This window comes from Scomber scombrus, chromosome 20, assembly GCF_963691925.1.
Source record: "Scomber scombrus chromosome 20, fScoSco1.1, whole genome shotgun sequence".
NCBI lineage: Eukaryota > Metazoa > Chordata > Actinopteri > Scombriformes > Scombridae > Scomber > Scomber scombrus.
In genome coordinates this window covers 8,609,668-8,753,846 of record NC_084989.1, presented here as the reverse complement: position 1 = coordinate 8,753,846, position 144,179 = coordinate 8,609,668, and the positions used below count along the sequence as shown (strand labels likewise).

The 144,179-nt window shown below is 40.2% G+C and overlaps 1 protein-coding gene across 2 annotated transcripts; it reads left to right on the top strand.

Moving 5' to 3' along the window:
* Positions 1–30,264: 30,264 nt before the first annotated feature.
* On the top strand, positions 30,265–113,171 carry LOC134001912 (matrix metalloproteinase-16-like). Of its 2 annotated transcripts, XM_062441092.1 has the most exons (11): positions 30,265–30,726; positions 51,502–51,650; positions 52,852–52,866; positions 53,236–53,358; positions 60,441–60,745; positions 82,217–82,378; positions 87,273–87,490; positions 97,635–97,773; positions 102,985–103,135; positions 104,164–104,279; positions 108,058–113,171. In XM_062441092.1, exons 1-11 carry the CDS (start codon positions 30,601–30,603, stop codon positions 108,390–108,392), a joined length of 1,839 nt encoding a protein of 612 aa, XP_062297076.1. In that variant the 5' UTR covers positions 30,265–30,600; the 3' UTR covers positions 108,393–113,171. The 2 variants fall into 2 exon arrangements, with proteins under 2 accessions (XP_062297076.1, XP_062297077.1); XM_062441093.1 differs by lacking the exon at positions 52,852–52,866.
* Positions 113,172–144,179: the final 31,008 nt, after the last annotated feature.

Below are 144,179 nucleotides of genomic sequence, written 5' to 3'. Positions count from 1 at the left end.
AGTGATCGACTCAAGCACACACACACACACACACACACACACACACACACACACACACACACACACACACACATGCACTCAGTAGGCAAACGTACAGAAACTGTAGCCCTGTCCTCTAAACACACACATAGTTGACACAAACTTGCATATAATACGCACTTTCCAATCTCATCTCTACTAGCATATTCACAAAATCTCTGCCTCCACACACACACACACACACACTCAGCCAGTAGCTCTCAGTATCGAAGAGTCTGTGTTTGATCCGCTTGATGTGTTTCTGTCTCACAGACTCCTCTGGGGCTTTCGTAGAGGGAGAGAGGGAGGATGGAGGATCAAGGATCAAAGTGAATGAACTCTGAGGTTTAGAGATCAGTTCAGGGATCTGGGCTGATCTCCTGTCAGTTATAAGATGAGCTATTTGTAGTTTTCATTTAGATTATATTAAGTCAAACAATATCACCATTACTTTTAAAAATGGACGCCTTGAATGGTGTACATGAAGGTTGTTGATCGATGTCACTTGATGTTACTGACTGAGTAATGCTTTCATGTTTTGGACACTCCACTAGCTTTCCTTTTGGCAAAATCATTATTTGCTAATGTAGTACAATATTTGCATATTGTGGGTAATGAACACTACAGCCTTTAGGGGCTGAAAGTAGAGCTTTGGCATGTGAGTCCTTTTATTCATATGGGTTCTGTGGGGAATTAGCTAAACAAAGCTCACTGACAGCCACTTTGTAAAACAGTAATTGTGACAACAGGGCTTAGTCACAAACCATTTTTATACCATTCCCCAGTAAAAGTTTATGAGAACACCAGACTTAATCCCTATGTCTGCAATTGTGACTTTAATTACCAAGTGGGCAGTACTATATACTATTGTTACTGTATGTCTACTCCAGATTTCAAGCTTGACCTCAAATATGATTCTGAAACAGAAATTTACAGCAAATCTGATGCACCTCACACCTTTGATGCATATCTGCTGCCATCCATTCATAAACTGCAACTGCAAATATGTTTTCCAAAAAACACATTTGGCTATTGTGTTTTCTCTCAACATAGTGTGAAAATGTGGCTAATTAATGTATTTGGCAAGTTGCATAAATGTTGATACTGAACATATAAATGATGTTCAGATGACAATATAACTATTGTTGTTATTTGTGTTGTTATGGTCCTCCAAAATATCCAATCTTGCAGTGCAATATCCACTAGTACAACAGTATTAAACTTTTTATGGTTGTGTTTATGCCTGGCAGCACTTAGTCAAGGTTATTGGAAAAAACAATTTTGTTGTATATGAACATAATTTCTAGGAGATGGGGTTGCCTGAGGATAATAAGTACACCTGAAAGAGATCATGCAACTTTACATCACTTATGTACTGGAGATGTAATTCCGTTCTTTACATTGTAGGAAATTTGAATCTCATTATAAGACTTTTGTTTCTAAATCCGGATTACTATAAAAAAAAAAAAAGCTTCATTCATTGTAGCTGTAAATGAGCTCCCTCCTTTAACATGAAAAAAGATTCCTTGAGAGGATATTCAGAATACTTTGGTGAGACTTTTTATGCTTGTAAATGCTGTTGAGAAGTTGTGAGGATACAACAAAGCCTAAAAGCTTACCTTTTGTCAGTTGATAATGCCTGAAAATGTCAAGTGTTTGATTAGCAATGAGTTACTTACCACCATCTCAATGTAAATATATATGAACTGAAAACACTATTAGTTCAAATATCTAGAAAATTAGCACCCTAGTGTGCACACTGGTTAGGATTCTTCAGGCTCCAGGAATCAGTAAAGAAAGAGATCAAGCCTTAATATTTCATAACCACAATTTATTTCATCAATTTCTGGCAATATGCTGTCACCCACGTGTTTCTTGCATGTGTGCATTTTTAAAGGAATAGTTTTTTCATTTTGGGAAATACACTTATTTGCTTGCTTACTGAGAGTTTGATAAGAAGACTGACACCACTTTCATTTCTGTACGCTAAATATGAAGCTACATCCAAGAGGAGAGTAGCTTAGCTTATAGAGTATTTCCCAAAATGTCAAACTGTTCCTTTAGATGTGTGCCATTTAATGATGATACACCCCTGCTGGGACCACCAATAGATGCATGACACATTATAGCCTTCATAGATGTAACACCACTTCCCTCTCTCTCTTACACACACACACACACACACACACACAAACAAACACACGTATATCAATCCAAGAAAGACATACACACATACAGTATTGAGACATGTTTGCGTGTGTATACTAATACTAATGTAAGCAAACATGTATACCCCCACATGCCTGCACTTGCACAAGCATGCATGCATACTCCCTTGTCAGTTTGAGAGTTGCAGTGTATCAGGCCATCCTTAAAATGAGCCTCACAGAGCAGGATGGGGGTTATGGGAGGAACTAGAGGGGCCACAGGGGTCCCCATGTTTATTCAAGGTGAAACCGTCAACCAGTTTACATTCCTGCCAACGTCAGGACTGAATGGACAAGCAGAACTGATTTATTTTCACAACCAGGGCTGAGTTGGGCTGTAAGACCTTTATGGATATAGAGTGTGGGTCATCATATAGTAATAACACTATACTCACTCACAGTAGGACGATTCTTGCTGGAATCAAAAAATCTGTTAGTTACTTACAAGTGGAGTTAGTTTTTTACCCCCTAAGGTTGTTGCAACCTAGAAAATAAAGTGGTCTTGAATTAAGGCCAGATTAAATTTTTTAAGCCCATTGACCAAACAAGAAATAGATGCAGTTATAGAAGGGGGGAAAAAAAGTTTTCAGTATACTGCTAAGCTTTCAAACTTTTTTCAACCCACATGGGGTTTCAAACATATGCCACAGAGCACTACCATTGTGCTGCTGATTGAATGGTTGTATTGATAAAGAAAGTGTGCGTGTGTGTGTGTGTGTGTGTGTGTGTGTGTGTGTGTGTGTGTGTGTGTGTGTGTGTGTGTGTGTGTGTGTGTGCGTGTGTGTGTGTGCGTGTGTGTGCGTGTGCATGGTCCAGATATTCCTCATTTTGTGGGTACATGCTTCCCTTATGCGGACCAAAAGCAAATCATTAAGTTTAGGGAGAGGACTTGTTTTAAAGTTAAGGTTATGTTAAGGTTAGTGTAAGGGTTAGGGTTACCATTAGGATAAGTATCCAGGAAATTAGTGTAGGTCAATGTAATGTCCTCTGAAGTGATGGAAACACAACTCTGTGAGTGTGTGTGTTTGTGTGTCCATGTTTACACAGGACAAAGGTTCTGTGATATAAGATATGTATATAGTGTGGGGAGAAAGAGAGAGTTGGCAAACCCACTTGGCTTAAATTGCTTCCAGCTTTAAAAGAAAAGAGGAAATACCATTCCAGGAGAGAGATCCTCTGCATGTGTTCAACATCATTGCCATTGTTCATGTCTGCAAAGTTTAAGCTGAAACACCTGCTCCAAGAGGCCCCCGTCAAGCTGAGGAGCTACTTTTTCTGTGTCCATTACTGAAGTTTGTCTTTCATACAAAAAGATTTTAGGCATGTAATGGCCTCAGTTAACCTGCTGGGGCCATTAGCATTTAGTTCGGCTCGGGAATGCAGAGACGTTCAACAGACGAAAGCACGATGGCAGTTTAAAGAGAAAATCACAAGGACTCGCTTGTATTGAACATGTGCTGCAGTCAGAATCTTAAACATTTCACTACTTTTTTTCAAGGCACTGTTCTGTTTTTACAACTGGGTCCAAAGAGGTGGGCTTGCAACAATCTTACATAATCCACAGTTGCTGAGCCATTTCCTCATGACCACTGCACAAAAAAGCTTTAAAATCCACTGATTCAGGGTATTTAATGGATAGTTTCCATTAATATACAATAAAAGTAATTATCCGGATTAATGAATGTATTTCTTGAAAAGAGAACAGAAAGAAATGAACACCTGTGAACACTGAATTAAAAATAATTTACATTCAGTGAGGCACACTTTAAGGATATGCACAAATACCGTAGCTACCATTTAGATTCCATATACCAGATTCTGTATTTGATTAATAGAATATAATTAATTCCATTAATTATATAATAATTATAAGTTTGAAAACAAACTTAACCTTTGTTTTCAGGTGCCTGCCTTTTTTGCTTACATGTACACATTTACATGAAATTATAAGACCTTTGGGGCACCCCAGTAGTCTACTGGTTAATATGCATACCACATAACTGCACCATCCGCAGTTTGGTTGTGGCCACAGACTTTCATTGCATGTCATACCCCTCTTTCTATGTTTCTATATTGAAAAAGAAGGGGGCAAAAATGTGTCTGGGAATGATCAAACAGTACAGTAAAAGCCACATGTGGGACTTGTGACATCTGAATTTCAAATACATTGGCTACAGCCCTATATATATATATATTTTTTTTTTAGAAAAACATGGATCCTGGAACATATTTTGTTAATTTATTCAGCTAAGCAGACTTTGATTGAAAGAATCCATGGAAGCTCCAGTGTTCAGAGCGTGCTGGCTGATCCATAGTACAAATGCATTTTTGTGGTACAGCATATAGAGAGCAGCTGAAAGGCAAATCCCATTAAATAGCTCCATATATGCCAAGAAGAAAAAGTCAGAAAACATTTCCTGAAAAGAGGCTCGCTGCTGATATAATCAAACACACATGCTGTGTACATCGCCAGAACTATCAGACTGAGCTGAAAACTGTTTGGGACAAATGTTCTGTGCTGATGATCAATGGACAGGTTGTACAGCCTTATGATGACAACTCAGTGAAGGACATAGTTCACCACCCACATCGTCTTATGTATGATTCTTTGGCTCATCATCTCTCTTTCTCTCCATACAGCATTCAGCTCGTACAGTATTTCGTCACTGGCCATTTGGGCCCAGACTGCAGCACCAGATGGATAAAACAAGAACCTTTAAGACTGAGAAGTAGAGAGAACATTTTCTAGCTGGTGAGATAAGAGGCAGGATGTTTTGATATGTCTAACCACTTTTTACCAAATGGCCATGTATACACACGCACACACACTCACTGATCATAAAATATTCATTAATTCACAGATTTACTTCAAGGGGCAAGGCTGATGACTCTTTGCCAGGGTTTGAAGGCTAATTATAATTTACTAAGTTATTTATTGAATCATATGAAAAATAAATCACAGTGAATGTGTGTAAAGACATTAAAAGCAGAATTTAAAGTGTGATAGCATTTTCACTAATATTGGAGGTGTGTCTGAGGGAAATAACAGGTAAATAATGGAAGATGGACTTCAAGCTTTCTTGACGATGTGTAACATTAAAAAAAGGTAGGTATTAAAAGGCACAATTCAGAAGTTCCCTCTCACTGTTAATTATGTATGAACATCTGTTTAAGGTCTTTCTTTTCTCTCAATACTCAGAGATTGCTGTTGTGGATTGACACTGAGAGTAAAATACACAAAAGAGCAGACAATTTGTTTTTCTTTTTTTTAATTAGTAGTAGTAGTAGTAGTAGTGGGTGTATTGGTATTAGTAGTAGTAGTGGTGGTGGTAGTAGTAGTAGTAGTAGTAGTCGTCGTCGTAGTAGTAGTAATAGTATACTTTTTCTTACCTGGCAGTTGTTTCCAGAGAGCAAGCCATGATAATTCATCTCATCTTCATCTCTAACTCATCTCCATGTCTTTCAGTAACTGTCCAGTCCAGAGTCACATTAGAATGATATATGTAGGTGATGAGTTGTGTGGCGACAGTGGCGAGAAAAAACTCCCTTTAACAAGAAGAAACCTCGGGAGGAATCAGGCTCTCTGGAACCAGCCCCTACTCCTGAGGGCTAGGGAAACCTCCTGCTGCTTCAGGCCACGATACGAGCTGCTGGTCTGACCTGACTCCCCATGTTCCCCTCACCACCAGCAGGATGACACCAGGGAGGGAAACAAACTACTTACCTGTTTTAGTCCCCATGGCCGCTCACCTGCAAGAGTGTTCCACATCGTCCCACCATCCACACTTCCACTCTGCACCTGAGAACAGTCAGTACAGAGTCATGGGTGTGTGTGGGCTCACTGTCTGGAGAAACAGTTCAAATCAAATATAAGAGTCCGTTTGACTTCAGGAAGAGACAGTTATGTCCTCTTATCTGTCTTTCATAGAAAAGGGCGTAGGCACTACGCTGACGCTGCTTGAAGACAGAGGCCTCCTGTAACCTGTGACTACTGCATTGTTGTAAAGAAGCCAGTGCTCAGCTGGGTCGTCCAGCTCCACATCTGGGTGTACGCCATCACTTACATAGTGTCCTAACAGGAGAAGGGTCACTGTTAGCCTATCAGGTGTCTTAATGTGCAGAGGTTATGAAGTTTTAACAAAAGTGATCAAACAGGTTAAACAAGGAGAGTAACTGGTAGCATATTTCTACCTCTGATGGACAGTCATGTATCTATAATGTATCTGAGAACCTGAAAGAGGACTACAGAAGGTGACAGTGTGACTTCAGCGTCTAATCATCTTACTTTGATGTTATAAATGGCTGATTTGAGTTGTTTCTTACCTGTCTGGAGGTCACCATCAGCCCTCTACATAATTCTACCGGATAATGCAGTTTCTCCAGCTGCAGGGAAGGAGTGTAGCGGAAACGTTTAAACGGCACCATCAGCACCCTGTAGACAGGAAGCAAACACAAGAAGAAGAAAAGACATGAGAGCGAGGAGATGAAGGATCAAGTGCAGTATGTGTATATGTGGAGTTCAGCGGGTCCTTTAAGGTCAGTGGACCACAGATGGATATGATGTCACTGACCTTGGCAGTGTCACAAAGGTGGACTGCTGACCAGATGTTTTGGCTCCACTGTCGCAGCTGAAGTCCAGTTCTGTCTCCTAAACAACAGATAACAGTGATGTCAGTAAAATACTGCATAATAAAACAACAATGATGATGTCACTGAAGGAGGACAGGTGCATCTTACCATTAGGTAATCCTGGAGCATCTCCTGGACTGAAGCTCCACACACAAGGTTAAGAGAGAGGTTGTTAAAGTCCTCCTCTCTAGAAATACCGGGCTCCACATCTGCACATTTAAGGGACAGTACATAAAATTACCAGCTGCAGATGTCATGATAAGGTGTTCTGTTGTAAGGATTTAGTAGTGCACCTGGAAGTAATAATCTCAAAGATTTCCATTTAAATAAAAAATCTAACATTGAGACTTAATGTGGAAACCTTTCAGAATATTTTTGTATTCATGTTTCATTGAAGATATTTGATGGCACAGCATATATACATAAAAAAAGGACTGTGTGAAGAGACTAAAAGTGTGCTGAACTGTGTGATTGTGTGCATGTTTTTACCCTTTGCAGGTCCTTGTATTTTGTAAAAAGAAGTGATCCTCATCCGGGCACCTGTACAGTGCAGTTGCTGTAACAGTGGGGTTAAACTCCTGAACTGATCCATGATCATCGTGGTGAATTCATGAGCGCCCAGAACACACAAAGCCGAAGAGGAACTATCAGGAGGAGGTGAAACAATAGAAACAATCAAAACAGCTGACTCACTTTCTGACTGTAGTCCTCACATTCAGGGTTCTGAATGGAGATGACGCTCTTGAACAAGAAGAGCGCCTCGAGTTTGCTGTCGACGTCTGTGGAGCTGTGAAGTGTCACAACGTTCATGAATCCTCTGCAGAGGGTGAAGAAAAATGAGAGAGAGATTCTGCTGTAAGTACTGTTATTTCAGTTCAGTGTGTGTGTGTGTGTGTGTGTGTGTGTGTGTGTGGCAGTGGTGTTGGGGGGGGGGGGGGGGGGGGGGGGGGGGGGGTGTACCTGATCAGTTCAGCTTCAGGTACTGAACTCCACATCTCTACCTGTTTGATGATTTGACAAATGAAGCCCTTCAGAGTGATGAGGCTCTGGAGACTGGAGTACATATAACAACTCTGTATAAACAACACATCAGCACACACACATAACATCACTTACTGCATTTGCTTTTCTCTTACTAGTTAGATTTCAGTTTGATTTAAAGGATTGATTTTCTCTTACAGATCCATTTGTTAATTCAGAGATGTGACAGAGCAACAACAAACCTGCCGCTAAATATTTACTCAGCCAAACCAGTCGACCTGCTGATGGAAACTCTGTTTTTTTAGGCAAGACAGGAAGAGACACATAAACACACAGTCAATATTTTCATGTAAAAGTGATGAAAAGATCACAGATGTGTTGCCAAAGCTGATACTGTTACTGATACTGACAAAATGTTTATTATAATCAGGAAGTATCTGATCAAAGAATAAGCACACGTCACAAATCTGACAGTTGCTACCAAAATAAGTGCTGAGGTTCAACACACAGCACTGCTCCTGTTATATTTGTGCTTTTGAATCTGAATTATGAATATGTGATGGTGTTTGTGGAGTTACCTGTTGGGAGTCCTTCTCAATGTTTTTCACGACTTCCTCGTCCTCTTCAGGAACATCAAACCTCACCACCTTAACGTCATCATCAGTGTGGCGGCAACATGGCCCCCTTTGTCAGTGTAGCCCCAAATGTTTCATTTTAGACAAACAAAATAAATAAATAACTGAATAAATAAATGTTTAAAAAACTGTTCTTTTAAAATGCAGTTAAGTGCAAAGTTGAATACAGTTCGTGAAGAATAAATAAAATAAATCTACAGTAGAGATAGATTAATCTTTGTCATTGTGTTGATGAAGTTCATGTTTTAAAAGCATGCTAACTGTTAATCATTAGTAAAGCTAATTGCTAATCAGCCACCATGCTAGGTTAACTTTGGCAGGAAGTTTGTACAAATTACCTCTGTGTCCAGAAAGTAAACTCACCTGGTTTATGCTGTTTAAAGCCAAATGCCAAAGGAATATGTTGCTTTAGACTTAATAGTTTCACTCCTTAATTTAGTGAGTAATATGTTTTTTTGCATTTATTTAACTAGTAATCTGTAACCTATTGCATTTCCAAAGTAACCTTATCAACTCTGCTGATTGACTTGTACTACCATAGGCATTTAGCATTTCATTAACGTTATCCCTCTGTCAGGAATGTAAGCTAACGTTAGTGATTTTTTAAATTTACTTATTTATTTATTTTAGCTAACGTTAGTGATTGTTGGAAGGACAAAAATTTGACCGGAAGCAGCAGCAAAACAGCTGGGACAAACACACAAACAACTTTCATGTTCATAGGCTGTTGGCAGGAATGAGAGCAGGAATAATGTAGGCTGTTACCAGTTAATCCTTCTGTGGCGCTGTTATACAGTGCTAATACAAACGTCCCAACAATCTGTACGTGCTGTATTTTTGACCTTTGGACAGTATTTAAGTGGTCACAGCACCATTTCATTGACCAAAACTAACTTAGCTTTTTAAAGCTAACAGTAAAGGACTAAAATCTGACTAATATACATTTGAACTCAGATACTAACTATAACACAACTTCCATTTCTCAGCCTGTAAACACCATCATGAAACCATTTAACCTTGGAGCACCTTGCTAACATACATTCTCAGTTTTATCCTGCTTCAAGGTTGTTTCTACAAAGAGCCATGTTGTGGCTACACAGCCCTCTTTTGTGATTTTTAAATGGATCTATGGCCTAATATATCCCTAGCGTGTCCTCCTGTTCACCCTCAGGGGCTTCTGAATAGATGGCATTCTTCACTGTGTCACCGAGCCAATCACTCATATGAAAAATAAGGCAGTGATACCCTTGAGAAGCACAATTAACCTACTGAGTCTGCAGTTATAAGCAAGGATACAGTACGTACATGGAGGGACCAACCTCTTGGTTGGCCTGATGAGACTGCTTGGTGAAGTTGTCATTGGTTACTGGAGTCATAATAAAAGAAGTGCTGTAAATTGCTGTAATGTGATGTAGGAAGATGAACAACACATCCACTTTGTGTTTATGATGACAACACAAAGGTTAGAGTTATATTTTATATGGTGCCTGGACATTTGAAATGCTGGTTTCAACTACATCAATGTGAACAGATGCCAGGCAGATAAAGGACAAAGAAAGACTAGGAGAGTGAGATGAGATGGTGACGACAGGTCAATGGAAGCTTCATCAGTGGTATGTCAGATATAAGTCAAAGGCAGGACACAGCTGTTGACAGGACTGAGTGTCCATACGCTGCTATCCACCCTTCCACTTAGATTTACAGCTGACTTGCCCTTGACAAACCAGCCTTCATCCACACAGAGGATTGTTAGGAGCGGAGTTAGAGTTTCTACTGTTAACACCATGTGGCTAGACCGCACAAGAAAGAAATTGTGAAACTTGTACTTTCAGCATAGGAACAGTTCATTGCACATATTGAGCTAAATTGTAAACTGTCTCAGTTGACCTCCCTCTGAGACACAGAGTAGCATTTCCTACCCAGTGAGTGCCATGCTTGTTGAATCAAATACTACTATGCTATTACTTTCTCCTATAAGCACACCATGACCCTGGTGAAAACATACAGTATTGCTAGGCTGTAGGAGGAAGATGGGACTCATTCTGACAATCTCCTGCAGAGTATCTGGGGTTGATAACACCATAACCCCCCAGTGTGTCCAATTTTTCAAGGTTTCACAGGGTTTGTATATAAAAACATTTCCCCTGAGGCAATACTGTCGTGATTTTTATGCCACACGATTTTCCAACTGCATAAAATGTTCATGTCGTCTCATAACTGGCATTGCTACACAGGCAGCAGTGTATTAGGGTTTTATTGATGATGATTAGGTGGTTTTCTTTTCCTCAAGCCACTTTCCTGGCTCCTGCCAGCAGCGAGTGACACAAACAATAGGGAGTTAATGTCTGTTTATTGTGGTGACTCCATAACTCCTCTCTGCGTATTGATATTAGGTTTATTATTATTGCTCTCATAGGTACGCTGTCATCCTAAAAGTTTTCCCAGTATAATGATGCAAAAGCAGCAGTGATAGTAAAGAATGTAGGGTTTTTGCAAGTTCTGAATGTATCTCAAACTGTTTGCCTGAAGGGGAAATAAAAAATAATTGAGGAGAGACCTGGTGTTTTATTATCCTTTTCATATGGCAGGAAATAAATTTTGGAAGCTACATTGCTGACTATTGGCAAGCAGTTTGTTGGTTCATGGGATTGAATATCTAACTCATGTTTGTGTAATTGTTATAAGACACTCAGTCTTACAAAAAGTAAACTAATTGATAATTAATGTGAAAACTTGAAGATGCATTTTTGTCCTTATAACAACAGTAAAAGTGCTTGTGTTGAGGATGAGCCACTTGAATCTTTTGAAACTTTCTGCTTTTTTAAAGTCATCAGTATTTCTCACGTTACCAGCTCAGTCAAGTAGACTATTACTATGCTTATTTTTAGCCGGATAAAGTAGCTGATAAAGGTCAATCCTTTCATCACTTGTTTTCAAGGTGCTTCAGAAAGAACACCTATGAAACTTTTCCAAAAGGTTGACATATAAATACAGTGAAACTTGACTGGAGGAGTGATATGAGTCTGGTGCTGCAGTACATTGCTCAGAATTTTCAGCTGCATCAATTGCATTTTTAACAGTGGGACTGCAACCCCCCCCCCCCCCCCCCCCCCCCCTCCAAACCCCAATATGTTCAGTACATGAAAATGAGTTTTTTTGTACATGTTTGCTTAAATATATGTTGATAGACTGAGCGAGTAATTGACATCTCACCACCATGAATACTGATCAGTAGCTGAGAAAATTCCACCCTTGGTAAAACTTTAAAAACATGGGACATTCAGTTTATTCTCTCAGTTTTCCTACATTTCTTATAAATAACCTTAGGAGTAAGTGCCATGATAAAGTGAAGCTATACCTTTGGACCTTCTATGATATATTCCTCCTTGTATGATAGTTATTAATCATTGAACCAATATCACATGGCAGCTATAGAAAGAAGCCTTACAAAAAACTGGTGACGATTGTTTTACTTGTCAAAAATATTTTCTATTCTCTTTATTATAGCTTTTACTGCCTGAAAGAACCATCTTTAAGTAATATTTACAGCATTAGAGCGCTAGTGTCTTGGCCAACATCTTAAGGTCCAGGTTACATACACCAACTATCCAGTATTATTAGTCATGTAAAGGGTTGTAAGACTTTTTGAAGATTATACCCACAGTGGACTTTCTGCCACTTCGGTTCTGTCTTCTTTTGCTATCTTCTTCCAGATGACTGTTGATTAGAGGCATTAAAACAGGGAATTATTCTGGCCAAGGCTTTTTATAAAATTTTAATGGGAACCTGTCTAAGCCAGGTGCTTTGCCAGAGGGCATTAACCGAATGGCCTCTCACATTTCCTCCATGGTAAAGTGAACATTTGGATGAGCTGGTGTTCATATTCTGACACAGCAGGGTGAGAGCTCCTGTCCAAGTATGCCATTTAATCCTCTCAAGCCATCATTTCACTTGGAGGTGCAGAGGGATTTATAAAAATCATGAAATGTGCTATTAATGACCAGGGGAGCATAAGTAATAGTGTCTAAATAATAGGACCCAGACTTTTTTATTCTGTTCAGTTTCCAGATGATTTGTAGATGACTGGGCCTGCTTCCAAACTGGTAGTCATTTTTGTTTATTAAAGTTCATTTCTTGGCAAGTTCTGTGCAGTCAAGACAGAGTCAACAGTTTGGATTTATCTCTTTAAAAAGAAAATCAGAATGCATCATTGCTTAGAAATGAAATGCTGAATTTTTCTGTAAATGATCTTTTGCTACACTCCATCTCCCAAACAGCAATTGTTCAATCATAGATTAACAACCGTAATGAGGCACAGCAGACCTGCCAACCTACAGTATCAACCATTCCCAGCATTACTTCCAAGGCCAGACATATTTCATACCACATTATTTAGTGTGTTTACAGGTTAGTAAAAAAAAGCCCTGTTTACAACTAGCACACCAGCTGGTCCTGGATGCTACTATAATAGCATCAGTGACATCAGTGGCTCTATCATGCGTTTACACCCTAGCAACCCCAAGTTATGTCAACCAAAAACATAATCATTTTTCAACATTAGCATAATTAGCAGATAGTTACAGCTGATAAAATTGGCTAGTGACCATTTCAGCCCAAAACAAAATCGATGGTTAGAAATGTGTACCGTTGTCTGAAATCAGGGAATAGATGTCTTGAAAACTGCCCTCTGTTATCATGTAAACTGCATATGAAACATGCAAGATTGATTGTAGAAACTATAACAGGAGCAAAAACTAAATTTAGAATTGCTACATCAGGCTCTAAATACACAGCATAGAGAAAAATGTTCATCATTGTTTGCAATCAGAGCAGAGCACTCCAAGCTAGTCATTTTAAATAATAGTAATTTTAGTCATGGATTAAAATGTAGTGTTTTACTACACACAGGACAATGATTGACCATAGTGCTGGAAATAGTATTTCTAAATTACCTTATAATAATAATTATGTGTAGTGTGTATTTCTTTATCAAATCGCTACTTCCAGTTAAGTATTTATTCTTTCTTAGAGTAGCAAATATTGTGGGAGAAATATTCAGGAACTTCTTCATCCACCCCAGAGCTGAGAGAACGCTTATTCCTCCAAGGCCAGATGTTTGGCCTCGGTTTACGCTTGCATGTTGCTGAGTGAGAGGAGAAAGCTGTACAACACTTGTCTTTCCTGAGGACCAGGGGAAATGCAGCTGATGCCTGCACAGACTGTGAGTGAGGATATGTTTTGAAAATGACCTGTAATCCAATCCGAGCTCCCCATTTCCTCCCTGATGGGATTCCCTCTCCGGCCTCTGTTGTTTTCATTTTTGACAACACGCTGAAGCACATTTTATCTCCACAGTGAGCAGCCTCCTCTACAGATCATCCAGTGCACGTTGCGCTGATGTTGCTGAGCCAGGTGCCTTCGTTCAAGGAGAACATGCCTTCTCAGCATGGTTGTCTCCTGTGGCGAGCAAACCACAGACTTTTACAATAACAAGCCTCACCGACTGAGCTGCACAGGTCCAAAGTGTTCATAGCTGGGTATTTTTATTCTGCTATATCACTGTGATCAGAATTTCTTACCAAATCACAAATGACTAGAGACACAAAAGGGCGCTGAACTTGTATTTATTAAGGTTAATTAGAAGGAACAAGCAAGAGGTAAATGCGACTTTTGATCCCCTGCAGAGACAGTGAGTTTTGTATATAATTTCAACTCCACTAAGGAACAAAAACTCACATTGTTCATATTCTAGATACTACTAAAAGATACTTGTTAAATATCATTAGCAAATATCACAGTTGTGAATTCACACTTTACAAATTCACTGTTGCAGATTGAGAAGCTTATGAAACATGCAGGGAAACATTTAGTCATCACATCGCAGCGCACAGCAATGATTCAATTGAATCACACGGTGCACAGTGCTCTTCTATGACGTGTAAACTACAGTGTTATACTTATTTGGATACACTTACAGCCGAAAAACCTAAAATGTGCTTCTACTGTAACATCACATTACTATTGACCATACTGTTACATGGAATAAAGCTGAACAAACAGGTTTTATATAGATCAGTCAACTAGCTATTTAACCAGTGAGACAATAATTGGTCTTCGATTACTAGTCATGCAATCGTGCATTGTTTTTGTGCATGTTTTGTTTTTAATTGTGAATGCACACACGGATGCAAGAGCATAAGTGAGCATTTGTGTGTATTGATCACTGTTTTTACTCATTGTTGCATTATCTTTGTATTCATTATTATCAGCTACTGCATATAATCCGCATTACCCTTTAGGGACGTTAAAACTTTACTGTTCTCTACTCTACTGAAGGTGAATAAAACAAGTTACAAAAAAAAGTCCACAAGGTGCCTTTATGTCATGCTTTATGATACAAAACCACACCAAACTGTTCACTAATTACAGTGTATTAAATATTATTAAGTCTGAAGTAGTTATTTTTTTCGTTCTTGAGGTACATTTCCAAAATGTAACAGATCCATAACGGCAAGGAAACAACTCATGTTGGCAGCTCCAAATGTCAGTGTTAGACTGAGTCAGAACTACATTTTGAGGACATCAATACCTAAAAAATCCTCTAATATGATGTAGTTAAACTAAAGCTGTTTTTGCAGTGACTGCAATAAAAACTTTCAATATCAGGATCCAGTTTCTATTATTAAACTTTATGTTAGAAGAAACTCTGCTGGTCTGCTTACTCTATTGGACACAGATAAGAGCCAAAGGTGTTCATTGACATTTTCCTCTCTTTGCCCTGCAGCAAGTTTTTCCTGCAAAAAGTAGGGTGCACAGCTAAAGCTTCCTTCGCCTGCAACGGCTCCATCTGGGCACCAAATGACGAGTGGGTGGAGGGAGGGAAAGAGAGAAAGGAGAGAGACAGAGAGAGAAAGAGTGAGAGAGAGAGAGAGAGAGAGAGAGAGAGAGAGAGAGAGAGAGAGAGAGAGAGAGAGAGAGAGAGAGAGAGAGAGAGAGAGAGAGAGAGAGAAAGCAAAGTGTGCAAAGTGACCAGAGTCCCTCCCCAATGTCAGCTATGTAACAGTGACAGATTGCGGTGGGAGGGACATGTCCCATTTCTGAGTGTGAGTAATAAAGAAAGCAGATGACAGCGTGATCTCAATCAAAGAGGCTGTCAGAGACAGAGGGATGGACAGAAAGAGTAAGTGACACAGAGCCAAAGATGCCAATGTAACACTTCACACACAAAATCAGGTTATTATAAGTGGGGCAAACCAAACTTGAAAGTGTATTTTTGGAATTTGGTTTATTTGCGAGCAGCTTTGCAAATCGACCTTGCTGTCTTGCCAGTAATAGTCGAAGCCAAACTGAAATTTGAACTATAATCTTTTTGTTTGATTTCAGTTTGACTTTAAAGACCTAAGTAATGGAGGGCTGTTGTACAAATTCAGGAAATGGAACGCTTGTTAAAATATTCTGTTGCTCTGAGGCTGAGAATTCATTGTGGAAACACTGAATATGGAGAATGTTCTCATTTCTTTGTAACCTCCCAGTCACCCACAACACCAGCACCGGTGTGGTCCTGTGGCACCGCCAGCATGATTATGCTGTTCCCACTTGGAACATCTACCCCACAGCTGGCTGCGGCCCTCAATAACTACCCAGACAAATCATAAACGACCCAATCAGATAACTCACTTCCACCTGGCTGTTCAAACGATTGGCTAAGCTGCCTGGACGGCTATTAGCCATTGATTACAGCACTCACTGATTGCTTATCATAGTTTTATATAAAGCTTTAAATGCCCATGTGCTGCAAGCCCATACCGGGTCAAAAGGATAATTAATGCAGATAGCAATGAGCAACATTGATAGAAAGATAGCTGATGGCAGCAGCTGTTTGGCTCAGCAGAAGGCCACCAGTGGAGGACAACAGTCACAAGATTCATTACAAAACAGAAAGGGAGCGATTGAGAATTGTTACTGTCAGATATTACTGTTAGCTCTTGTAATGGGGATTAATGATGATGATAAACTCTGTGAGGCTTGTAAGTCCATCAAGTGAGCACGCAGAGAAGCACACACAGACACAGGCCCTAATAAATTGGTGGATAGGGGCTGCATATAGATGACAGGAGTGTCAGAAAGAAACCTAGGACAATCACAATTAAGAATTGAAAACCTGCTTAGGATCTCACAGGAGGAACTTAAAAACCCAGGGATGCAATTTTACCCTCTACAATGATGGATTATCCACAGTATCTACCTTCTCATTTTTTTCTTGTACAAATAAATAGCGTAACAGAGAAAACTTTGAGCCTCAATCTTCATGCAGAGGTCCATTCTTTTGATTGGTTGAACTTACTGTACGTATCTTCAGATACCCTCTACCTTCAAAATATTCAATACATAGATAATGTAATTCTTGCAAATATCTTCAGCTGTGTGTTTGAGACAAGCCTGACCTTTCAAATGAATATATCTTCCTATCGTGAATACAGGTGAGAGATTTGTTTGCCACATAGAATACTAACAACAGTGCTCCTTTTGGCAGAACTTATTTCCTGTGGCATTTTGTTGTGAGGTGTTCATCAGGGCTTGCTCATCATCCTCCCGAAGGAGACTGCTGACCTGCACTGTGCACTCAAGACAACTCAAATGGAGGACATAAGACTGCTCTCCCACCTGTGGTCAACAGCCCTCAACAAATCCACAACCCTGTCTGCAGGTACGTAATGATATTGTCAGTCTGTGTGTATTGTCAGTCATGGTTGGCTCTGATGACATCACTTCTTCTAGGTGCCCATCACTTGAAATTTACCAGTGCAAAAAACCCAATTATATAAAACAGATGTAAGGGGTTGAATCCTGAGATGATGACTAAATTAAAAAAGACATAATCTCATCACTGGGATTCACCTGGGATTCCTGCAGAAATTAATGTTAAATGTAATGATGATAGATTTTGTTCTTTTCTTTTTTTTTCTTTTTTGGGCTGTAGGGTTCGTAATGTCATTCAGTTTTCTTGGTTGTCCGCCACTTTGAAACAGACTGAAATATCACAACAGTTGTTGGATTGTGCAGACATTCATTGTACACAGAAGTTAAGTATAGTGTCTTGAATGATGGACTGATATTTCCTCAGGTGCCACCAGTCAGTGTTTAATCAAAATCAAAAAATATCTAAAACAAAATCTACTAGCTGTTACATTCATGGTTCCCAGACGATAACTTTGGACATCACCGTCACCATGAAGTTGTCATTTGTCTTTATTAGATACAACAAGCCATTAAAAGACCACATAGATCATTTGCACAATGCTCTCCAGAACAACCTTTTGGAACAGTTTCCAAAACTGTTACCCATCACAGTTAAAAAAGAATGAGGTTTTCTGGTGTGACAACGATGTGGTTAGGTTTATGCACAAAAACTACTTGGTCAGAGTAAGGAAAAGATTATGGTTTGGGTTAAAATGATTGCTTGAAATGTGGTGTGGGTTAAAGTTACTACTTCCTTAAAGTTCGGCAACCTTCAATGTCAGGGCAACAGTATACACCATGACAATCGTAGTTGCAGTTTAAAAAAAAAAGAAGATCCACAGTTGGCAATGTGATGCTCATGGTTGCTCATGGTTTTTGCAACTTAAATTCTATCCATTCATCAAACTAGCCACCTCTGAATTTGGAATTTTGTCTGACCTCTTATGATACCTTATATGGACGTCATCTGAACTGTGGTACTTCTTACCATGGCCACTAGATGGTGTCTGTCACTCAAACGGAACTATAGGTTGTTTTTTGCATCTAAATTTACACCTATAGTGTCATTAATCTTAACAGGCTTGTTAGATGGATTGTCATCAAATTTGGTAGGTTTCTCTACACCATCTACACACGACTGCATCTCCACCCACCCCTCAAACACTATTATAAAATTTGCAGATGATACTACTGTGGTGGGACAGATCTGCAAAGGCAATGAGACCGCCTACAGAGATGAAGTCGACAGACTAGTAGAATGGTGTACAGATAACAACCTGACTCTGAATGTCAAGAAAACCAAGGAAATCATAGTGGACTTCAGGAGTCACAAAGTGGACCCCCCGATCATCAACGGTGAGGAAGTGGAGAGGGTCTCCAGTTCCTGGGGATTCAGATCACAGAGGACTTTAAATGGGATGCCAACACAACTGCCATAGTGAAAAAGCACACCAGCGACTCAAAAAGAACAACTTGTCTGCTGAGCTGCTAAAGGCCTTTTATCATTGCTCTATCGAGAGCATCTTAAAATACTGCACCACGGAATGGTATTCCAACTGAACGGACAATAACAAGAAATCATTCAAATGAGTCACAAAATAGCTGAAAAAATCATCTTCAGGACCCGCTGCCTCCGCCGTGCAAGCAGTATTCTGCAGGATGAAAACCACCCCTCGCACCACCTCTTCTCCCTACTTCCATCGGGCAGGCTCTATCGGGCCTTCAAAGCCCGCACCTGTAGACTGCAAAACAGTTTTTTCCCCAGGGCCATCACAGAGCTGAACAATCATTCCCCCTTTCAGCCAACACAGCTTCATCTTTTAACCAGATGGGCTAAAGTGCAATATGAACTTTATGCATATGGACTGTGCAATATAAAAAAGCATATCTAACTTGGGACAGTGGAATAAATGGTGTAGCAGGATTAGGCAGGCCAGTAAGGGGTTGTGCAATATTCCATTGCTGTTACTGTTGCATGTGTTTCTGATGCACTTAATTATGTGTGAGTGTGTGAGTGTGTGTTTGCGCGAGTGTGGGCATTGTTTTTTTAGAGGCTGCACAAGCAAATCTCGTTGTGCTGTTTTACTGCATAATGACAATAAAGTTGATTCTGATTCTGATTCTGGTACAGATATTCATTTCATGACTTCCTATGACTTCAAACATGCAAATCTTGTGCATATTCACACTTGTGTTGAATATATCAAACTGTCACATTACAGACATTTCATCTTAAAGGTTTTCTGTGACTGTAGTATTGATCAATTCTGCAGTAAACTCTACATTCTCAGGCCAACTTTCGTCATGCTTTATGTAGCAGAGGAGTATTGACTGGGCTTGGATTATTAAAGACAAACATACAGTAAATATCAGAGGATGTGACCTATTACATCGTCCGTGCAGGGATCCAACACTGATGCAACACACATAAACACATTCTACATCATCCTCACCACAGTTGGCAGTTTATTTTATGAGTCAGGGTCAAAAGCAGCAGGTGAACTTCCTCTATGCTGTCACATGTGTGTTTAGGGGGGCTGCCAGGAAATGACACATTGTCTTGGAGGTGACGCTGCCAGGTTGCTCTCCGACACACACATATTCTTCGTCTGTTTGTTATTTCTGAGGCTCCCATATGTTTCTTCTTTATACTTTCCTTTATGACATGACGCTTGCTTCTTTTCACGTCTTCTCTATATGGACTGCATGATCTCAGGTTGCTACTGGTGGTGTAAGCACCTTAAAATGAATGCTAAGGCTTGTTTTCCAGGTTGGGTATTTGACAACATGGGGAAAGAAGGCAAAAAGGCGGACAGAGAGACATATTCCCACTGAACTGTCTGACACACACTGCTGCTTTGGCAGTCTAATGTCAGTTTAATGTCTGAGTTGCAGGTGTGCTCTTTACAGGAAATATTTTCAGGATTGAATTATTTGGTGTTAACAAGCACAGTGAGCCCCCACTCCTTTCCTCTTGCTGCTCCTAGAAGTGTTTCCACTTGCATCATCTGAAAGTTGGCAATGGTTTCAGTCAGGAGTACGTTTCTGTATATCGTAGAGAAACACAATACCAAACCCTTTGTACTCCTTCAGACTCCTGACCCATGTTCCCAATTCACCCAGCTTATTAGCAATATACATTTGCATTAATGATCACAGTTTAAAAGTCTTCTTTTCTCTTCCCACTTCATATAAGCTCTGTATCTGCAGCATCGACTTCGCATAAAGTGTTTCTTAACAGTTGGAGCAATTTTGCCTTCGAAAGCCCAAGGCTTTTTGCTTACAATTAACATTTTTAAAGGCCCCTAATGTCATAACACCTTTGTTTTAATGTGATCATTCATCTGAGAAGCATCTGCAGGATAATGGTTTTCCCATGGCGTATTTTCAGCTCACGATTATTCTTGGCCCAGGGCTAATTTAGCCCATTACATTTTTTACATTTACATCTTAGATGTGTAGCTAACACTTGTATCTGAAGCTGCTTACTGGAGCACTGGAGTAGGTTTCAATTACAGGCTCACTAACATTAACAGCAATAAATACATTGTTACTAAAGTGTGGAATCATGAAGAAACATAAATATTGTCAAACTGCTTATCAGAAGTGTGATTCAACCCATAGAACTACTTCAGCACAGATCTTAACAGTTGCTAATGACAAGAAAAAGGAGCTAAATTTCTGTGACTATATAATAATAATCGACAGACAAAAGCTATTGGAAAAATAAAAGATATTATAGTAAACACTTCTCAATCTTTCTTATTTATCAACCAACAATGCAGATCCTCTCAGCTTTTACGAGCATTTTAACATCTTTCAGCTCATCATTTTGGTTTTACGGCTTGCAACTTTACTGTGTTGATTCACTCTCACTGCTTACATCAGTGTTATTCCTAGACACAGGTAGCTGATAAACAGACTGTACGCTACCTGCCCACCAACACACAGCAGAAAGAAAATGTTTGCTAGCTGGTGAAAGTAGTGCAGTGTTCAACAGCTAAAGAGCTGGATATTTGCCTCAGGAGTCAGTGGAAACCAACACAGCTTAAATGAAAGCGAATATTGGACCCTCAGTGAAGACCTGACTACTTTTCCTGACCAAGTACTGGACCTCTCTGAGGCAATACAGGCTATATTGCAAACACGATTTTTCCAGAGTATCCAGTGCAGAGATGTACCACAGCATTTTAAATTGTTCTATCTCTCCTGGAATACAATATAATCTCTGTAGGAACTGACTGGATCTTTTTTATGTTTTAACAGCATATGGACATTTCTTATAGCAATAAAGTGTGTTTTACTGATATTAATTAAAATGTTCATTTTGTGAAATAATGAGAACATGTTGTGATATAACAAGATAAGTGATATGCTGTTTCTTGTAAAAAATGAATCATTTGTTGTCTGGTAACAATGAGAACATTTTTTTTGTCATAGTGGCAGCAATATGCTTCTGTATAACTGCAATTTATTTTACTGTATATTTTTTTCCTTACACAAAAAAGTGAGATAAGTTTCTGACTTTTGACCTTAACATTTCTCCAGGTATAAAACTGCAATTTATCAGTATGTGTTTAGCAGATGGAGCTGGGAACCTGAACTGATGTGAGCTGTCATCATAAATGGGCATTGTTGTTAAAAGTGACTTCAGTTCCCGTACATATTCTTTCCCTCCCTTGAGCTAAAGTGACAGAAACTTGCTGTCTGCCAAGTTGTGCACTGAGTCACACTACATGAACCTGGCCAGTCCGGGACAATGAGTCAGACATGTGAAAAATCAAACACAGCTCTGACTGGCCTGGAGCCTAGTCTGCAGCCTGGAGGGTCTAGGTGTTCACTCTTTCAGACTACAGACCAATCTATGCTGACAGTTGGGTTACTCCAGTCACACTTAGAGTAAGAATAAAACCCATCTAGCGTAACATTGCATTAATTCATACGCTAACAGTGACAGGTCTAGGTTAACCCACTTCTGCAGTGCAGTCTGCTATAAAATGTTCCTCTGTGAAATGCTTCTTTGCCCAGAGCCAAGAACTAATTTAGGGCTTGTGAGAAGACCAGTGTGAGAAACGCTTCTGGGAGCTATAATCAATCATAATTTCTCAAAATAGGGTGGTAAGTGCATTGCTCATCGTTCTGCTGTGGCATTCCCTTCACTCCTGAACTTGCATCATTCAGCTTTTATTCAGCAGTATGTTGAGGTGGATGACAGGCAGTGAACGGCAGCCACAACGCCGGAGGTGGTTGATCCATCACTGAGAATATTCCTACCATAGCATCAGCTGTATAAAACATTTTGGACGTAATCTTATCAGTCACACACAGCCTGGATGTTTGCTTTAAATCTTACAGGTCACATTCAACTCCTTATTTCTTTATTACGAACACACACACATAGTTATTTGAGGAAGATGCTGCTGATATCATTAGACCCTGACTGGTAAATTATAGATCAGTTGGCAAACAGCACTCTCTCTCACTGTGCTGGAGCATTTTGTGCTTCTTCACCACAACGTTTCTTTTATAAAAAAAGACAAAAACTATGAATAATGTATTGGTGGCAGTAATTTATACTCATCATATTTATTTTCTCTGTACAAAACACATGGGATGTTTCTGCTTCCAATATTATTGAATCATTTGGAGTTGTATACACAGTATTTATAAAAAATGTGTCAGATGGGGAAAGTTATTCAAAGTGCCATTTTTACCTTATGACTAATCATTACATTGAATCCAGTGAAGCACAAACTGAAGGTTATAGCAGAAATACTCAATGAAAAAGATGCACTTCCTCACCACCAACTGCATATATTTTTTATATCGTGGTATAAAGTGCAGGAGATGGGAAGTGGCCATTGCCTTCTTTAGTGTTGCACTTCCCTTCCAAGTTTCACCCACTGAAGTTATTAACAGCTCTGTTATGGCATCAGTCTGCCTTATTCCCATAAGCACAAGTTTGAAAAAGAAACTGTTGGCCACCCTGAGCCAGAGAGAGAGAGAGAGAGAGAGAGAGAGAGAGAGAGAGAGAGAGAGAGTTTGCCAACAACGCCAATTGACCTACTTCCGATTTTGATCAGTTTCAAGTTTTTGGGCAATGGGTGGCTGCTTGATACGCATGTTTAGCTACCCCTTACAGGAAGGGTGGAAACATATTTGGTGCAGAGGCTAGATTTTTGGGTTACCGAGTTGCTGAAACCACTGCCAATCACAAAGGAAAATCTCAAAGCCATACATGTATGTGTGTGTGTGTGTGTGTGTGTGTGTGTGTGTGTGCGTGTGTGTGTGTGTGTGTGTGTGTGTGTGTGTGTGTGTGTGTGTGTGTGTGTGGTGAATTACTTTCCATTGCTCTTACTTTGAAGCTTACAGCTTTTAGTCTTATCTGATCGATGGGGAGGTACTACACAAGTTTTTCACATTGCTATGGCCATCTACAAGGTACAGAGGTACTGTACGTTAGCTGATACCATCAAGATATGTTAATAGCAATTAGGCAGATAGGGGTCGATGAAGATTTACTAGTTCAGAGGTGTGCACTACATTGACTGGCAGTGCTTATTCCGTTAAATGATCCTTTTCTCATTCATACATACATAAATCAATTTAATATAACAATGTATGCTATTATTCATAACTTGAGTAGGGGCTGTTTGTCAGTCTAAAGAACATATACATTTTTTCATATACATTGTAAGTGTGCAGGTTTTACTGAGTTTACCTTCCACATTGTATGAATCCATATTTTTATCAGGATTTCATGTCCAAACATGTGAATCAAAGTTTTTTGTTTATTGCATCCTTATTTCATGTATGAGAATTGTATTCATATTTGACAATTCTGCATGATATACACCCAATGCCAATGTTCAGTGCTATTAAGAGAAGTAGTGAGTATATGGTAGCTATACAGTAGAGTATATGTTTGAAGTTTGTGTCCCATCATGGACAAACAAATGGCACTTTTCAAGGACAAGGACTTTTCAACCACTATCTTATTTTTATCACTGTGGCCATTCTGACAACAAGTCACGCCTGTAGAGATTAGGAGGAAAATCCTCAAATGTAAGGTGAAGATTTTTTTTTTGGTAATAAAACACCTGACACTCAAGAGGAAGGACCAGAATTTAACACACCAAGCTAACTCCTCCCATCCTCCGATAATGCATTTTTCATTTACGGACGTGCATACGCCATGCTTAGTTTTTCATAGACACCCTTTCTGACTCTTTCCTTTGACTCTTTTTTCCCCCTTTCATCAGCGAAGAGACCACCAAGACTCTAAAGCCAACAAATTCATTATCCTCCCTGCATGTCCTCAACCAGTGCACTGCCAAATCAAATCCCCCCCTCCGTCTGAACAGCTTCAATTCATTCATAGATCTATTTCCGTTCTCAGTTAACTGAAGTCACATCAAGTTGTGGTTCTTCAGGAGTGAAGCGGGCATCTACTCAAGTGCACGAAGCATGTGCACACATCTAACATGTTCCTCTCTCCATACAGATAACAGGGACTCAATTGCTTCTGCAAAGTGAATCTAGATTCTTGCTGGTGTGAGCTGGTGTGAAGCCGACTGCACGACTAAGCTTATTATGTAAATATCCAGTCTGTTCTCAGCGATGGCAACGTGTGGGCTGTAATCGGGTTATTTTTATACTGAGCCGACCCATTTCTGCTGAATGTCTGTACGTCTGTGTGTCCAAAGTTTAAACAAGCCAGTGCCCAGCTTCGCTTGAGCCGTATGGCAGGGACTGTGGTGTCATGGCTGGGTTAATGGAGACCAGCAATATGCCTTGTGTCAAAACTTCCTAAAAGGATGTGCAATCACATCAGTGATGGGCTGTGATTAGAGCCAGAGACCCAGATGTTTTGATTTCCTGTGTCATTTGGTTCTGAGAGCTGAGCCAAGACACTGATTCAAAATGGCAAAACCTGGTTTCTACATCAGTGTACATGCAGAGCTATATTCTGTTTGGTTTAATGACTTCACTTAAGTATGCATTCATGAAAACTGCAGTGAGACCATTATAAAAATCAAAAGTTATATTCAGGTAGCCTTGAATAAGAATAAGTTTGAATTTTGAAAGGAAAGGATGTAGGGTGAAAAACTGGGCCAAAATCTTCTATTTAAACGGATGACCAAATTTCAGTAAATCTACCAAAAAAGGAAAGATTAAAGGGCTAATGGTACAAGTGAATTGAAATATTGGAGCTGTTACTGTAAGTTCACGTGAAAAGTGATGTTTGGTCACCAAAGTTTCGGTGATCTTTTAAACTAAGGGAACCAAGAACAACTAAAAATGTCTTTATTTAGCTACACATGACATAAACAAGGTACATAGTGACACAAAACAGACAAAGTAAATGCTGACAACAGCAAACAGTTTGTGGTTTAGTTGAAATTTCATGTGAGGGAAAACAACCCTGTGAGAGTGAAAAACACCCTGAAATGATTTTGGGTTCAGACCCAAGTCAAACGGTCCGAGTGTGAAAAAGGCTCTTGTTTGAAAAGAGCAGTTATTTCTTACTGGAGTGGTGTTTCCTTTTAGTTGGCTTCGTCTGGCCATACGATAACACAGCAATCAATCTGAAACCTTGTTGAGAGGGCGGCTTCTCACTGTGCATCCAAAGTGGGTCTGGAGTTTCCTGTAGAGTGAGAACGTGATCTGACGGTGATCCCACCCGACCTCGGAGTTAAAGATGATGTCTGGTTAAAGACGAGGTTTACCTCCAAACTCCTTTGCCAAATATCTTACCAATGAATGACTCATCCCCAGGGAAATCAAATATTTTTACTTTTACTTTTTGGAAGAACTCCATGTTTAAATTACCAACCAGTGCTCCAGTGTAGATCGCTGGCCTCTCCTCATCTTCCTCTTCTTTATTCCTCTGTGCAGAGAGAAAGGGAGACAGACGGGAGGCTTTGGATTTATGCTGCCAGGAGATCCAGGAGGTCTGACTGGGAGCAGATGCAGCAGTTATGAGACAGAGTCATGTTTGGAAAGGGAGGCTTTGAGGATCCTGGCAAAGCTTTGTGCTGGTGGGAGGACCAGTTGGAAAGGGCCAGAACCTTTCAAAAAGGGTATTCAGGATTATCGAGTGAGAGAGGAAATCATTAAGGAGAGGAGAGGAAGAGACAGTGAGTGTGAGAGAATTAGGGAAGGAAAGAGGAAAAATGATTCAACCAGCCAACAAACTTCTAAATGATCACAAGAGGAACAAAGAAAGGAAGGCAAACTTTCACGCTGGCAAAAGTGGCGAGTAATGAAATTCATGAAACAATGTCTGTGTCGCAACACTGTTTTTGCAGTTTACTCAGTAACACATATTGATCCAAATGCAATGCATCACCTTCATGTCAATGGAGCACACAGATGTTTTCAGAGATAGATCACATGGGCCAACCTATTAAGGGATGCAAGTAAAGAAAAAAAACTCATCCATGTGCCCTCAGTAGATTGCTCGTTGTGTAGTTCTATGCTAATAAAAAAGGGCCTCTGGGCGATGTCACTGTGAGATGCATGTGTACGTGTTGGGTTGAAAATAAACCAGAAGCTTATGGGGAGATTAACATGTGAAGTTTTGCTCCTTAACTGCACAAATAGCAAAATAATTTGGTGAAAAATATTCAATATCTCAAGGGGGGACCCTCGCTTTCAGCCTAGAGTGCATAATTAACCAGTAGCATCCAGTGTTACGGTCCAAGCCCTGGATTTTAATAAGGTGGTGGATAGTTTTGCATGGATTCTTGGGAGGAAATATAAGACAGCTCACTCTGTTACTGTGTGTATATGGCAGTCAGATGATTATTAAATGAATGAATCAGTCTGACAGCTGATAGAAGTGACAGACTGATGGCTTTGGATGGAAAACACATCACTGTTGTCAGGCTCAATTTTTCAGAGAAAAAAACCCATCACTAACCAGTATGTGCAGTCCCTTTTTTATGATCCTGTGTGGCTGATAAATAATAAGATAAGATAAGAAAAATGATAATAGCAAATGTTCACTCCAGGGTGAAATAGCATAGGTAGAAAAACAGGTGCAAGTAAGGGTTAGACAGGAGCACCGTTGGGTTATAAACCTTGCTGTATTAACAAAGACCAAACAGAGCTCTATTGCTTAGTAAAGGTGGATTTTTGGAGCCTTATGTAATTTGCTCCATCTGATAAAGGTCTCATACTTTTGGATCCATGTATTGTACGTGGGAGGGTCAGGTTCCAGCCATCTTCAAGGCTGTTGTAAGTAATATATTTGAAAGGTATTTCATGGCTCCAGGCCTTTAGGTATTACTCCCAACAGTGCCCCTGTGGGGTCTTGTGGAATGTCCTGTTGGAAAACCTCTTTAAGGGCATCAAACATCTCTCTCCAGAATACACTCAGCTGAGGACAGAGCCAGAATATCTGGGTGTGATCCACAGTTCCTCCAACATGAGCTGGGATGTGTTGAGCCCATCTTGATTATTATTTCTGGTGTTCTGAAAAATGTAGTGATTATTTTCCATTTGAATTCCCTCCATGTGTTTGAATTTGTAACTAGATGTGCCTGAGTACACACCTCCTTCAAAGTGTCCTGTAATATGACCTTGTTCATTTCTCTTTCCCATCTCTGCTTTATCTGAAGGTAATTAAGTGGACTCATAGATAAAAAAAAACATATGATACAATTCACTAATCATTTTCTTATCTCCATTGCCGATTTATGTGTTGTCTGGAAAGTTCTTAGCTGTAAATATCTAAAGAAATCTGTCCTGGAGAGATCAAAATCATTTTTCAAATGTTCAAGTATCTTAAGATTGTCACCACTGAATAATTGGTGCAGATAAACCAGTCTATGATCTGAAATTGTTAGGTGTAAAGGAATTATCATATCCAATACTTATTATTGATGGGATTAGTTTAGGTAGCCCAAACGCTGACTGTATTTTATTCTAGATGTTAAGAGTGTTCTTAGTCCAGTCTGCCAATTCTTTTAGGGGCATCTAAAAAAGGTAAAATTTGCAGGGGCCATGGGAACATTTTTTAAATTATATATAAGCCAGTGTGTGTATGAGAGGCTTCATATGTGCAGCCCAGAAATAATATTTTAAGTTTGGAAGTTTATGGGCTCCTTCTGCCTTAAATAGCTGTAAATTTTTATTCTAGGGCAATTTTTCCACCATATAGAACTTGTCACCATAGCACCTTTAAGTTATCCGTGGGGGACTCCCAGGTTGACTTTATTGTCTATATTCTCATCATTTATGAGGTAAATCAACCATCTCTTTGTCTAAACAGGGGCTCAGCTGTGGAAAGGTAAATCAACTATTTATGAGTCTGCAATCCGCCTTCATAGTTCAACCAAATAGTCATGTGGGTCAGCAGATTTCAGAGCACAGCACATCCTTTATCCCATCGACCCGTGATGAACTGTGTCACATGATGTCCCTCTTGGAGTATCAGACAGTGTTTGTCACTTACTGAGTGTAGAAGTGTAACTGTATGGGTGTATAAACTGTGTTACTAATAGTCCCATTGTGGCTTAAAATGAGCACAATGGAGTTTGTTTTAAACAGTCTGGTGCAACAGTGTGTGCTATAGAAAATCATGGATCACACAGGGTCAAACAGATAATTGTGCTGAAAAATTGGATTGCCAATGTATCTCAAAACTTTAAATGGAGTTTTCCATTGAGTGGGATGGCTGAGAATTCCTCTGCGGCGGGTGGTGGTGGTGTGTGTGTGTGTGTGTGTGTGTGTGTGCAAATTGAAACCTCATCAATGGGCTAATGGTGCGGCTCACCTAACTTGACTGTGGCCCCTCACACACACACACACACACACACACACACACACACACACACACACACACACACACACACACACACACACACACACACACACACACACACACACACACACACGCAATTGTTTTTCATCCCTCAGTGTTAGTCTAAGTGGAAAAGCATTGATCTGGCTCATTAGATACGACCCTTCTCTATTATCCAAGGAGATTAGAAAATGACTTTAGATACTGTTTATGCATTATGTGGGAGCTACAAGTCAACACATCTTTTAGCCAGGTGACAACACTTACATATTTTCTACTCTTAATACATGTTACATAAACTTATAACAATATCTTTTACAATGAGTGTGACAAAAAAAGAGACCTTGAAGAAATCTTTGCCTGTAAAAGCAGAATCTTTAAACCTTGAGAACACCTTGAAGTCACTTTATAGTATGACAGCCTTGATGGCATTATCATCATCACCATCATCATCATCACTGCTGTACTGGAAAGACATGCTTAGACACAAAAGGCACTTCTGGGTAGGATTACTCACCTACAGTTTATTACACTGAGGGTTATGGTTGTGTTTGAATTGAGCACTGAGCCTTTTATCGCCCTCTAGTGGATTTGAAGGATCTATAACATAAATACAGTAAATGACCCAACACAAAGAGACAGTTTACAGCATTCTTTTTTGTCCTGCTAAATTAAAAACATATAAACATAAAACATTTTTCCCCCTTTTAAAGTGCTCTCATACAACTTTCTAAAGCATCTCACTGAAACATGTATGCCAGGAAAAATATAAGTATATTTAAATAAAGCTGTATAAACGCAATGCCTCAGCTACATTTTGCCTTTGCCCTGATATGGGTCATTAACTACATTTGCCCTGCATGCCCTTTTTCTTAGGCTATGTGATTGAGGCTTAACGCACTTGTTGTATCATAATTTCACATAACTGCTGATGTTACAATATGACTGAAAAGTGGGATACAGAGGCTTTTTGTGTGTATATTTGAAGTTATAGGCAGAAGTTGGTGCTGAGTTACAGAGGTAAAATATTATAAAACATGTTTGTTAATATGAAGAATTATATTATATGATGATGTATTGCCTGTAATAATCCGTAAGCTTCAGAGAAACAACTCAGCACACACACAAACTGTCAGACGGACTGTTTTGTTTTTATAGGAGGATGTGGATGTGGATGAGGAGCGGGATGGGGGCGAGCCTGGCAGTACGCGCATGCGCATTCGGTGGGAAACACGATTGAAAACGGGCAGCTATGCCGCGCGCTGCAGAAAACGGGCTGGACGTGTCCGCTTGGAACAACGGCCGATGTACTGGAGGACTCACCCGGGGACAGCGGGACCGGGAGGCTGCTGACAGGCGTTAACAGCGACTCTTTCCCCGGGGGGATAACCTCCAGCTGAAACAGCGGCGACGAATCAGCTCCTTCTCCCTTCTCCCCTCTCCTCTGCAAGCACCGAGAGACACCGAGGCTTCAGCAATGTTGCCGCTAAACGTCTAGGATTAATTCCCGGTGTCCGTTTGTTTGTATCGATTGTAAATACAACTGAGCAGAGACAGAAAGCGACCACAAGCGGGGTTCACTATGGTTTTACTGGCGCTCCGCAGTAGGAGATGTCTTACCAGCAGCTGTATGGGGACGTTATGTTTGCAGTTGTTGCTGTGGATTTTATGTGCCGTGAACGGAGAGGAGCAGCCGTTCAGTGTGGAGGTAAGAAGCGGGACTGTTTATTTGTTGACATCACGAGATTTCAATATAGGAGCAAGAGTCACGCTTTCCCTCCTCTCAGTTTGAAATATCTCCCTTTTTTATTGTCTTATTTCACAAGCAGTCTGTCCGAGGCTCATTGCAGCCCGTGTTCATCCTCTGTTTCAACAACAATCAGGCTCTTTGTGAGATGACCAGCTGGGCTGTCGTCCCATCCTATCCCCCTCTCCACTTTTAGTTTCTTTCAAGGAAAAAAAAAGACAAATATTCTGGATTGAAACTGTATTCCATGATTATAATCTTTTTTTTTACCTTTATGTGCTTGTTTATGTTTTACTCAAAGTATGGAGTGAGAAGTCTCACCAAGCAAAGAGAGGAGAGTCAATTTCAGTGCAGAAAAAATGCCCTAAAGACAATATTGGCTATAAGACTGACTTTCACTCTGTACATATTATCTCCTTACATAAACACACCATACCCAATGCAATTCAATTCTGAGTTAACAATAACAAAAATCTTCTCCCAAAGTAGTCAGTGGGGCAGATACTCAGAGTGGCCAGATGTTTGTGTTTTCAGGGGTCTGTGACTTGAAATGTTTTAGACAGCACATGAGAACCTCCACTTTAGATTGTCATGAAATCAAAAGCAGCCCATGCTCAAAAGGGTCATATCTGTTTAAAAAACCCACACAGAGGCCGATGTGGACAGCTAGATGAGATTTAAACCCGATCTGCAACTTTAATAGATGGTTAAAAGCCTTCAGGCTACAAGTGTTACACCAATAAACTTAAACACACAATCAGCTTCTTAAAAAAAAAATGGTATTTATGTATTTTTGTCTTTTTTCTGCCTTTCTGCCAACACAATCTTGCCTCCTTTTGAGTGAAATCTGAGTTTTTATCTGTCTTTTTTTACATCCTTCTTTATTTAGCCAGAGTTGAATGTATGAGCATATCATAAAGTGTTACAACGAGCCCCGCACACACACACACACACACACACACACACACACACACACACACACACACACACACACACACACACACACACACACACACACACACAAACACACAAAACCCCTCCTCGCTGTCTCTCACACTTGGCTGCACACACACAGACACCACACAGGAACATCCTGGCATGTCTACTGACAGTCATTCAAGTCCTACATCCACATATCCACATGATTTGCAAGCTTGGCATGCCGCACCGTTCCCTTTGGAGAGGCAGGCAGCAGATTCAGTCCAGATGCTACAGGTTATTCGTTTAAAAAATGTCCAAGCTCACATGACAGAAAGAGGAAGACGGTTAGAGAGATGTAAAGAGAGGGTTGTTCTTTTTTTCCCTCTCCACTCAGCAGATGTGTCTTAATGCACACTGTGGGCTGCGTAAATTCTCTTAAAATGACTAAAACAGTTTTTTTTCCTTCTCTGGGCCAATCAGATGTCAGATCCCATGCTTTACAATAAGCCTTGTTCTTTGTTATGAGATAGAGTTAACTATATAAATAAAACTTAATGAGTGCTTATGGCTGGTATCATCATCCTCATCATATTATTTTAGTATTTATTTTAAGATTTCTTTCTCCCACATCTTCCGCCTCCAGTTGTATGTTTTTATCCTCTGTCAGCTCTTTCCTCTCTAATTTCTTTCCCACGCTTCTCTTTTGTTACACTGCACATGTGAACGTTGTCATGATCCCGCCTGTTCTGTGCGAGCTTGTAATTTAGTGATCTCAAGAGTTGTTGCTGTTGTTGTTGTTATGTAATTTGTTCTGTGGCGGCCAAGTGCTTTGACTTTTAAAATGTCTGAGATGCGCCCTTATAGGCCTACGGGCGAAACCACGGGAGACATGAGACCTTTTTCATTAACGAGATGTGTTTTCAGTTTATTGTCGTTGTGTTTTCTGTTTCCTGATGTGAGCCGCAGCTTTGAAAAGTATCGACCTTTACGTTGTAATGCGAGCCATTTACGGCGCCTAAGTGAGCCATCATCATTGTTCAAGGTATCTGAGATGTGAGAGAAGGTTTGGAGTCTGTTGGACTGACTGTGACTGATATTTTGGTCCACGATTGGCTCCTAACTAGTTGTGATGTCACAAATCCTGCTCCGAGGTTCACGCCCTAAATTCAGGTTTAACGTGAGCACAGAGAAACTTTTCCTCCGTCAGCTGATGGATGTGAAAACAAACTCAAACATCCAGCTGCGGAAAAAAACACTTAAGAGTAGAGAGGGGGACTTTTATAGGTTTGAACAACGAGTCGTCTTTAAAGAGAAGCGAGACGGAGCCGCTTTCAACAAGAGATGTCAAATAGGACATCTCTGGAGAAAAGACTGCACATTCAGTGAGCAAAGAAAGAGTTATAAAATTTGGTGCAATAGAATACAAAAAAAAAAAACTTTATTTGACCCAAAGGTGCAGTTAAGTAGGGCTAAGCTGCAGCCTAACACGTGTCTTACACTATGTATCTGTCCCAATTCAAAAGCCCCGTCCAGAAGTATGCTGCTCTTGGACGGCAGTGTTCAGCCGCTGGAAGCATGACTGACGTCTCTGTGTGCTGCTGCTGGGGAAAGTTTGTTCAGTGTGGCGATCGCAGGAGCTGCTTACTGGACTTGTTATGGCTGTGTGTCCACAGGTTATGGAGGTTAATAATGAAGAGTAAGATGAGTCTTTTTCTCCAAATAACAGGTGTGGTTTGATGTGGGAGGTCATCCAGAAGCTGCCCTGTAATTGCTGACCAGACTGCGGTCTTTTAGAGAAGTTTACCCTCCTGGATGGCAGCTTTAGAGTCGACTTCCTGGCTTTGACTTCATGGCAGGATTTACTGTATCGCCACTGTTCTTCAACAATGTTTCTCCTTTCTTTCTTTTTTTCTTCTTTGGATTGCAGTTTTACAGAAAGTACAGCCTGCGGCTGAGTGATAAAACGGTAATTAATACTAACTTGTAAAAGCTCACTTCAGCACTATGGATCTGCCAGTCTGTGCTCACTTCTGAAATGTTTCTGAAAGCTCTTCAGCTTTTGTTTACCTGACTGTCTTCCCTGAAAAAGTCCTTTTCACTGCAAATGAGACAATGTCTTTAACAACAGCACAGCCACATGTTAATGTCATCTATCTCCTCCTGAGTTTTATTTCTTGTTTTAATCTATATTGATTGTGAGTGAAAAACCGGTGACATTGTGTCAGCCGTTGATGAATGTTTTCTGTGAAAGGATGGTTACTGTAGGAGGGCTATGCAAGCAGCTGAGCTAACTTGAGTTATTTTTATCATTAGTTTTTTATGTAACAGAGTAATTAAAAGAGAGATAATGGTTTTTTAATCTCTTTTTCTTGTCTGTGTGCGACGGTGTCAGCTAGGATGAAATTTCACTTGGTATTGCGTAAGAGTTTTCTCACAAACACACACAGGCACCCAGAACAGTGTGCAGCTACAGTGTGTGTTCCTCTCATACTGGCCTTGTTTACAACATACGTCACATACATCTCGAGTGACCACTTGTGATCAGACTTGTGATGCGTCTCACTTCCCATGCATATAAACATACACCGCTTCTGTTTGTGAAGACCAAATGTGGTGAGAGGAGAGTAAAAGTCAGCAGAGACTCAGCATTTCTCCATTATGATTGGCTGAGATTGTCACTAAAATGAGAATACATGCTTCACCTTAAAGGTCAGTCCACCTTAAGTGAGCCTGGTCAGGTTAGACTAACCCCGTCGTTGCTAACTTCAGGGCTAAACTGCTTCACTTTAATGTGGAGGTAGCAAGAAAGACACAGGAACTTGGCTTGTAACTTCATACTCACCAGCCACACTGAGCACATGCAGCCCAGACCACCTCTGAATGTAATCAGACCTTAGTGCATCATCTGTGCATCCCCAGTGCATCTTGGGTACATTCACACCTATACTCAGAGCCTTCCACCTGTGATCGAATCACCCAGGATGCATCTTAATACCAGGCGTGAACAGGGCTTCTGTAAAAATGGTGGATACAGAATCACATTTAGCATTGGATTGATGCTGCCCCAGAATGAATAGTTTAAGCTTTGAGTGCAGGTGCATGTGACTGATATGTACATTTTAAGAAATTGCTGATACAGGAATATATTGTCTATATATTACATAATATATGATTTATCTAATACAGGATTCATCTCACATGGGTTTGTTTCCATCTGTGTTGGTTACATAAAGTCCTCATCGTATCCCTCGTGTGTCTGTGCTCTGTAGTCTCTCACCTTGTTTTATTTCTGTTGGCATTTGAGATATTTTGACACATGGGTGATTTATTTTATTTATTTATTTATTCCCCCCACCCCCCTCACCATAGTTACTTTTTCCAGGAACGTGACAACAACAACAACAACAACGTGGAGGCGCCAAAGCTTTATGAGCGTCTCCGTTCCTCGGTCACACTCCGTATTTCACAGCAGAGGCATCAGGTGCATCGCTTTCCCTCTGAGTCACATTAAGTGTTTGAATCATGCCGCTGTGCGCTTGCCGGAGACAAAAGCGAAGTTGCTTAGTCAGAGATAATCTGCTGCACAACAAAGAGGAGCGCAAAGTCGCTCCGGTGTTCTCCCATCTGTTAACACATCTTGTCTCAGATGGATGAATGAATTAATAAAAGCTGGTTTGGCTCCGCTCCGTCGGCTGTCGGTTGTAATTATTAACTCCACCAAGGATTTGATCTTTTTCTCTCTGTCTACTTGTCCGTCAGCGCCGTTGCCTCACAAATCTATGAGCAGATTTCCATGAAATGTGTTAGACAGATTTAAAGCGAAAGGAACAACTGTTAGACTTTGGTTGCCATCCAAAAACCACAGGCTTTAAAAGTTGTGGGGATTAATGATTACTTTCATTATTGATTAGTCCGTCAATTATTTTCTTTAACTGATTAGTCAGAAAATGGGGAAAAAAACGTTGATTAGTGTTTCCTAAAGCCCAAGGAAATGTCTTTTTTCTTCCCAACCAACAGTCCACAATGTAAAGATATTCAGTGTACTATCATGAAGGAATAAAGAAACCAGAATATTCACATGTAAGAAGCAGGAAACTGAGATTCTTAGCATGTTTTTCTTAAAAATATGACTCAAAATGATGAATCGGTTATCAATATATTGAGATTATCAAAATAATGTTCTGTCAATTGACTAATCGAATAATCTGAAGCTCTAATTTCTTGTCTTGGTGAATTGACTTCCTAAAAAAACCACACAAACCAAACCAACTGTTTTTTACAGTGTGGCTTTTATACCGATTAAACACCAAAGTGTGGACGTTAATTCGCTGTAGAGGTGCTGCCAGGTGGAAATAAAACCATTTTTCTCCCCCATGTGTGAAGAGTTTGGTCTCATCGGTATCACGGTGCAGATTTCAGCCGTCACCTAACACTGTAACTACTGTAGCTGTTTTCAGCACTCCACCGAGCACCGTCCCGTCCAACGCAAACTACTTAGTGCTGTTGTCACCACGCGGGGAACGCTAGAGCCTTTCATTCCTGTCACAGATCATGTTACCAGCTGGCAGTGCTCGGCCTCTGAGTGGCATCTGAATAATGGAAAGCAACTGGTGTGGAGTGTGTGTGTGTGTCTGTTTTCTATGTTTTGTGGCTTCTATCACTTCCATGGATTTTTGTTCTCCCCGCTCACTGTTTGCACATCTGTTCGCTTGCAGCCACGCCGAGTAATTGACTCAGCATGCTTTGCGTGTGTGTGTGTAGTTGTCCGTCTTCCCAGTCATATATTTGCATGAAGGCAGCGGCTTCATCGCCCCTCCCCCTGCTCTTTTTGGCTCCGCCGCCCGTCCTGACGGTCACCAGACCAAAGAAAAGAAGTGGGCGATTTCTGTGATCCAGAGAGTCGTCGCCTGGACTAAATTTAGTCTTTAATATAACCGCACAACAATCCCAAAACTGTGTTAAAATAACCTGAAAGATCTTATTTGCTATTTTTGGTGATGAGGGCTCAGTGGCATATTGTTTTAGGCGCTGCATTTCCCAGAAATCACTTGGCAGTCAAGCGGCGTACACTGTACTTTTTGGTGTGTTTTTCCTTGAATTTCCCGTTAATGAAGTTTGATGTTCTTTTTCTTTCCTGTGCCACGGTGGTTATCAGCACCGGTACTTAACTACTCCACACAGTTGGACGAAATAGCCTTAAATCGAAAAATGCATCACCTTTCCAAAAGAGTTTTAGAAATAAATGGAGAAATAAATGTTCAGATCAGCAAAAGTAAAAACCTTTTATCATCTTTCTGCTATTTAAATTACCTTTCTGTTACGCCAGACATTGATTTACATGAAAATATCCTCATTTTTTCCTTTAAACTACCGATGAGACAGACAGGAACGACAACATGTATTTAAGTAATCTAGATGATCATCAGCCTTATCTTTAATAATAAATTGGATGTTAAATTGTTGCTGTTGTTTCCATGCAGCCACGCTTTCCTCCCACATGCACTATTTATGTATGAGTTTACCTTTCTGTGTGTGTGTGTGTGTGTGTGTGTGTGTGTGTGTGTGTGTGTGTGTGTGTGTGTGTGTGTGTGTGTGTGTGTGTGTGTGTGTGTGTGGATCTATGAGCATATTTATATTCGTGTGTGCTCTCGCCCTTGTTTCTCACTGCGCGCTCGTATGTATTGCAAGTACACAAAAACACACACGCACACACACTCGCGCAGCTTTCCTGACGTCAGTTGGCTTTGATAATAGAGCAGATTTCTGAGGCGCTGGGGTGTCTGTGTCAGTCTGTTCAGCCAATCCTACAGAAATACACAACAACCGCACTGACTTAAATGATTCATAATCGCACACACACACACACACACACACACACACACACACACACACACACACACACACACACACACACACACACACACACACACACACACACACACACACACACACACACACACCTGATTTCCCTCAGCAGCCACTTGTTATTGTCCTGTTTTGTTCTCTCTCTTTCTCTCTCTGTGTGTCAACAGACAATCTTTCTCTCTCTTTGTCTCAGAGCTGCATCTTTTGGTCACAGCTTACTGAGCTGTTAAATCTTTAATGTGACTGACAACTGCAACATTAGATGATGCCAATGGGGCATCGCATGTAAGGCTGTCAATTAAGCTGTTGACAGAAATGCGCGTGTGTGTGTGCGCGCAGGGATTTGGATGTGTGTGTGTAGTGCAGTTTTCTGTTTTGACATTGCATAGTTTTGCGAGGCAACTGTTGCAATCGGTTTGCAATAATGTAATAAATAATAGCAGCATGTTTGAATATGTGATAACTGTTCATTCCAAATTGAACACAAGTGTGCACCTGAATATCAATCAGCTTTATGGAGGGGATTTTGTGTTTTTTTTTTTGTAAGATTGGAAACAAACTACACAGGGAGTTTATAAAACGTCAGTTGATGTCACACTTTATAATCCAGTATTTTTCCTACTTTCCGACATCATTAGTCATCAAAATACGTCAGAAAACTCCCAATAGAGCATCCACTCAAACAGCATGGCTCTGATCAGTATGGATGATCAGACTGTGACATTTTTGGGTGACATTTTTGTGACATTTTGTCCTAATGGGGCCACTGAGATGGTGAACATGGTATGCATAAAGCATTTTTTGACTGTGTGTGTGTGTGTAGGCGCCAGAGGCTAAATATATAGCAATGCCCTGTTCAGCCCCTGCAGTAATCACATTGCATCAGGTTGCGAGATTGCAGAGGTTAGTTTGGGTTTAGTTAAAAGTTCCGTTGACTCTTGTGAATTTTATGCAAATGAAAACACAGCGCCGAGTTCAACCACAGCAGTTAAAATAATGTGTGTGTGTACGTGTGTGGGTTTGTGGTTACTGGTGTGGGCAGGAAGGGATGCGGTTGCCTTGACGACCCTGGCACACTCGCCAGTGGTTCCGTGTGCTTCCGATGAATTATTCAGGGTGGTCACTGGTCAGAGGCGGCAGGCTTTTCCCAGGAGGCCGGGATCATGTTTCCACACGGTCACCTGTGCTGAGAGCTCGGGTCACCAGCGGCCACACGGCGCATGAGCCGGACGTGTTGAGGCGATACCTCTCAGACAGCTGTGAGAGGCTTCTTTGAATGCAGTGAAGCAGCTTCTCTCTTCAGTTGTCTGTTTTCAGCGACTGTTTACTCATGAAAATTGGATGTCCTCACTTGTCATACTTGTTTAAAACCGCAATAAATCTTTTCCTCAACAATCTCCATAAATATCAAAGCTGGAGTGATTCTGACGTCTGATTTGTTCTTCAGCTGCTTTTTTAAGTTAGTAATAATTATGAAACCTGTTATTTGTGGTATGATAAAAGGACTCGGGGCAAAACTCTGCGCTGATTTCTATCCTAGCAGGGAGCTAATTGTTTTCACTCAGCATCTCTGGGTGTAAATTGTTCCCAGATTAGATGACTGGAATGAGAACCAGAGGACTGACAGGCACTGGACCCCAGCAGAGGAACTTGTTGAGGATTTTATTGTCCTTTTTTACAGCTTTTGCGAGCAGTTTAAGGCAGCAGCTTCACACATCCAACAAAATAACAAACGTGTCACATGTGAAAGGGTGCAGAGTGGCATATGGCTGACAGGTTGACCAAATGATCTGCTGTAAACTAATGTGAAACATGATCTCAGAGGTTAAACCTCTACCAACAGATGGATCTTCTGAATTATGTAAGGAAGTTTATGTAGGTATATATAAACTGCTATAAATATGTGTGCTCAGGGTGAGTATCAGGCACAGTTTATCTCCTCTGTCCCATTCTGCCTATAAACCTTCTCTGAGTCGCTCAGGCTTGTAAACACACTTCACTTTCTGGCTCGAGCCTTCATTGGCAGTCTGTGGCAAACCTGGACCGATCACGAGCACGATTTAAACCTTCAGTCTAAACAGTCTAAGCCTAATTGCCTCTAATATTGTAGGCCCCGGGGTCAGTGAGGGTTTTATTTATTTATTTCTTTTTTAGAGGCCCAGTCTATGGCAGCGTTTTCCAATATTTTTTTTGAAAGAAAAGTCTGATTCCAAGGTATTAAAGCTGTAGTTACTTTTTAGACACAGCACACTGAGAGTTCATTTCCCCCCTTATGTTCCTTTTTCATACTGTATATAGCTTCTCATTAAATTTTCAGCCACTTTTAAAGTCACTTTAATGTCAAAAATACAGCCTCACCTTCCGACCAAAGCTCAGCCGTCAAGCCCGCATAGCACCATAAACAATTAATGCACATGTGATCCGCGGCGCATCGGCTGTAACCTGAGGGAGCGAGCTCCTATCAACCGACGATCACTCACAAAGCGTCGACATCAACAGCCGCCGCACGCTGCCTGCGCATCGCCATGCCGACTGAGCTTCCTGAGGCACGCCTCATCCATAATTGAGTCGATTCCATCGCCTTAATCCTTAGGTTGGCCTTTTGATAGCACCCATCAGCTAATTAGGCAGCCTTCTGCTCGTCAGGTAGTGGGCCAAGCCGGCTGGTTAAGAGGTAGTCTGAGGACATGAACGCACCGAGTTCACCTCAGTTCAGTGCCTGTGTGAGGCATCTGGATGAGGACAGGGCTTCTGAATCACTCTGCCCTTTCTCTTACACGGTAACTTGCACGTTATTTTCCTGACATATGAAGTGTTTCGGACAATTCTTATGGTTTTAGTCTTGCTTTTAGAGACTATTCTATGCCTGTAAAGTCTTATATTTGGTTATTAAACTCTTTAGTTTCAGAGTTTTCAATTTAAAGTAAATGCAGCCAAGTGACCTTTTAAAAGTAGCTACTGTATGAGGAGCTGGATTTTTCTACCACACACTGTTTTTCTCATAGTGTGACAAAGGTGAAAAGGAAAAGCACTTTATTTGAAAGTGTAGAGAAGGAGGAGGTGAGGCCGGCCTCTTCCTGCATCCAAAGAATGAGAGACTTCTACTTCAAAGTGGACTCAAATCAAGTGTGGAGAGCCCAAAAATAGGCACTGATGCATTTCAGACATTTTAGCCTTCATCAGGGCGAGCCGGTGGACTCCTTATCTCCCCCCCTGCCCCCCTTTCAAGAGCGAGATGATTTCTGGAGAGGTTTAACCTCGTTATAGCTCTCTAGTCTTTCAGGAAGTGCTTATTGCGGGGTTTTTTTAACGACATAATGATCAGATTGCACCATGAAAGAATTATGTTTGTTTTATGACGTGTTCACACTTGGCTGCTTTGATACAGTAGAAGCCTGGTGTGGGTTATAGTCAGAGTTGGGGGTTGAGTGCGTGAACAGATCAAAGAAAAATGCCAAAATGTTTTCTGGTTCATTAAACAAGAAACATTTTTATCTGATGTCATGACAAGTACATGTTTTTCTTCTCACGTTGCTATAAAACATGCCCTCTACAGTAACTCCTTTGTTTCTAGCAGACCCTTTTTTTTGTTATTTATAACAAGTGAAGTCCAGTTGTGCTATACATTTTGGGAAATACACCAATACATTTTCTTGTTGAGAGTTTGATGACAAGAGAGATTAATATTTATATCTGACGGATAGATAAAACAACAGTATCTTACATAATTCAGCATGCAAGTAAATGTTTTTCTCCAAAATGTCAAACTATTTCTTTATGCTTACATCCAGTTATTCTTTATTAGCTCAGTGTTGATGAGAATGAAAACTCAAGTGTGTATTTTCCCGCTTTGATCAGGGAAACTGAACTACAGATGTGAACATGCCTGTAATACCTCCTCATTAACAATTCATGAAGCTTTCCTCCTCCCTGTTATGATCTGATGCTTTGGCCAAAATAATAATTTTTCCTTAGTGATATTTTCAGTTCCCCTGATAGTTTCCCCCGAGCTTTGTTTACAGTAGTGTCACCATGGGCTCCACTTATAATGCAGCACTACATCAAGCATGGTTACCATTCTGTGTCATTATTATTACACCAACATGAAGCCCGAATTGCAGCTCTATTGAACAGCAGTGACTATGCTTACAAGCTCCCTCGTTATCCATTTGCAGAGAGAGGATGCTGAGGATTGTCTGTCTTATTGAATAAGGAGGCTGTCGAGCCGGAGCCTCTCCGCTCTCAAGAATCCTTACATCGGCAGAACACCGGGAACCATAGATCAGGAAGAGAGCGAATCAATGAAGAAGAGAAGGGAGCAGCAGAGAAGGAGAGTAAAGAAAGAAAACAGAAAGAGATAACCACAGAGAGTGAGAGAGTGAGAGACTGTGAAAAGTAGGGTCCTGATTCAGCGAAACGCATCTTTACGATCTCCTCTGCTCTCCGTAGGATTATAAGAAGAGGAAAGGTCACTATCCTGGAAGTAGTGAACCACTTGGAGAAAGTCGTACCAGTCACAAGTGTTACAATGAATAGAGCAAAGTCCTGAAAGTCAGAATAAAGCTGTATTTACCCAAACAATCAGTTGTCCACCGTCTCCAACTTTGTAGGCTTTAATAAAACAGTGTTCTGCTTGTTTTGAGAACATTATCGGCCGTCAGCATCAGCATCTGCTCCGCTACTTTTGAAAACTTTTATGACAACATTGATCCTTTCCTCTCTTATAATTCTAGGCTCATGTATTTTTCCCCCCACTCTTCCTCCCAAAAGACATCACAGAATACTAATAACGCATGGGCCCGAGATAATCTATAAACTTTGGCACGATGATGGAATCAAAGATCAAAGACTCTGATTCAATCTTTGAAAGTTTATGCAGTATTAATATATGTAAGCCTTGAGCCTTGTGCCTCTCTGTGAATCATGTATTGGAGTGTGTGCATTTTCATTCTTGAAGTGGCAGCTTTTGTGTCTGTTTTGACTGAGGAAGTTTGAAGTTTTCTGTGTGACTCACAAAGAAAGGAAAGTTTGTAACAAAAGTTCTATCTTTGGAGGATAATGAAATGAGACGATTGGCCTGAGCAGAGTTGCTGAGGTAGAGAATATTCGACTGGACCACAAAGGTTTGATGTAGGAGTTTTCTTAACTAAAGAAGAATTTACTATCAAACACAACTTATCCAAAGTTGGCGTTTAACAGAAAAAAGGCTTTGAAAAAAAACTCAATACTTAACAAACAGGAAAGGTACATAAATTGAATTGGTTGCATTATGGTTAATGTAGGATAGAGATTTTGGTGCTTGATTCATAATCGGGAATAAAAAAAGTTAGTCTCTTGCAAGTCCCTCAACTTTAAGTGCTCTTTAAAGATGCTTTAGTACTCCTTAAAGCTTATAATCATCTACAATCATCAAGCCCCAGTATGTGTGACACTTATCTGTAATTCTATATCCACATCTCCATGAAAAAAATACGTCTATTTTAGTATCAATTGCCACATTTTGCTTAATTTACAAAATGTACAAAATGTAGCAGTGACTCAGCTGACTGTATTTGCTGTCACTGTGGATGGTTGCATTTAAACTACTGGCTGCTCTTTTCTGCTATATTCATTTTAAGCACCAGTATGACAGCTACACCCTCCATATCCTCTTTCTCATTTTGTTCTGTGACACCTAACACACACACACACACACACACACACACACACACACACACACACACACACACACACACACACACACACACACACACACACACACACACACACACACACACACACACACACACACACTCACACCATCCAATATCCTGTCACTGTGTGAGTGACAGACATACCCAACAACAGTCTAAGCTTTGTGTTTACCTGTCTCTTCTCTTCTGATGGCTCTAATACATCTCTGTATCTGATAATGGCGGCATTATCTGCAAGCACAGACACAACACACCGCCTCTCTGAATGCTTACTGCCAACGCCTCTTCACTGTCATGTTTTCTTTGCAGCTTCTTATTTACATAATACTCGTGGCAAAAACTACTTTATTCATATACACTTTTTATTATGTTCTGTGCAGTGTTGAAAACATGGAAAAAGTGACCATGTGGATGCGAATCACTGGAAATATGTTACGTACACAGCAGGCTACATTGTTGTAAAATGAAACTTAAAGAATTGAAATTAATAGAGAGTTGCTGTATGTTTAGTATGAGAGGTGCATTTCTCAAAGAGGAAATAGTATAAATAAGTCTCCACAGTGTCCTTCATCTTAAAAGAAGAGCAAAACCCATCGGATGCTCGTGTTGAATTGAAATGTTTTTTTGACTGCAGGAGAAAAACAACCTCATACTGTTTGGATTTTTGTTTGGCTAAATATGCAGTGCCACGTCTAAGCGGTGTACTTTTTCATCAATATCTTTTTTTTTTCTTTCTTCTTCCCTTCTTTCTCCCCAAAGAGCACCAGGGAATTCACCGGGGCAGTGGTTAGAACAAAGCCAAATGTGGTTATAATAACAACCTCCTATGTCAAAGAGGAGATGTGAGGGAGGCACATGGGAGAGGACAGAGATGATTACAGGAGAAGAAAAAGGAAAGTAGACATTAAGAGGAAAAAGAAAGGGAGTAGAGATTGATATGACAGAGAGAACATGTGGGAAAAAGAAACTTGAAGCACTGCAGAGAGCGACAAGAAACAAGTCAAATATAGTCAATTTTATTTCTGTGGCGCCAACTCATAACAGAAGTTATCTTAGGGCACTTTTCATATACAACAGGTCTAGATCACACTCTTTACAATATTATTTACAGAGATCCGACATCCCCCCATGAGCAAGCATTTGGCGACAACGGAAAGGAAAAACTCCTTTTTAACGGGAAGAAACCTCAAGCAGAACTGGACTCAGGGTGGGCGACCATCTGCCTCAACCGGTTGGGTTGAGAGAGAAAGAAGGAGGATGAGGAGAGATAAGGGGGATGGGATGTGAGCAAGAGGAAAGAGAGCATAGCACATTGCAAGTTCCACAAAGAGATGTTTCGTAATAATTCTGGTAATACTATTAATAATGATAGTAATTGTGGCAGTGGGTGTTGAGCAGGATCACAAGGGCAGCAGGTGGCCTGCAATCAAAGATCCAGATTTTATAGCCTCGGGGGCACAAATACCTGTAGGAAGCAACAGGAGAAGAGAAAGCACAAAACTACAGGAGAGAGAAGATACCAAGTTAGTAACATACATTAATGAGACATGAATGCATACGGAGGGAGAGGGAGAGAGAGGAGCTCATTGCAATATGGCAGCCTACAGTCTAAGTCTATAGTACCATAACTAGGGGCTGGTCCAAGGCGAGCTTGGGCTGGCTATAACCATAAGCTTTATCAAAAAGGAAAGTTATACATTTCAACGTAGAGAAGGTGGAGAAGGCCTCCTGGACTCAAACTGGAAGATGGTTCCACAGGAGACGAGCCTGATAGTTGAAGACTCTGCCTCCCATTCTACTGTTAGAGACTCTAGGAATCACAAATAAGCCTGCATACCGGGAACACAGTGTTCTAGTAGGTTAATAGGGTACAATGACCTCTTTAAAATATAATTGTGCCTGACCATTAAGGGCCTTGTAGGTGAGGAGATTGATTTTAAATTCTTGTCTGGGTTTAACAGGGAGCTAAAATTGGAGACATATGATCCCTTTCTCCAGTTTTTGTCGGTAGGTGTGCAGCTGCATTCTGGACCAGTTGGTGAGTCTTTAGAGCAGTGGTCTCCAACCCTGCTCCTGGAGAGCTACTGCCCTGCATGTTTTAGGTATCTCCTCACTCTAACTCGTTATCAAGCAGCTGAGGCTCGTCAAAGGGCTTGATAACGAGTTGATTATTAGAATCAGGTGTGTTAGAGTGAGGAGATACCTAAAACATGCAGGGCAGTAGCTCTCCAGGAGCAGGGTTGGAGACCACTGCTTTAGAGACTTGTTAGGGCAGTGTAATAATGAGGAATTGTAATAATCCAATCTGGAAGTAACAAGACAGGATGTGCCTGGTTTTTGCAATGATATGTGGGTGAAAGAAGGTAGTCCTTGGAATTTGTTTATGTGGGAGTTTACAGGAGAAGAAAAGGTATGTCCTTTCTTTGATCAGGAAGGACATATACTGATCAAAGATAACTGATATTCCTTACAGTGGTGCTGGAGGCCAGAGTAATTCCATATAGAGTAACTATTATATATCATTAGATAATGTGTTTTGGGCCAAGCCAAAAATCTGTCTATGTTAGCCAGCTTCATCTGACTTTTTTGATAAATATAAATGAGTATCATCTGCATAACAATGAAGATCTATGGAGTGTTCCCCATCATCTAAAGAAAGCATAAGATTGGTCCAGGCACAGAACTTTGCAGAACTCCATGTCTGACTTTTGCATGCATGGGACATTAATCATTAGTGTACGAACTGACATCGATCTGATGAATAGGACTTAAACTAGCTTAGTGCAGTTCCTTTAATGCCAATTAAATGTTCCAGTCTCTGTAATAGGATGTGATGGTCAACAATGTCAAATGCAGCACTAAGATCTAACAAGACAAGTTCAGAGAGAAGTCCTTTGTCTAATGCAATTAGGTCATTTGTAGCTTTCACCAGTGGTGTCTCTGTGCTATGATGCGCTCTATATCCTGCCTGAAAATCCTCAAATAAATTATTGTTGTGTAGGAAGTCACACAACTGATTGGCAACTGCTTTCTCAAGGATCTTACAGAAAAAGGGATCTACAAGCCATTCAGAGAGAGACCGTACACTATAATGTCTCGAGAAATATGAGTATTAATATGACTGGGGGAGTGGATTGATTCAGGATAGCATATTATTCATGACACAGGCAGGTTTCAGTAAACCTAAATAAATTGATGTGGTAATCTGAGATTAGATCATTTTTTTAATGCGGCTTTAGACGAAAGAGATCTAATGTTTAGGAGTCCACATTTAATTCTCCCTGTTTTGTTGTACTATTGCAGTGGTGATATTAAATTGTAATAATTCCTTTTCTGTTGACTGCTGATTTAATTGATTTAAGCGTTCGGGGAACAGACACAGTTTTTTATATAGATTGGATGGGTAACTGCTCTAATGGTATCACAGAGAAACATGTTGGACTGCAGCTCTGCCTCCTGGTCTAAACTCTGGGTTGTCATGGTTTTAGTCTACTAATAAATCCAGTCATATTTCTAGATATGACAGTAGCTCCATCCAAAGTTTGATGTATTTGAAACTTTCAGACCAGGTGTTCTTCAGAAAGTCTGCCAATTATCTCGACAGCCAGCGGTTGAATGATGACTTGCAGCTATACATGTCATCACTGGTCAGACTACAGAGTCTGACATTGTCTTTGTATATGTACACATCAACATTTATTATAGTGATCTCAATTGGCGTAATCAAGTCATTACCACCACCATGTATAATAACTGTACCATATTTACATGAATCCTTAGCCAGCATTTTTACGTTTGATTGTATGTCACTTGCTCTGGCCCCAGGAATACATCTAACTGTGGCCTCCAGTGTCGCTAACTTCCAGGTGTCAGAGTTGGTTCCTCAGTAGGTGTGTCACTGAGTGGGGAGAACCTATTAGAAACGTGAACTGGTTGTTGGTGAATCTGCTAAGGGCTATCCTTCCTTCAGACAGTTAACCAGTCAACCTGCCTGAGAACAGTAGGAGCTATGCTGGGTCAGCTTGCTGAGGGCTACTGAGGGCTGGTTAACTATAACAGCTAACGATTGGGTTTCCCAATTAAATTGAAGGAAGCTTTATCATGGTATCGTTATAATTGTTTGGCATGCCAGTAATTCAACGTAAAGATATGATGTGAATGTTGTTCCAGTTAAAATCTATTGTACAACTTATAAGCCTGAAACTAGGATTTGTAGTAGGAGCAGTCTGCCAATTTTACACATAAAGATTAGTTTACTATTCTTGTGAAGAACTACTGAAAATATTTTAGTAATGTCCTTTGTGGCTCTGGAGGATCTTTGTCTGGGCAAAAAACTTCTGATGTCACAGTTTTGTCATAAGGGTTATCTCATCTTGGACTTGAGATTGCAAAATTATGATGCAAAACCTGTGTTACAACATTTATTTGTTGAGTTTCTGAAAACACCCCTCCAGAGATTACAACATGCACTTTCAGCTTTGCATGCTGGGATTTATGACAGCATTTTATCATTGGAAAAAATATAAAAGCTCAAACACAACTCAAATTAGACTTGGTGGGATATGATCAAATAATAACACAATGACATTTTTTGTTTTTCACACTCATAGTTTTAACTTACTTTCAGTTTTGTAGTTTGTGAATTTCATACTTTCCCGTCATACAAGATAACAGCACCAAAAATGGTGCATATGTGTGTGTTTGGAGAGAGATTTGTTCAACATTTGATTGTCTTGTTTGTGTGTAAGCATGTGTGGCAGTAGTATTGTCTTTACTTGCAGGATTGACCTACTATGGCCCATCGTGTTTTTTAAAAGCTGATCTATGTCAGTGTGATAGGGCTTAAGTAAGTGTGTGTCTTTCTAAGTGTTCTTGTGAGTGTTTGTGAGCCTGTTTGGAAGTATTCCATGCCTGTGTAGCTACATCTTTGTCTAAGTTTGTGCATGCATGATGTCCGTGTTACCAATTACGAGCTGTAGTTTCAGTACCTGAGCAGCTGAATGAAAATCTCACCCTTCACCTCTCTCCCTAGGGGTCTCTTCAGAGTGTTAACACCACATCATAACGTTATCAACCACTCACCGAGCTTATATAGAAGTGGGAAGGCAGTGGGAAATCTGTGAAATAAATAGCACCCAGCAGAGAAAGATACAGAGAGAGAGCGAAGGAGGGAAAGGGTTGAAGGAAGATTGACATGTGAGGAGGAACCGCGGGGTGTGCGGGGAAAATTGCAGAGAAATGTGAATCATGACATGGTGACAAGAGTTGGGCGCGATAAGTCATTGCTGCAGAGTGTGAGTCTGTGCATGTTCCTACCTAAAGTCCTCAGGGGACAGGAGGTGGGTAGGCAGAGCATCAGGGATTTGTTAGTGTGCCAATCACAGTACAGATAAACTACAGAGAGAAAGTCTGGTTTAGATACAGGCGCTGCCTCTGAGACACTTACTTATCTGTGAATTTTGGATTCTTCGTATTATTCACTCAGGTGATAAAGGCAATAAATCAAGATATTATCAATATAATGATATAATGTCTTCTAAGATTGTTGTTATTGTAAAATCAAGATTTAACGATAACACTTCTTTATTCCCTGAAATTTAATACTGAGTGTGGAGAAAATGAAAGAAAAAAACAACAATTTTTTAGACTTTATTTGAATTAAAAATAGTTTCAAGAGAAATGTCTTTGAAATAACTGCATAAGTTAACCTATGTAAACACTGTATTCATTCATTATTAATTATTAACATTTATGTGGCCTATATACTGAACTGTATGCCTACCTAAAGACCAATTTTACATTTTTGCATGGTCAGCTGACCTTCTGTTGACTAATTAACTGGATGTTTTTTATCAATCAAACACTGTCTCCATTTCCCCCATAACTGCCACCATTATGAAGAAGTCCTTTTCAGAAAACTCACCCTTAAACAAACCAAAAAAAGTTGGCTATATCTTAAGAGTTTTAAAGGTACAGTTCAGCATCTGACTTCTTTGCAGAGAGTTAGATAAGAAGATAGATAACCATCAAATGTCCGTTAAATAAAAGGTTACAGCCAGGATAGGGTTAGCTTAGCTTAGCATAAAGATGGGAAATGGAAACAGCTAGCTTAGCTCCCTTAAAAGTGCTAAGTGTTACTTTTATGTTGCAGTTTTTGTACAAATTAGACAAATGAGATATAAGGTGTTAATAAGTGAGCTATAGCTATAGCTTCATATTTGTGGTAAAGACCTTCTACCTCAAACTCTTCCTTTTACTGACCTGATACACAATAATTCCTGCATTATGTATATATATTTCTCAATTGAATTTCAGTATATCACACTGTTATGATATAAAATGATATCACCAGAATTTGTCCATATTACTAACGCCTCTTCAAATGTAATATTTGTCAGCCCGAAGCTGTTTATTTACAGCTAGGATGCTGCTTTACACTCACCTTTAACCACTCGGCACTGTTTACATACTCAGTGTCCCCGTACATTTGTCCCTTGAGTATATTTGAACAGTGGTAGCAGTCTTCTACTACCACCAAAAACCACAGAGATTGCTATCTTTTACATGTATAACACACATCTTTTCATTGCAGGTTGTAGCACTTTTTAAGTATGTACAAACAGTCCAATGAGTTTGCAAAGAGCTCCTTGTAACTTGTTTGAAACCTGACATAAGGTTCATTCACTGTAATAAAAGCTTAAAGCCGTAGACTCACATTTGTTCCATTGTTGAGTAATGGTTTGCCTTTTATTGCATTCTCCTCACTCGCTCCCATGCCCCCACCCCCACCACCCCCCCGTTTAGTGAATTTCATTCTCTGTGTGTATGTTATCCTGAGCAGCAGGCCTCCGTAATGACTGAAGCAGCTCGACAACATTGTGTACTAGAATAGCGCTCAGGTTTCACAGCGTAGCTCTGCTGAATGAAGAATGAAAAGGTTTGAGGCAAATCCGCAGCCTGACAGCTCTGAGTTCATTGGGTCTTTGAGATTCTAGGCCAGTGTTTTTGTGCTGTTTCAGTTTCTCCACACTTCAAACAACACAATTTATGTCTCTCTTTTTTTGTTTTTTATTGGTTAGTTGGCTTTGTGTTGCTTAATGCAGCAGTCGGCCACTCTGTTTACCATTTTTATGATGAAGACTGAGAGAATTCAGAGAGGCTGGGACTATCCAAATCCCTAAAGCCTCTTCTGTGGGAAAGCCCAGCCGATCCCCCCTCTCCTGACTGGTCCAAAGATCTGAGCTGTGATTCCCTCTGGCAGGATTTTATAGGGACACTGAAAGCTCTATTACACCAAAGCCTTTCCCTGACAAGCCAAATGATGTGATAACAGATGATATTCTGCACTGTAAACTGGTATAGAGGTTTCTCTCTTTCTGCTTATGCCCCTTTTCTTACCAAAATGTCTTGGGGAAAAAAGTTTCTATAGAGCTGCTTTATACTGATCTTTTTCTTATTCTAAGTGTGTCTCTAGCTGCCATTTAAAGTTATCTCTTCATGACATTTTAATGGTGTTCTAGGTCATGCAGAACTGGGGATTGTTTTTACATTTATTTATTCAGGCAGTGTCAGCAGTATATCATTTGTTTAAAGTGTTCTCATATGCACAAATACAATACTTTAAATGCACAGCTGGCCTTACTGGACCAGATGTGCTTAAAGTGCAGTAAAAAATAGTTTGACATTGGTAAATAGACTTCTTTGCATTCTTTCCGAGAGTTAGATGAGAAGATTGATACCACTCGACTCACACAGCCAGGATACAGTTTGCTTAGCTTAACATAACAGCTAGCCTGGATATATTCAAAGTTAAAATACAAGTCAGCACCTTGTAAGCTCACTAATTAAAATGTTATATCTTGTTTGTTTAAGCCATATAAAAGTGTAAAAAGAAAAATGTGTGGTTTTATGAGGGCTTATGTGCTGATTAGCTTTAGTGCTAAATGAAATTTTGACAGAGCTAGGCAAGCTGTTTCTCCCTGTTGACAGTTTTATGCTGAGCTAAGATAACCATTCAGGTTCTGGCTTCATATTTACAGTAAAGTTATGAAACTGATGTCAATCTTCTCATCTAAAGTTTGGCGAGAAAGTGAATAAGCATTTTTCCCAAAATATCTGACTGTTCCTTTAACTACTTGTCTGTAATTACCTCTCATGTGTTTACATTTTTTGTATAGACATTAGTATTTGAATTTGAAATTTTAAACCATATTGAGTAACCTTTCCTTCCTCTCTTCATTTCCATGTTTTTGCATAGGCATGGCTCCAGAGGTATGGCTACCTCCCTCCTGCAGACCCCAGAATGTCAGTGCTGCGTTCTACCCGAGTCATGCAGTCCGCTATCGCTGCCATGCAGCGCCGCTACGGCCTCAATGTCACAGGGACGCTGGACAGCAGCACTATAGAGTGAGTCACACACATGCAATGGGATGCTGAGTTCTTCAAAATACAAGGGAACATTGGTGGGAAGCAATTTAAACAGAATGGAACTGTATTATTTAGGAGGTAATTCATTAATTAAATGCCATGTGCTTGTTACTTTGGAAAATTAATTTTCTAGTGTTTTAAACTTGGTTTATTGATAAAATGTTTGTCAGTTTGTTTAAATGGAGACATGCTACTCAGATATTTTTAAGGATTGATTTCATATAGATTGGTGTTTATTTATGCTTGATTTTCATGATTCGTCAAACACTATGTGATGAGACAAAACATGCAGAAAACAAGGAGGAATCTGCCTGAAGGGCAAATGCTGTTACAATAGTCATTTATTGTTCCTGATTGTTAACATTCACAAAGTGGTCTAGACATTTTCAAAAAAACGGACAAATGTTGGACGAGCCTCTCATTCATCTCCTGTTTTACATTCTGAAGGCAATCACGGTTATTTTTCCAGACATAAATTTAGACTGACATGGATTAAGTGGGGCGTTTTAATTTGACCAGAGGGATCTTTTACAGAGAGCACACCTCCATTGTCAGATCAAAGGCTGCAAAATGCCATAGCATTGATACTCAGTGGAAAAGAGGGAAGAAAAGGAACAGGAGTTTGTCTGCTTCACGTTCGATCAGTTAAACCTGAGCACAGCAGCGACAAACAGACAAGAATGAAATGAGGGTTTAAAAAAGGAACTCACTTTTTGTTTGACTGTAGAATGACAAAAAGACTTTGAATGTGCACACTCAGCGATGTACTGGAGTGTAAACCCAACTGAACATACGTCTTTTAAAGTTGCTTATTCAAACTGTGAGCCACATTTAGAATCAAGTGATTTATGTTATGTGAGGTAATATACAGTAAATATAGTCACTGAAATATTGCTGAAACAAAAGTTATATTTTTATGAACAGAATATAGTGCAGGTTTTACACAGTTTTATCTTTCGTGTCTTTTTCCAGGTGCCTTTTTGTTCACTGACATTTGTCCCCTCCAACATTGAAATGCTATCCACGACACAAATAGCAGTGAACTGTAACGTGGCGATGTGGTGGCCAGCAGACTAACAGCTGTCCAACCACTGGACTGAAACAGAATGTAATGTGATAAGCTAACATTCTGCCTGTTTTTTTTCTATTTCCCCCCCTGGCTTTCTCTTTGTTGAAGTAGCAATAACACAATAAGGTGAGGCGTCTTCTGTGTGTAATACAGCATGTGTACATCATTTCATGAATGTATACATGTGAACATTGTGGGGATTATGAGGGATGTGCATGGGTTTTGTTTAAATATGAAATAGCTTCATGTGTTGTGCAATCATTCATTATCGGTGTCTGCATATCATCGACATCTCACTCGTACATTTAAAAAAAGTACAGACAGCTTACCTGAATCATTTTGTTCTTATCTGTCACTCATTTTCTCATTGTTCACAAATCTGAACACACAGGACAAGTTTCTATTCATCACATCATCTGTGTGGATAATGATGAAATCTGTTGCCTATGATACCTGCAGCAGAATGATGGATGTGCTCCCCCCTCTCTCCTGTAGGTGGATGAAGAAGCCCAGATGTGGGGTTCCTGACCAGGTAGGGGGTGCATCCAAATTCAGCGTCAGGAAACGGCGGTACGCTCTCACAGGACAGAAGTGGCAACACAAACATATCACATACAGGTGGGTGACTTTGGATTTTTATTTATTTTTTCTTTAATCAATATTTATAATTACTTACGGTGGAGCCATTACAGCATTTTATAATATTCCAAGCAGAGAAAATCCCAGCCACACAAACAGACGGTCGAATTGTGAAGATACCCAGTCAACAAAATTAACTAAGTGTAGGCCAACAGACACAAAGAAATAACTGATATCAGCACACACACACACACACACACACACACACACACACACACACACACACACACACACACACACACACACACACACACACACACACACACACACACACACACACACACACACACACACACACACACACACACACAGAGGCATGTGGACTTAACCAGCGTCATTGACCTTTTCATTAAGATACACGTTCCTCACACAGAGGCAGAAAAAGTAAACATCATCACTATCATTTTACCATGTTCTCACTCTTTTCCCTCTTCTTCAGCTCATCTCTTCTGAATGTAACAACTGATTTGAAACTGTAACATTTTTGTAGACATTTGACTATAAAAGTCCCTGTCTGTAGGCTTTTGTGCTGAAACATTTCCTCTCTCCCACTTGTGGAGCAAAGGACCAACTAATAAACACATTTACACTATTTAAACTTATGTAATAACCAGGAAGGTGAAAAACCTAAGAGTCGACCAGAGTTCAACATTGCTGTAAGCTACAACCATAACACACCAGTAGTGTAGGCAGTAGGCCAATACAAAAGTGGGTGGGCCATATTTTCCTAGAAAAACGGACTTATTAGAAGAAGACAAAAGAACAAACATAGACAAACTAAAAAAATGAGTGACCTGTTTACTTGGCAGCGTTCTGCATCACAAAGGCAATAGCAGCAAAACACTGCCTATCCAACATGCTCACAACACTGTTTTTTTGCACATAGTGGCAACTAAACATAAACCCAGGCAGCAGAGAAGGTGTTAACCTTGTTAGAAATTGCACATGTAACATATCTATTGTGCATTCATTATACCCTGCAGCCATTGTTGTTTGAGCACCGGTTAGCTCACAACAAAACATATCTACACATCTAACAGAAGCCTTACACTCTTCTTTGTCAAGAAAACTGTCAACACCGCTGTGATGAGAAGCATTGAGATTTTCTATTCTTGGCATGCAGAGAAATACACACAAATTTGGCTGTGAAAGTGGTTCATAAATCAGCAGGTGAACCCAGAGCAGCAAACAAATTTCAGTTTAGGGTGCAGGGGTGCTGACTATTAAACACCTCCCCTCCACCAACACCAAATAAATGTTTGAGTTTATTAAGGCACAGCAGTGTAACTTCATTGATTATTTAAATCTCCAGACACGCTGACAGGAACGGTCAGGTTGCACTGTTAATTATGTTCCATGTTCTTTTACACATTAAAAAGGTCAGCTGTTATATACATATACACACACACACACACACGCACACGGTCCAGGCTCATGCAGTGAAAAGTTTTTAAGAAAAGCAGCTGTCTTCCTGATAAATCCCGAGCTCCATCAAAGCTGTCTAAAAAATTTATTTGGGCAGCTAAAAGTTTAATTCTGTTTCCTCTGGAGAGTTTGCTCTGTCCTGTCAAGTTGATAACTGCAGTTTTTAGGAGTCGGGCTGCCAGAGACAATTCTAACCGGGTCCGTGAGCTGCGCGTCTCACGAGCCAGCAGCCTGGCTGACCTCACTGTGGGCTGATGAGTCTGGTGGACTCAGTCGACGGAGGCGGCGGTGTCTTCTTCTTCCTCAACTTTTTCCCAAATAACACATTAAAAACTTTGTTGAGCCATTGCTGTAGCGTTAACATTAGAGCACATGAAAAGCCAGCTAGTTGGCTGAAGGCAGCTCAACCAAACAAATAATGACATTCCTGAGACTTCTTATAGCTTATTTCAACAGTTCTTGTTTTAATCAGACAACAACAATAAATCAAGTTTATATTTATTTATTTCCTTATCTACATGTAGGTATATATTTTTTATATTATTGTATTATTGTTAAGAAATGTATTTTGATCAAACATGCCCCATTATTGAATACATGCCTGTTACACCCAGCACATATCATGTTCTTTAAACTTCAAATCATAGAAGATCCAACAGAACATGTAGCACAAATGGGAAGAGTGCCATACACGCACCAGAGATCTCATCACCAATTTCATAACTCAAAAGCGCATTTTCATCTGGCTACATGAGTAATAATGTATAGGACAACATGCTGCAGTTACATAATATCTCTCTGTAGATTTAGTCAGGTCAGTAGCCCAGATTCTGTATTATTTTACACATATGATACTGTCACTTGCCCCCAGCTCTGTGTTTCATGGGATAATCCTTAAGAAGTGAGCTTGTTTTTTTTTTTTTTGCTCTGCCTTGAGGATAAATGTATGAAGAGTATTACATGATAAATATAATCTAGTGGATCAGTGACCTACAACTGAATTAGGGCTGTATATCACTGATGGCGGAGAAGTTCAGCTTCACGCTGATGCATTTTTCTTTTTGAAATATTTCACTGGGATTGGGTTCGGAATTTGTTTCACAAGCGCTGGGTTCATCTGATGGCACGGATCTGAGAGCAAGAAATGAGCAGGCTTGATGAAGAGTGGAGAAGTAGATAGGTGGAAATGAGGAGGGAGGGAAGTGAGGAGCGGTGGAGGAGAGGCAGCTGCAGAGAAAAAGAGATGAGCTGAGAGGAGAGGAGGAAACCCCAGTGGAAAGCAGAGGCTGCTCTCTGACAGATTAGGGTTATGTAATAGGATAGGAGCATTTTGAGTGTGTGCGTGTGTGCTCATATGTGCATATACCTGTGTGTTTGTGTGGTGCACGAGGATGTGTGTCTGGCCTCCAGTCAGGAGTCAGATGTGCCTGCAGCTGCTACTTTTGTCTCATATTGGTGCAATGGAAGTAGTTAGAGAGAATATAACACATTTTATATCTTCTGGAGGCATTTAAAACCTTAAAGGTAGTATTTCCACTTTTGTAGCATTTCAACATCAAGACATTGTTACCATATTGAACTGTGAAATATTAGCATTAAAATGTTAATGAAACAGCACAAAACATGAACCATTTAACCTCCACTGCTTTACTATTCTACACACTTTTGACTTGAAGTGTCTCTATCTTGTCAGATTGTATATTGGCTGCAATCAAAGTTTAAATAATTTCAGTTATCATTTCATTTCTTTGCTCATTAAATCAGATGTACTTATATTGAATGCAGGAATGGGAACAGGAACAAGTAGAAATCTTTACTGCTTATGGGAAACTTAATCTTAATTTAAAGAAACATTGATGCAGAATTTCTTATAAAATCATCTAAGATTATGATAAAATTGTACTTTTCATGTGGCTGAGATCCTTGAACGTGGTGACATTACTTAAGATAATTGACTTTATGGCTTATTTACAAGTACAAAATACTAGCTAATGTAAAAATAAGCAGCATTAGCTAGCTAACTTGCTAGCCCACTTAACCTCACTTAATTGTAGGCTGGAAAGATTTTTTCCCTGCCATAAATCATAAGCTTGGGATACACATTTCCACTAAAATATGTTTACTTTCTTTCCTTATTTGAAAGAAATTGCCATGGTTGCAGAATGTTATATTCCAACCAGGGAAGAAGGTTTGAAACTGACTATGGATCATAAGACTTTTTTTCAGTGTCCTTTAGGTTGGAGATGGAGGTTGAAGTAAAAGCTATATGTATTGTGTGCCACATTTCCATAACTGACTCAGTATTTTCCCTCCTGGTGGCTCAGATAAGGTGCAGTGGTAAAACTGCTGTGTTGTTGGGTTTAAATCCAGCTTGAGGCCTTGGACTGATGTCATGTCACTCTTTCTCCTGTTAAAACTTCCTTCTTTCTCCTTCAAACTGTGAGCTTAATGGGCCAAAAAAAAAAAAAAATCTAAAAAAATAATTAAAGAACTCTAACTCTGGCATTTGGAAAGCATAACGAATGCACGGCCGCCCTAGGTGTGTGCTAGTTTCCACACAGCCACATACAGTACTTGCTGTCGGGAGGCACTAATTAGCACTGGCACCCCTACTGTTCTGCCTGCATGCAGGTACTATTATAGCACAAGAGTTGCATCCGGAATCATTATTACCTCACAACATGGACTTAAATATTTGATGTGGCCTTAGAGTAGGTTGGGACTCTTTCATTTGTCGTCTTGCACTGCCTGTGTTTCTCTCTATATCCATCTCACCCTTAAAATAGGACACACATACAGTGACTTTGGTAATAGAATCAAATGAGACCTTCTTTTTGCTCCTCGAGCAGCCAGAGTTGTTGTTAAGGCTGTTCGTGTCAACCCTAGACAGAGGAGGACAAGGACATGTTCTTGCTTAACCCCGGAGGTGCTTCAATTCTTTCTCCGTATTTTAATCTCGGGGAAAATTATTTGCACCTTTGCAGACTCTCTGCCGGTTAGCTGATATTGATTTGACAGCAGGATTGTTTCCTTGTGTTTATCACACTTGTACTTTGTGCATCCCTATCAGCACTTCAAAAGACAAAAGGGCCATTTGGTATTGCCTCCATAAGTTGCCTCTATCAGGCAGAGATGGTTTGTTCGCTCCACAGCCAGCCGTCGCATTCACACTAACGGCACTTCAACTGATGCTCAGTATTGTTTCTGTAATTTAAGGATACTGGCAAATCCTGAGATACATTTATTACAGGCACTTGTTGTAGGACAGCTGAGGACACATGCAGATTTCAGGCTGTTATTCATCACATATTCATCACTTACGACAAATGTAATCACAGACAGCAAGTCATTAAAACGTGATTGTTGTTGCCCTTAAAACATTCATTTCTGATAAAGCCATAATGTGAAGTGTTGGTGTACTCACACATGCACAGATAGCGGGATAGAAAGTATACACACTAACATACATTTATTTATTTCAATTTAATGACCTTGATCATTTTCTTGACCTTAATATTGCCACACTTCACATTAGCAGCTAAGAGGCTATTCATGTGACATTGGCTAAGCAAGCAATGTCCTCCATTCCTCACTGTGCACGTCCTGAGTGGAGACTACAGAAGCAAGCAGCGTCGTTTATATGGAATTAAAGGTAAATAACTCTGTCCCTGCCCATAATGGCAGTCTGTGTTTTTACAGAAGGTTAGCGCCCACTCTCCAATCCCATCCCCTCCCCCTGCCCCCCTTGCATTATTATGATATTATATTATCATTATATCAGCGGTATAAAATGATCTTCAAATGACAATAATATTGTTTATCACGATTATTTCTGAGACAATATATTGTCCAACAAAAGCAGTTATCTAGACAGGCCTAGTTGCAGTTCGTTGTGTTGCAGTTGTGTAGAACTGGCCAAAACATCAATTAATGCTGGTTTAATTTTCAGCTAGTAAAAAGTCTTGAACATGATCTATTCTTTAGATATATGGCTGATTACCATAAATCAAGCGAGAACAAATGATCGTCACTCTGACCTGTTCAAACAAAGGCGTTTTGCTTACTCTACTGCACATTTCTGCTGGTTTGTTCCTGTAGATTTATCTTTTAAAATGATGTATATTCCCTTTTTTAAATCATAATACCCGTAGGTGTCTGCAGGACTTTGTTTAGTCAAAGCAGAAAGACACTAGCTGAAGATGAAAGTTTTGCCGTAACTTGTAAGAGTGTACAGTAATTAAAGCAAACACATCTCTGCTAAAGTGGAAGTCAACTGTCAACCCGTCAACGCTGAAAGAGGAGAAAGAGGAAGCAGTTTGCGGTTTGGTTCAAGCAATTAAATGAATGTTGCAGGCTATTCAGTAGCACTTTATTTATATTTCATAACCAGCCTTTATGCTTCCCTTTTCACTGAGTTTGATTCAATAATTGAAGAATCTGAGCTTACATGCAGTATAAATATGCAGTATATAAATGTGCCTCGCAGCAGTTTACCCACCATGCGGAAGGAGATGAGCAACAGTCAAAGACAAGAGACGTTCTGATAATATTTACTCCCATTATGGAAGATGACAGGCTGACAGCCAAACGGAGACGCGCAGAAGAATTAAATGGAAAAGTGAAGGAAGGCGGGGAAGGTGACAAAGAGGACACAAAGGGAACAGAGTAGGTGGGAGGAGAGAAAAAAAGCTTCTTGAATCAACGTGAAACACCTGACAAAGAGTAAATTGGCACAATTTATTTACACACTGCACATGTACACGTATGTACTGAACATCAGCCAACCAACTTTCCACCCGGCTCACACACTGCACTACGGCCAAAGAGGATTGTGTGTTTACAAGCTTCCAAGTTAGCCGATGTAAAGCACACCTACCAAATGTTAATAGAGCGTGACCCTTAGATATTTTTGGAGCGAATAAAGTAGAGAGAGAGAGGATTTTTTTCCTGATTGCCCAAACTAGACCGGGGCCCTCTCAGCAGGCAGTGGGCTGTTGATAATCCTTAATTAGAAAATAAATTCCAGAGGCAGGAAATTGTCCCGTCCTCGCCACACCTGCAGCAAGTCAAAACCGGCAGGGGAGGACTCAGCTGTTCTCTCTCACAGATCGCTCCATTTAGCTCTCAGTTGGCGAACAGGATGAGCGTGAAATGGCAGCATGCAGGGGAAAACACTGATACTGATGGATTTTTTTTCCCCTTTTTGGCAAGTGTGATCATGTCGATTGACACGCGGTAGTTTACCTTCTACAGCTCGTCTTCATACACTTGTTTAGCTTACAGTAAAACTAAGCTGACTGTATTGTTTTTTTTTATCTCTCTATATCTCATGCTTCAGAGGAGTTAGAGGGTATTTACATTGCCTGATTAGATTCTATTCTTTCATTGTTCCTCTGAGTGGACATCTAGCAGAATAAGCTTCTCTAAAGTGGGCTTGTTTTACCAAACGCTCGGAGCACCCATGAGGCTTATCAGGCCAATTTACAATAGATTTGCTCGCCCTCGCAGTTGAAGAAGAAATCCCAATCTGAGGCTTACTGGGGTGCGGTGATAAGAGAAAAGGATCTAGTTGTGTGAGACTTGTATAGAGACTTTCCCAGCTTAACTTTTCCTTCTTGTATCTGGTGCCTCTGCAGCATAAAGAACGTGACACCCAAAGTGGGCGCGGAGGAGACCCACGACGCCATCCGGCGAGCCTTCGACGTCTGGCAAAACGTGACGCCACTCCGCTTCGAGGCCGTGCCATACAGCGAGATGGAGCGGACCAAGAAAGATGTGGACATCACCATCATCTTCGCTTCCGGTTTCCACGGCGACAGCTCGCCCTTCGACGGCGAGGGCGGCTTCCTGGCCCACGCCTATTTTCCAGGCCCGGGAATAGGAGGCGACACGCACTTTGACTCAGATGAGCCGTGGACGCTGGGGAACCCCAACCATGACGGTAAGCATCCAAATCAGTGTTCTTAGAGGATTTTATCATGGCTGTATGTATGATGGTGGCAGACATGTAAATGAGAAAAGTTTACCCCATGTGGAATACATTATGGATATATACAGCATTGTCACTCCCCACAAAGAAGTACTGACCTCAGACCTGTGGTGGTGGTGGAGGTGGTTCTTATGAAATGATGTAAACAGCAGCAGCTCTGGTCAGCATAACATTCAGGTTAGTGGTGTGAGCAGGTACGCAGCAAAAGAGAGATGGCTTCAGTACATTACCATGATGAAGAGTGTGTGTTGAATATACAGTATGCTTCAGAAAGAGTGCCATGAGAGTGAGAACCAAACATTTGCTATGTGAGCGTAGCAGCACACTTAATGTGACTGCCTGGACAAATTACAGCCGTTGCTTCATTGGTTAAATATTATTGGCTTGTTTCAAAAGTAGCATCATTACCTGCCACTCTGCATTTTATTGCCTCTCCATTAATTAACCTCTAAATCCTCATCTATCATTGAAACCAAATAGCAGTGATACAGTTTATGACGGTCCAGAACTGAAGTGTCATTTTTGAAAAGAACAATCTAACTTAATGGTCCACTTACAACCCTTGTCACGGCTCTCAGCCATATCTCACAGTCTTCATCTGCAAATGAAACTGGGTCATATGCCATCATGTTTAATATTGCTAATATTGGAATAGTAATTTGGAAGTCTGGGAATATTATTTGTACAATTCCCTCACTACATAGGAAAATAGCATCATATGTTTCATTTGTATGCTCATTTTATGCATTAAATTGGGTTTTTCAGGCCAACTGCATGTGACACTAGACTGCTTACCTCTTTAGATGAATGGTTTGGTTATGGATACATGCATACCAAGTAGTTTTACAAGGGCAGAAGCGGAGGAGGAAGATATTTTTACCTACTATCACATCTAAACCACATATTTTGATGTTTTGCTACCATGAAAACATGACGAACTATACTTGCTGGATTATGGTTTTGCTAGTCAGCGTATTATGGATTTCTGGCCTTTTTTTGGTGTGACGTAAGTCTGACCTTTTGGGGCTTGCTCAGGCTTCTCTCTCCCCGCAAACATTCAAGCGTGGTGACAGACAGACATCTCCCCCGGTGAACCGTAGTAATCATATCACCTCTCGCTCTGTGTCGAGCCCGTGCCCCCGTGCACTTGCCCTTGGAGCTTTACAGCTTGTCATGCTGGACGTAAGCCTTTAGCGGGGTCCGTATGTCATTCTGTTGTGCGGGTTGCATGTTGAGCAGCTGTGTTGGTGTTGAGGGTTGCGGTGAGGTCCAACAGATCTCTACTTGTGTGTATGTGTGTGCGTGTGTGTGTTTGTGCGTTTGTGATTCAGTGGCAGCCAGCGGCCAGTCGACTAAGCTTCTAGGTCGACCTCTGAACCCTGTTCAACTTTTTACTGTGCTGATGAAAGGGCCTTGCAAGTGAGTAGATGGAGAAAGAGATGGAGAAAGAAAGAAAACACTGTGTACATTTAAATGAGAGAAAAGACAATCAAAACAAGCCGCAAACATTAAATAAATGCTTGGTTCTTGACTGGGCGCTTGTCTCAGCAGGACAACATTTGTATATCAGAATCTAAAGGATGGTTGTGTTCAGCGTTCCCCTTTGAATTCCTAATTAAATAGAAGGGACAAGCTTACCCCGCGGACCACAAAGACAGCTCAAGCAGGAGTCACGATGACTACTGAGTCATGAGTCAAAACAGTGACCGAGATGAGTGAGCGAGGGGCTCCTGATGAAACGGAGGACACAAATGAGACAAAAAAGACGAGGCAGAAAGCAGAGCTACTAGCAGGAAAGCAGCAGAGATATCAGAGAGAAAGAGAGGATGAGAGAGAATGGCAGAGTATCTCTAGACAAATATTGGAGGTTCAAGAGCTCACAAGAGAGACAGATGGAGAGGGAAAGACTGAGAAGGCAGCATAGCGAGAAGTAAAGAAAACATTTGAAGAGGAAAGGGGAGAGAGGAGAGCAGAGGAGATGAGTGGGAGCTGTTGAGCACTATGCGTCGGAAATAGAAGTGAGGAACTTGCTGTCGAAGACTGAATTTTAAGTAGGAGCGGAGGGGCTTTAGTAGGCTTAGATAATGCGTTGTGAACGGTTATATTTAAGGCGTTTGAGGATGCGTAGTTTGATCGAATTGACTAGAATCACTCCCGCAAGTTGAATAACACAATGAAAGCGATAACGATAACCTCAAGCCAAGTATTGATGCTACTGTTTTTATTTCGGCACACTCACCCACATGATCCACTCGTAAAAACCATAAGATATTATTTAGACACGCATGTGCAGGTGAAGATCCACTCCTGGGGGGGGGGCACAAATACACACACACACACACACACACACACACACACACACACACACACACACACACACACACACAGTGTTGTCGTCCCCCACTGTCACGCCTTGGGGGAAGGAGAAGCAGCTGTCATTGAAGGCTATGATTCACTCTCTTCAAAACACACACACACACACACACACACATACAGGCACACACACTCTTTCTACCCCTCAATGCAATATTAATACAGTCCTGCTGCGGCCCACACTTCTGTGAAAACATCCCATAATGCATGCAGTTCTATTTCGCACTGTCCAGCTGGCTTTCTTGCCAAATATGAGCATGCACTGGCTGAATGCTGACTGCTTGCTGTGGTGGTGGGGGGGGGGCATCTTATTCCTGCATGATGACTAGTGATACACCAAGATGCATCTCTGAAAGCTCATACAGCGTGAAGCAGCCCATATTTTGTGCTGAGATATTGAACATCTTCAAATTTCACAATTCTTATGCCAAGAAAAAAAAAAGGTACAAATATCAGGCACTTTGTATTCCTGTCAGATTGCTTTTTTTCCCCTTCTTCTTCTTGGCACTGTAGCAAAAACCTCTTAGCATTGTGTAGATTTTTGGCAAGCTGAAACTAAAACCCTGTAAGATAATACACAGTAGGTATTACTATTGTCACAACTCATAATTAAACATTGCCATGTGTTTGCTGTTTGCAGTTGCAACCAGTGTGGCATTGATCAGCTGGTTTTGTGATGACACAGTGTCCTGTGATATGATATTGATATTTTTGGATCACTGATTTCCTTTTAACGCACACATTAAACTCTGTAATGTTTTATTTGCCAGCTTTAGCATTGAAATGATGCTGTGGTTTGATCACTAACAGGACACTTGGTTCTTGCACTTTAAATCTTGTCTCATAATGATCAATAAACCATGATTATTTCCTGCAGTTTGGACTCATCTCAAAGCTCAGCACTGTCAAGATGGTCATCTGTGGAAATTCGTCACAATTCCTCAAAATTCACCAAACAGGAATTTGACTTGAAAAAACTAGCCAGCATTTCTACTAACCCCAACAATTCCACTAAAAGTTGACAGGTTTTGCCATAAATTGTTTAAAAGCAGCTCTAAAAGGAGTAACAGACTGATGCTTTTTCATTATGATGGCACTCTTTTCCAATCTAATGTTTCTATTTGGAGTTGATGGAGTGCAGTTAAAGAGCCAGGCGCCTCACTGAGCACTGACAGGTAGGAGGACACAGTTTGGATGATGAAAAACATGCCTTGAAATGCCTTAACATGCCCATTAGCCATATGTGATTCCACTTGGCTGACAGTTAGACATCCCATCTCCCACATGAGCAAAGATGAAGGCTCGTTATGTCTATTTTCTGTCAGCATTTGAATGAAAACATGCATGTACATCACATGTTCATTTTAGGCTAGATATCTTTTCAAAATCTCTCCCAATTCAACTTGTTTTTAGGATTTGTGATGCATCCATCCATCACCTCGTCTGTCTCCCATGCAGTCAGCTCCTTGCTTTGCAGAGAACAGCTGGGGATGATGTAATTTTAGCCCGGATACAGCATATGATGTCTGGCTTTTCTTTTCTCCCTCGTTTTTTATTCAGTTTTAAAACTTACTAAACACACACACACACACACACACACACACACACACACACACACACACACACACACACACACGGGAGATGAGCCCCTGTCCAGTAAGCTGCCCGTGCCTGTCATACCTAATCCCCTACACTGTTGTCGAGATGGATCAGTCGTCACGGCGACCGTTGGCAGCATGGCACCGTCGATGTTATTGTTGTTGTTTTGGATGATGACGTCACTGACGCACACTGGAGGATTAATCCCTGTCTGTGTGGAGATAAATACTCACATACACACATACACGTGTTAAAAGACACACACATCTTTCTCTCTCTCTCTCTTTCTCTCTCTCTCTCTCTCTCTGTCTCTCTGTCACACACACACACACACAGTTTTGTCTGCACCTTCACTCATGGTGCATTTCAGGCATGTGAGAATAGAGGATTACTCAAAAGTTACATTCAGTGGGATGGTTGTTTTTAGCACACACAGCAGAATGAGGATCTTATTAGGATTAGCTAATGGCATTTGATGAGAGACTTGGGTATACAGGATACGGCAGTCACTGTCTGTACATGTTTGATTTGAGGCTTTTATCACAGACGAGGAAGTGATGGGATGTCTGCACATTTAAAAACACACTGTGGGGGTAAAAAGCATCAAGAAAGGTCAAGAATAAGTATTTCATCACCTTCATCTAGCCAGTAATATACAGTAGATATTGTCATCTTGGCCAAGTATTCAAAATCAGTATCCAAATAAGGTCTCGACTTTGGGGCTTGTCTGCCCCACTGGACAAGTTAAAAGTAGTTTTTCTTCATGTTATGTGCCCCTCATGACTGAGCTATTTAGTTAAATGAATATATTCAGAATACTGATTTTAAACCAATGTTTTTCCCACAGTACATCCAACTCAGAGTGGGATAGCGTAGAGTGCGTAGGCTGTAAGAGAGAGAAAGAGAGAGACAGAGAGAGAGAAAATGTGTGTGTGTGACAGTAAGGCTGATGACTGGAGCAGACATTATGAAGTTAACAGCTGTGAACGTAGCAGTGCAGAGTGTGTGTACAGTTTAAGCTATTTGTCCTCCTCAACACCCAAACCAAGCTTCTGTGTCCTTCTTGCCACCTGATGAATGTGAGGTGGGTTAGCTTTGAAGTTAGCAACAATAAATTAGAGAAACCATCATGCTACCTAACAGCCCATTCACTTTGAAAACCTGGCACTCAATAAGTACTGTAGATTTACATTTTATAGAAATTGCTTTGACCAATACATAATAATGACATTTGCAATTTTTTCAGGCCTAACTCATAAGAAACCTTATTGTAATATTATATCTCATGTTTAACCTTGATCAATGTAAATACCTTTTACATTAGCCTTGCTTTTTTATTATAATAAAATAGCAAGGCTGGCTAACCTACTTTTGAAGTAGAGGCTGGTATAACCTCCTCTACCGCCCAGTGTGCCTGACTCATCAGCTGACAGTGCTGTGAGCAGCCGGGCAGGAGGAATGCTACATGATGCACTATGATTTTATAACTGAACTAATAACAGAATACACACTTTTTATTTCTTGACTTTTGTGCCTGGACAAGTGAAAGGCAAATTTACTTGTCTGAATGACAAGTGCTTCGAAAAGTTGAGGTCAATATGAGCACCTGTCTATTGGTGATCTGACTTTTGATATTTTGATTTGATGTCACGTCCAGTTTGATCATACGTCTACGTTAACCAGCCTATTTGATGCAACTGTCAACATAGTATGAGTATTTGAATGCACATACAGCTGAAATGAGTCAAGTGACACAACATATATCTGCAACTGTTTAAAAAAAAACCTTCACTTTTCATTTGTACAACTAAGTGCAACACCAGAATAGCACCTTCAAGGCAAGTCTGTCTTTAAGTGTGCATTTCATCATCTGTCTGAGTAATTGCGTCAAGAATTAGTATCCACACCTGTAAAATGCAGCAGTCCTCGCAGGCAGCAGCCTTGAAATTCAAGAAGGATCAGCACAGGCTTTTTTATCCCCTCCGTTTCACACTAAACACTCTCCTCTGTGCTGTGTGTGGTAGCAAATGCTACGGTTGACAGTGGACACCAATGATGACACCGCAAAGACACACACGTGCCAAACCCCACACCAAGTGCCAAAACCTTTTTCTACACAGCGTATCGTGCCTGAAAAGAGTTCAGAGCTCCAGCAAGTAAAGTGTGTTTGACAGAGGTTTGGAGAAATCCTTTTTTTATGAAGACTAACAGACGGATTTACACATTTCCAGCCTCCCTCTTTCTATTCTCTTGTGCTGCTGCTGCTTTATAAAACAATGTGGTTTGCAGTCAAAGGAAAGGATTTGGTTTAAGCAATATTTAAATGTACTAACATTTCCAACAGTGGATTAGAGCTCCAGTTTTGGCTTGAAGAAGCTGTTCGTGGGTTGTGTTGCGTCGTAATCGAAACCTGTTCATATCAGAGTGGTCTTGTTAACAAAGTGGAGGAACAAATACACATCCAACTGGCAGAAAGTGGATATACTGTGTGAAACATGGCAGCTGGCAGATGTGGGTTTCCACTTGACATGTATGTAGATGCTGTACACAAGAAATATCAGCATCCTTCTTGATTTTTACAAAATTCAGCAACAATCCAGGATGATTTTCCAATAGTTTGTTTTCTGTATCCATCCAGGAGGTAGAAAACAACACTGTTATGTAATCTCAAACCTGTAGGCACCTTGGACTGACTTCCCTGGCATTCTCTTCTAGCGTTGCCTGTCTCTCTTGGGCTGTCTAAGATGGACAAAGTGGCATTATGAAAAGAAATAACATGTTTGTGGAGAAAACACATCGATTGAGTGCTCTGTCCTTGGATTCTAGTAGTCGGCCTCATTTTTATCTTTAACTGTGAAAATTCCCGTTATTGTGTTAGGGATTGCACAGTGATAGCCGCTAGCATTATTTTAGCCCGGATAATGCACAGTGAGAGACAACAGCAGAGCCATGGAAGGAGTGCGTGGGGGTTGGTAATCAGCCAATATTCCCATTGAGAGTGGGACATCCCTGGGGGCAAAACAGAGAGAAGTGATCCTGAAGCTCCTACAGCTGCCCTACATTTCTAGCCTTCTTGGTTTTAGAGACGATAGATGAGGGATAGATAGATGCATAGTGGAATAAGCTCAAGATTGCAATGAAGGAGGGCCGAAGTTGGATTGGATATTCATGCAAGGATAGTAAAAAGATGAAACATGATTGGATGAAACCTCATGGAAAATGTTTCAACAAAGGAAGAAAAAAAGAAAAAGGGATGCAGAAGCAGAGCGCTGAAGGGGTAGATAGGAAAGGATTGCGAAAGGATTTAGCGTGAACGCAGGATAAGAAGAAGAGAAGCTGGAGTTGGAGATTGAGATGATTAGATTGTCTTTTCATTAGATCTCAACGTGTCACGACCACTTTGAATGGGAGTGCGCTTGCAGACAGGGTTTTTGTTTGACAGTTTTCCATTTCTGGAAAAGGCGAACAAAGAGACGCTCATCCAAGCTTCATCACAAGGTCATCTCTGTTTTTTTTTTCTTTGTAGATAAGACAGATTCCAATTTGACTTTCAGCCATACTGATGCTGATTTGATTTTCAAAAAAAAGAGCTTGGCACCAGAAAAAAAGTTTCATCACCACAGCTGCATACCATGACTGAAGCACAAACACCCAGCTTCACCCGAGGGTGACTTATAAGGCCTGGTATGCCTTCAAGGACCTCCAGTAGTAGAAGTGAAAAGTATGTAACATAACACAGCATGCGAGCTAGACCTACACACAGGAAATGAGAGATTCCTGGGCTTTATTATTTTCTTCCCCCTTTGCCCCCAAAATGAACCAAAGAGGTTAGAAAAACACATCATCACAAGGAGAAAAAATAGGACAAGAATGTACGTATGCAGGTATCGGGATTGGATAACAGGGGCCGGGTTGGCGGGGCATTCAATAACAAAGTGATGATTGGCTGAGGGAGGAGTTGTCAGGAGGGGCTCTACATTGATCAGCTGATTGATTGATGGTTGTTGCTCTGCGGAGGAGAAAGCTGGGCAGCCTGGCGTCGATCGACAGAGCGGTTTATCATCGGCGTCCAGTCCTGTAACTTGATTGTATATTGGAAGTGGCCATCATTTTGGGTGTTTGTACCAGAAGACAATGAAAGATCAATCTTGGGCTTCTAAGCAGCGAGCAGCCATTGTCATGTGGTGCCCAGCTGCCTCGGTCTGGGGGGAATTGTAAAAGACAAGACAATCTAGGAAAATTAGAGAAGAAGAGAGAAAATTTGAGATGTTAAAGCAGGGGAGAGTAAAAGAGAGGAGAAAGGAAGCGAGATTGAGGAGTCGAAGAGCATATGGTGGCAGGTTTATTTTTAGGTTGCTTCTCCTACTGGGTGATGAAGAGGAAGCAGCGGATTCGGTCTTTTCCACCCTGTTTCTCTTTTTCTGTTGTGCTCTCCCTTGTCATTCTTTCTCCCACTTTCTTCATTTCTTCATTCAGTGGCTTCTTGTTAGCATTTTGATGTGGTGCCAAAGCACTGTTCAAGCACTGATAAAATAATAATGATTACAAAAGCAACTGGCAAAAGATAGAGAATAAAAAAACAACCCAAAACTGATTCAGATCTGCTGGAATATTTTAATGTGTGAAAAAGTAATAAGGAAGAATAGGAGAAACAAATTATATTGCTTGATTCACTAGGTGATATTTCCTGCTGCTTGTCCATTTTTTTGTGGCTGGCAGTAAGATATTTTAACAGCCAGCAGTAGCCCAGATTGAAGAGTCATTTATCTTTGTTGTCCAGACATTGGAATTACATTGTATATTTTTCCAAATGTTTCCAAAAAGAATGTCTCTGCATGTTGTTTGGACAAAGTTTTAGGAAGTTTAGTTTGTCTGGAGAGCAAGTTTTGTTTGTCTGCTTTCAGAGTATGGTCGCGCTAAAGTCTGTGCATTGTCGTGGTCTTTTTTTAGGTTTCTTATCATGTATTTTGGTCAGTTAAGTCTGCAGCTGTGTGTTATTCCAGTTTGTGTTTGGATATGTCATTCCATTTCAGAAAGTGATGTATATTTGTTTTTCTTAGTAATAATTTGGTCTGCATTTCTAAGTGACCGTCACCTTCCTGTCCTGTGGCTGGTGCCAAGAGAGGACTTCTGTGCCTACTTTCTTTTTTTAGCAGGAAAGGCCTTGATAGTGCTGAGAGGTAATGCCACTATTTTTGACTTGGCTCCACACCTTTTTGGATATTAGGGGCTAAAGGATGCAGAGTTTTTCTTTGGACCTTTAAGTATACAGAGAAATTCCGATATCTCACCCTCGACTAAACATTCTGCGATTGACTGGACTTGGCACTTACAGTCCATTTGCAGAGAGCATTGCAGCGTCATCCAGTATAAGTGCATTTTGTCTCAACATTATCTCCTCTGCTCTCTAGTGCATTGTTAAGTACATTATTTTGTAACTGTCCATCTGTCCTGGAACCAGACAACGCTGTCAAATTATGAGGAAAACAGACATTGCTTCTGCATAAGTGATATTAGTGTGAAGCCCATTAATTGTTCTGTGGAATTTGGATTTTAATTGAATTTTAAATGGTACGAAAGGATGTTTTATCTACTGTTTGAGTTTACTAAGAAATATTGTGTAACATTCTCTGTAAAGTTGGCTATATGTTGGATTCCCTGCTGTATGAACTGATACGGAATTTCCCTTTAAGCTTGATCTTTTTAGTAATTGTTTTCTCCTCGTTTTTGTTTGATTTTTTTGTCCTGTTGCAAGAACACTATTACACCAATAATCGAGAAACCCTTCTGTAGTGATAAAGAAGCATGTCATCTGCATAGAAAATACATTTGCCTTATTGGTCATATATTAGACTGGTATTTTTTTAATGTCACAAACCCATTGGTTCAAATACTGAAATGAGTACAACATATATCTCGTCTTGTGGTTTTTCTCTTCATACCGTTGCTTAATTAAAGGGTAATCCAGAAAAGTGAAATCACACTTACATCTTTCAAGGTTGTTCAGCTTTTCAGAAAACCTTCTTTCATCATTCTTCGAGTTCTTTAAATATCTTCAATCTTATCTTTGTCCTTCTGTCTCTTTCTTTGTCCCTCTATCCCACCCTCCCCCACCGCTGGCTCTCTCTATCTCCTAGAGAAAATAAATGGGGGAGGTTCTGATGTTTTTTTCTTACTACAGCAACAGATCTCTATCTTTTACTGGAAGAATGTGTATGTGAGAAACCTGAGGACGTTCAGCATGGCTACATTTGGGCAAGCAGTAGGAACAGTATTGATGGTTGAGTTACTGGAGAGGACTTTGTGGAAGGACACAGGCTGTACAATAGCACAGAAGCTACACACATACACAAACACTTCAAGGGTGCTCGAAGAACTCCCCAGCTTGTTGGCAATTTATTTCAAGGATGCAGTATGACAGTTGACATTAGATGATGTAACACTATGATATGATACAGTGCAATATAATAAATCATAGTCCATTATCCAGTTCAAAATGATGAACTAGACCATTCTGGGAAAGTGGTCTCAGACTTACTGTAGACCTACAGACCTACTGTACTATTGCAGTTCTATAAAATGCAATACCTATATTATACAGTACAATGCATATGTGTGATATATGATGTACTGTAATACATATAGCTTAGTGTGCATTTTTGCCCTGGGCTTTGTCTCTCAGGTTACATATAATGTGATTTATTGAGGTTGTTGTGGCTGCACATGGCCTGACAGAACAACAAAAATCAACCAAATACAACAGTCTCTATCAATGTTCAAGTAGGGATAGAGTTGTAATTCTATATGTTAGATGTAGTAGATAAATGTAAGTAAAAGTAGGTAATAGTATTGAAAAACTTTAAGTGTTTAAAAAAAAATCTCTGGTTAAATTTTTTTTGGTTCATTGTGTCCATCCATCATTCTGAAACCAAACCTACCCCTTTTGAAGAAATCAGTATTAATAGTGAATAGTACTGAAAAACCTAGCAGCTTGTATCTGTGTTGGAAATTCTGATGGTTATACAGCCAATAAATAAAGTAAGAAGTAAAAACTACTTCATGGTACAAATTGGGAGCTGTTTTCAGGACTTGGCAGCATTGGCTGACAGGAGTTAAAGACTCATGGAAGAAGAAAAAAAACCCCAGTGTGTAAGCTCTTAACAAAAGCCAAAAAAGCTAGCATCAGGAAGAAGTGAGGTTCAGGAGGCGATGCTTTTCATGGCAAGAAGCCACAGAGTTTATAAGAAATGTGGTCTTGATTTTTAGGTAATATTAGAATAACACAGATAAAGACTACTAAGTGTCTCAGTCATGCTGTTGGTAATTTCCATCACAATAAATGTAATGATACTCGCTTTTGAATGTGCCACAGTAGATAAGCGCCTGTAATACATTGTTTATTTAGTGAGAAGAAGTCTTCGGCGGTTATGTAACCATATTAGTTAAATTTCCAATTATGAATATATCACTTTCGAGAAGCATAAGGGATTTGCAGTTTAGTATTGCTTTCACACTTCCACAAAGAAAATCAAGCGGATAGAAAGAAAGCAGAGACATCACCATGCGTTCCTGCCCACCAGGCTGCCACTAGAAATAGACGGCCGCCTACTGACAGCAGCATTAACTTCCACGTGGGCGGCAGTACTCTCTTCCGCCCCCACACACAAGCACACACATGCATACACGCACACACACAGGAGAACACAAATGCGCGCACACACAAATCATGCACCTGGGGAGGCTTGCCCTCCCACTAGTCAGTCAGATGCTCTCATAACCTCGTACCCATAATCCTTAGCAAACAAAAAGTGTAAACAACCCTGCCAGGGTACACCTCCTTCTGACACACACATTTTAACACTCGTTAAGGAATATCACTTATGTCTCTTGTGATGTGTAACATATGCCCATTTTTTTGTATTCAAAGCTGGTGATAGCCATGTTATCAACATTTTACATTTCTAAGGGACCTTTTTTTCTTTTTCTTCTTAAATATTTAAGGATGCTTTAGCAAACCAAGCAGCTCATACCTCAGTGAAATCTCAGTGTTTGTTACTATTTGGATCATTAAAGGAAGAAGTGTTTGCTACACACCCAGGCAGCCACTCGTAACCTACTTTACATTAAGACCTTGGGCTAGAAACTCTGAAGCACATGCATCGAGGCAGTATTAGTCAGCCCAGTATCTGATTTGTAGTTCTGCATCCTGGGAGAAAATCTTGATCCAGATGTCGATTACTACATAGAATATAGAAATGCAAAGACTGGAAGAAGTTAAAGTGACAGTTAAAATGTTTTTTAAAAAGGTGCTGAAAGAAGTTGAAGTGTCAGTTTAAGTGTCAGCACTGAGTCAGATTGAAGTATCATTTGAAGTAAAAGGGGATGTGTCAGTTGAAGTTGTATGAACTAAAAGATAATATCAGTTTAAGTGTCAGCTGAAGTGTAAGCACTGAAAGCAGCAGAGTACACTACAAACATTAGAAGTTATGGGAGGGTAGTTGTTGTTCAGAAGAGGCAACCTGGTGCCTGAAAGGATTTGAAGTGTTAGCCAAAGTATCATCACTGAAACGAGAAATGTCAGGTGAGGATAGGTCAATTAAGGCAAAAAGTTAGTTTTGGTGGTGTAACCAGCAGTCGAACTGTTGACTTGTAAGTGGTTAAAATAGTTGAAATTTCAGTTGAAATTGAAGTGCTGAAAACAGTTGAACCAGACTAACTGCAACTTCTACTTCTTTCATTATTCGTATTTCTTCTACTCTAGAAAGCATTGACGGGAGAAATGCGAGTTGGCAACTGTGAACAAGCAGTAAACATTTTCCTTTACTCTACGAGAAGAAATAAAAAAATAATTACTGTTACTAACAAGCTGAGTTGAAGATTTATTGAAATAAAAAGGGGGTTAGTGAGTCATCCCTATACTGAATTTACCAGAGAATATTAATAACTAAAGGAAAGTCCAAAGTGGTACTCCACAAGTTTAGTTTATCAGAGTTGCTGTATATTTTTTTAATGTTTTGGGTTGTGTTGCTTCATTAGAAATTCTGTCTAGCCTACTCATACAAGCTGAGTACACAAAGTTTTTTGTGGTTAAGAAACATAACTGTTTGTTGTTTGTGCTGTCCATAGGCACAGCTGCAAAAGAGTATATGCAGACTTGCAAATGCACACATGTGCGCACACCGCTGCTTGCAAATGCATTATTAATGATTAATGATCACAATGAAAATGTACATAGATCCCTGTCTTGCTCACAGGTGCTGCACGGAGATAAACATGACAAAAATAAAGGATGTCCTTTCCTTGGTAGTATTTTCTCCCTCCTTTCTGCTGGTTTATTTACCTCAAGTCCACAGGAACGGCCAATATTTGGATCCTTGGCAGCGTTCCACACAAAGAATTTCAGTCTGTAGCAGTTTCGGTAAATAAATAATTACTCCAGTGTACATATGTTGCTCCCATCAGCCGGGGTTTTGTTCTCTGACAAGCTTGTGAGAATTAAGTGTAATGGATTCAACAGCACAAATGTTGCTCAACCAATGTCAACAGCCTGGAGCAAGGGGCACAGAGAGATGGAGAAAGAGACAAAGAGAGAGGAGATGGAGGAAGAGAGGAGGGAGAGGAGCAAGTGGAACAATAGAGTATTTGTCTATAAGATAGTTTAACTCAATGGATGTTGGATGGTACTGAGGCTTTGGAGGGTTGGATTGTTGAGGGCTTTGATTAACACTGGAGTTTACTACACCTACAGTGGGTTCATTGCATTTCCATTGCTGCTCATCATGATATTTTTTCAGAATATCACACATTAATAAAGAGTCAGAAAAGTATATGTAATGAGAACATGAAATCCATCCCAGCTTAATATCATGGAAGACAATGGAAACCATCCTGACCAGATAATATACACATACAACTTAATTGTATGTTTCTTGTCCGCTCATAATAAAAATATAGGTATATATAGGACTGCTTTACACCTGTGATCCCAATTTTATTCATATAAATAAACCTTTTTTCCAACATCCGATAACATTATAGATCAGATTCAGATTTAAATCCAACTAGGTAACTTTTAAAAGAAGAAATAACAATGAAAAGGTTATTCCTTCATTTCTAAAATTAGCATACTTTACATAGACTGCTGTTTAGTTCTCTAGTCATATTACTGGATATTGGTGCTGGCACTAACATTTTCCCTCCAATTTGGTTATGAAAAGAGTAGAAGTTTTAACTCTGAAAATATTTTTGTTCATACTTGTATTACTGTAAGGTAGTTTGGTGAAATGCACCCAATGGCACATGGTGTGCATTTCAGTTTTGTCCTGTGAGGGTATGCTGGAAATAGAGAGAGTGTGAAAGCAAAGCAAGTAGAATGCAGCTATTGTAGTTTGGCTGCTTTCTTCACAATGGTCACTCTGTCAGGTTAGGCACACAGCTCCGATTTGACAGCCAGCAGAGCTCCATCTGCCCGGGGGCCCTCTGAGCCAGGCACTGAACCACTGGGCTGAGATCCTCTGGCAGCTTGTCAGTGTACAGCACGGCACTCCTGGACAACCAGTGCTCTCATTGACTCACACTCTGTTTCACCGTCTCTGCTCCCTGTCTGGACTCTCTGCTTTTCCTTCTCACTTCACATATCTCCAACTTGCGTCAGGGTCAAGGTTGTTCTGATTTCTGATGGCATACTGGCTCAGAGAAACAACATCCACCATCAGTATTGTTAACTTCACCCGGGCTAGTGGATAACAGCTGATTTCCTTCCTTTTCCTCTTCCTGCTCTCCAGCCAATGTCAGGGACAGTGAAATACCAGTGTCACTAGCTTCATTTTCTCTCTGGATCACACAAATTAATGAACTAGTGAGACAAAAAACTCAACAGACAATCAATGATTCCCATTCAGGGGTACCTGCACCCCGCAAGGTACTCCTGCATTTGGAAATATTTTGAAGTAGTAAGATAAATTAGGACTTAAAAAGATATTCATCCATGTATTTAGTTGCTGTTTCACCTAATTGTTGTGATTATGAATGCATGAAAACTAATTAGCAGATACATTTGAACAGTTTTAGATAAATGGTTAAAATGGCTAGCTAAAAATAGTCGTTGAACAGTAGAAATAGTTTGTATACATGCAGTAGTTGAAAGTATTGGATAAACATTTAAAGGTGCAGTGTGTACGATTTAGTGACATCTAGTGGTGAAGTTGTAGATTGCAACCAACTCTATAAATTCAATCCCCCACTCTTCACCCTCCTCTTCCAAGTGGGTTTCAAAACCTTGAGAACGATGGCTGTGAAACTTGTGAAAAACATGAAAAGCCTTCTCTAGAGCCAATGTTTGGTTTGTCTGTTCTGGGCTACTGTAGAAACTACATTGGCAGGCTTTGCGATGTAGATATAAATGGTTCATTCTAAGGTAACAAAAACACCATCATTCTTCTTTCCAGGTGATTATACACTAATAAAGGAAACATATGAATATTATATTTAATTTCTGCTAAGTCTGTTTTGCTAGGGTGCCACTAAATTCACACACCTTTAAATCTAAAGTAATGGACAAATGGTTCCAGCCTCCACCATTTCAGGTGGTAGTATTTCAAAGGCAAACTTGTCCAAACTGACTTGATCAATGATAGTTCAATTGTACGAAATATATCTTATAACATTATCCACTTTTATGTAATTAATAGTGTTAAAAAACATTAAGTTTAAAATCATTCCAAATGAACACATTTAAAAGAACACTGGGTACTTGAGGTTATCTCACAGGGCTGTGGCAGTACGTCAGACAACAGGTTGGGAACCACTGCTTTAAATGTTCCCAGTGCACTGAGCCACCAAACATCCCTGCCTTCACAGTTGACACCTCTTTGCATTCACGTTCCCATGCAGCACAAGATTTTCCAAGACCAACGCTGAAAGTGCGGTGTCAGCCACTCGGGTAATTGTGGGAGCTGAACAATAGGAAACATTTGAGGTCCTTGGGGACAAAGAGAGTGCTTATGCTTGCTTTGACTCGGATGGCAAAACAACAGCAACGGAATAACCGGAGTCACAGTGGCAGCTGTGTTTTCTGAAAAGAAGTGTCTTCCGAGTCATAGCGCGGAGGAGTTAGGAATTGTTCATCTCTGCTGGGCGACAAGAGGAGCAGTTAGCGTTTGCAATAGCTTTGTTTGTGGGGTTTCGCTAGTTCAAGATGTTGATATGGTGTTAAAGTCGCAGAGGATGTTGTGTTTTCGAAAGACTTCCTGACTGCGGAGAGAAAAATTGGTCCCTTGATAGCGCTGGTAATTTGCCTGTACTGGACAAAAATAGACAAGAAAGCGATAATCCGAAAGCTGAGGGAAAACTTATGTAAGGGTTTGAAGAATAGTGAAGTCAACAAGTGCTGGTCACTCTTGTAGCTCATGTCAAATGTCATGTATTGAGCGAACCACGGGCGCTTAGTTAAACAGTGAGGAAGCAGAGAGGGTTACAGCCCCCTGGAGGCCTGCGCTGACAACCTGAGCTATTACCACAATTGAACAGCAGTGTCCAGGGCCCCATATCTGATTTGTGGGCCAGTGTGTGTTTATCTGTGTGTGTGTGTGTGTTTAATATCTGAAAACCTGTATTCCCACGTCATGTGTGCCCCCCGCCAGCAGACGGGCTGTAGCAGCGCAGGCATGTGCAGGCAGCCGGTAAATTATGGAGAAAGAGCAGGTTGAGGTTTCTGGTTTCTAATCACAACCCCTGTTTACTTTACAGCAACCCCTGTGGGGAAAGACAGAGAGAGCTACGTCTGATCATAAATCTCCAGTGACTCTACCTCCTCCACCTCTTCCACTCAATCTTCCTTCTTCATTTCTCTTCTTTTTTTTTCTTTCCTGCTCAGCTACACTATCTAATCAGCTGCAACCTTGACCTATCCTAAGGAGAGTGCCGTCTTCCTGGCACTCTGCTGCCGCTGCGGGCTTCCACTGTGATCATTGGCCGCTTAACATAGAAAAAAAACCTTTAAATTATTTATCAGAAGTGAATTTTTGTGCTTTGTTACTTCAAATCTAGTTTTAGTGATTTAAATAGTTGCTTGAGATGAGTTACTTTAATGCTAAATTCTTGCCCAAACCAGTGGATAGCACAGATGATAGTATAGGACACACTTTCTTATCTTTTTTCTCCCACAAGTAAGAAACTGCTATCCTCAGTGGGTTATGACACATGCCCCCAAAGAGCTTTATAATAAATTTCATCTCCTAAATGTTTTGACATTGTTTTCTTCAACTGTATCTTGCAGCTAAAGCCCCCACGCTCAATTTTCTGCTGTATTTTCGTGTTTGGGCCTGAAACAAGGGGTGATATAAATGCTGAGGTCAAAGGTTAGACTTGTATAATTCATCATATCCATCTTTTGTGATTGCAGGAACATTGGAACAACTCACAAGATAACAAATGGTCCGGAGCCTTATCATTTTCCTCGCCTCAGTTTTTCCCCTTCTCTTTATCATCCAGTTTTTTTCCCTATTTTTTCCTCACGGGGCCGTCACTCCAAATGCCCTTTCTCCTCAGTTTACCTCATCCTTTTCATATTTCTATTTATCTCTTCTTTCAAACCTTTGTCTCCCACTCATCTTTCCCATCCTCCCATAACTTTTTTTTTTCTCTCGCCTTCATCTTGCTTCTTTTCTCTTCTCGTGAACTATCCCCTCTCATTACCTCTTTGTCCTTTTCGTCTTCTGCTGTCTGCCTTTAACTCTCCTCGTCTCCTCTCCGTGCTCCACCGTCTCTTGTGTAGACTATGTATACATTTCAGCTGATAATGAACCAGGCAGTACTAACTGCTTCAGCTTTGTTTGTGGGCCCCAGGGCCAACAGGAAGTTCCTGACTGCCACAGCGTGACTTACATAAGCAACTGAAAGAAAGTGACAACACTGACCTCAGATGGCCCCAGGAGGCAGAAAGGCTGACTCAAGATTGAGGGATGGAAGAAGACAGAGATGGAAAAAGACAGGCAGTCCTTAACTTTACTCACGCTGCTGATGTGACCAGAGCTTGTGTAGTATCAGGACCTGTGCTGGTTCAGCTCAGATGTACCTGTACTCTACTTGTCTGTAAAATCTACTTAAATAGCATTGGGCATTCAATTTAATAAATAAATGCAATAAATGTGCTGTGTCTGTAGAGTAGTGGTAGGTGGTATTCAATACTTGAGCAAAATGATGTACACTAAAGTGATTGAAGGACATTTTTTCCCTAAGATCTCCTTGAAATCCACTTAGACATACTACTTATAATAATCACAAATATCCGGAAGAATAGCAGCAAGTAATAAGTGTATCTCACTTTTAAGCTGTGCTGCAGTTCTTCCCCAGTTCAGTTTGTATGAGGAACCTTTAAATCCAGCCTGCTCTGTGATCTGGTGTCATGGTTATTAGCCCTGAGCTCAACGGAAGACGTTAATTAACTCGGCAACTTAGATAGCGAGGCTTTATAAATGAAGACTCAGGTATGCCGGTGCCATCGCGATGCTAGCGACGACCGTCCGACCTTTTCATATAACTCACAGCTGTGAGTGTGAAAGCTGTCTGAATGGAATGGCTCTGTGGACATAGCGTCCAGAGGTTTAAGGGTGGCGGCATCAGCCTGAGCATACAGGATATCTGTACGGTAGATTGGGATATGTGTTTCCTGCTTTGAAAACAGAAACATGTCTATAAGAGCTGAGAAAGCAGGAAATAAAAGGATGGTATCTAAAGGTCTTATAGATATCTGTGTAGCAGAAACATTAACCACATCAGGGAAAATGATAAAGGAATAGGTGGACGTTTTGGGCAGTGTGCTTATTCACTTTATTGTCAAGAGTTAGATGAGATAATGAATACCACTCTCACATCTGTGCATTAAATAAAGAGCAAGAGCTAACAAGATAGCGAGATAGTGAGATGTGCCGCTGAGGAATTTTGTTACCTTTGGACTTAGCTTCAACGATTGATTGATTAGTTGCCAACTATTCAATTAATCGCCAATAATTTTACTAATTGAATAATTGTTTTGAATCTATTTTTAAGAAGAAAATTCACAGATTCTCTGATTCCACCAGCTCAAATTTTAGTCTAACATTTAGTCCTTTATGATAATTAACTTTTTTGGGTTGTGGACTGTTTATTTATTTTACATTTAAGGACATCTCCTTGGACTATGGCAAACACTTATCAACATTTATTAGCCATGTTTGCACAGGGCCAGATTGTCTCTCCCTGTTGGAAGTATTCGTGCTAATCTAGGCTAACCGCATCACAAACTTCATATTTACCGTACAGACAAACGAGCAGTGTTAATGTTGTCATCAAATAAGCGTATTTTCCAAAATGTCAAACTATTCCTTTTAAATGAATTTGTTCACAGTCCTTTGCACCAGCAATACATCTCCCATGAGAACCAAGCTATCAGTTGTCACAGCTCTGGTAACTTGTTTACAGTAATTGCACTTGCCACTGTGTCACAATGAATTTGACAGCGATATTTTGATGTTAAAAACGGCACCATTGAACACATTTATGCCATCGTGTGAAATGGCCCGAAGACAGGTCTTCAGCTGCAGAGCAGTATGACCCCGTTTCCCCCCCACAAGTGATTTTTTAAGCCACTGAGCCGTTTCTCTCTTCCCTTTATCTCCTTTCTCCTCTTCTGTCTCTCTTTATGTGCTATAAACTCTATCTCCAGACAGTTGTTCAGCTTGCATACATTTTGCCTCAATTTCTGTACCTCCACCAACTTTTACAAGCTGTCTATTTTCATTGGAAGAATTTGGCCAAAATGTCGAGGTTTTTCAGCTAACCCCTGGATATGAATGCAGTCTGTCTTTTTACACCCGTGGAGTGGAGGTCTTAACATCCACCCTATAAAAAGTCACTGACATTTATACAGTCAAATATCCTTCACGGGGCTCCAATTAAGCGATTTCTCTGTGGTAGTCTGGTCTGTGCATTCCTGAGCATCGTACTCTACCTGCTAAGAGGTGATCAGAATCACCGTCTTTATCTGCTGATGCGTTATTCATGTGACAGATTTGCAGGAGATAAGTGCCTCACTTGCCTCACTAGTAGGAATAGCAATGAATAAATGATGCTCTTTTTTTTATTCCTGTTGAGTGTCTCAGTGTGAAAGGAAGAATAGTAAACTGAAGGGATGGCAGTGGGCAGAGTGCTGAGGACCAACCTTTAAAATATGAATTTTAGATCCTGAATTCCAAACAAAACCCCGAACAAAAGACAAATGCAGTTTTTCTCATATTTATTGTCTCTAAATTGGCTGATTTTAATGCCAAAATGGAGCTATCCATGGGTGAAAAATGCCCCTCTTTGAAGTACATTAACGATGTATTGAAGCTTAATTGGAATAATATGAATAGTTTCCCCATAAACCAGTCAGTGTACTATTATAAATAATACAAGACATTACTTTCTAAACCTAATTATATGCCCATTGACAATGGTGATGAGTTTCTTCATGGGTCCGATTCGACATGTTGGCTAAACATCAGAGTAGGTTAGGGGGAGTCGTTTTCTCTTTTTGTTGTTGTTGTTTTGTTTGCGAATTACATAAATCGTGAGGGACTTGAATGGGACATGGCTGGGAGGAGGGGGGAGGCTTTAAATCCCAAATATCTAAACCTAATACAGTTGGGATTGGGTTGGGGCTTGGCTGTCAGCCACAGAGGGTTTCTGAGTCAAAAGGTCAACACAGCGTAGTCATCGGCTTACCACGGCTCGAGACTAATTACAGAGCGCAGGCTTTTCTGCACTCAGCAAGCGGGAAGTGTGTGTGTGTGTGTGTGTGTGTGTGTATGTGTGTGTGTGTGTGTGTGTGTGTGTGTGTGTGTGTGTGTGTGTGTGTGTGTGTGTGTGTGTGTGTGTGTGTGTGTGTGTGTGTATATATATATATATATGCATGTGTGTTTGTGTGGATGTATTTCTGTGTAATATGTTTCATCAGTGGCTGTGGTTTGCTACATAATCCACTCATTAGGTGCATAAATAGTGGATTATCCATGGTCATACACCCACATTCACATATGTTTGGATGCGTATTCTTGTGAGGACCGCACATATACGACTTTATTGTTCAATCATTATCTAACCCTTACTTAATCCTTATTTTAAGAATATTAGAGTCTATCATTTTAAGCGCATTATTGTGTTCTCTGAGCAAGAAGATGGAGACATTATGAATGTTTGTGTTAAAGCTCGTTATTTATTCAAATCAGCCATTATAGAACTTCCAAAACGCAGCTTTATTTTAAAGGAACTCATTGCCAGCTAGAACAGGTGCAACCTGACAAGCTTCGAGGAAGACAAAAGAAGATAACCAGAGGCTGACGGAGGATGTAAATAAATTTTAAAAATGCTGCAGACTAATTTACTGTTGAGCACAGCACTGACAGAGTCCCTCCTGTCTCTTTCTGTCTCTAGGTAACGATTTGTTCCTGGTCGCCGTCCACGAGCTTGGCCACGCGCTTGGACTCGAACACTCCAACGACCCCACGGCCATCATGGCTCCTTTCTACCAGTACATGGACACTGACAACTTTAAACTGCCAATGGACGACCTGCTGGGCATCCAGAAGATTTACGGTAAGGCTTCCTGGCTTCCTTTTAAATCTACAGAGAAGCGTAAATCCAGTAATCATTTTCTTCAGGTTAATCCATTTACAAATGTCTAGCTGCTGTTGCTGCTGGAAATAACAAGATTTAAATGCCTTAGTGACTTGCTGCAGTACTGGCCCAGTCACACCAGAAAGTTGACAGTAGCGGCGACACATGTGAAATATGTAGTTTTGGTTTAGTATTGGTCAGCTGCGTGAATTTGCATGACAAAGTTTACCAAAGCTGAACTTAAAATTAATGGATTCTGCGACGAAATGTTGCTGTTTTAAGACCTGGTGTGACTGAGCTGTAAATCAAGTATCGTAACTGGCTTTCAAATACTTGGAATAGTGTATTTTCCATTTACAGCACAAGATCAATTAGAAAACCAGATTAAAAAAAGATCTAAGGTCTAGAGTCTATAATTCCTGATTTACGATCACAAAAGGTGAGAGAGTCATCATCAGAGCACCCACACACCTATTTAATACCATTGACAAATATTTGTGCGTTGACAGATGCTGATTACAGTGCTTTGTCTACTCCTAAAGCTGATAGAGCTGTAGAACAGGTGTGTCAGAAGTGTGAAATTATATTTGTTGGGAAGGGATTTATGTAAGTACTTCTTCATTTTTACACTCTCAGATTAATTAAGAGTTCTAATTATGCGGCGTACCTCTTAGAACAGCCTTTATTAGTAGAGCAGGGTGGCTTTTAATCTACATGTGTGCTTTTTTTATGTATTGTTTCATTGTGGTTGGATAAGTGGAGAGAAACCCTGTTTGACATCTAAGTTAAGAAACAACTTGGTGGGAAGAGACAGCATTGTCCCTCACAGCTGTTGAGGCTGTAAACCAGTCACACTCCACTGAGATGACTGCTCTGTCACATGACTGGCCACACACACGCACGCACACACACACACACACACACACACACAAAGAAACCTGCCATCTGCTTACATGGTCAGGGCACGTCCCTTCGGGAGTGACAGACCTGGGCAAGCGATCAAATCTCACCTTATCCTCTCGTGTTTTACTCCTCTCTGCTGCCGCTCCTTCCTCCTCCTCTCTGTTGTACTAAGAGTTGAAGGGCACGACAAGTGATGGCAGCTTCACTCTCCCAGCCTCTTTTTTTTTTCTTTTTTTCTTTTCTTTTCTTCCTCCCAGGAATTGGCCTCATTTTCTCCTCCTCGTGGCAACAGTGACGCTAGATGTGGAAGCTAAATAAGGACAACAGCGGGAGCCGCGCAGTTTCAATCAATTAGGAGACGGCAGAGTTATGCTTGAATAGGAGGTGTGAATGAGTTTGCACAGAGGTAGACACGTATAGTAGTGAGATGTGAAGAGAATGATGGGCGAGGTGTAAAAGAAAGCTAAGGTGAAGAGTAATTTAGAGATTTACATGGACAGGCGGAGAAGGGGTGTAAATGTGAAGGAGATGCTGAATGTAGATCTCTTTTGTATTGTGAAAACTTTGATTAGCCAGGCAGGATCACTCAGAGAATTGTGGGAAGACTGACAGAGGCAGGATGAGCTTGATGTTGAAGATGAGATCATTTTTCTGTTACACTTTTAGACATCTGGCTGCACAGTTTCTGCCTTAATGCTAAGGTCATAATTTGTTACAGCAGGAAAGAAGTGCCTGCTGGCTCAGATCATTAATATTCCCTTTAACAAACACATAATAAGTTCTCATGAATAATTAACAGTCTAAAATTCAACAGATATTCACTGCCTTATAAAAACAAATGGAAAGTTTTGGCAGCCTTGGAGTTAGTATAAATAATAAAGACAGACCATATCCAAACATATAGAAGTGTAATTACTGTCATGTAGTGTAATATCTTTTATAGTTCCTCTTGGACAAATTGCTTTTTTCTCAACAAGCTTTGAACATAATGACTTCCTACCCTTTTAAAGATAAGAGCGTACTTCCTGTGAACAGTCACATTACTGCACATGATAATGTCGCCGACTAAAGAGGAAAATCAACGTGACGTTATTCACATGCTGTATTTGTCATATTTGTGCCAAAGTTCATTTCCGGCCTCCATTAAGAGTGGTGTTATTAAATAAGAAATAATTACATCATGCTGACACAGTTTAGTTAATGCTTTCTAGTGAAGGAAAAATAATAATATAAAGTGGGTTTGAAAAATGTGTGGTGACATTTTAAGTGTTGAGTCTACCTAACCTCATCTCCTAGAAATTAAATGAGGGGAAACATAATGATAACTAAATTAATTTTTTTGCTAGGAACATAATGAGAAATGCTTTTTAATACATGTGTCTGCCAAGTCTCAAAATGTTCCCTCAGGACATACCTGCAAAATGTCCATTTACCATCTCTTTCATCTAGTTTCCCTACATTATCCACTCCTACAGTTCAATATCCATTTGTAAGGATACAGAAAAATTGTGGCCTTGGTTTAAAATTGATAAAGTTAACATTAGCTTTAAGCAAGGATACATGACACATTGTTAAAATCACTCATTTGAACTGAAATGACTAAACCATCTTTTACTGAAGTGCTTTCGTAGCCTAAAGACATTTTTAAACCTACAGTTTGTTTGCTCAGGTCTGAATCAGCAGATAAGCAGTTAAACTTTTAACACAGAGAAAAATCCAAGCAAACCAAAATGCAGCACTACAATCCTCATGAGAACATTCACTCTGCTCTTTGACAGGGCGTAAACAGCCAAAAGTAAACATAGTAAGAAGGTCCTGAAGAAGGTGCTATCTGCCAAATATCAAAGATATCAATCTCCTTCATTGTTAGTCCAGGTCGGACCTTGAGTTATTGCAAAGCACAGAAGGCTATAGGAACTTACAGTGGGGTCGGATCGAGGTGGGATCACCGCAAAAGAACTGATACAGGACCACACTTCCTCAAAGTGTCTCAGGACAGTTTTTTGGTCCACTCCCAAGTACGTTTGCTGTGCTCAGACCTGCCAAGCGGAGGAAATGAACCAGAGTCCGATTTAAAAAGAAAAGCAGGTCTGAGAACTCTTTAAATTTAACCACATGCAAGACTCCGGATGCGATCTCAGGTCCACCATCGACCTCAACCTGTTCCCTCCAGGTCTTGTCAAAAAACGTTTCTCTTTTGGAAAGATATAGCTATTGAACATAACCCCAGACAGCAATTACTTTTCCTGCTAAACTTAATTTGCAAAACAGATGAGTTGTATGTAAATATAATTTCCAGTAGACACGGTCAGCCTGTCTAGAAAAGCTTCTCAGACCTGTCTGTTCTTAACCTCAACCGTTGGCTTCCAAGTAAACCTCAGTGATCAGATGCCAAACATACTGTACAGCTAGCTCGTTCAGCATTGGTGCATGTTCAGCTTTCCTTGTCACGGGTTCACCATGATGTTGTTTTGTGTGTGAGTGTGTGTGTGCACGCATTTGCATGTTTGTCTACATGTCCACGCTTACGTAACTTGCAGAGTGCTTTGGCTCCGCTAATCTGGGATGTATTTCAGGGGATTTAATTCAGTCAGTGAATGGAGTCTCTGTCATGTAGACCAGCTCATCAGTTTTGTGGACTGGGAGATGTCTAGCAGAGTGGCCCCTTCTCAATCCTGGGATCGGGAGGCCGGTCAACTTGTTCGATGGTTTATCTTTTCTTCATTTCTTTGTTTGGTTACTCACTATGGATTGACTCCCCCCCCCCCTTAGCGAAAAGATCGGTTGCTCATTCAGTTTTTTAATCCTCTTCTCATCCGCCGACTTTCAAATCATCTGTCGGGTCATTTAATCATTCATGCATACCTCCTGAATGTTTACAGTAGCTTTCAAAGTCATTATTTATATATGCCACCATTACTCATTGATGCTTTTTCGCAACTGGTGAGGGGGTTTAGGTGGGAGGGAGCGGAGAGGTTACTTGTCACATTTACCTCTTTCATAACGCAGTCATCTATTCCCGCGTCGGCTGCCCCCCAATCAACGCACGGCGGGGGAACTCATATTCTCATTTTCACAGCTACACAGCATGTTATCAGCGAGCCGTCATGTGCTCAATTATTCATACACACAGCCCATTCACTACCTCTCTCTCTCGTCGTTTGTCCGCCGCATGTCTGTCGCTCTCTTTCTCTCATGTAATTCATGAATGTTAAATGACGCCAAGGCACGTCTCCGCCTCCATTTCGGAGAAAAAGTTTATTTTTGTCTGTGTATGCATTTTTAAGCTTTATTCCACTAATCTGATTTTATTACTCTGTATTTTATCTTTTGTTTCGTTCATCTTACCATTACATACTGTATTTTAGTGCGATTTACTGTTGTTTTTCTATCTCCCTCTTTGTCTCTCATTTCTTTTTTGCTTCATCTTTTTGTTCAACACCTTGTGGCAAAATATTTTCCTCCGCTTTCCACCCTTTTCCTTTGCCATATTAGTTCCAGTTACAGGTTAAAAAGTTAGACTAGGCTTGAACGTTTGCCTCTCTTTAAAGCTCAGGTGGCTGGTTGGCTTGATTCGGCACAGTAATAATGAAAGTGTTTCAAACTGAATCTGCATTCCTTTTTTACATCCCGGATTATAGTTTCACAGTGTGCTCACACATTCACAAACTACCTCGCTTTCACAATGCATTCCATCTAATACATTTAGGAAAACATTCAATTTAGATATTGAAATCATTTTCACATTTGTTACTGTCATACATTTCATTATATATGATACGTTTTCCTCATTTAAGAGATTTGAGGCAGGAAGATTGTTCAGATACATCATTTACAGTATATTATTTGTTGGGTTTGTGGGGGGAAATTTAGCATTAAAACGTTGCTTTAGAAGTCATGATAGAAAACGTGTTGCATATATATAGTATGCATGACAACAACAGAAATATTTTTCTCTGACATTCTCCAGGGCCTCCTGATAAGATTCCCCAACCCACCAAGCCTTTGCCGACAGCGCCCCCTCCCCGTTCCCATCCCCCTTCAGACCCCCGCAAGCCAGACAGGCAGACGCGACCTCCGAGGCTTCCTCCGGGGGACAGACCATCTCATCCCAACTCCAAACCCAACATCTGTGATGGAGGCTTCAACACGTTGGCCATACTAAGGAGAGAGATGTTTGTCTTTAAGGTAAGCAAAGGGGTTCTGGGATATCAAAACAAACCTCAGGCATCTTTTGAGCTGTCCTTCTGAACCTCAGAGGATTTTCTCTTCCATGACGTGGTTCTCGCAGCAGTTAGAGAGGACAGGAATCTAACTTAGGAGCTCAAAACAACTTGTCCAAACTTGTTGGGAAGATAGTTGGTGGTGCATTTCCAAACAAACACCCTAGAATGATCCGCTCAGCTTTGTAATTTAGGTTTGAATCCTGCTTTCAAGTAACTGAATCCGTGGTTAAGGATGAGATATATTCCCTAAAGAAAGTCCCTTCCTGCATGAGACTTCTGGCTAAAACCTATAACCTAATCGGCCGATAAATGCAACAAAAGAACAACTCATCCCTGAATTCACACCGCTGCAACTGGCCTGTGTGTTTGAAAGCACCCCTGTGGAGACAGAGCTGCTACTGACAGTATTGAATGGGGTATAGATTGCTTGAGAGCTTCAAGGATTACCTAAATATACAGAGAGTGGGAGCTCTCCTGCTAATCTGCTGGATGTTTAGTGTGTGCATACTGTGAAAATGGCTCACTTGGATCAATTATAAATGATATAGTCATGTTTTTTTTCCGTTTTTTAACCAGTGAATAGAAAAGTTGTGTAAATTAAGTTGCAATATGATTCAGTAGTTACATCTTATAGAAATATAATGGACTTTGTTATTTTATCTGAAAACTAGTGCCTGTGTATTTTATTGCATAATTAACGAAGCTTTTCAGTCTAAAAGGAGCTCTTTCCAGGTTACTTTGGGCCAATTGAGCAGGAATTTAGACAAAGTGGATATTTCACTGAGAGGGAACACTTTGCTCAGTGCACTACAGTTCCTCTTTCAACAAACTCAGCCCGTTTTTTATTCCAGTAAAAGAAAAGAAAAACACACATGTCCATTAATGCATCTTTATCCTCGGTCTAAGCTTGTGAGCACAAGACCTTGGCAACACGCAGTAAGGAACAGAGTAAAACCTTGGGGCAACACAAAGCTGTCCTGTGTTCTTCACAGAAAGGAGAAAGAGCGCCGCTGATGCTTTATGTGAGTGTGACTGTATTTTTCTGCAGATATAAATAGATAGTATTCATTGGTTAAATAAGAGACTTGTGGAGCCAGGGGGAAAACCCTTTCTGTCCTCTGGCCCCCCCCCTTCACCCTCACCGAGTGTGTTCTTTAATCTGAAACAAAATAAACCTTGATTTCACACCGGCGGAGCTACCTGTGGAGGTATTTCACCACAATTCGACTCAAAGCCCACACTGTCTATTTTTGTGGTGGAAATAATATCCACTCGTTACAATAGCCTAAATGCAGCCTCTGTCTCTTTCACATGGTGAGTGCAGTAGCTCCCGTCACCCTTCATTACTCCCAGGGCAACAGCCTTGTCTGATGGAGTGATGAGTATCATGAGATTTGTGCAGAGCTCAGAGGTACTGCTGAGACAAAAAGGACGTTCAGCAATAGACCTTTTCATGAGGTTTGGGAGTGAAGGCAACAAGGACAGTTCTGAAAGGCATCCATTGTAACTGCTAGTTCTGATATTAAATTTAGACGTGTTAACAAACTTTGATTTATTTAACTAGTGTGAGCATGTCAGTCCTTCTTTTATTCATCATAACTAATCAAACATGACCTCTAAACTGTGTTTTTTAACTAGAATCTAAAAATTTCACTGAGTTCCTGTTACAAAGAGCAGCACATTCAACAACCACCAGCGAACCATCTCACTTAGAACTGCCTTGTTTTGTAATGTCAGCAATTCCCCCAAATTTGATCACATCACTGATGTAGAGATCTTTAGGAAATGTGCAACAGATGAGATTTCTCTCAGTTTTTGGTGCTGTGCCATTGCAGGAAAAATGTTCTCCTGTTGTATCTTATCCAATCTGACAGCCGAGGAGAGTGAGTCCCACTGTGTGTTCTCAAGCCTTCCATGATCGCTACGTCCCAGTCGACGGTATGATTGGCTTTGACAGTTATTGTTAGTGTATTGGGTTTTATCTATATAGTTGCTATCATATTTCACTGCAATTGAAGAAAACAAAGTAAAAGTTTGACAACTTTAGTTTACGTTTTTTAGGAAAACCTCCAGAGTCCTTATACTTGTGTGCCAAATGAGTCTCCAAGCATATTCTGGAGGCTGATCCACAGGGACCACCCATGTAAAATGTTGTTCAGCTTAAACTTTCATGGCTCCCCTTCTTTGTTTAAACTCACACAGAGACAACTTTCCAATTAAATGAAATGTACGTAATTAACCTCTAAGCAAAAGGGGTAATTGGCTACAGCGGTCTGTATACTCAGTAGTGCTGTATACCGTACTGTTTGGATGTTTGTTTGTATTTACTTTGAGAGATCTCAGAAATTTGAATAGAATCGAACAAGTTTCTCACGATTCAGTGAATGTTTTTTTCTCTTTTGGCTCTCACAAGAAGCACTAGATCTCATTTTTCCAAACATATAGAGGGATGGAAGAGAGCGAGATGATTTGTAGCAGAACACATGCGAGCACAGTTGTAAATCTGCCATGCTCGGATCATTAGGACCACCAGTAATATCGGGGCTCATGATAAATTTGACTCACCCCGTAGCATAATCCACATCCCAAGTCATTGAATCAAACCAGCCCAGTAAAGTGAAATCAATAAGGGATCACAGGTTTGCCTTGGATTCACTCGGTAAGCGCGCTTCATTGGAGGAGCAGGTGGTCCTAATATTTCTTGATTCTCATCGCGATTGGTGCCAATTTCTACCGATTGTAGAGGAGTTCTCCAAGAAGACTGCGGTATCATGTTTACGCTTTCTTTTACTTCATCATCATTCCTGGTAGATGAAAGCTGTCCAACAGTTGATCTGGAATCATAGTTAGTTATGTTTATATTCCTCCGGAGACTGATATATACTTTTTCGAGCATGCCAAGGAGAGTATGGATTGGTTCAAATGATGACTGACAGAATAAGAATGATTTATAGTGTGCGTTTACTTCCCATTTCAGTTTTAAAATTGTGTTCTCTTGTTTCTGTTGTTTATAAGGCAGATTCTTTTCTTTGGTTAATGGTTCGATTGATTGTTCGCTCGGTTACTTTGCGCCGTGGGTCCATTTGGCGCGTACAGCCTGGCTATACTCACCGTCCCAACTTGATTGTTTTGGACAAGCTGAGTCCGATCGATTCCAAGTCATTATAGCAGAGATCTCAGCAGTCTCTCAGCCCCCGAAGTCCACAGGTGGTCCAACCATGTAAAGCAGGAAGCTTTAGAGAGTAGAGTAGATGTGAGTTTATTTTAGGGAATACATTGGAAGTGCTGAGATCAGATTTTTCTATGCTTCATCTACCCTGTCGGCACATATCATTATTACTCATTTTGTGCTTTTGTTAATGATGCCTCACACAATATGAACTTATTGAGGCTTGTTCAGTTCAGGTCACTGAGAAATGATATGATGCTTGATCCAAAAATTTGTATCCACATAGTTGTCAACATTTAAGCCTAATTCAGAGCTTTGGCTTTCACTCGAATGGAACTAAGTGGCTCCAAAAATTTAAAAAAAACAAGTTACCGTTGAGGAGATGAGCCAGCAGAAAAATATCACTCATTCATCTCTATGTAAAAATACTTTCTTTCAAAACTTTGCATGTGATACATTTCTACTTGCCTGTTTTGTCTTTGAAACTTAGTCCACAGGTTTGTTGATTGCATCACAACCATTTAAATACATTTGCAACTTTAAAAAACAAAAAAAATGGAAACAAAAAAAATCTAAACTTTGTTTTCCACTTGTGAGATTGTTGCTCCACGTTTGAGTTCACATATTATTGCATCTTATCAAACAGCTGCAGAGAAAGTGGTCCTGTATGCAATTTTTGATCAGTGTCAGGTGATACTGCAACAAGACATGCAACAAATGACTGCTTTATCTTCATTTATTATGCCACAGTTTTGAAAAAAAGAGGAAAAAGGTCGACATTTCTGTTGTTACGCCTTCCAAACTTAAGTTTATTAATTATCCTAAAATGTCAACCCCCAATTATTCCATTAACTTCCCTCATAATTAGCTGTTATCCTGCCATAAAGCAAACTACTTTGATTATATACACCACGCTCCATGGAATAACAATTGGATGAATAACATCAGTCAGTTGCAGAAAACATATTGTAACAATAACAACGCTGAGAACGACCTGCTTTATACGAGGCACGTTAATCTACAAAGGCAGGTAAGGAGTCATGCTTGTTAAGGTGGCAGTTTTACGGTCGATCGTTTTTCCCTCCATAGGGGGTGCAGGGGGTCGTTTAGGGTTCACAAATGACTGTGTACGGCCATGTGGATCCAGTGTCACCAATAAACACACCACTAAAATTACAAAGCTACCACTTTTATGATTGCCGTCACTTCAGGTTCAACTTTATATGAACTCACACACCATATGGTATCCCTTCCACATACAGTGCAATTACACAAGCACACACAAGAGAAAATAAATGGTGGCATTCTGGGGAAGTAATGCAGCAGGGTATATTTCTCATTAATAAATGTAGTGGACTGTAACCTCAGTAGTAATAATGTCAGACAGTGACCAGACTGCGAGTCCATTAATTTCCCATCAGATATATCTGGAGGCTAAAAGCATAGAAAGTATAAATGTAAACAGGTTTCTAAAGGTATGTTTTGAAATCTGGCTTTGGGTTTATGGCTGGCCCCCATCTTGTCCTTTCATTGAACCAGAGAGTCCAAACAGGGCTTCGAGGTTTTACACCAAACATCCCGTAAAACATACCTTTCTTGAAGTGTTCATATCCTCAAAATCAGCTTACAAGAAGAGAAATTAGTTACAGAGACTTGTTGTTGTTTTCCTCTTGACTCCCACATAGATTAAAACAATTTAAAACCAGATTCATTTTCATGTGAGGGCGTAAAGCAAATGAAAAAGTTATTTGAAAGCAGTGATTTAGGAATGTTTTTTAGGAACAGTTTGTGAAAGCGTGTAGGTAATTTTATTGAGATAACCTAATCATGATGCATGGTTTGCCTGTTCAAATGTTTGTAGCCACAGACCTTTGCACAGATGCAGTCAGAGCCTCTTTCTCTATAAAAAACACACATATATGTGCGTAGAGTTTTCCTGTCTGGACTCTTTCCATGTAAAGGGAAATTGCCTGTCTACTCTCTTCAAGTCAAACCTCCATCCTCAGTCCTTGGCTCAGCTCTGATCCTGAGACAGTCGATAATAAAGGAAACTGCCACCCTCTTGCGTCCCTCCTCCTTCCTCCTCCTGTCCACCGGGCCTCCGTTCACTCACAAGGGTCTTGCCAGTCACTGAGAGACATTTCCTTCCTTGATGTGGACACATTTAGAGCAGGGGATTCTGGGACGCCGGAGGGGTCCCTTGCTGTTCAGGATCGGCCACTTGGCCGCTGAGGTTGGAGACATGCCTTGATTCTGACATCCATTAATGAGAACACAGTGGCCAAGTGGGCAGTAAAGCTGTCCTTTCCACTCCGTGTCTTTCTCCTTTCCATTACTGACAGGAAAGAGATGGAGAGTCTGACAACAGCAGGGTATCTGAGTGCACAATTATAAAAAAAGAAACTTTTTGATGGAACCTGGAGTTGTTTTTAACCAGTTTTAGACTTTAAAAAAGTCAAATATGGCTGACAAAATTATATGATAAAGATTTACTGTATCAGGTTCATTCATTCAGATATTCAGGTTTGAAAGATGTTACAAGATTCATGAATACCTCACACAGAGATGGAAAGAGACCAAAGGGATAAATGTTGTTCTCTAAATATGAAGCTAAAGTCAGGAGATGTTAGCTTAGCATAGCATTGCTGCTTAGCTTTCCCCCACAGTGAAAGAAATCTGCTTACCAGCTCTTCTAAATTTTACTTATTAGCACATTATGTTTTGTTTGTTTAATTTTTACACTGGCTAGCTCTTTTCCCGTGCTTCCTGTCTTTTTAAGCTAAGCTAATTGCCAACAGACTCTAGCTTCATACACTGTTCACACATGAGTGTGGTATTAATCCCATTATGAAACTTTCAGCAAGAAACTAAGAATCTTTCAGAGGCCATTGCTATAAACACCCTGCTGCCCTCTGATTTTGGAGATGGAGCCTTCGTCCAGCCTGTACTGTGCTTCATTTTGACATTTATTGACTTATTTCAAGTTGCCACACAGATGAACTGTTAGCAGAACGAACAGTAACTGGAAAACACAGCTGCGGGTTGAAAAAAACGAACCAAAGTTTATTACCGTAGTAACTGTGTTTCAAGGTCATACTTCAGTGTTTACAACACTTGCAGTCATGTTAATGTGATTTGGAGAAAGCAGCTTTGTTTTAGTATGTGTGGTAGCTTTCAGCACGTGGAAATCTTGTCACTGAAAAGGATCTGATTTTGGCAAGAAATCCCGGTAAACACTGAGATCTCAGGCTTCGAGCCGAATCCTCATCCATCTGAATTATTCACACCTGCATTCTGCTCTAAGTCATGCCAAGCAAGCCAATGCGTCACATTAACGGAGTGAGAGGTCAGCAGTGCTGTCATCCTAACACCACTGTCTGTCATATTCTCACCTCTGCGCTCGCACACAAACACACACGTGGCAGCAGCAGAAGCTCACCCATGCCTGACCTGGAAGTGGGTGATGACGCGGCTTCAATTTCCCCTCAGTGTTACAGTTGGACCTGTGCCACCTAAACAAAATACGCCCATATTCATCAAACTGCTAAAATGAGATGATAACCCTAATCATACTCACAGAATAATGAATACAAACTATTCATCAAATGTCGTTTAACTTTAAAATACTTAGATTTCAGAAAGCTCCAGAGGTCTAATCAAGTGTACAGTATGACATCAGTCATGATGAATACTTACTACAGCTGCTGTTGCCATGTTTTTTTCTCCAAACTTTTCTCTTTCTTTCTTTCTTCAAACATTTTCCATGATGTACGTCATCTACCAGTAGCAGAATTCCCATTCTGCTCTGTTTCTTTTTGTTTGTTTGTTTTAATTTTAGCCACTTTCCTATCATTTCATGTATTTAAATATCATACATATATAGTTTTTGCTGTTGATTTAACATGTTACTGGAGATATTTAACTTTCGCACAAATAAGACAAAACATTTGTTGTAAGTAGGATTTAGTATTATCTTTTACTCTTAACAGAGAACTTCATTTTACTTCTCAGTCTGCTCTTCAGAGTGTGACTGAGTGTTACTCTCAGAAGGTGATAAATACAGGTCCAGATTTAGTGAGATTCCCTTGTTGATTACTTAATTAAATCAAATAAAAAGTGATGAGATAACACCAAAATCATCCATCTTTAGGTGAGTATGTGACTGTAAAAGTCTATGATAGAGTACATATAACTAAAATCTGTGTGTGTGAATGATTAACAGTAAAGCTCCCCTGAAGTCAATTAAAGTTGGTCAGATTGCTACATAATCTACAGTTCATCTTATATGATGTTCATCTAGTATTTATCTGTTCTGAAATTGTAAGTTTGTGTGATGATTATGTGATGCCTAGTACAGTGTTAACTTACAGAACTCTTAGCACATTTGTTCCCTGGACGTTGACAAAAGCACATCAGTACAGGGAAAGTTTGAGCCGGTTAAGCAGTTCAGAATTCATATTCCTATCGAGAGTGTATGATAATTGAGCCTTATTGCTCTGAACGCATCACGTGCCATGAGGCAGTATGCGTGAAACAACCCTCCACCGCCCTTTCCCTCAAAGCAGAGAACATGAACAATTTGAGGTATAATATTTCGGACCTCTGCAAACACTTAAACTTGTGATAATTCTCCACATTCCTGTAATTGCAAAGTGCCGGCTGAAAATGTCTGCTTGCCGTAGCTTTATTTTCAGAGTGGGAGAAGGACGTCAGGGCGGGAGACAGAACATTTTCTCTTTTATGAAGTCAAAAGGATTCAAATGGGTCAGATTTCACAGTTTGATCTGTTTTCAATTACTGGGCCGGGCCGTGTACAGAAGAAAATGCTGAACAATTGAAATCTATGGAGGCGGTAGGTGTAGTGCAAAGAGAGAGGCAGAGGAAGAGAGGAGGAATTGGAATGAGAGGCCAGGGGAAATGAAAAGAAAGAGGAGCAAGAGTCCAGGGAGAGTGGAGAGTCTCAGAGAAACAATTGGATTAGACAGAGAGAGAAAAAGAGAGCAGTGGGGAGAGTGTTTGATAAATGGGCTGTTTATTTAGCTTTCACTGTGAATGAAGCAGGGTGTGATGATGTGTTGTCTCCTCTCTCTCTCTCTCTCTCTCTCTCTCTCTCTCTCTCTCTCTCTCTCTCTCTCTCTCTCTTTCTCCCTCTCTCTCTGTCTCGGCGTCCCTCGCTGCTCCAGATCAGGTCTCTTTTGGCCTGGACGCTCAGTGCGTTCAGGAAGGCGCAATTGTCCGTTCATTGCCAAAGGGTGGGACATCTCACTGAGTCCTAATGGCTTTCACAGCTGGGACTCCCCCCAGCTCCCTCTGTCATCAAGTTTCATCCAACATCAAAAAGACACACCTTCCACTTGGCCGCGCTCACGTTTCCCCCCCAAAGGAAATCAGAGACTCTTGGCTTCTCACAAAGCTCCAGGCTATCAGTTTGCCCCCATTACTTGATTGTTTTCCCAGTATGTTCTTGAAAGCCTGCGTGCGTAGCGACGGTCGCGCCGGCTTTCCAGGCAACCCGAGAAAGTATATGTGGATCCTTGAAGGCATCACGGCTGTCAAAGCAGCAGCCGGAGTTGATCATAGCGAGCAGGCTTTGTTGTAAGAAGTTGGCCTGAATTCACTTGTATCAGATATTATCATTTACTGCCAACTGTGCAGTGGCGGTGCATGGCCAGGAAGCCAGTCAGCTTTGTATGGGGATCATATCACCATATGATGGAGATTAAATTTCCATATAATCACATGGAGATATCATAGTTACTTGCTTTCACAAACCAGAATGAACGAGTACCGTTACTGTTCTCATTCACACTTATATCCTATTAATCATGAATAACCTTTACAAAGCTAGACTACAAAACAGCATGAGGTGTGATTTATTTTCTCTCTCCAAATTCTCTTTATTAGAATATACTGTTGGGGAAGCCAGGGTTCCTTTGGCCTCAGAGAGAAACTGCCTTTTCACCTGTGTTTGAATTTCATTTGCAAAAGAAATATTTGATGGAAATAAAAGCCTGTGTGATTTTCCACATAGAGATGCAACACACAGATTGTACATGGGACACACACACCATACACTATATAGTCATGTTTGGGACAGTTTTGATGCCTCCCAAAAAAGTTTAAGATAACTTTATTTAACTGTACTAGAGGTGGGTAAGTTAAACAAATGTGCATTTGCCAACACAACCAGCTACTTTTGTGTCACTTCTCCAAGTACGTTTTTTTTAGTCCTGCGTATTCTTTACCCTCTTCTGGTGCCCTTAGGAGCATGTTAGGCCTGAGGCCACCCGCTGCAACTATAGATGATGAGAAACGCAATCATAGTTGGAGTTTTTCTCTCCATCTGCCACAAAGGGCAACAATGACACCATTCCATACTTGAAAACACAGTTACTAGGTAAAGTTTTTTATATATATATATTTCAAACGAGGGAATGACTCAAAGATGAGGAATAATTAGTTGGTTTAGCAAATGTAAATCTGGTTAAAGGGCTACTCCAGTGATTTAATATTGCACTTTCTTGAAGTAGGGGTGGACTCACAAGAGAGATTTAAAAAGCTGAATTAGCAGAAGCCGATATATCCTGACTTAGTCCCTACTATGGGTCAAACTTTAAAAAAACACTTTTGATGAAAATACTTTTGATGTAAACTCTCTGTACAAATCAATGATGAAATGATTGAGGTTGTTTTTTCCCTCCAGAGCCACAGACGTTACACAAGTGTTTTCAGAGGCTGGATAGTATTCTTTGTGATGAATGAAGTGAACTTCATGTGTAAAATTGGTATAGAGCCCTCAAATAAAGAGCAGCACATGGAAAGCATGTGTCTGTCTTCCACACATTGGAAGAGACAGTCCTACATGAGACTTACAGCCATACTGTATATAAAACCTGAACTCATGTTTGACCTCCACCATGTTTTTGCTGTTTTTCAGGACCACTGGTTTTGGCGAGTGAGAGACAACTCTGTCATGCCAGGGTACCCCATGCTCATCAGCGTTTTCTGGAGGGGTCTGCCACCCAAGATAGATGCCGTGTACGAGAACAGCGATGGCAAGTTCGTCTTCTTCAAAGGTGAGGTCACACGCTCCGCCGCCGTCACCGCTCTTCTACGTAAAGCTGTTTGACTCTTCCTCATCCAGTGTAAATATTGTGTCTGTACAATCCTGCTTTACATTACCTTCCCATGAGATCTACCTCATGTATTATTCGACCAAAGGAGTTCTTACTTACAGCTATGTTCTGTTGAAACATCTGTCATGTTGTCTTTTTCTATAAACTGTACCTTTTTAGTATTCTGCATGTGCTCTCTATGCGCCCGCACCCAGAAACAAACACAGGTTTTTTTTATCCGTACTCATTGCAGCGTGTTATCATGCTCACTCAAACAACTCCCTTGATCTTATCTGTGTGTGCGAGTTCAATGTAAATCTGTGGAAGATTAAAGCAATGTTTTGCTCACTTGGTTGGAAAATCCGCCATAATCCACCAGCTTTGACTTTTAATAAAGCTGGTGTTAAGTTTAGTGGTGCTGATGGTAATATTTTTGAGTTTAAATCTTAAACTTGTCAGCGGTGCAACTGTTTGATGAGTTCTGATTTTGATTTTTCTGCGTCTCTGAAGAGATTTGTCTACATATTTAAATTGAAACTAAGACAGAGATTTCAAGTTAATTATATCTAAAGCCTCGTCTTAAAAGAAACAGAAAATAAACACAGCAGAACTGGAAACTCATATTTGCATGCACTCCAGAGAAGACTGAGACTGGATGGGATGTGTTGATGAAAGGAGATGTAGGAAAGTCATGAAAGTCTGCAGGGATAAAAAAAAACTACAAATCTTCACTCAATACCATTTCTATTTTCAGCAATAAACAATTCCTGGAAATGCAGACTACAGGTCCCATGTGCGCCACGAGCTCTGAAAGTTGTGCTCTTTTCTCAGCCTGGATAACAGCAGGATTGCACACAGATTTAGAAAATTCATGTTAACAGAATTGCTGTTTCTCATTTGAATACGCACAGCTGATTTCCCAGAAGTCCTTATTCTGTCCGTCCCCATTTGGAATAAAAATGTAGGGAGAAAGTCAGTCAGAAAACAAAATTCGGCGCTCCAGGTCGTCATCTCGCCAGCCCTTCTGATTCTGAATATCCTCTAACAGCTCGTTGTGTGATGAATTCTCCTAAAAAAAAATGCACGGGTGGAGCATTTAGAGTCTAGCTTGTGCTGAAGTCATGGCTGAAACACTGATTAGTTTAATGCTGCTAAGGCATCACAGAGCAGGCACTACTGGTATACATTAAAAGTAAATTCAGCGTGTGTTGTTCTGCCAATATTTTGTCAGTATTTCCCAGTTTCCATTCTTCTGAGACTTTGGATGTGTAAGTCAAGAATGTGCAGTCACTGTTTGAAAGAGCAACAGTAGAATCGAGCCTTTTGTCAGCTTTTCTAATCAGACTAAATGTGTTCACAAAAACACCATTCAGAGCGCGCAGGCAGGTGTTCGAATTTCACTGTTCAGAGCTCTATTTGGCAAGATGTGTATGTGAAAATATAACTACTTGATTAGCCGAAATCACAGTGTGAAGTTAGAAGTTGCATGAATTACATTAATCAAATTAAATGTTGGCAGGAGCAGAGATACACACAGGCCCCTTACACCTGGTCTATACGTCAATATGCACTTTCCTCCTGGGAGGCAGGATCCAATCAGAGCTGATTGGTGCTTTTCGTGTCAGAGGACAGACAGAGCTGCTTGCTTCATTTACCTCATGCAGATCTGTCTGAGAGTGTGTTATTTTAGATTAGACCTAGTCTGATACATCAGTCGGGCCAGTATGCCAAGCAGTGTTAGCCTGTTACAGATATATCAGTACTGGTGTGTTCACTGGGCGATAACCCAAATCAAGATATTTCAGTTAAAAAAAGTTATGTTTGAGGTCATTTAGATTAAGTTGTACCATTACATACTCCATATGACAAATGTATTTTTCAACTGTTACATGCCCCGCTCATATCTCGTTCACATATTATTGTTCACTAAACCCCGCCCTCCTTAGTTACAGTTACTATGCCTGTCAAGCTTTCTGTTTTGGCATTAAAAACAATGGCAGTGATGGCAGACTTCTAGGTTATATTTACAATAATGAGTTTGAGATTTGATACAGAAGGAAACAAAAGCAGGCTTCTCATCTCTATCTTACAACTGATGACTTTCTCAGCTTAAATGACGACTTTCGCAAGCAGATTTGATCAGTTGTAGCTATCTAGCGCTAGAATGTAGGCTAATGCGTCTCCAGCTGACTTGTTTTAAAATGAGAAACCTCTGAAAGGGTGGATGTCGCAAATGATATCTACTTAAACAATCCAATCCAGCTGATGATAAAGAACAGCACTGTTTGTACATTGGGTTGAGCCAGTTAACTCTAGCATTATAGTATTATAGTATTATACATGAAAATGTTCTAGACTAGCCTTTTTGGGTTTGGTTGCTCATTATTGAAAAACAGAGTTGGACAACCAACACATTATTAATTTGATGCCTTACTGTTGATATTCTCAGTCATTATGTTTCACTTTTACAAAAGCGAAATATTTGGGCATGAGGGATAATTGATGAGTATCCCTCTCTAATACAAGTTTATTAGAATTGTTGGAGTGTGAACTTCCTCAAACCAATCAAACCAAATAAAGCAGGACAGAGCTGCTAATGTTACACTACCAAATAATGTGGTCAGTTGATGATATGCCCCTTGCTTTAGGAAATAACACTATGTTACTACTGTAGATAGAAGTTGTTAGCTAGACATGCTAATGTTAGCCGCCTACTTTAGAGCTGATAAACACAGTTTTATCCATTCTTAACACATTTGCTCTCATGTTTTTGTTTTGGTATGGTTAGAAAAGTCACCATCCTCCAAACTCTTGATTTATCTGTTCAAGCTCCATTAGTACATGTTTAGCATTTGGAGAAATTAAATGATTTACAAGATATTGATGATTTTTTTTTGGAGGTCAGAGTATGCTAAGGAACCTTATGTTGAGGTGACTTTATACCAGAATGTGTTTTATAAATTGTTTCACGCATTCTTTGCATTTTATGTTTTTCAATCAAACTGTTTAAGGTTAAAGCAGAGGAAAGCTGTAGGGTTAGCAGGCCAGTCTGTTACCCAAGCTAAAAGCTAACGTGACCAGGGCAGCTATTCCATTGCTCTTTCTGGTCAACATGCACTGACTGGGTAACAAAATGGATCTGATCTGACTGAAACTGAGTGTTCATCAGAGGATGACTAACTTTTGTGCTTTTCTCCTGATGGAAAATTGGCTAAACAGCAATATGCCAGACTCAGCTTTTCAGCTCAATGGGCTTCTCTCATGTGCAGATTGGAATCAGCTGTCGGGGAAAACCCAAAGAGGTAGACTCATAGAATGCATAGAATTATCTTGAATTATAAATGATTGGTTCCTTAAATTTGTGATGTAGGAAATCCTGCCTGACTGAATCCGTGTCTTTGAGGCTGTCCTTGGTACATTGCAGTTTCTAAGTGGAAATGCTCAGCCATGGCGTGGACTGCTGATTTCTCTCCTGGTATTTCTTATAGTGTATGAAAAGCACCACATGGACATGTTGACAAGGTGAAAAACTAGATTTTCATTCAAAGAGGTCTTTAACAAAACATTTAGGTCACAGAATCAAAACTGCAATCGTCAAGTGATTTTGCCTCAGGAACTCTGGTGTGTGTGCGTATGACATGTGTGTATAATCATTTCATTGCGTACATACACATGTGTCTTTGATTTGGCAGTATATGTGTTTGTGTGTGGCCTGTGTAAGGAGGAGGAGTCTCTATTTGGAACAAATCTTCATCCTATACAACACTCTTCATACACTGCTGAGGGCACGCAGGGGATTAGTCGTTACACTGCAGCAGATGCTGGAGACGCCACTACATCAAAGCAGCCCTCACAGCTCTGAAGATGAAGCCAGACTTTCATCTGAGGGCTACGCAAGTCAACTCTGATTTTAAAAAATATATAAAAAGAGGGGAAAAAATAAAGGAAAATCCCTTTTTATGTAAGATGTGGAAAGAGCGGTACTTTGAGGATGCTTTTTTAAATGTGTGAATTGAGTCCGGCTAATTGTTTTTAGGGATGTGTGCCCATGTTAATCTCAGGGTGTGGTGTGTTTATGTGTGTCGGGGCAAGAGGAAGTGTGACATAGAATGAGCAGAGCACTATAACAGAAAGAGGTGAAATAAAAGGAATTTCCTTTCTAAAAAAGAGGCCACTACAGGTCTCTCTCTCAGTGTTGCATTCAGCCAACACCCTGTCCTACTGTTCCTTCCTGCTTTCCATCTATAAATCTCCATCCCTCCACCACAGCAATGTAGAATTAATACTAAGGCCAATTTTCTTTCTATACTCCTAGTTTCCTTAATCAGTATAACAATTACAAATTCTAAGCCCCATTACAATGATCAAACAAATGATATATCCTGAAAAGGGTTGATGGAATTGGAAGGAAATGGATGGGGAAAAAACAAACAAAAAAACGTGTGTATGGTATGAGTCAGCATTGACAGGACAAAATATTTGATACATCATTTCCTTCTCTACCTTCGTCATTCCATCTCTTTCCTCTCTCTTTTTCTCATTCTTGCAACACTCTACTCCCACCCCCACTTCCTCCTGGTCCGCCCTGCCCCTCCACTAGTGGTGGAAGAAAAGCACTTCCTGGGGTCGCACCGTGTCACAATTGTGCTGTTTAACCTAATTACTCCACAGGAAACAGGGTTGACTGTAGAAAGAAAGGTTCGGAGGAACAGGCAGAGAAAAGTTCAAAATCTATATGATAAAAAAATAGAACATATTACATGGCACTGAAAGTTCCCACAGTACCTCAAAGCAACAGAAATGAGAACTTGTTACCTTGTCCTATTTTAAATTAGGGGAAAATTAACATCAAATACATTAATATAAGGCAACAGCTTATTGCCTGCTGTTTGTTACAAGCTTGTATCTTGGCTTGTTTCATAAGCATTTTGTTTTGTAATGTGTGTTTGCCTTCTGTGCACTGTTAATGTCTTCATATTGTTATTTTCAGATTTTCCTGATTCAAACTTGTATGTTTTTATCGTACAGCACCAACTTTTGTTTGGGAAGTTGCTTTAACTGTCTCTCCTCATGAATCTGCCCTTCTCATTCATTACTCCTGGAGGGGTAAATCCCTGCTGTTACTTGATTTCCCTTGTTTAAGTTTTTCTCCTCCTCTTTCTTGGCATGCAGGGAAGCAGTTCTGGGTGTTTAAGGACACTGTGTTGCAGTCAGGATACCCCAAGGACATCACCCAATTCGGACACGGCATGCCGGCCCAGAGCATTGAGACCGCTGTGTGGTGGGAGGATGTGGCCAAGACCTACTTCTTTAAAGGCGACAGGTAAGTCCGGATGGAGGAGGAACACTGTTTGCACAAACGAAAAGAACCTTTTTTTTAAACCGTTAACCTATGGCAGATAACATTATTCCAAAAACATACAATGTTGATTTTTTTGTAGCCTAATTACTCTTCAGCTCAGTTCTCACAAACATATTAAAGTGTCCTTGTATATCATTTCTGTCCCCAAAGTAACAAGCTATTGCCATACCGTAAGTTAAGCTGTAAGCTTTGATCACAGACTGAGCAGAACTGAGTTGTCAGCTGTGATTTTGATGATGGATGATGTGCAGGGTCAATACCAGTATAAAAAGGATGACAAATCAAAGGAGAAAGACTGTGAAAAGTGTCTCAGTAAGATGTTGTGCCAGCCTCCAGAAGAGCTGCTCATTGACATATATTTTCTACAAGTATTTTAAACATTAATGCTAGATCTCTACAAACTTATTTCATTAAGGTTGTGGAAAGCACTTTCTTGCACACGTTGACTGTGACAGCCATAGCATATGATACACAATTTAGTATTGCACTTTGCATAAAGTTGGGGGAACAGACAGATCTTCTTTTAGTACCTATTATGGGATCAAGCTTCAAAAATGCTAGATCCTACCATTCCCATAATGTACTCTCATTAGACCTTAAAATGCATTTTATGAGCAAAATGTGTGGGTTGACCATTTAAATGTCTTATTTCTATACATCTCAAGTCACCAGTGTCAAAGGGGTTTCAGGGTAAATGTTTGACAAAGTGGTAGTTTTTAAATATAAGCATGATACTGGCCTCCCATAAAAGACTAAACACTGGAATGAAAGACACAATCAGTGTCTTCCATTCATGTTAAAACACATGTATTCAGTTACGTTGGAGTACGCTCATGTATTGGAAGCCCTTAATCTGACATGTGGTATTAAGATACTAGATATGAGCATAGAATAGCATGTGTTGTCAATTTTAACCAATTTACCCCTGCATTCAAAGACATGCAGTTCCTGCTTTGTCTTCCTGTGGTTCATCATTTGTTCCTGTTTAGGTACTGGCGCTACAATGAGGAAATGAGAACTATGGACCCCGGCTACCCCAAGCCTGTCACAGTGTGGAGAGGTGTGCCTGACTCGCCACAGGGAGCCTTCGTCGACAAAGCCAATGGTACGATTTGTCCTGCCCAATACTCTGATTTGGCAATAACAGCACGGTTCATGTGCCAGGCAGCATTGATTTCAGCTGGTCACTGGCACACATTGTGCACGAGGTAAACCAGGGTAGCATTGATTGAAATTTGCCCCACTTATTATACTTTGTCTTTGTGGGTGGCACGCTTCCATACTTCCATACATGCAATATCAGGGGAAATAGACTGATAGAAAGTATTTGTATATTGCAAATGAATTATGAAAAGAGGTCAACTTGCCCAGAAATTCCTTTGTTTTTGGTTTTTGAATTGTTTCACAAGCCCAGTGTTCCATAATCAGTCCATCGAGCTCACTGTGCCATAAGACCCAGTTGGAGCAGGATTGTGGAAAGCAGAAAGGACAAGACCACCGCTGGGTGCTCATTCCGGTTTAAGCCAGTCGGCCCTCGCCAAGGGTGGGGAGGCGGGATTTATTTCTTTGAAAGAGCTCATCCATTGGCCTGTCAGGTAGTGTGAAGTGGAGAAAACCTTTCCCCATTGGATGTATGATGCCAGGTGGGCTTGGGCCTGGTCTTGGCAGCACCCAGGTTGGAAAAAGCAGGACAGGTGGTGTTGAACGCTCAGACCATCTGTGAGTAGGATCGGCTGCCAGATTCGTAGCCGGGCGTTTTTGCCGGTGAGGCCAGGTGGAGAGGGCATCAACCGGAGCATGAAGGGTGGATTGATATCCAAGGGAATGATGGGTGCTTGTATGCATCGCATGTATTTCCGCTACTTTGTGTCATCCTGCATTTATTTGGCAGGCTCACTGTTTGCATAGACAGTGTGTCAAGTGGCACGCTCATATCATTGACCCAGATAACCAGGCATAATTGAGTATGCTGCGGCTGTCGATGATACTGTGTGTGAGGCAACATGTTTCAGAATAGGGGCCCCAGGGCGATATCCATAGGTCCCTGAGCAATGGATCAAGTGGAGCAAATACATCCCAATTATTCATAGAGGGGGAGAAAATATTTTTTTTGCTAGCCCACTTTTGTGTATTTTAAAATAAACTTATCATCATACAGTCTGCACAATCAGGTTGATTTTATTCAAGCTAACCCTAACCCTCAGCTGTGAAGATGGGACATTAGCAAAGGAGTAAATTCACATTCAGCTCTTTTAAGCATAACTTTGCTATCAACAGGGCTGCCACTGTGAGACTCACACTCACTTTTCACACACTGTCATGACACACATGCATTGTCTTACGCAGTGAAAAACAAATTCATAAATGGTAACAGCGCACAGACAGAGCAGCACTGTGCAGCAGCGAGTTATTCAGACCATCAGTGGGCAAAGCCAGAAATATACAGAAATCTATTATATTGTAATGTATTCCCATGTATGCTGCTCAGTGTAATTTCAGCCAGCGTCTCTCTCTCCCTCCTCTCACACCATGAATACGCAGGCAGGAGTGAGAGTGGGTTGCTATGGTTACAGGGACACTCTGCGTCTCTGTTGCTCTGAAACTTTCTGCAATTCCCAATAATAGGTCTTTAGGTTAGTATGCGGCATACTTTACCTTTCATTCTTCTGATTATCATTTCCTGTCCTGATCCATCCTATTATACACTGTTGTTATTATAGCAGCCTCAATCTAACTAATGTAGACTCGTGAAGGTGGCTGTTTGACTTAATCCAAGAGATTTATTGGTGTAGAAATGCAGGAAATTTGTTTTAAATTATGACGCCCAGAGCCCCCCACTAATTATGTATCTTTCCAAGTGTGCTCCCTCATTTTAAAACATAGCCAGGCGCCCATGACGATGTCTACCTGGCTCTAACCCACAATCACTCAGCTTGTCTCACCTCTCACAGTTTGTCACAGCGCTGTATGTTTGTGTTCTATCTGTTGCTTCATCTGGATCTTTCTGTTTTTCGCATCATTTGTTTTAAATGTAGGAGAAAATTGCAGCAGAAGCTGCTGCCAGGTTGGAAAGAGGGGGAAAATCCAAAGACTGGTCATATTTCTTCAGCTAATCACACAGTGCTGAGCTAAAAATGAGAGTAGCTTGATTGCCTCCGCACCAACATCTTGCTCAGATTGTTTAGCAAAGAACTTGTTTAGAGAGTTACAGACTGTTATGATGACAAGCAAAACAGCCAATAAGGGTAATTCTCTAAATGTTGAACTTTTAGGACAGGATTTCTCTGATTGAAAGCTTTCCTGAGTTTTCTAATGCTCTACTAAATTAGTTGTCATGGTGTTAGTTGTATAGGCACACAGCCCAAAAACCTAATCTTAAACACCAATAAACATTGGAAATAACAAATTATTACACAGATAGAAATTTTAATTGGGTTTGCAGCTATCAGATGACCTCTTGAGTTTTCTAAACACAAAGAACTTGCTGTAGTTTTTTCCAGACATGGAAAAACCTATATTGAATATAAATTACAGATAAACTTTATGGTAATTAGAGTTGCTTCCTATGAGCACTCAATTAATCTCTGTAAATGGGGCCAGCGAGGAAGAGGAGAGCCTGGGACATGAACCAGGCTCACGTTTACACAGCAGATATTTTCCCAAAAAACAGTAACTTGCAGGACGCAGAGAGGAAAGAAACACTTTCTGTGTGTCTTTGCTTCTCTCACCATTTTTATTGCTGTCTTCACAATCAAACACAGAGGGACAAATGTTCCCATGTGCCCCTCTTGGGGCAGGAATCAAAAATGAACACTGACTCACTGTGTAAGAAGACAAATTAATTTGTGTGACACCAAGACCATTGCCTACACATCCTCGTTAAAAAAAACAAAAAACTGTACCACATGATATTTGTTGTGCTGTTATGTGATATGATATTAGCTGTGGGGTTTGGCTCCTGGTTGGGTGTGTTGTCTCTTTTATGACCAGATATAATTAGTCCTCAGGGACAGTCAGAGACATCTCAGCTTCTGAACAATAGAGCTTCAACTGAAACAACGGCAGAGCCTCGGAGACTATTTCTGAAATTGTTTCAATATTTGAACTATTTGAGGCGCACTTGTTTAACCATACCGGCAGATTGATTCCAGTTCAATCGCTATTATTTTTTTCTCATGATAGACGAGAAAGCTGTCTCAAGGCAAAGTTTGTTCAGTATTTTAATTAGACACAAAATACTTTGCCCTAATTGAAAGTGAGCTGAACCCAGCCCTGCTTGGCAGACATGTTAACAACCTTAAACACGGACACACTGCTTGCCAAATAAAGTCAATCAAGTGTTTTTTGGTGTGTTTTGAGGTGTTCATCAGATATTATTGGATGGCTTTTGGACAGTTTGTCACGCACATTAAATGCATGAAAAACAAACATGCATAAAAATTAGTTAAAATTGGTCTAGCTCTAGCTCATAGTATATATATTTATCCCAGTAGAAACTTGGTGAAGTTGTGTCCCTTCCATCATTTGGATTAATGTGTCATCATTTTCTTCAGTTTATGTTAAAGAGTGATTTTAGAGGAAGTGACAGCTTTCTTTAAGCTAATTATATTTACTACTTTATTCTTCTATTTTAAGACTGACTAACACTGTGAAAATCTTGTTTCTGCTGGATTCATTTGGGTTAAATTCTCACCCTGCTGTAGTGATGTTCAAATCTACTCCAGGGTGTGGTCTCTACACTGTGACATCACCATGGGTGTGGTTACGACAGAGCACACATCATGAAACTTTCAACCAGAAACAGCTGTTGATCAGCTACTCTGTAAAAAAAAACTACAGCTCATATTTAGATGCACTCACTGCTTTCTGTTTCTCTACCTCAGGTTTCACCTACTTCTACAAGGGGAAGGAGTACTGGAAGTTCAACAACCAGTTCCTCCGCGTGGAACCGGGCTACCCGCGATCCATCCTCAAGGACTTCATGGGCTGCGACCTGAAGCCCATTGACCCCGCCCGTCCGCCGGCCGACGACGGCAACTCGGACGTGGTGATCGAGCTAGACAACGAGGCGAACACGGTGAAGGCCATCGCCATCGTCATCCCGTGCGTGCTCGCGCTGTGCCTGCTGGTGCTGATCTACACCGTGGTGCAGTTCAAGAGGAAGGGTACGCCGCGCCACATACTGTACTGCAAACGCTCCATGCAGGAATGGGTCTGAAACACAGGAGAGAGGGTGTGGAGAGGGTGGGAGAAGAGACTGGTGAAAACAGGATGACAGCCCCCCCACATATAAGGAGGAGGAGGGGGTGATGCAGTGGACATCTTTAGTAAAAAATTTAAAAAAAAAACACGTGGCCGCGCCTCCTCCTTTTTGGGCAGTCTGATATTCATTCAGACCCGCAGAAACAGCTCGACAGTCCGTCGGCAGACCCTAATACACAAGGCACGACACTGGGACTTTAAGTTGACTCTGTTAACCCCCCAGCCTTTTTCACTAACAAGGGGGGGAGCAGAGGGACAGATTTTGGGGGCATATTTGCCTAAAATGACCTTCAGTCCCAGTCAAAAGAAAAAATCAGGAGGGTCAGCATCTCTTTGTATCTCAGAAACTTTACTTCCTCTCCCCTTTCCTCTCGTTTGTCTTTTCCCGACTTGCTCTTAATCGGGGGAGGACTTACTTTCAGGGGGACATGCACTCTTCCCATAGGGCACTGCATTTTCATCTGTCATATCAGGTGTTGATACAACAACAATTTTATATTTTCTGATCTTGGTGCCCCCTCCCCCGCTTCCCCACATCCCCACCCCCCTACCCTTTCTCGCTTCACATTGCGCTCAAAAGAAGAAAAAAAAAAAACAGTCTCAGATAAACACAAGTTAATCACATTAACAATCTTCTCTCCCTCTTCTGTGTTCTATTTATTTCTTTTTCTTTGATTTTTTTTTTCTTCAAATTTTAATTATTTTGATAAAGGAGGTCCTCACAGTTCCCTTTAACACGCTCATGAGGAAGAGACCAAACTAAACCAAATAAAATCAATTTCTCTCCAAAGAGGATCACTTTTTTTTTTCTTTTCTTTTTCTTGTAGCTGTTATTTTTTCATTTTGTCTTCAGTTCATCTTTCCTTCCCTTCTCTGGATCCTTTCAGCGATTAAGAGTCGGGGAGCTCTGACTGTTGTGGCAGTCTGTTTGAGACACAGGGGCCAAATTATTCTGCAATATTTTAACTCGCCTTAATTATAGATCATACTACTTGTGCTTGGTTTCGCTGTACTTGGTGTTGTTGTTTTTTTTAATATTATTTGTATACCGCTTTTGTTGTTTGTAAAAGATGCTTATTGAAAGCTTCTTGTGATTGGTATTTCTGGATTTTATTACATTACCTAGAATTCTCAGCACTGGCTTGCTGAGCTATTCTTGGACAGAATATACAGTAGGGTCAGCCTGTATTGAGAGTAATGTATTGTACGTTGGAAGGTTCTGGAGTAAAGCCACTAATTTTGTATGTTATGATATTTGTTACTGTCTAACTTACTTTTATCATTTCCCTACGACACAAATCAGGCTGATTAAGAGCTTGAGAGTCTTATTATTGGATTGTTATTTTCTTGGCCCATATTCCCCTTGATGGTCACGTATTATTCTCCTTTTCAACAATTAATATAGGCCTCTGACGTCCCCAAAACATGAAGTTTTTTGCTGAAAACACCACTGAGATGATGCATTCTAGCATGCCTCTATACCCCTCTGTTTCTGTCCTGCTCTCTGTGGGCTGTTTCTGTGTCTGTAGCTTTAAATGCAAATGAGCTGCTGCTTTCTGGCTGTGATACAATGTGAGATTATATGACAACAATAGGAGAGACCAAGGGCTGTTGATACTATTCATATTCATGCTGCAGTAGTAGCAGAGCTGCAGTAGCACTAGTACTATCATTAAAGTAACACTGAGTAACTACTATTGTTGTTATTTAGCTGGCTCCAAATGAGCCTTAATGTTTACACAGTTTCTCTCGACTGTCCTTCGACATTAGTCTAACATCGCTAGCCGTATTAGCTGCGCAACAAGCTAATGCCAAGTTCAACAGACTGATCTAATAAATAATCAGTAAAACAGCATAAAAGATTCATAGAGCATAAAAAATTGCAAGTTTTCTAAGTTTGAAGTTGGCTTACGGACAGCTGGTATCGATCCATCACACACAGGATATAAAGATGCTGTGTTGGTTCTTGCAGCAAACAACATATTTGTTGAACAATTTGATTCAGTAAGTTTCAGTGAGCAGAACTATAACAGCCTGCTGGAGGGAAATCTGTATTCAACGGATCCCTTTATGACATCATAAAGGGAGCCAAATGTAAACAGCGTGTTTGCACACACATTTAATGAAAGATTGAGCAGGAGAGAAAGAGAGAGGATGGTCTTTTCTAATAGTTTGGGGGGTCTGTAGACACTAGAGGGACACATTAATGTTGAAAAGTGAGAAAAAATGTGTGACCTTTAATCTCAAGAAGAGTTAAAGGTTGCATCTGAAACGGTCTCTCTCTGTGGTTTTTGTGAATGGACAGACCATTAAAAAATAATTCTGTTGACTGCCTTGTTTGAGAGAGCTCACAGTGCCCAGAATGCTCTTGTCTCCTGACTGAGGACCCACAAAGTGAGACACCAAGTCAAGATCAGTGCCTGTGTCAACATGCATGCAAGCATTTACTGTACACCCAACCAGTTCTGCTCAACGTGGCTTTGGACCCCTCAACAGCTGAGGAGGAAGTTTTTCTCTTAAAAATACTGTTTGCATTTGTTTTTGTATTATTTAAATTGTATCCCAGCCCCCCCTGCCCCCCTCTCCCTCTCCTCCTCCCTCCCAACCTCCAGGTACAATTAAATCTTAAAGAAAAATACCCTAAAAAGATTTAAGTGGTACATTTGGGAAATTAACAGGAGATCTCATGAGTGATTTGCTAATCCAATTGGCCTCAAATGCACCAACAAACCAACCGTTAGCGAACATTAAGCGCCCTCGCTTTTGTGGCGAGCAGTCTTTGAATGTGTGTCTGTTTTCATGATCGCATACTGTTTCTTTTTTCTTTCTTTCCTGTTTTTTTTTTCTGGTCAAAACAAATTGGACATCTCACAATGACTTCTTTGTGTAAGACTTTGGGACAACAGAGGAACGTGTCCTGACAGAATGAATAAATTGATCAATATATGATTAAGAGCTGCCTTCAAACTCTCTGCTCATCTTTTGTACTGTATGTCAAGTGTGTATGTGCGACACAGATCCACGCTTTTTTGTGCATGCGGTCAGGCCCCCCCCCATATCCAATTTTGCTGAGCGCGTGGCTGCGAAGTAGTTTGTTGTCTCTAACTTTTAGATGATGTGCACCCTGCTGCTGTGTCATGTTGGAAAATGAAGCTGCAACTTGAAATCGGGCATGTCACTAGCCGTTAACGTTATTACAAATTATTCTGAGCTGAACTGACAGGATGCTAGCACGGGTTTTAAAAAAAAATTACCATGTGCAGCTTTAATTAAAGGTTAGATTTGTATTCAGAAACGTAAAAAATGGCTGGAAACAGTGTACCCTGCCAACTTCAGTCGGAAAAAACAGTGCAGACAGAGAGCTGACATAAATAAGGATATCGGCTCAAACAGCATTGAACTCTCTAACTCAGCCTGCAGCAGTAAATAAAAAATGATTAAAAATTAAAAAAATGATGCAGAGAAAACTGTACATGTGTTGATCTGGGACCAAGAGCCCTGCAGTCTGCTGTTATTGTGTGCTGCCATATTTTTGGGTGGCATGATAAAAATCAGCGCTTCAGATGTACAATCCCTGTGGTGCCGCGCTGGTATTTATTGCAGATCGAATGAGAAACAGGAGCCGTCTGCGGCCCGCTGGTGTTTATTCTAGCTTTGCTGGGACACATTCGACATAGTTACTGACAACAAAGAGGGCGAGGGCGTGCCAGTTTACTGACTGTGGTCACTGTGTGTGTGTTTGTGTGTGTGTGTGTGTGATGAAATTACACTCTTAGGGATAACACTTCATTGGCTCTCATTGCAGGACTGTTCAGTGGTGAAATTGCCTCTCTGCTTTTAGACAAAGGCATTATATGCTCAGCTGTGTTTAGATTGGTGCTTTTTCTTGAGGCTCTTACTCATTGTCTGTTCTCCCTCCATCCCTGTAAGTACAGACTTTGAGTGCCTATCTGTGTTCTCCCTTATGTTTCCTACAGATGTACTGTATGTACCAGTCCTCTAGCAGTGATACAAGCAGTGAGTTGAGTGCAGTGTGGGTGTTAAAGAAGTTATAAGTCGGTGCACAAACCCCATGTTGCTTTGCCTGCCGGGTGTGTGTGTGTGTGTGAATGTGTGTGTGTGTGTCGTTCTCTGTCTGGCTTATAATAAGTGAATATCTTTCTGCATCTTGATCATGTGCATGCTTGCTGGAATGTGTGTGTGTGTGTGTGTGTGTGTGTGTGTGTGTGTGTGTGTGTGTGTGTGTGTGTGTGTGTGTGTGTGTGTGTGTGTGTGTGTGTGTGTGTGTGTGTGTGTGTGTGTGTGTGTGTGTGTGTGTGTCAACCTCACTACTGGAGCCTGGACTAACCCTGTGGGCCCAGCAGTCTCTGAGACTGCCATGCTAAAACATTTGGTGCTAAACTGACCTACTCTGACCAGGGCTGTTATTTTACGGTGCTATTTTTTGCCAGCCCTCCTCCTCCACCTCCTGCTGTCATTGGCTCAAAACTTGAGTGATTACAAGGGGAGCCGAAGTAATACATTTTCATTTAACCCAAGTCCTTACGGTGCACTGCTTATAATGGCCCCTCTTAGGTTACGGACCATTTATCCTGGTGGTGGTTATTAGTGCAGCACAGTGATGTAGCTGAGAGGGGCTTGTTGAAGGTCAGCGGGGGTCAAGCTGTCGCCTTGGCCCGGATGAAAAAGGTGAAAACGTATAGCTCAGACACACTAGAGAGATGAATGCTTGTTTACTAGCACTGTCTGTTGCAGATGGGAGGCCAGTGGATCATCCATATTCAGAGATAACATTGTAACATCAGCTTGTGAACATCTTTTCTTGCCACTTTTTATTTTGTATTTGTTGGATCATTTATTAAAGTAGGTGTGATGACATTTAATGTGTGTACTGTATGTGTGTGACATCTCAGCACCCCCTTTCTCAGCTCCCTCATTGTCAAAATTGACCGTCTGCTAACACCCGCAAACCGAAACCGCAATTGTCCAATCATAGCTTAGCAACCGTAACTACGCTTTAAGTCTCAGGCAGAATGAGGTTGGTTTCTTTTATTTTGGACTTTCCAAAACCACAAGAACAAAAGTGTAAGGAACAAATTAAACTGTTTATCTGCTTTCACACAAGCCAGAATCGTTAGCATGTCCAACTAACTAGCTTACCACCTACGTTAGTAAATTAGCGTTACTGCCAAGCAACATATCATTAACTAGGGTACATAATTTTTTGTGATTACAGGTTACATTTCTTTCCCAAGACCCATATGAGGCTAGTACTTCCACTGAGTAGTGTTTCTCTACTGTGTGGAAGCCTGTATGCTATCAGAGTTTAGGCTAACGTTAGCGGTTCTGTCTGGAGTTCACAAACCAGCAGTCCCAACCAAGCTTCTTATCTGAGATAGTGTCTGCCAAACACAGTGGTTAATCCTCAACCTTAAAACCTCCTGTAACATTAAAAGTAAAGCATACTGTTTGAACAAACAGACAATAAAGTATTGTCTTTTCCAACTGTCTAAGCTAAGCAGCCAATCAAGTTTGTGTTAGAGTGAAATGAGTCTGATTTGAAAGTTTTCCTTATCACACTTTAACACGGATTATCAACTGCTGAGGAAGCTGACTTTTTGTCTAGGACATATTTAAGACCCTTTTTTATGAGTTTCTTGTCGTAAAACAAGTCAGCTGGAAATATTAAAAGTCAGACAGAGACAACTTTTAAGACCATCTCATGAAGCTAACGGTAGAAATGATGATTTTGTCTGAAATAGTTTCCAATGATTTCATACAGATTATAAACTGCATATATGCTGTGCAACAATCAAACAACTAAAGAGGGTAGGGTTTAGCAAACTGTCAATTGACTTGTCCCGTCATGTCATTATGTTTGGGGAGCCACTTTGACAAGATCCATTTAAAAAACATGTCTATTCTTTTTTCTTATTTTTTAATACCATTTTTCCAGTGAATGTCTCTCAGCATCGTTCTTCTGTTGTAGTCTGTCTTTGGAAGATCTGTTATTTCGATCAATAAATACATTTAAAAAGATGTTCCCATTCGTCCTTGTCTTGTTCACGCTCATGTTCATGCATACACCGTCCTGACCCACCGCCATTCCCTGCAGAAATCCTCCCAAGCTCGTACGCTTGTGACATGACAGGCTGACAGGGAAAAAGTCACAGGTGATCAAGCAAGTCTGGGCTTTTTTTTTGGATAGACTTCTTTAAACTTATCTCTGCAGGTATTTGAATATGAAACAGCCAAAACCTGGGATCTACAATTAAGTTTTTGTTAAGTTTTCTCCCCAGTGTTTTATATTCGCGGTTTGATCATATGTCAGCTTTAAGTTTAATGTCATTCCTCCCACATCCATTCAAAGATCCTCTATCACACCTTCAAAGAGATGAACAGGGCAGCGGCATGATTTTTTTCTTCTTTTTTTGGTTGAGAAATAGAATAGTTACTGTCACTATTTGGAGTGTGACAGATGAAAGCCATCTTCCAATCTTCCTCGGGTCCATTCAGAGGCACAGAGCCTTTCTCCTCATACCATAGAATAGACCATCTTCATATTTCTTCAGCCATAAGCCACTTCTGTAAGGACAGGAGAATTCACTCGGAGGATGAAACACTAAAGTTTCGAACATAGCACCATGTAGAATGATACTGAATGAACAAATCAATGACACCTCTCTGCTGCAATACACAAGACGCTACATCTACAAAGTAATACCCATTTCTGTGCCTGCTGGCTTTGAACGAGCTGCTCGGACCAGACGTACTCGTAATCTGTTTCCAATTTCTATCTTTTCCATCGCTGGTTCCAAATGGTTTTTCAGCAGCGGTGCACCTTCTCGCTGAAATCTGCTTAGAATAACACCTACATGCATATGAAAACATACCCAGGGCACATTGTACATTCCAGACACTCAAATGAGACACATAATGCTTTTGTTGAAAGTATTTCTGCACTGTTGTAACAATATTAGACTTTTTTTTTTCTAATTGCTGACATTTTGTTTAGCCTTCCCACCATGTTTTGACTGAAAGCTTTCTAGTTTCTGATTCCCCCAGCTGTCTCCGGCAGGGCCCTTATGCGTGCTGTGTTCACACCATTAGCTTCAGTGGTGTGGGGCTGATGAATTGAGACAGGAAGGCACAGATGTTTATTACAGAACGGACCTAAATGAATTAAAGAGTAAAGTTCTTTGCTGTACTTTCATTTGCTTCCTGCAGCAACCATGTGGTGTCCCTCCTAGGATCAATTTGTTTTAATGATATGGGGAGCATACAGTAATATGGTACAAGCAACAGTCAGGCTGATGAGAATATAGCTGCAGGCGTTATCATACTATGGAGATTTAGGTAATATAGACTTTGGGTAAGAAACATTAAGGCCATCTGCTCATCCATTAAATACTGACTCTGATTTCACCTTTAAAAGCTCCACTAGTTTGAGGACAAGACCCCTAAACTTTTGCAAACGTATACCAACTACCAACACCACAAAATATCACGTGTCGCACATTCTGTGTCTTTAAGATCCCCTCTAGTTTCCAGACATAAAAACACTTTACTTTAAATAATGATTTATGTGTAATATGTTTTTCCCCCCTCAAAAATAGGTTTGATTACCTTGTAAGAAATTCTTAAAATCACATATACTCTTTCTTCCTTATTAAAAATACTGAACAATTGGCTCCAAATTAGTTGTGATGTCACAAATCCTGCTTGTAGGTATTTTAACTCAGATATAAGGTGAGCATAAAGAAAGTTCCCCCATTCAACAGATGAATGTGAAAACAGCTTATGAGTTTCAAACTCTGCTCATGCACAGTGAAGCTCAAACATCACAGTGATTTTTAGGCAAAGTGAATTTTTGAGTGAAACCGTGACTTTAAGCTTCTTCTTACTTCTGCATTTTCAGATCTGGCATTCATAATGATTTTCCCAGTTGATACACACTGATATTGATCCCACTTTACTTTACTTTACTTGAAGTTTGGCAAGTGCTTTGTGTATGAATAATCCTTGTGTATGAATAATCCTTTTTTAGAGCCTCTGTTCACCGCATTTACAAAAGAAGATTTTTTTTTCATCTAATGGTTTCTGGCCATGCAGATAGTTTGGTTTATTTTGTCCAGGTTTTGCGATATTGAAAAACTAAATTAAACTAAATCAGCATCTAAACTACGACATTGCGTGCTTTCAGCTTGATGAATGCCACCCTTTTCATGAGCGCATTAGTGAGGTTTGATTGCTTGCATAATCAAATAGCTATACAAGGCTTCCCGGTCTGCTTCCGCAAGTTTCATTCACAAAAATGTTACCCGAGAGTCAAAAGAACAACTTTGCATGGCTGGACTGCCATGCAAAGTTGTTCTTTTGACATAAATCAGCAGAAAAAAAAGAACACCTTCAGCAATGTCAGTAGTCATATTAGGAGACCTGGAACAATCAGAATATATTATCAGTACAGCTGCCAACAACAAGTGCTTTATCATGGACTAAATTTACCTCACAACTCCTTGAATGTATAAGAATCCATACGAAACTACACCAATAGATGGTGTGGGTTTTTCACTCACATGAGCTGAAAAAATCCATCTAAATGAGAAGTGGTGTGGTTTAAATTTCAAAGACAATGTTGTTTGTGAACAGCTCCTTTAAATCGGGATGTAGACAAAGCAGGAAAGTGTGCTACTACACTGCTTCTATTTATGAAGAAAAAACAGTTCAGTAGTTCAGTAGTTAATGGTGAGAATAGAGCTTGGCTGACTCATGTTGTCACCCTTGCACATTTATTGTACGAGTCCCTGTGGGCGTATTTTTTTCTCTTCTCCTGCACGGGTCACAAGTTCATATTTTGTAGGGGTCGTCCTGAGAAAAGCTGCCCCAGGAGGTTCCTTTTTTTCAGCCGTATTTCAAACGGCGGTCTCAGGTGGCCTCTGCAACCATGCAACCTCAATTCACAGAGAAGGGCATCACACATATGACCGTGTTTCACTCTGAAACTGAGCTCAAGGTTAAGGTCAACAAAAGATGGTTTACTTATTGTTGCTCTGGTCTGAAAATCTCCAAAATGTCAACTTTGCAAGGGGCTCAAAAAAACAGCCATGACCTTATGTTGACCTTATCTGAACCACAATACATCTTGTGTTTTGAAAGGGTTTCACAAACCCAAAAGGTCTGAGAATTTTCCCTTCCCCCTAGAGAAACATGTAATACTTCAAGGAGGGTAAAGGCTGAGATGTATCACATTATTTCTTCTGTACATGTGTTGCACACTCAGGTATGTAAGACTCCAGCTAAACCTCTTACCTGAACAGTCAGGTTTTAAGACTGTTTTATTTATATAGCACCAAATTACAACATAAGTTATTACAGAGCACGTTTCACATAGAGCAGGTCCAGACTATTTTACAGAGACCAAACATTCCCACATGAGCAAGCACTTGGCAACAGTGGAAAGGAAAAACTCCCTTTTAACGGGAAGAAACCTTGACCAGAACTGGGTCTCAGGGTGGGCGTAACATCTGCCTCCATCAGTTGGGTTGGAGAGAGAAAAAGGGAGATAGAGACACAGCAACAACAGTTACAATAACAATATTAATAGTAAGCTTTGCCATTCCTGTTGATTATTATGAGTGGTAACTCTGCCACTATTATAATATAAACTGCATTAATGTGCAGTATAAAACACACAATTTTTCTTCTTGTTCATAGAGTTGGATGTTTGAGCTTCACAGTGCAGAATGATGTATGTGTTTGAGTTTGATACTAGAAGGCTGTTTTCACATTCACCTGCTGAGAGTGGAAACACTCCCTTAATCTCATTGAAAATCCGATTTTAGGGGGGGGGGATGAGCATGACTATTTTGGAGACAATCCTGATTTAATATTCAACATACACAAGTGTGATGTGGAAACTTGAGGCCTCCAGTGCATATATGAGACATCTTCTTTAAACTTCAATTTAAATTCTGAGATGAAACATATTTACATATTCTTAGTTTCTAGGATTTTTAATAAAGACGAAGGAGTACGATTTCAATGTGGTAATAATACTTTTTTTCCCCTGGAAAAAACATGTCAGACGTACATAATTGTTCCAAGCAAAGTAATGGTGTATGTCTTAATACATGTGTGGAGGGGATCTTTAAGCTTTCCAAGTGCAGCAACTAAAGGGGGCAAATTCCTGCACGGAAATGAGTCTGGAGTTCAAAAAGAAACAAAAACAAAAGTAGCAGAAAACTATTAAGGTCAATACCAATTAGTTTGGACTAAATTTGTTAATTACTTGCATTTGATTTTGTGTTTTTCCCATAATGTTATTCTCGGCATGGTGGAAAAGTCTGTGAAACAAAGCTGACAGAGGCAAAAACTATCCTTGGAAAGCCAGACTAATGAAATATTGTTATGAGACAGGTATGCAGGATAACATTTCAAGTCAACACATTGTCAGCGCTGGACACTGCGGAGAAGGTCAGGACTGTGTAAGCCGTGGCGGTGCTTTCAGCGGCTGCTGCAGATAGCATATCTGCTCGCCAGACTGCAGTCCCAGATGACTCGTCGTCCATGGCTTTACCCTCCACTGTCCTCTGTATCTCTGTGGGACTCTCATTAGTGAAGCAAACACATTACCCACACTGACTTCCATATAGACGGTGGGGTGGGGGGTGGTGGAGTGGTGGGGGTGGAGAGCAGGAAGTAATGATCCACAGTGTCCAGGTAAAATTAGCTCCATTAATCACACCATTGATTGGTGAGCTGCAGAATGCAAAGCCCCCTTCTTGTCCCTTTCACAAGACGCGGCTATGAACTCCTGGTGACCGGCACAGATATGGTTAACCATAAATTATATGTTTTGATTGTGGAGGAAAAGCCTTTGTTGAGGCGCCTTTGTTTATCTGGAGGCTCTTTTCTCGTGCTGTTTGTGATTTTCAGTCTTTGGAGGAAAAGTCGATACCTGTCTCCTTGTAAATTAAGAAGAATTGAGCTTGAAAACTTCCTCCGTCTCGCGGTCATTGAAAGAAGTAAGGCTCGATAGCGATTTGCCTGAGGACTTTCAAATCTCACTCTCTGCTTCACCACCTCTGTCTCATGACAAAGGTGGCTCATGACAATTTCTTAGCAGGCCAGATTCCAGAGGGGGAGTTAGAGCTTTCTCTTTGATTGATATCCACCTTTCAGAAGATGTATGAGATATCAAAATGGAGACGCTACAAAGTCCATTACTATGCATCAGCCATTAGAGCCAAATACCTGCTGTTTAGCTCCAAACCAACAAAAGGTTGCAGCTTTCCACTTCACATCTAATTCGTTTGCACACATGTACTCTTTCATATTACATTGGGGATTTAAATGAACCTGTTTTTTGTTGATCTCACATATTAACTTGGATGACTTTGTTACAGTTACTCTGATGTGTTTCTTCCAACAGCTTGTAAAAAAAAGATTCCTGTTAGTCTGAAATCTGTTTTCAACATGTTGTAAAACAAGCTGGAAAAAAATATTGTCAGCAAGGACTCATTTGTTCCGAATAAGAATACCCTCATTCAGGTTATTTGGAAGTAGCCTACGCTTTCTTCTTAAGATCCACATTTATTTTCACACTGTGAAGTTTCAGGTTGGAGTTTTTGCCACTTTTCATTGCTGATGCATAACAGACAGTCGAGCACCTGGAGGCAACGGTGGAAGCAGAACTCAGATCCTTCACTTAAGTAAAAGTATGGATTGTTAATACTGATGCAACAATGTGTGAGATGCATTTTACAGATTGAGTTGGTAAAGGTGGAGCTAGGTTATCTACTTCAGACACAGTTAGAGTTCCTAATCTAGGGGTCGGCCCCCTCCAAATAAATCTCAGGGGTCATGAGATGATTATTGTAGTGGTAAACAAAACACGAAACTTCCACACAAGTTATTTTATTAACTTTTCTCTCATACAATTATTATAGAACTCTGTCTTTGGTGAAACGTGACACGGGGCCTCAAGTGGAAACTACTTTTGTAGACCTATGAGTCAAGCAGGTATCAGATAAAAATAGTGGTCTGAAAAGTACATTTCCCTCAGAAATGTAGTCAAGTATAAAGGATAAAGGAGCAAAACATTAACTGAAAAACTTAAGTACCTTGAAAGGGTACTGAATTAAAAAAGGACTTGAGTAAATATACTTTCTTTGCACCCCTGCCTGGAGGTCCACTCTCTGTTCAAAGCTAGTATCTGACATCAGATGTGAATGTTCTCTATAACTCTTGGTCATTGACCTTTGACCCTTTCCCGATCAATGGGAAAGGGTCTCCATCATCTTTAACAATAACCAACATTTTATTATTTTGTCAATATGACATAGGCCACTAATCTCTCGCTTTAAAAGAAGTATGACGTCGTAATTATTACATATCTAATTACCTGCCTCTAATAGGATCATATGGCGTTTTATTTATTTTTTATTTATTTTTTTATAACCTACCAATATGTATTAAAATAATATTTTATTTACAATGCACTAATTACACTAACAGTTTATTTTTCGTGTTTCTGGCAAAAATGAACCATCCAAAGCCAGTTTTTTGCCCAAACACCCCCCCTCTGTTTACATGAAATGGTTCAGTCCTGTATTCAAACCAGGTGCGGCACCTGCTAGCAGTATATTGTGAGTGAAGAGGAGGTTAGCCTGAGGATGATATTTCAACGGCTTCATAAAATGCAGTCAGGCTTCCAAAAACGACAAAAAAATAATTAGAGACAAGAGAGAGAACTAAGAGGGCGACAATATGTCACACAGTGTTTCATAAAAAGGTGGGAGTAGTGTACAAGTGGTGGCGATAAACCTGTTAACTAAGCGTAGTCCATAATGAAACATGCTAATGTTACTTTTGCTCCCATAACAACTTTGACTTTTGTCCCTGCTCCTGGTGCTAGGAACAGCAGCTCTGTCCAACCATCACAATGAACCAGCCCTGCTCCCACTGAAGAAACAGGTGAGCTGCCTTGTGTTGAATAACATCACAACAACGTCACCTAATAATAATAATAATAATAATTGATAAGAATTTGAAGTATACTTAGTTGGTATGTATACTTGTTATATCATTCTATAGATTATAATGTTCATTTATTTTAATTGAAGAGGTCAATTTATACTGAAGTTATATTATTTAAAGTTATTCATTAATGTTAAGAGAATTTTCCATTCAAGAATTTTAACATTAAGATTATATTCAGACTGTTAAAGTTGGACTTTAGCACATTACTTATACAGGGTGTCAGTCTTGCATCAAATGGTGAATTCCACTTTATGGAGTGTTACATTGTCACAGCTCAATGTCAGTAAATATTGTACAGTTATTATTGGACTGCAAGAGAGTTGCAGGCTTGCACAGGTATAGTATTTTAAAGCTTTGATAGGGTTGGTTGAGTTGTGAAGGTGTGGTTACAGCGATTTGTTCAGGGTTGGTGAGGCATGTGCCAGGTAGTGCAGCTGGCGGCACCCCTGTGTGTGGCTGCAAGCTGTTGATCACATGAACTCATAGCACAGGGGCTATGGCTGCTAAGAGTCTGCGTTTTGACCTTTTTACAGAGGTGGATACATGAGCGTGAGAACATCAGAGGAGCAAAAAAATATGTTTATTTTTTCCTGGACTGATATCACAGCTTCCTGTGACAATGATAAAGTTTTATCAGCAGGGGACAATCTCTCCATGTTGAACACTCTCACTCATTTTTGAGGAACTCAGCAACAAATCTACTAAATCAACACACCCCAGACATTTTCCCTTCTTTTTCTCTTTTGGTGATTATTTTCAGTGAGTGGAAACCCAGGCTCAGGAAGTGTTGCGCATTTCAAACAGTCCAGAGAGGCCGCCTGAATGGCTACCCACTGGCGGCCCGGATTATTTGCTTTCCCTTGCTTTGTCTCAAGCCTCCATGTGAATATAATATGAGAGGCCTGCCTGGACTTTATTTTGGTGCTGCAGCCATGATGGCCCCCCTGCTTGTTTCCAGAGACAGTTTTTTCCCCTTCGCTCAGCAGATATTTTTGTTCAAATCTCAAGCAATTAGGATAAGATCTACAGTATGGGACTCTGTTAGCATCAATCAAACACATCTACATCTATAATATCAAACATAAATACGTTACTAACTTAAGTGGACTTTATTACGTCTCTGAGGAATATGACAGGAAAGGAAGTGGGGTTAAAATAAGATGACAGCAGCCTGTATGAGACAAATGACTGTGGGAACGACAGGGGGCTCTATGAAGCAGTCAACCTGATGTAAAGGGCTTTTTACAGAGGAAATGTGGGTTGCGGCCTTGTCAAGCAAAGTGCATGTTATGTATGCTGTACGGTACGATCACAAAGGAACTGACTTAAGGGTAATGAAGGGTATAGCCGCATGTTGTTCTACTTACATGATGTATGGTCAGTGGCCTGAATAGGCTGCAATATGTCTCTTTGTGGTGATGGCGTGTGTGCCTAAGTATATCTGTGCATGTATGTGTTTTCAGTATGACTCATGGCTGTCCTCGTGTGTGCGTGTGCGCGTTAGTGAGCTTCCTCGTGTACTTGGCTTTGGCTTCACACACCGGAGCACTCTGAGCACTCATTTGCAGGGTCACGCAAGTTACTTACGGCCTTTGGGCTGTGTATATGCCTGGTGGTCTAAATCAGGTCAGCATCACAAGTGTTATCAACAGTAACATGAACACACACTTTGAAGGTTGCAACAGCGGGAAATATACAGTGCAGGGTTGTACCTGAAGATATGATTTTCCTGTATTCAGAGCAGACCGTTGTACCAATCAAAAGTTTGGACACACTCTCTCACTGCGAGTGAATGGGAAGGTGTGTCCAAACTTCTGCTGGTACTTTATACATAATTCATTGTGTGAGTTCCATCACATTTTATACACAAAGGCATTTCAAAGCGTGTTTCATGATAATAAAATAATGCAGCATCCCTGACAAGGAATACAAGCAGATGTTAACTAGCTTTGCTTTCAGATTTATAAGTGAAGAGTAGGCAGACTGCTGTGGGCCATAACTGATGCCATAGCAACAAAAACCTGTGCTGTAAGCTCTGAACTAGCCTCTCGCTTAGCCTCCCACATAAAGAGTAACTGCTCTCCACAAACTAGCAGGAAGAACAACCACATTCATCAGAGATTAGTGTCACACAAGTCACTGTGATAGGTAGCCTGGACACTGACAGTGAACATGCACTGTGAAGTCTGTTCTGACATCCTCATAAAACGTGGCGAAATTTCCCTTTTATCATTTTGTGTTTCTGCTAACATACATGTCAGTTTTTGTTTGGTTGTGTTTAATGTGCCTGTTTGCTCAGAGATGCTTAAGCTACTGTATATGTGTAATATTTACATTAGTGTGAATTGTGAAATGTTGATACAGAGGCTGCACTCATAATATTTTGCTTGTTGTTTGATGCATGTTTTTTTGACGCTTTCATGATAATTTAGTAGTGAAATATGAGTTATCATGTTTGAGAATTATTGTACTGGGCTCAATTTGTTTTGCTACATATAATATTTTTCTCCCAGTTGGTATTTTGTAATCCCAGTTGCTTTAATTCATGACTTTGCACGACAGAATGTGATGAAAAGAATTAGGACCCAATAAGGGCTGCAAATGATTTTTTTTTAAATCGTTTTGTCTATAAAATGCCAGGAAATGGTGAACAGTGCATGTTATAATTTTGTCTTAATATTGTATAATCACCTCAACGTTAGGAAATATTCCAATTAAAAGCTGTGTACTGGATGTTACACTACATAACATTTAATAAGGAGTTAGGGTATTTAAGGTGAGAATTTGTGATTTTAGTTCATGTAAGTTAATTATTATCTGCTGTCTGATGTTTTTTCAACATCCTGTAAAGATGTAAAACATTTAATTACTCTCATTTATAACAGGAGAAAACAACAGGCTTGATTTTTCTGATTATAAATTTTGGTGTTGGTGTAGGTCGTCTCGGATGTGGTTTCCGAAGTAGTGTTATTGTAGTTTTATTGTAGTCTTTTGTTTAGTATACATGGTTTTGGATATAGTAGCATTCAGACTATGGCGGTAGTTAACAAGCAGCATGGCTCTGGTGGCTCTTTCTGACGCTCGTTAAAGCTTGTTAATGAATCCCGTCAGAATGGACTCAACACTATCGATGGCATCATGTGATTTTAAAAATTCAGAAAGTAAAAATTACCCTCCTGCTTTATCACATTTTCAACTTGTGCGCCACTTGGCCCAACTTTGTGAATCGATTTAAGACTTCATAATGGAATTTTCATTATTTATGACTCAGTGGCAGCCGTGATAAAACGGTGGCAGCACGCCACAGACGGCCCTTTGTAGGGGAAACAAAACAGTCATTCAGTGAGCTCCTAATATAAGACGGCTGCAACTTTTAGCACCTGTACAGTGAGGACACATAAAAACATGTATTTACAGTACAGACTGGAGATGTGGAAATGTGCCGCTCTGCAGACGGTGTGTATTTATAGGCAGCGGCTGTGTTAGTGGTGAGTAGCCGTGGCTCTCTGAGAGAGTTACTTAGCAAACCCCTGTGGGCTCAGACTATCTATCCCTTTTGCAGGGAAGTCATTATAGAAGTGGATTATACACGACAGCAGAATCTCATTTCCAAACCTCTCAGGAACGCAGGCTGAAACGTTTGGATTAAAATACTCGGGAAAGCTTATTCCAAAATATGAAACATAAATTTGCACTCAATCTAAAATGCTCTGTAGAGTTTAATTTTTCAACTCAGAGACTTGTATTTATCAATAAATTAGATGTGTTTCTCAGTGGACACACTCAAATAGATGAATTCACCCTGGACTGGACTAAAGTTCAGGACCTTGCTACTTGTTTGATTTAACAACTGAAAGCATCTCCAATTCAGATCTGATTTAATCTCTCCTCTAATCCCACAGCGTGCACACACGCACACACTTTGACCTTCATCATTTATGAGATGATTATCAAACTGTCTGATTTACCAGTTTCTTGTTTGTTTGGGAATTAAAGCTCCAGTGATGTAAAGAAAGTGGATTACAAAGAGTGTATTCAAAAACACTGATAAAAGAGTTCAGATGATATTTATGTAGGTAAGTGTTAAAGATATTTGAAAAAAGCTACATAAAGCCAGTTTTGTAACAAACTGTCTTTAGCTTGACGACGATTGCTAAGTAGACAAGTGAAAGGAAGAGAAAAAAAGGTGAAATCTGTCTTATTGAACATCACCATAACAAAGTTTTTGTCACTGACGAGTACATGAACAGCTACTATTTATATAACTACAGCTGAACTCATGCTTAAGCTTTTCTGTTCCTCTTATAGGTGACAGACTTTGTAGAGCTTGACCATGTAGCCAGCAGCTTTGATGGGTTATTTCAGGGTCATTTAGTCTGCATAATGGGCATCATTGATAAGTGTAATAATGAATCATCTATATTTGCTTTATCCTTCCTGTTATACTATTTCAATATTGTTCACAGCATTATAATACCGAAATTGCTTTTATCTGAATCGGGTCATTCCTTCACTTGAGTGCTCCCTTAAGCTACGCGCTCTCAGTGGTCACAAAAAGTCTCTGTCGCTCTCTTATTTGCCTTCATGAAAATTACTTCTATAAAAGAGGCTAATTAAAAATTGCACTAATTCTAACACTGGGTACGGATCTTATCTTTGACGATCTGTGCATTGCGTCAAAAGCAATTAAGGAAACTGGATGGGCTAAGTTGGCTTTTGTTCCCCAGTCAGTTTAATTAGTGTGATGAATAGTGTAAGAAGCAGGATCTAAATGCCATTCTGCACGGAACTCATAGGACGAAGGCTGTTTTGTGGAGTCTGAGAGAAACGCTTTGTCTTTGTCTTTGTCTTTTATTTCAAACACTGCAAACGGACATTTGGTAATACTTTGCTAAGGCCGCTGTGGTCCGAACCTTACTGTGAAGGAAGGCTTTCTTAAATAAATATGTAATATAAACTGTATTGCTCCCTTCTGATTCTGATATTACAACTATAAATGCCCTCCAGCCTTTAAAAAGAAATGCTCCTATAATGATATTGCATCCATTGAAACGTATATTCTATAGTATGTACAGGTTCATGTGTTGAATGTGTATACGCTTACCCATATCTTTAAAAAAGCATGTTCACTCCCATGATCTCATCTCTCCAAGGCTTTAATAATTCAGGCTCACTGATGCCCATTGTTGTGGTCACTGTGGCCTGAAGTGGTCCACAACAACTATTATTCATGCTGTTGTATCATGGCTTTTATAACTGCAATTCTGGCACAATGGGCATGAGCACTGAATGCACTGTGTGTGTGTGTGTGTGTGTGTGTGTGTGTGTGTGTGTGTGTGTGTGTGTGTGTGTGTGTGTGTGTGTGTGTGTGTGTGTGTGTGTGTGTGTGTGTGTGTGTGTGTGTGTGTGTGTTTCAGTAAGCGAAAGAGGAAGACATCTCATTTAGCCGTTTCTCCAGAAGTATTGATTCACCCTGACCATCGGAGTGGTTTCTATATTATGTAAGCCATTCGGTAATGGGCTCAGTCCTGAGGAATCCTCATCCTGGTTTCATGGAATCATGTATCAGTGAGGCCCCTCAGTAATATCTGCAATCGTGTGCAATGTTATTACACTGCCACCACTGCTGCAGTGTTATAATGAGGCAGTATGTTGGACACCTGGTCCTGCATGTTTGACTTAAGAGAAAGATGGTGTTTCCTTTTTGGTGAAAATGGCAGTATTGGTGGTATTTTATTGTGAAAATACTACCAGAGGTGTTTAAGAGGCCAAAAGTAGCCACGGATGCTCTGTGTTTGAAACCTGTTGTCTCAAATCACAAAGTAATGGTGTTATCTGAAAATACTCCACACTCTTTGATGTCTGTCACCAGAGATGCACTGATCTGATACATTTGTTTGATATTAGCACAGATACTGGCATTATTCAGCAGATCTGGCCATGATGTGACCAATTCACATTAGATTCTGTAGAGTTGTTTTTGGCCACAGCAAAAGCAGGTTTCATGTCACCTTACATAAAAATTGATTCTAGTGAGTAAAGATTATTCAAGACTTCCAAAATGTTTCATAACTTCATATTTAAAGTTTTATGGTCCTCATCGAGCATGCATGAAAAATGCTTGTCTAAGGTTTCAGCTGGCTGGTCATCAAAACTGCAGTTGTTCGCTCAATTTTCTTCCCAATTACAGCTTTATTTCATTATACCAGGTTAGTGCTTATTTGTGCATTTCATATTTTCTTCTTCATTGTTGCTGTTTGCCAGATAAAGATGAAAAAAAAGCTATTTACAGGACAAAGCAGAAGCACATTGTTTATTATGTTGTGTATGCAGCAAATGTGCAGCCAATGATTATGCAGATACACCAGGTGGTACATTCTTATTCTGTTTTTTTTTTTTAAAGCGGTGCGCTGATTAATTTGTTTTAGTCACACTTTTATCATCAAAGTTTAAAAAAAGAGCACATTGTATCGTTACAAATTTATCTTTTGAGCTAATAAAAAATCCTATAACACCAAAATGACACTTTCACATCTGCCATTATGTGCTTTGATGGAGATACAGCCCATTAACTCAATACATAATAGAAATTAGATTTACTTGCACCTTTTATGCATAATTTACTACAGAATAACTAAACTAAAGTCTTCAATGCTTGAAAACAGCACGGCGTATGTATGAAATTGCGATGTATCCGTTTATTGCGGGGAATCAGCCATTACCCCGACTCACTTTCCACAGTTTAAATGATCAGCCTTGAGTGCCAAACAGCTGATATATAAGATAGCCAGTAACACCTACAGTATTTCAGTCAAATGTCTCTAAAGCACTCCTGTTGAATGATGCAGCGTGCTCCAACAATGAAAGCTTTAGCCCACATTTCTGTTGTGATAACGGACTTGAAGTCCTTAAGCTGCTTAAACCAACTGCTTAAAAAGACATATGGCGAGTGGAAAGTTGTTCTGTGCATTTTATTGCGGCAGGCATTCTTCCAGTCTCATTAGTTAGTGAGACAGATATACAGAACAGAGACCGAGAGGCTGAAATGAAACGGAGGCAGATGGAGTAATCGTTTAATAGCAGGATAGCCGCCGGTGCTCGTTCACAGCTCCACTGATGTCCCCTGGGTCCTGTTCGGAAAGCGTGGAAAAGCAGGACAAACACACACACACACACACACACACACACACACACACACACACACACACACACACACACACACACACACACACACACACACACACACACACACACACACACACACACACACACACACACACACACACACACACACTGTCCTCAACAGTCCAAGCTGCACTGTCATGTAGGACATTCACACTGACAAATGTACCAGAAATCGCATCAAAGGCTGGACCTGCCTCTTCCATGATAAATGATGCATGGTAATAATACAGCTGGCTACTGAGACAAATAAAATGCATGTCCTCTTTATGTGTGTGTGTGTTAGTGTGTGTGTTCACCTCTAATCATCACAAACAAAAACACATGCAGAAATGGCTGCAGAGCTTAGGAAAACAGATTATGCGCACTTCCTCCTTTTTCATGAAAACATGAACACACAAACACATGCGCACACACACACACACACACACACACACACACACACACACACACACACACACACACACACACACACACATATACACATATACGATGATAGATAGATGGCATTCTCAGTACAACCCACCCCATTAGAGTTGCATGCTATCCTCCTTCTCCTCGGTCCACCAAACCTCACCCAGGGGGTCAACAACAATCTAAATTTCAATTAAAGTGGAAAATGCCGCTGATAGAGACCGAATGAATGTTGATGCCTCTTCGTCTGAGGGTTCAGGTTTCAGCGGCTGCTTGGGAAAAAAGCATTTGGGGCAATTATTTCATTATCTCAAATCCGCTCACAGCGGGCCGGGGTCGCAGCCCTGGCCGAGATTAGCCGGAACCACAATTATTATTACAATTAGAAACCAGACAGCACCAGAAGAAGTGTTTGGCCCTGGGAAAAACTGAATGTCAATTTAAGACTGTTATTAGAAAGCTGAAGGTGAAGAGAAGATTGAGAATGCAGAGAGGGACGGGGCAGGTTTGGGATATGTTTTTTTTTTTTTAATTGTCTGTTTTCCATGTTGTTCACAGGCTACGGCATGCAATTTATGCTTCACTGCAAAGCCTGAAGTCAAAGGGAGGATTTAACGAGTAAAGGGATAAAAAGAGTGAAAAGTGAAGTATTTTCCTACAACTGCTAAACACAAACTTCATTAGTGTAGTTAGACTGCATACAAACTGAGCTGTGGTAATGCATGGAGGATTGATCTGAGCACAGATTAAATGAGAACAAAAAGGTATGACGCATTAATTTAGTTTGTTAACCTGTGAAGCTTTATTGGGTTGAACTGGTGAACTTTGGCCAGCTGAACTAGCTTTGGTTTGTTAAAAAATAAAAAATCATGCCTTCAAGCTTGTATTCATTGGCTCTTTGGAGGAGAATAAGAAGAGACCGCTTTGATGCCAAGAGCAAGAGAGGTGCACCCTGTACCTAAGAAGTAAATCAAATTTACATTTGTATTACAAATCAAGTCCAGCTGCATTTTGCTTCATACCTACTACATCATGCCTCTCCAATTACTGTTAACAAAATAAGCAGTGCAGATCGGTCAGTGTGAGATCAAAGAGAAGAACGAACATGGCGTGAAAGGATGGAGGAGTAGAAGGGCTGAGAGGAGATACTAAGAGGGGAATTTCCAGGCATACAGTATGTGTCTGTTCAACCAGCTTGTTGTAGATGCAAGAGTGATAATAGCAGTAAATGTCATGGTTCAACAGTGACTGATTGTGGTTATTGTGTTAAATAACAGTAGATATTTCCCATTGATGTTCACGAAGCCCTGCACCCCATTGTTACCGTTACTACACCTCAAGTTTAAGGTGACCATATTTACAAACCCCCAAACCAGGTGTTTTCATCAGGACAATTATTTCAGCACAAAGTTCACCTACCAAGTACAACAACACGGAGTGTCTCAACAGACAAAATTGTGTTTTGTCCCACAAAATCCAGCAAGGTATTTGGATGAAATTAAATAAAATGAACTCTTGCACTGTGTACAGAACGCAGAATTTTCGTGATAGGGCAGTTAAGGTAGGAAGGAGTAAAATTCTTTAGAAAAGACTGAGTCTCTCTTTGGCATGATAGTTAACCATTAACATACTGACAGCTTCTGTTAGAGTTGCAAGCACCATAGGCTAGCACCAGCCTGACAATGACACAATGATTGACACACATACTGTCAGATCAGTTTTGAATTCATATGTGTGGTGCATTGTTTAAATGTTTTTATATTGAGTTAATGAGAAAGCACAAGATGACCACGTAAGCTCTGTAAACAAGTATACTATGAATATTATTTTATTGTGGTGATATTTTGGGACAACTTGGTAGTGAATGTTGACAACTGAGACATTTTAGTGTTTTACATATTTGTCGAGACTCAGGACAAACCTCAATCTCAGACAAACCATGATGTCTGTTATGTAGTCTAGTTTTACTGTATGTTTCACACAGCACATATAAACATGGCATATTTAACTCTAAAATTCTCAATAATCTTTTAAACAATGTTTGACAGACATAGAAAAAAATTCATGCTTCTCAATTCTAAGCAGGAATTGTAGATATTACCTCTTGAAATAACAACTGGCATGGGGCTATTTTATAAGCTAATGCTAGTTAGCTAAGTAAGCTTAACATTAGCTACACAAGTTGGTTGATAATGTGTCTGTGGCTGACTTTTTAACTTTTCTTGTAAATGGGGTTTGTATACTAAAAGAAGGAAAGATTATTGTGCTCAAAGACTGATGCTAAAGCTGTATCTCCCAAGCTAAACAATCTTTTTACACTGTTTGGCTGCTTGGCTCAGCTATATGTTCATAATTTCATTATTTGTATCTGACAAACATAACTATCTTTTGTAACTTCGTCTGGGGCTGCTGATGTGTAAACTTTTTCCAAAACCAATAAAACTAGGATACAAATGCTAACTCTTAGCTTCCAATTATTTGAGATATTCTACATATAATAGTGGATGTATGGTCGTGTATAGGGCTTTTATTACATAACCTGTAACCCCATAAACTAATGTCTCTTTATATAACGGTTGGTTAATGACGTGCTACATAGGTTTGGAAGTCACCATCACTTACTACTGTGGGTAGTAAGCTAGTTTGCCAAGCACGCTATATTTACAGCTTAGTGAAGATAAACACACTTAATTTGATCCATTTCTCACACTTTTGATCTTGGATTTTGGTTGTGGAAGAATTAGTAAAACTGGCAATAATATGTGGGAATATATCACAACATGTAAACTATATTGAGATATTGTAACAAAGGATACAAGTTGTTGACACAGTGCTGCTATGGGTCCATGATAATAAAACAAACCTTTTTCTTTTCATCTTTTATAAGGGAAAAAAAAGTAAGAAAATTGTGTGTTTGGCAAATGATAAATCTAACATCTGTTTGTTCTTGCCTTGCTATTACCCAGACTGCAACAGCAGGAGCAGATTGCATTGAAATTACATTGTCTTAGGTTTACAATACTGAAACCTGTCAAGAAAACATTTCAACAGGTGAAAAACAATGCATGAGAGCAAACTGTTTTATCTCAGTGTGTACGCTGTAAATCCCCACCAAGTAAGTGAATGGCTTTCTATGGACACATGCACACACATTCACAGCTTTATGAATGTGAATTAGTTCTACTTAGCAGCACAGCTAAGATGCTATTAAGGCAGACTAGCATCAACCAGAGGGTTTTTAGTGAAAGGCTAATAATTGGAGATCTGAAGAGGTCGTCCTCCTCACTAATTGACTCCAGCTTAGAAGTTGCTCCTAGTCGACACATTCCCAGCTGGCTCCTATTGATAGTTGATATTAAGGTTTCAATGAGGTTGCAGAGATGCCATTTAGAGATAGTGGCGTAACTAGTTTTTGATTTGTTTCACGGCAGGGAAGGAAATGGAATGAGGTATCCAGCACCGGTGTGCGTGTGTGTGTGAGAGTGTTTCCAGCACCAGAAACACATAATGATAATCATAGTCATAACATTAGCGTCTAGGCGTGATAATGTTTGGAACAGTGGCGTAAGCAAGAGCTAATGGGAACATAATGACAGCAGGTCTGTTTGCTGGGAGGTGGGATTGGTTTGGTGTGTTGGAGAACGCTTGACAAAGGAAGTGTGAACTGAATGCAGAACACAGACACTGCTCTGTGTCATACAAGCAAACTGATGCTAGGCTGCTGCGTAAACCTCCATTCATTTATTACACTTCAATTAGCTCTAGTTTTTCCCCAGAGGCTTAACTTTATTGAGATGAAGTTCATTACATGTTATAATATTAATAGCAAATCAACACTGAACTTAGCTTACACATGCTTATGCATCAGTGAGATCCAATGCAATCAATGTTTTTCACTGTAGATCAGCAATAATAATACAAGATTTTGTAATATCTCAACTACCTGTTTGATGTTTTACACAGATATAAACCATGTGCAGGTAACACAAAACAAGCAAGATTTCACTCTTCAAAATGTTAATGTTAAGCAGCTTTATGCTATGCTCTTCTAAGTGTGGAGAGGCAGGACTGATTGGAGTGAAGGCAATTGGCGATCAAGCCCTGCAAATGGGATCCTAGCCTGCTTCACAAATATCAGCAAACACCCTAAACAGTGGTTGTAACACTGAATTCTTGAGAATGTGTGAGAAATTGAGCAAATCTAGATTGTAAAAATGGATGAAGGGCGTAAAACCTACCCTAGCTTTAATATGCGTTTTATGACTAAAGCAGGAAACTTTCTCCAGTGTTTCCATATAGTTTATTTTCAGGGATGTCAGATTTGACCTCTGGGACTAGGCAGAGGCTGAAAAAAATTCAGGCTGTCACATTTCGATTTTCACTTTTTCGCAGGAATAAAAACAGGATGCATCTATAATGTTTTATTTTTATGCTCATTTATGCTTATTTTTTATTACACATAGATTGCACAAAACTGCTATAAACCCTTCATACAGCATCAACCACAGGAACAGGTTATCAGTCAGTGTCATCAGTCTTTATGCAGTGCAAGAGGTATTTTGTACCAAGTGGCATCTTCCTAAAACAAACTCATGCTAGCTTCCGCTGAGCATGTTTCATTAAAGTGCTAGCTTGCCACATAATTACTGTAATTCAGTTTTCTAGGCTACTTTCTTTTCATGCTGCTGTCAGTTAGAATAGAAGCAATTATGTGGTAGGGTCTGGAGCCCCCCTGGACAAACTGGTGTAAGCAGACTTTTGTCATTGGGTGACAGGTGGCAGCAAAAAAGCAGTTTTATTAGAACAGAAATGGAATTTTGGTAAAGCTGTACATGATCATAAAGCAGAGTGGTGGGGCAGAAACTGTAAAAATGTAATTCTGAGGAGATATGAATTGTTACCATGTTTGAAATAAAACCTTGGAGTATGTAGTTTATATGCTAAAGGTTTGTTTGCCTAGCTGCCCAACTAATTACCACATTATTTGCGAGAGCTAGCCATCCATCCATCTCTCAATATTTTCCCCATAACTTGTAAAGTCAGAAGAATTATTGCAAACTTTGGCACTCATTATCCCATTCTCATAAAATCATGAAATTCAGAACTGCTGTAAGGAGCACAAATCTATGATTATTAAAGTTATCCTCAACATGACGCATGTTTCAATATGTAGGCTATTTTGCACATGCCAGCTACTGTACTCACTACTACAGGAATGCTCACCAATTGCTCATATTATTCTGCCAGCTGCAGTTGATTGCAAAATAACAAAGATAATTGCATATTGCATCCACATTTTATCTGAAAAGTGTGTATGACAGTATAAAACCCCCAATCCTGGTGAGAGTGAATCAGTTTCTCAATAAAAACTAAGGAATAGTAAAGAATGGATATTGAGTGGTCAGTGATGAAACTCCAGCATATTAGAAATGAACAAAATCCAACTGTGTATCACTGCAAATAGTGGTATCCCCTGGTGAAAGTTAAGCTATTTTTGGTCATTTGCTCTTAATCCATGGCTTCTGTCACTGTTCTCCAGTTATTCATTCTTCCCTCTTCTTTTCTTTCTGTGCATGTTAATTAGCAGTCAAAGCCGTCACCAGCGATCTCACATTATATGGAAGTCATGAAGTGTTGCTGAGATAATCAAGCTCGATGTAAGTGAGTGTAGCAGGTCGACTTTCAATCAACTCCTGATTAGTAAGCTTTCTGACCCGCAGTGGAAGAACTCATTATCAAACGTTAGTAATATACAAGAATGAGTTGTCTGTTTAATGGATAGAAGAAGAAATGTTGAACAAATTGCAACACTGGAAATGATCAATCTTAAACCACCTCCTATCACATGTTTGCATGAAGTAACACACTCATATTGAAGCAAAATCTGGATGTGAATGGACTGTAAGCTAGAGTTTCTGTGGTGTTGGATGTTGTGGTTGTATTCTATATAATGAGTTGAATGAGGGATGTTTTATGGAGCTTGTGGAAAACTTCACTTTTAGACACATTATATGACAACTGCAAAATTGAAAGAGAAATGTAGCAATAATTCCCGGGTAATACATGGATGTTGATGCCTTCGTCACCCCGTGTCTACACAGCAAAGCGTGTCAGACCCATTTTTCACATACATGTCACACGCAAAAGATTTGCTCTCATTTTGATCTATGCAGCTGTCTACATAAACTTAACAAGTGTAACCGTGACCTGAAGCTTTCATTTATGCTTCATGTCTATTTTCCTCTATTTTAATGTGCGTCACTACTGTTGTGTATATTGGGCTATAAGCACTTCCGACACGTGGGTGACCTACGCTCAACATTGCTTCTGAACGCCTCCAGAGTAGACATACAGAAGGAACACTCGCTGCTGCTGTTGCTGCTGCTGCTGACGTACTTCTCACGCTACATTTGCTGTCTAGACATGGGGTTATGGTCCAGTTGCCACATGAACAAGAGAACTGAAAGCATATACAATACATACACAAAGATATATATATGTATATAGAAAGCAAACACTCAACAAAAAAACAACATGATTTCAGTGATATTTAAGGGGTCATGATTGGGAATCAAAGGATACACAGAGCTGGTAATGCCATCTATCACATTTATCATCTGTGTGTGTCAGCACTGACATTTTGATTTGTCAGTGCTATCAGACATGATAGATAGATGAATGTCAGATAGCAGTGAGAGGGTTAGAGTTGAACCAGTCTGTATATTAAAGAAGTCTCAGGGCATAGAGACAAAACATTATTAGTTGGTTTCCTTTGTGAGAGAAGAAGAAATGAACATTGTTTCCACAATAGATCTGATCCCACTGCTTAGCTCGGTTAACATACTTGATTATATAGCAGCATAATTTTCATGAAGTTCAAGTTTCTCTACCCAGTCTCCTCTTAATGGTAGATTAGCTGGGAGAAAGCAGGTGATGACATATTCCTACTAAGTAAATGTTGTAGTAACCTTTGTTTGGTTTTACTTTGCTCACCAAAGAATTCCCAGTACTTTGTGTAGAATAGACAGCAGCAGTTGCACATTTTTTATGTATGAATACACCATTATGTAGCCACAATAGAAGGGACAGGAATTTGCAGATGGTGGCCTGATTCAGCCAAAAATGACTCCAAATCACCCTATGATTTGGTTAAAAGAATTCAAATAAATGAAGCTTTTAAATCCAGCTGTTGAAATAACTTCAGCTCAAGTTTAAGGTCATTCTCTGGTTTTCTGTGGCAGTAACTAGCCATCAGGGTGTTATAAATCTGTCCCAAAAATGTCTGTTCACTCACTGTGGCCTGGTCAAGGATCTGACAAGAAGCATTTGATTGAGGTACACTAATACTGAGCTAGCCCTTTTACCATTCAGTGCTGCACACCAAATACAGAATTTGGCTCATTAATGTAATTAAATACAACAATCCCTGTGATTTGTAGTTTCCAACTTTTGATAAAAAACAGCTGATTGTTGACTAATGCTCTCGTTGCTGACCTGGAGTCAACATCTGATCAGCTGTAAAGTAAAACCATCTCTGGCTAAGCAACGTGTTGATTGAACCACGTAAAACCTTGATAATCTCTGTATAAACGAGTCACTGTTTCGTTGATTAACTTTTAAGATGGCAGTATGCCAAGCTCCCTATAGTGCCTTATTTATAAGTCCTAGCAATATGGATGTGAAGTGCTAATGAGATGGCACCCCCTGCATTTTCCCCCCTCCTGTCAGCAGCACACCAGGCCTTAGTGACGCTTTTAAAAGCATGCCATCGGTTGACACGTGCCACCGACTCAGCTGCCAATGAAGCTCCAGTCATTGATTCAATGTGGCTGTGAAATGGACTCCTTTTTTTTTCTCCCCCCAGTGTCTCATATTAAATCCGCTGGGGTAATAATAGGTATTTGAGCTGGCCATACTGTTTATCAGTAATGACCAGCAGTTTGCCCATATGAGAGCACACACTGCTCGGCACACACCAATATTACCCCCAGTCGCTCCCCACCATTACTCTCCTCAACATTTACTCCATCCTCACATCTATACCTTCTCCTTTCAGTAATCCTTTCCTCTGCCTCCCCTTTCCTCTTTTTCTCCAAATGGTGCCGTCAGTCCTTATTGAGGCCATTGCCCAGGCTCATCACGCAAAGTGCCGCTGGCTGCAGCTGAATGCATCTCTATGGGCTGGCAGTGAGAGCCAGGGGACAGGCCGGAGGATACATCTGCCATGACACTAATGCACTGACTCTGCGCTCAGAGCTCAACACTGCGGCCTGGACAGTCCCCTGAGGGGTCTGCACACACATACTAACATACACACTCATGCACAGGAAATCAAGTCCGCAGACAGACAAGTGTGTGTGTGCATAAACAAAGCGCGTAAAGTTTGTTTAGATACGTGTCCGGAGATTCCTAAATGCTGTGGAATATACAGATGCACACAAATATATACAGAGAGTCAGGCAGTGCACTGGGACACCCGCGGTCCCTCCACTGTCTCCTCTTATGTGCACATCAAAATCCAGACGACAGCCCATTTTCCAGCGAGCATCTGGAATACAAAAACACCAGCGACCCTCTGGCCACCCCTTCTCTGCCAAGATAAAAATGTTCTTCTTCCAACACCGTAGTCTGCTTGCCTCTCTTTTCCTGAGCTTTATCTCCCTCATATCATCGTAAATTGCCTCCGTTGTGAAATGTACAGTGCAGGATTCTTAGAAACACACATACATACACACACATATACACACTTTAGGGATTTTGTGGGCATACTGGGAGTGCTGCAGCTGTCATCCTAACAATGATAAATGGCAAAGAGACAGGTTGAGATGGTTTTGTCTTTGTTTGCATCGGCATCAATTGTCCCCCTGAGCAGAGCGGTGATAATGCCTTTAATGGCTCAATCTCCATCAACTTCATGAGCAAAACATGCACAGGCATGTGTGCCGAGACGCGCGCACACACACAATTACTGTCTGGTCCATATGCCACGATTCCCACGTCCCCTCCTCCTACCTCCTCTCTGTCTCTTCTCATGCAGTTTTTGTTCCACATTGTCTTTTGATGTCAAGGCCACCTTAATGAATGTCTCTCTCCTCATACATCTTACTTTCCAAATGCAACGTGGAAGGAAAGATGTCATAGATCAACAAATGTTGAGACAGCAGGTCGAGGGAGAGCACTATAAAAAATGTCACTAAGGTTTAGTTTCTCACTCATTTTTAAAGGATTTGGCGTGTTTTATCATTTGCATTTCTTTACATGGTATTATAGAAATAACAAGACTTGGAGAGCTTATTTACTGCAGAATTGTATAAGGAAAAAAAGTATCCAATGCTGTGAATGTAAATAAAAACAATTACATTTTGCAACTTTGCATCTGCTCAATTGTAAAGGCCACAAACTTTTAGATTCTTCAGTTTCATTGATCTGCATGCTTGTTCTGTAAACAACCATTTGTATTCAAAATTCACAATATATATTTGCCTTGTACTCCAGCAGGAGTTCCTAAAGCCTAACTTCTTAAGCTCTGTTTCCTAAGAGTTACGTTTATATACAACTAAATTGTTTTCCCAATTACATTGTGTTAGCAAACGTCTCACGCAACACATATGTCTCTGTGGTTTGGGCAACAAAAGCACATAGGTTAAAGTTAGTGAAAGATGGTGGTGTTGCTTAAATGTTAAACAACATTTTGTGTTTCATGTCTCTACAGACGTTTCTCTGTATTAAACCAAGTTTCATACATCCAGTATATTGGAGTAAACTACAGTGATGGATATTTTTTGCAGTGCAAGAGACGTAGTGAGAACAAGAGTGAGGAGGAGGAGGAAATGGTCCCATCTGACCTCTCACTTGAAGCCAAATAGACAGTAAAAACTCATCTGTGTTTGTGTGCTTGGCAGTGGGTAGACCTTGTGTACACACAGCCACAGAGGCCTAATAATATTTTCCAAAGGAGATGAATCTGTTTTTCTTTTTGTGGTTACTCAGATGGACCTCAAACCTTTTTTCTTTTTTTTTCTTTCGCTGAACTAATGGAACAGATGGGATGTGTGTTGTTACGCAGGCTCCCAACAGCAGGTTTGCGAAGTGTTCCTACTACAGTCCTACTTTCAGGAAAGTGTTAGTTGGTATTAGTTGGCCTCGCAGGACTGACAAGAGGGATGGGTACAAGGACAACTTAACAATGAGAACATAAAAGAAGTCTTCAGCTATTGTCAGGATGTCGCACTTCCTTACTACTGCTTAAAAGACGCTTTTGACACAGTTTTGATTTTAAGTTACAATTATTCACTAATGGCACACTAAAAGATTAACCATCAATGACTTAACAGACATCAGAATGTATTTAGGGCGCGTGCTGTGGAGTGAATGTGCAACATCACAGTTGTGGGTTAAAACACTGTTTTGTTGCAGCTCCAATGTGTGATATAGTCTGATAAACCAGCTGGATGCATACATATCAATTTTGCCTTCTGCTGTTTTAATGTAGGGAGTGTTAACGTAATACATCTCCCTCATAATGATATACATAGTTATGTATTCTGTGTTACACCTCCTACACACTATGCAGAGAGCTGTAACTTTTTAAAATGTGTCTTGAAATGGATCTCAATCACATCAGTATCATGTCTGCAATTCGATCAGTTGTCACTTAGAATTTAAACCTCTTAAGGGAGCCAGCTTATTAGATTGTGACCAATTAACACAATTACATGTGCATCATTTTTTTTGTATAACGTCATCAGTCGCTGCAGAGTACAGCCTCACTAGAGATTCAGGCTTGGCTCCACATGATTTCAGCGAGTCAATATTGTCTGACAAGAGAAGTCACTGCAGAGAATGAGGCAGGCAGGTTTACTGTATAAACACTAGGGCCCTGTCATTACAGCACCATGAGCAGGATGAGATTGTTTTGCCCACGGGCATTCAACCCATAATACATTGGCTGCAGAGGCCTGGTTACCTGTACCCAACCTCGTAATGAGTCACCGGTTGGCGGCCGGTGGGGGGGAATAGGGGGGTTCAGAGAAACGTGATTGAAAGTCAATGGGATAGAATGAGTCCTATTGATCCCTGTCGGAGATACACAGTGGGAGGGCAGACACATGCTGCCAAACTGACCCCATTTAACTATAATGTGTAAAGCCCCAGTTATTGAATCACCCTTCCACACACAAGTCAGTATGCCAAACTGTCCTGCTAATCAAATAACTCCTGCCTGACAGCAAGGGTGACTGTAAAGATGGCGGTGGGCGGCTGTGTGAAAAGTAGCACCTATTCCTCTGGAATGCAGAACCAAAAAGAGGCTAAAATGTAAAATAAAATAAAATATATAGTAACATTATTACTACATTTCCCGACTGTTTTGATTTTTGTTGTGGTTCAGTAGTTTCAGCGGTTTAATTTAAATAGTTTGTTGCTGTGACGACCCCTAAATAGTGCAATGAAGTTAAGTTTACTCAGAAACTATCATTTTCTTCATACCCATTTGTTATCATCAGGTTCAGTAGTCTCTACTTTTGGTTTACTCAGGCATGCTCTCAGCTTCAGCTCCAGCTGAGATGATGAAGTGGCATTGATTTGTATAGCTCCAAAGCAAGAAAAGGAAAGGGGGGGAAAAAGCTGCTTTCGCTGATCATTCATATGGAAATATATAGAAGTAATCTGCAAAAAAGAATTTATATGGGTGTACCAGTAAAGGAATAATGAGTGTAAAATTATTGTTGCTGACTTTCTATCATTCCATATTTGATGCTAAAGTAGACATCGCCTGTCTCTGAAAATATGTTGTGCTTTCTCTCCAAGAAATTGGTCTGTCAGCTCTTGGTCTTATTTTCTTCATCGATTTATTTATTTATGACAGTCACCAAGTTCTACATTTGACACATCGCTGTAGCTGCTGCTGTAAATGCAAATCTCATCATTATCTCCAGAAGGGAGCTATCAGCTGCTTAAAAACGCCACATATATAAGCATTTTTGAAAACACTTTTGTTATCAATTAGTAACACAGGACAGTTTTAAGGCCCACAAAATCTTGAATCGTGATATCCACACTTTGTGAAATATGCTAATTAGTTTTTTGAGCTGACTGTTAGATGATAAGATTGATTGGTGAATATAAAGCTAAATCCAGCAGCTGGTTAATCTCTACAATAACAACAGTGTAAAAACAACAAACCGTTTTAAGGGGACTTTGCTCTCGAGTGAAGTCACTTCCTGAAGTCTAGTCAACACGAAAGGTTTCCAGGCACCAGTGGAGACTTCAGGAAGTAACTGTTACTGGCCAAGAAATAAGCAGGGAGCTGGATACTGCGTTCAAAGATGGCACCCATTCATTCCTATTAAAGATGCTCAGTGGCACATGAAGCCAAAAAGTCTGCCATGTTTCCAAAATGTATTCACCATTTTACAGCCACCCCTTTTCCAATGATTGTTTATGGGGAGAATGCTTTTTGGACCAATGTGCATCACATGACGGACCCGGAAGTTGTAATTACATGGTTTTGGCCACTATGTCAAATTGACTTCACAGTCCTGTGCCCATGGAAATAAGCCCTTTCTCAATCTGCGTTCTTGTGAAACTTCATCAGTTACAGGCCAAGTACTGTTCCAGTTCAAAGTTCACATCTAGCCAAGTTAAGTCCAAATGGCGAAGTATTCTTGAGCTGCCTGTATTTATCAAGAATACATTGGGAGCTGACTGTGTGGACTTGGGATAGCCAAGTATCCCAGAATGCGTGCCAACTGGTAGCAACAGCGGAGATTTTGAGCCAGGTAAAAGCTGTTAAAATTTTTGTTGTAGGACTGTGAGCATGTCACTTTATTTAAGTAAGTAACCATTAAGATTTCCTATGTGTGGTCAATTTATCCAAATAATGACTATTTGGAAATTTGTTCTGATGTTTTTGGATATGTAAGGTTTTGCTGGCTGGTCAACCCATGGAAAACAGTGTCAAAGGTAGCTTAACGAGCATTTATTTTTACCAAACTTGCCAGAACTGGGATACATTGACCACAAACTGACAAAGAACTCGAAGAACCGATCGAAGGTATAAATACACAAGGAACTAATCACAGAACAAGACACAACTCAGTGGGGCAGGCACTGGAAAAGGAGGGAAACATGAAGATTGGTTAATAATGAAGACAACAAACAGGGCAAGGCTAACACGGCTAAATGCTGAACATGTGTGCAGTGGAAAAAAGTCTGAGCAGGACTACAGCAAATCATGACAAACACAGGGTTACAAACTGTTAAGAATAATACCAAAGCAAGCATAGATAAAACTAAAGAAAACCAGAGCCCTGGACTCATGGGAAAAACAATACCAAGCACTACACAGAGAAACAAAAATGGCAAATGCAGTTATCACAAACTATTTGTAACCCAGAAGATATTCAAAACACAAACAGAGCAACACCAAAACAACCCAAAACATAAAACACAAAAAGCCAAGAAACAAAATCCATGACAAACAGTCTTACTGTATCTCAGCAAACCCTTTGGAAATGTACCATTGGCTATAATGCCTCCGCAGAGTTTTAATATTTGATATAATTCTTTTTACAGATCATAGAATATTATAATTGTTTCTGCCACTTTATTTTGTCTGAAGCTAAAGTTAAGCTTCATATTTTATTTAACAGAACAACAATGCTGCCTATGTGGATGTTTTTAAGATTATGATTACACACAAATGCTGGTAGACGAAGTTTTGTTACCTGTGCACAAAGCCAAGCTAGCTGTTTCCCCGTTTCCAGTCTTTGTGCTGAGCTAAGCTAACTGTCATCAGAAAAATTAGGGCTTTGACTATCGTCAATGTGATTAAAGTGAAAAATGTATATGACATGATACTCTAGTTTGGCTCAGATCCCATCTGCTAACATGGAGGGGTGGGAATTATGACATATACTGCAACCAGCCACCAGGGGGACATTTTGTTTTTTTTGGCTTCACTTTTGGGGAGCTGACATCCATATTTATATACAATCAATGGATGTAGCTTCATATTTACGTCTTCTCATTTGACTCTCGGCAAGAAATTGAATAAACGCATTTTTACATAATCTGTTGTTAAATGTTTTTCTTTGTAACAGTGAATATTCATGACTAAAAAAGCAACAAAATATAATTAGCGTCTTATGAAATCTGTTTTAATTTTTTTTTCAGATTCGATTTTATATTTTCCCAAATTCTGTTTTTTCTGTTTAAATTTTTCTGAATTCTGTGTTTTAAAATTCAAGCACATTTTGCCATTCGAAAGAGTCTAACCATGTAGTGGATGACTACAATTTCAACAGTTCAATAGGAGAGTATGCACTATTGAATCATATGCTGAATGACAGGAATATCAATGAATTTTGATGATACATAACACAACACTGCATTATTTATTATCAAAGAAAGTGTTTCAAAACACTGTGAACTCGAACATTAGCATGAAGATGTGAAACTGATATGTATATGATATGACCTAAAGTAATCCTTCACATTTTTGCAATGTGCCTCATAAAAAATAATAATCACAAAATAACACTGCTATAGTAATGGGATTTGAACAGCGATTAGCTCATCTTCCCAAAGTCAGGGTGAAGCCACTAACCAGCTGTAGGAATGGGTATTGTTAGAATTGTATCTTATTCATACTCTTATTGGCCTGTAAATGACATAAAATGCAATAGACATGCTCAGTATAGTTTTTTTTTCTGTTTCTGCTTATAAGTTTGGATTCAAATTTTTTGGATTCAAAATTCAAACTTTTATAAATTGCATCCACATTTTGGCAAATTCCGTGATATTCCACCTTTTACAGCTGATATTTTTTAAAATCAAAATCCACTATTCCATCCATGTTTTCCACAATGTGGAAAAACATAAGGCCCTATAACAAAAAACATTTGAAAATGTTTAGCAGCCAAAACCTTATCTGATTCATTGACTATGTGGGTGTGGTTTGATCAGTTGACAGTGGTCTGATTGATATGCAGAAGCATGTGACCTTTTGTATGCTGAGTTCCGTCCACTTCAAACCAGTGAGAACACAGACAAAAATACAAACTGAAATTTCTCATGGGAAATTACAGAAAAAGTTGTAACT

Excerpts from the sequence above, each read along its gene's own strand:
- LOC134001912 (XM_062441092.1), top strand. The coding sequence starts at position 30,601 with ATGGTTTTACTGGCGCTCCGCAGTAGGAGATGTCTTACCAGCAGCTGT. Across the intron at positions 60,746-82,216 it reads GGGGAACCCCAACCATGACG|GTAACGATTTGTTCCTGGTC; the intron begins GTAAGCATCCAA and ends TTCTGTCTCTAG. Across the intron at positions 82,379-87,272 it reads GGGCATCCAGAAGATTTACG|GGCCTCCTGATAAGATTCCC; the intron begins GTAAGGCTTCCT and ends GACATTCTCCAG.